This window comes from Podarcis raffonei, chromosome 4 (assembly GCF_027172205.1).
Source record: "Podarcis raffonei isolate rPodRaf1 chromosome 4, rPodRaf1.pri, whole genome shotgun sequence".
Taxonomy (NCBI): Eukaryota; Metazoa; Chordata; class Lepidosauria; order Squamata; family Lacertidae; genus Podarcis; species Podarcis raffonei.
Genome location: NC_070605.1, coordinates 42,592,039 through 42,736,217, shown reverse-complemented (window position 1 = coordinate 42,736,217; position 144,179 = coordinate 42,592,039). Strand labels below are relative to the sequence as shown.

Below are 144,179 nucleotides of genomic sequence, written 5' to 3'. Positions count from 1 at the left end.
CTGTAGCCACTCCAGCTCCCATCAATCTCAGTCAGCATCACCCAAGGCAGGATGATGGGAGCTGTAGTCTAGAAGGACCACACATTCCCAAATCCTTGGCTTAAGCATGTGGTACTCTATGGTAATGATAACACTTGCCGCATCCCACACCCAGTGTAAAGTCCATTTTGTAAAGTCCATTTTGTCAATCATTTATTTAAAGTAATATGTAGCCTGACCCTGCTGGGAATTTGTTTTCCTTGTTTGTCGGATAAAAACCCTGTTAGTCTTGGTAATTTCTGGTAAAAACCCAAGGCAATGAGATTGCTGTTATCACAGGAAGACTGTGACAGGTTATAAAATTATGTTAGGAAGAGTGGGGATAAAAATCAATGTTTGAGGTGTGAGAGGGAGCAAGGATTTATTTGGCACTGGGGGCACTGGCCAATTGAAAAGCTTGTTTGCCTTCTCCCAGCTTGAGGGCAAACTGGCTCCGCACATCCACTGCCATACATAGGATCCAGCTTTTGGCACACCACTGCAAATGCTGTTTGCAACTGGGTGCCAAAACCCACGCAAAGCACTGGATGCCTCTTGGGGGCTGCTGTGAGCAGGCTTGTTGGGTGTACCTCCAGGTAAAATATAGTGTGTTTGGAGCACTTGGAAGTGTCAGTCCCATTCTGCTAGCCAGAGTAGAAGAGTAGTTTGGATTTGATATCCCGCTTTATCACTACCCAAAGGAGTCTCCAAGCGGCTAACAATCCCTTTCCCTTCCTCCCCCACAACAAGCACTCTGTGAGGTGAGTGAGGCTGAGGGACTTCAGAGAAGTGTGACTAGCCCATCAGCTGCATGTGGAGGAGCGGAGACGCGAACCCGGTTCCCCAGATTACGAGTCTACCGCTCTTAACCACTACACCACACTGGCTCTCAACAGTTTTGATTTAGGAGACAGGAACAGAGAACTGCTGTGCTTTTGACTCGTTCAAGGACTGGTTGCCTCTAGCTGAAGAGACGTGCAATGAGAGAGAGAGAGAGAATGGGAGGGAGGGAGGAAGAGAGGGAGAGAGATCAAAATCCTGCTTGGAAAGTGTCCATTTTCGGTAATTATTATGTTTATAAATTTCAAAAGCAGACTGCAGAGGAATTTTCAGTGAGCAGCCAAAGCACACAAGATCAATATCCCGAAGTCCCGACTCTCGCATTAACACACTCGATAATCAGCTCGGCTCTCTCTGCTTCTTTGATTATTATTTCAGCATGTAGCAGCTGCCTTACAAGTGTTATGGCCTCTGATGCACTGAGGGACTTGGTTAAATGCAGATTATTGACCTGTGAGAACACAAGACCGTACTTGAATACACTATCATTTTCTCTCACAAATCCATACCAAGGACATTTCTCGTCCCAAGGGAATGCTCCACATTACTTTTGAAGCTTTGAAAGGCCTTCTCCCCCTCCCCCCCGCTCTGTCTGTTTCACCACACACACACTGTTCCATAATGTCCATTTTTAAAATACATTTTATATCAATAAGTCATTCCTGAGTTTTGGATTTTTTTATGTTCTGTCACATTTCCCTGGCTATACATAAGATTATGTAAAGGCAAATTCACCATACTTATGCTTCAGCTCTATCTAACATTTATGCTCAGTCCTAATGGGTTTATTACAATTTGAAAAATGTAATTTTTTTAAAGCACCCTCTTGCTGTTATTTTGGCTATGGCCCACAGCTTAGATGTTATATTGCATAAATACGTCCTGCTTTTTAAATGGGACCCAGGACTAAAATATCGGGCCCTCATTCCATTAGCGCAAGGATTTATGTTTGTGGAACAGATCTTCCCCCATCTCCCCCACATGCTCCCCACAACCCCTAAATCTGCTCTGAAGGGTTGGGGGAAACCCTAGAACATATTTAGGAGCCACGCAGGGGGAGGACAGGGAAAGTTCTCTTGTACAAGCATAAATCCTGGCACTACTGGAATGAGTCACTTAGATCACATCTGCACTAGACATTGAAAGCAGTTTTGTCCCACTTTAATAGCCAAGGCTTCCCCTAGAGAATCCTAGGAAACCTAGTTTACCCCTCACAGAGCTACAATTCCCAGCACCGCGTGCCCATAGAATCATAAAATTGTAGCTTTGGAAGCGTTTCTGGTTGCTCTACAGAGCCCTCTGGTGTCACATTTCAAAAAACACATTATGAACATTACAAGCAGAACGTAATGTTTCCCTCTGCATTATGATAACCTTTCCTTAACGTCACAAACCGTGAGTGCAAATCCGCCCTAAGAAATGTCTCTATTTTCATCAGAGGAATGTTGGAGGGTATGCCTGCAGATCTTTATTGGTGGCTTAAGTTTATGTAGATCTCAGAGCAATGAATGGTTTAATGATCATGTTGTAAACAAGCCTACCCAGTTGTGTGGAATGTCGACATGTGTTTTAATCTGTTTTTAGCTTATCATTGGTTTTTAAAGTATTTTTGGATGTTATATATGCTTTAAACTGGTTTATTGTTATCCTTATTGGTTTGTTAAACGGAAATAAACAATTAAACAACATGGGGAGGCCAGGGACACACCATCTTCTCTCTCCACCTCCTTAGAGAGAGGGGCCGGTCTCGCTTCCAAAACAGGAGCTTAAAAATGCAAGTCTATCCTTCCATGACCTCAGCAGGAAAAGGTGAATATTCTACATACCATATCCCATATTGCCTATCAGTCAGGAACAGGCTGCCTCCTCCTCCTCCTCCTCCTCCTCCTCCTCTCCCTTTTAAATTGCCTGTAAGCAGGACTATCTACCTTCCAGAATTTCATTCCATTTAAGCTGGGATTCCTAGACAATCTGTCCTAGTTCTTCATAGGACAAGCCGTTCTATCTCAGTCAAGTCTGCATTCTTTGCCACACATCTCCTCCCGCCTCCAGCATTTAACAACCCATTTAAATCTTATTCTGTAGTACTTATTTTCTTAGCAACACATTCAGGCAGAAATAGATGTCACACCTCCGGATCATTTGAGGGGGTGGAATATAATTAGAAGGGGGAAATGTCTAAGAAGAAGAAGAGATCAATGAAGTCTGAAGGTGTAAAATCCTCACGCAAATATTGGGTCTTTTGCATCCAGCACAACCAAGGCTTCTTGGTTAACTACAAAATGTCTACAAAATGAAAGATCACTAAGGTGTGGGGGGGGAATGCACAACTGACTCATCCTTGATTGTTGAAACAAAACCTGATCCCCACCCAATGGTGAACTGTTGACACAGGGGTCTAGGAAAACTGGCCCTTCCATAGATAGCATTCTTGCATGCATCTCAGTCTCCAAGCAATGAGAAAGTCCAGGGTCCCAGGGAATACCCAGGGTTTGGTTTCCTTGAAATGCAGGTAAATAGAGACTGTGGTGTCCTTAGGGTATATGAATACACATGCACAAACAAACAAACAAACACAGCATGGGATGGAGGTGCTCACAACATTAACACACCCCATTAGGATCCCAGGGAGATGACCAACCCATAGCTTTGGGTCCAGCACAGAGCAAGGTAAACTTCTGTGCCTCCAGCATCAGCCAGAACTCTCTCCCTCTTGCACACAGCCTATTGTTGCGTGGCGAGTTCCCGCCCCCCACCAGGATAAATAAAGACACGAGGCACCATAGTTTAAGGTTAAATGGGCGAATTAGGCCACAACTTTATTGAATTCAGGAATGAGAGGCATTGGCTTAGGCATTGGTCCTAGCGACTATCCGGCTCCAGCCTATTTGCTGGAGACACGGGGAAGGGTTAACACTATATCGGGGGAGTCTTCTGCCGAGGCATGTCGACTAGGAGCTCCCCCGGGTCACCGCTCTGGGGCGTGCCTTTGGCCCACACCTCCATAGGCTTCGGACAGGGCCACGCCCCCCGGAGTCCTTTAACGGACCACCCTTCGCTCACTGGGGGGAGGTGATGGCGTTCCTCCCCCCCCATCCTCTTAACCCCTTCTTACCAATGCCTACCGCCACACGAGCAATCGCTCGCCGCCAATACTCTCATGCCTGAAACCAATCCCTTACCCCCTTTTCTATATCAGTAAGCCACATGTCATTTCCCGCATCTGAAAGATGCACGCCATCAAGCCAAATATCATTTCCCGCATCCGAAAGATGCACGCCATCAAGCCGGTAGAGGGCCTCGCAGTTGCCCGGGTGGTCAATGACCCACCCACCCAGGGCTGCCACTCTACGCACCACTGCCCGATCCAAGGCTTTCCTAGCCCTATTTGTGGCTATCGGGCACCTGCTCTCTCTCCAAACCCGGCTTTCCATCAACAAGGCCCCAAGAATGGTGATGTTTGGATAAGAGGCCTTAAGTTCCTCAAAGTCACTAAAGATATGCCACATCAAGTCAACTGCCTTTCTGTAAGCTAAATCCTTTTCGCCTAATTGGGTAACTAAAGCATCTGGGGGCCCTCCGCTGCCGCTCTGGCCCTAATTGCGGGCAACATTCCGGCCCAGCGCATTCCCCTCCGAGAGATCCAAGATATATTGATGTAGTTAAGGTGCGGCCCGAGACCGGAATTGATGGCATGGACCCTGGCCCAACGCACAATGCTGTGTCCGATTATCCAGATGCGTGCCCTCATAGCTCCTGCACCCTAGGGTCCCCGTTAACGGCATGGTTTCTATCCCAGTGGACAGTGCAGGGCCTATAATCCAAATGGGCACCACAACGTCACCTGAAAGCAAAAGAAGGTAACGAAGCCAGGTCAAGTATACTGTGAACAATCACAAGGTCTTACGAATATATCCCTTAAATGCATCAGACTTCCACTGCCCCCAAGTCCTTCATCCTTTCAGCTGAGAGTCCCAAATGCAGTGCTGCGGTGGTGGCCCCAATCCTAAAGGAGTTAGCCGCGAATTCAGCTGAGGATAAACCGCAGGCAGCAATCTCTCTTTGCATAATGCGCGTGGACTGATGCCGTGCAAGGCGGGAGCTATCCAAATGTATAAGGAATGGACCTGAGACGGTTGGTCTCACGTACATGAAATGTTTAGTGTCCTTTACCGCTGATCGGTTTTGGAACATTGGACATGCAGGACTAAATTGGATCTGAACAAGGTCAGGTCTCTCAAACTAACCCCGGACAGCGGATTCTGGTTGACCCTTACAAACCACTTCGCCAATGCGCATAGCGCCAAAGGCAATGGAGTATGCAGCTGAAAATAACCGGGCCTTGTCCTCGGACCAACAGATACTTCTTATTTTATTTTATTTTTATTATTTTTATTATTTTTATTTTATTTAATTATTTTGGAATTGGCATAGAATGTCATAAGGGCCTTCTACCATCACTTTTAGGAGGCTGCAGCCTGCGCCAGCCCAACAACAACAACAATAATAGTAATAATAATAATAATTTATTATTTGTACCCCGCCCACCTGGCTGTGTTTCCCCAGCCACTCTGGGCGACTTCCAAGAAATCAAACATACACTAACATATCACACATTAAAAAACTTCCCTGAACAGCAGCCCTACAGTGCCCTTCACACTAAGAAGTCCACGCCAGGGTCTATGGATTAAACAACCTTACAGAACAAGGGAGATTGCCGCCTACTGGATGTTTAAGAGTCTTTCCTGCACGACCCAGCACCCTCCAATGTACCAAGTATTGCAGAGCTTCAGCCTTGGTAGGAGGTGTGTCAAGTCTAGCATTTATTCATTCATTCATTCATTCATTCATTATTTATTTATTTATTTATTTGCCTTGGAACTCCATAAAGTCCAACCAAGCCTTTTTATAGGATCTAAGCATGGATGGTGCTCCTGAAGCTAATACTCCCTTCAGGACATCACGTTCCCAAAGCTCCAAAGGTGCTCCCGGAATGGCTGTGGCAATTTGCTGCGCCTGAGCATCCGTGATGTCATTGTTAACCCTAGGGGTAAATTTGGTAGAGAAATAGATGTTTAATTCTAAGCACAAAAGGACAAAGGTCCGGGGCAGATCTGCCACTCTAGGAGAGTGCGATAATTGCTTTGAGAGGACACTGACAACCGTTTGATTGTCGGTCCAGAAGCATACCTGGTGATTCCTGAACTCGTCAGCACGCAAATGCCATTGTACTTTTCCAGGAACTTCAACCCAACCTTCAGGTCTGACTTGACCACTTTAGAGAGGCGCACTCAGTGTTGCGGAGCACGCAGTCCCGCTGACAGCTTAGACAATCGCCCACAAAAGGGGCGGCCAGGGAACACTACCCAGCATGCAAAGTTGAGGTGACCGAAGCGTGAATTGACTCTGGCCAAGGGTGATCTTCTTGAGGGGAAGTTGCAGAATTAATGCTAGCCTCTCCCTTGGTAGGCGGGATGTCTGTGCAATTGTGTCCAATTCAATACCCAAAATAAGTTATGGTCAAAACTGGACCCTCTGTTTTGTCCGCCACCAAAGCTCCTCAGCCAGGGAGGTGAAAGCCTCTAGAGAAGCGCATTCAGGGCTATTACTAATGATGGGGGGGGAGAGAGTTATCAAGGTAATGGGTCACCCCTTCAGAACCAGTTCTAAAGCGAAGCCCAGTCCAAAATTGCACTAAATGACTCAAAGGCTGCACAAGCTACTGAGCACCCTATCGGCATAGATTTGTCTATGGAATAAGCCCCCTCAAATCTAAAACCTAGCCATAGAAATTCCTCCGGGTGAATTGGCAGGAGACGGAAAGTCGACTCAATGGCGCACTTAGCCAAGAGCGCACCCCTGCTGAACCTGCGCATACGCTTTATAGCCTGATCAAAGGAGGCATACTTCACAGAACAAGGCTTCTGTGGTATTGCATCATTGACTGAGCCACCTCTAGGGTAGGGTAGGTTGTGGATCATAGGATACTCTCCTGGAGTCTATGGGGGGAAAATGCCTAAATGTGAAATGAGTCAACCCGCTATAGGTGGCTCCCTAAAGGGGCCGGCCACCCTCCCGGCCAGAAATTTCTTTAATTTCTTTTTGCAATAGCTGGCATTTCCCAAACTGATTCTTTGGTTTGGGGGGGGGTTCCCTGAGTTAGGGGGTAATGAAATGAGGATCTTGAAGCCATAAGAGAAACTCTTTCCCAGGGTACTTTGCTGCCTCTATTTTAGGGTATTTATCGAGAAGGGTTCTAAGAGGTGAGAGCTTAACAGAAGAGAACACCACAGTCAAGGGCCAAATTCATACCATTTTGTGGCTGTTCTTTTTGGTGGGTTTGTGAGCTTTTCAAGACCGCTGGTGGAAATGCCCCCTGCTGCCCGGAAAGGCTGTTTACCTTTAAAACATGAAGATGCTGGGTGGTTACCTAGGCACTTCTCACCTTCATGCGCATACTTACAATTTGGCCCCTGGCACACACCCGTGTTGTACTCCCAGCAAACCTCATGGTGAGGGACTCGCTTAGCTTCAAATTTTCCAACTTTCCTTTTTCCACATAGGGACCCATATGCTCCATCCAGTCATTCTGGTCGCTCGGAACCCAGCAGGTGGTGGGCATCAGGAAGCTTTTCTGAATCGTCCTCGGCATCAGAAGGCTTACTTCTTTTGCTCTTCTTGGCCGAATGCTTCTTCTTACTTAGACTTCTTTCTCCCTTGCCCATCATTGGAGACTGGTGCTGTTCTGCAGCCGCTGCCACTTCCTGTTGCCCCTGCGTCTCTTCGTCCGATGATGTTTCGGAGCCCCCTTCCGCGGTAAAGACTGAGGTTGTGAATGCTGTAGAATACTGGGAAAGTCTGGGGTATACTGAGAGGCAGAAAGGTTATAATTGTGAGCATGAGCCCTACCTCCCGAGGATCTGTCATTGGAAACCCAGGGACACGTAGACTGTAATTATGTGTGAGGATGCATAAATGGATTGCTACCCGAATGTGGAACCCTAAATAAGGAGGCCAAAGTGCAAGGGAGCTCCTCAGTACTGGACGGAAGAACTCACTATTTGGGGAGAGGCCGCAGTGACCATGGGCCTGAATTGCTGGTAAAAGGTTTCAAAAGCAGAGGAAACACTGGCTAGGCCTGTGGGTTGCAGGGCACAGGAGGCTACCCTGACCCATCTTGGACACAGGACCCACTGTTGAATCATTGGCTGCTCTCAGCACTGCTGCGGTGGCCACGGAGGTGCCAGGGCGGTCCACAACATTAGGTGGCGTATCCGGGATGCATTCTTGGGTGAGCACCAGAGGTGCCGCTGCCACCTGGTCTGCGGGCCTATATTGCCTATAAAATGTCTAAAAAGCATTGAAAAACTGTGCCAAAGCCTGTGGGTTACTAGGCACTACGAAGGCCTGGGACCCCTCCTGGTTCCCTTGTGCCACCCCAGATATAGCGGCATTTTGCTGGTTCTCTTGAGCAGACATAGTTTGATACCCTTAATTAGCCTGGTTCTGTAAAATCAACGCCAACTAGCTTGGATTATATGCGTGAGCTGCGAGCAATATCACGGTAGTTCAGTATTGTCTGCACTGGTAAGTTTAAAGGACCCAAAGATGCCTAACTAATCTCCAACAAATTGTATTTAGCTGCAAACAATATCACCGTAGCTCTGTATTATCTGCACTGGATAGCAGTCCAAAATACCAGCCCACACCTCAAAGCAATGTATTTAGAGGAATACTGAGTCTATAATAAACAGAAGAGAACCTTTGATAATATAAGCAGCTATGCAGCAAGCTAGAGGTAGAATTATAAATTGTAACCCAGCAATACAGCAGTGAAAAATGATAATTGACTTATGCAACAAACCTATAAGCAAAGCAAAGCTCCCAAGAGCCCTTAAGCACTATTATCAAAATCAACCAAATGAATTAAATTGCCCAATTAAATATATGTTGTTGTTTAGTCGTTTAGTCGTGTCCGACTCTTCGTGACCCCATGGATCAGAGCACGCCAGGCACCTCTGTCCTCCACTACCTCCCGTTGGTCAAACTCATGCTGGTAACCTCGAAAACACTATCCAACCATCTCGTCCTCTGTCGCCCCCTTCTCCTTGTGCCCTCCATCTTTCCCAGCATCAGTGTCTTCTCCAGGGAGTCTTCTCTTCTCATGAGGTGGCCAAAGTACTGGAGCCTCAGCTTCACGATCTGTCCTTCCAGTGAGCACTCAGGGCTGATTTCCTTAAGAATGGATGCGTTTGATCTTCTTGCAGTCCATGGGACTCTCAAGAGTCTTCTCCAGCACCATAATTCAAAAGCATCAATTCTTCGGCGATCAGCCTTCTTTATGGTCCAGCTCTCACTTCCATACATCACTACTGGGAAAACCATGGCTTTAACTATACAGACCTTTGTTGTCAAGGTGACGTCTCTACTTCTCAAGATGCTATCTAGGCCTGTCATTGCCCTTCTCCCAAGAAGCAGGCGTCTTTTAATTTCGTGGCTGCTATCACCATCTGCAGTGATCATGGAGCCCAAGAAAGTAAAATCTCTCACTGCCTCCATTTCTTCCCCTTCTATTTTTCAGGAGGTGATGGGACCAGTGGCCATGATCTTCATTTTTTTGATGTTGAGCTTCAGACCATATTTTGCACTCTCCTCTTTCACCCTCATTAAAAGGTTCTTTAATTCCTCCTCACTTTCTGCCATCAAGGTTGTGTCATCTGCATATCTGAGGTGACACAACCTTGATAGCATATATATTAATATATATATTTATATAAATATATTAAATATATATATATATATTAATATATATATTAAATATATACTTACAAACTAACAGATGAAATACCAGAAAGAGATGAACGTAGAAGAGGCATGAGCTATTTACTTTAGATTCCCTATAAACCTGTATGCAAAGATTATTTTGCAGGCGAAGAAGCCCTTTAATAAATCAAATGATATAAAACCCGGATCTCTTTTTCCTTATAACTATGAATTGACTATACCAAATTATAAAACTTAATGCATAGGCAGAGAGTAAATGACACAGCTCCTCAGAGCACAGCAAGCTGAATGAAATAATTTGAATTCCAATATACTGTGCACTAATGCTTCAATTTAATTTAAATGCATTTCGTATATTCCCAGAATGAAATTCTCAAGAGTGTAAGTATAAACAAAAGCAGTCAAATTAATTAGAGGATATCAATTCTAAGATCAGCCTAGCCAGAGACGCTGTAGCCAGCTCTATACAAGCTTATGCACCAAGAGAAGGGGCTCCCTGCAGCCCCTTGTGCGCTCTTATTTAAGCTAGGCTCTTTTAATAATTGCGCTATCATCCTTTGTTTATATTGCTTATGTTTATTTCCTTTGTTTATATTGCTTTTGAATTTAAAACCAACGAGAAAGTGAGGGGCACTCGAAAAGGAGATAGCTCCCACGTGGTTTTGCCTCTCCTAAAATGGCTGCTGCCTTAAGGCCACGTGGGCAATCAAAATGGCAGCCGTGATGCGTTCCCGTTGCCTAGCGACAATGAACACGTGTGAAAACACTTAACGCTAGCCCTTTAACACTGAAAAATTCCGCAGCCTCAAGAGCAAAACCTGCAGGCATTCCCCACGTACCCCTTATGAATGTTAATTATTCAGCTGGTTTTCTTGCCGGTTAAGCTTAAAAGGGAGGGTTTGTAAAATTACTTCCCACGTGGAATGCCTATAGTAAAATGGCGGCCGCCCGGAAGGGCACGTGGGCGGATGAAATGGCGACCAGGGCGCGCTGGTTGCCCGGCAACGGCGCAGCTGCTTCCGAGGCTTTCCAAGTCTAAACTTTCGCGCGAAATTAAAACAGCCTGTAGAGGAAGCGATGCTCTGCGGAAGCCACTCACCCCCTCAAGAATGCTGCTGAAATGATTATTTAACAAGAAATTCTGCCCCTCACCCCAGCAAGAAAATGAAACACAACCGGCACAAAATGCAGCCCGCTCTCCTCCCGCAGCTGCCGTTCCGCCTAATTGCACCACTCTCCCCTGCACAAACCCCTAGCTAAAACCTGAAGCCCCAACAGCAAAACCTGATTGGATGGGTGCGCTGCATCCTCCGAACGGCCGTGGAAATAACAAAGAGGAGCCAAACGTTCTTCCTTGAGCTCCTTGCAGAACAGGCAGGCAGCAGCCGAGGGCAAGCAACGGATCACCAGAAAAAGCTCCACCAAGCTGAATAAATTCCTCTGCAGGGGGCATGCAGCAGCAGGCATGGCAAGCTCCTGAGGGCAGGGAACGTGCACCGAAACACACAGAGCTCCCTGTAAAACTGTAGACGTGAAAGAGATGCTGGAAGGAAAGCACACAAACACACACACAGTGATTTTAGCTCAATTACAGCTCCGGTGTTAAACTGCAGCAGCTGGAATGGAGCGCAAAGGGGGAAACCCCCAGAAGGAGAAAAGCCCTATATTGGTTTCAGCTCCAAAACTAGAGATAACAACTCCTGAACATCAAGCAGTTTAGAAATCAAGCAACACCAGCAGCGAATGCTGGAAATTCTCTGTAAAAGAAAGGGAGCTTTTTCTGTGAAGCTACAGCATATTCCACGAGGTGCCCTGCAGCTCAAGAACAAAGGCAACAAAGAAGCAAGGCAGGAAAGCTCCAGGAACGCAGATAAGATCTCCGACAAACAGAAACAGCTGATATGGGGGGGGAAACGTGGGGGCTAGCCGGCGAAAAGAGGGCGAGCCCCCTCTGCGTCGGCCCTAAATAGGGCAGGTCACGCACCCCCTCCCCAGCTAGCCGATTGGCTGGCTGGGGGGGGCAGACACGGCCGGGATTCCCCTGCTCTCACTGGGGCTGAAACCAGACCCCGCTCACGTGGGGGGTGGGCGTGAAGCCCGCAACCCCACCTCCTGGGCAGGCCGGAAGTGGCTTTCTCCATCCTGAGATGACTTTGCCTCCAGCCAGTTGAGATAGGAGAAGCCCACCCATTTGTCTCTACACCAGCACAGCTCGCTCTTTACAGTGGTACCTCGCAAGACGAAATTAATTCGTTCCGCGAGTTTTTTCTTCTTGCGAGTTATTTGTCTTGCGAAGCACGGTTTCCCATAGGAATGCATTGAAAATCAATTAATGCGTTCCTATGGAAACCGCTTGCCGGTCTGGCGGTGCGGAGAAGGGCTTTTCTCCCCACCGCAAGCCTTCAGAACAGGTCCGGGAACAGAGGAAAAGGCGCGCAGCGCTTCTCCTCTGTTCCCAGGGCTTGCGGTGGGAGGAGGGTTTTTCCTCCCCACCGCCAACATTCAGAACAGCATTCTGAATGTTGGCGGTGGGGAGGAAAACCCTTCTCCCACCGCAAGTCTTCAGGACAGGTCCGGGAACAGAGGAGAAGGTGTGCTGCGCTCCACCGCAAGCCTTGCGGTCCACCGCAAGCCTTCAGAACAGCCTTCCGAAGGCTGGCGGGGGGAGGAGGTCTCTCCGCCCCACCGCCAGCCTTCGGAGCAGCCTTCCGAAGGCTGGCGGGGGGGGAGGTCTCTCCGCCCCACCGCCAGCCTTCGGAGGAGGTCCGAGAACAGTGGGGAAGACGCGCTGCGCTTCCCTGCTGTCCCCGGAGATTTCCCTATGGGCTTTCGTCTTGCGAAGGAAGCCCATAGGGAAATTTGTCTGGCGAAGCACCTCGAAAAACGGAAAACTCTTTCTTCTTGCGAGTTTTCCATCTTGCGAGGCATTCGTCTTGCGAGGTACCACTGTAAGTGCTAGTGACGGGTACCGTAATTAAGCTGAGTGGATAAGGCCATTGCATTTGCAAAGGATCAGGGGCTTGATAAGTATCCTCTTGTAGATTCTAATGTCACAGATAAAGGATCATAGGCTGGAAGGAACCCACAGATATTATCCAGACTGACTCCTTCAAAGCTAGAGAAATATCCATACAGCCTAGTGCAGGGCTGGTTTAAATCAGAGGTAAATCACACAGAGTCCAGAGTCTTCAGGTAAATATTGCGACAGCATGGTCCATGTAGTTCAGCATCCTGTTCTCACAGTGGCCAACCAGATGCCTGTGGGAAACAGGATCCAAGCAAGCAGGTTCCAAGCACAAGACCACTATCCCACTCTGGAAGAATGGCAGATGAAGGTGATTGACTACATGGGCCTGGCAGAAATGACGAGCAGAATCCGAAACCAGGGAAGAGAAGCAGCGGAAGAAGAATGGAAAAAAATTAAGGACTATCTAAAGAAATATTATAAAATTAATGAAAGTTAGAATGATGTTGGATTAGAAAATAAATGGTTACTATTAGTAATGGATAAGATAAGGAGATAAGGAAGATTAAACTAAATTAAAATAAGGGAAGATTTGCTGAATAATTGATTAGGAATTGGAATACAGAAAAGGGAGGCATGAGGAAGTCGGAGAAGAAAGGTATAAGAAAATAAGATTTGAAATTGTACTTGTTTGTTTTTGTTTTTGTTTGTTTGTTTGTTGTGTTTATTGTATTGTATTGTTATGTTTTTGTGGTTATAAAAAATTCCTTAATAAAAATTATATTAAAAAAAAAAACAAGCACAAGACCACTATCCCCTCCTATGGCTTCCAGCAACTGCAAAACAGAAGCCTGCAGTGAAGGCAGAACATCTCCATCAGAGCCAGTAGTCATTGTAACACCGTGAGGGGGTAAACTACAGTTCCCAGAATTCTTTAGGCAAAATCGTTCGCTTTAAATTCATAGAAAGAACGCAGCCATTATCTATGGCCTTTGAAACAAAGAAGGCTTAAAGGCTATCTTGAGGAACGAAGATGATGGGGGAACACAACGCATCATCCTTTTCCTGCCCTCCATTTCCCCATTCAAGTGGCTCCCCATCCCCAAGACTGCTTCTAATTCTCATTTTTGAAAACCATCAGGCAGAAGCTGCATGCACCAAGGTGCAATATCATGTCTGGCTCTTACTGTTGCTCAGCCAAGAAATTCTCATGTCCTTCCTACTACAGTATGGAAATGAAGTGTGCACTTTCTGACATCAAGACCCAAAGGCAATCCTGCAGGAAGGGATGGATAAATTGATTAAAGAAACCATGCAAAACATTTCTCTCCTCATGAATTTCTTAAGCTTCCTGAAGCTGGCAATCTTGCAGGACCCTTTGGGGGATTAGAAAATAAAAGAGGGGAGGAGGGAGGGAGACTCTGGACTTCTGTTGGTGGAAAAGCCATATATATACTCTACCTCTCTTTTAAATCAGAACCAGTGAAGGCGGTGAAGGTCCTGTGTGAGTGTCTGGAGGCGGTTGGAGGATGGATGGCGGCTAACAGATTGAGGTTGAATCCTGACAAGACAGAAGTACTGTTTTTGGGGGACAGGAGGCGGGCAGGTGTGGAGTATTCGCTGGTCCTGAATGGGGTAACTGTGCCCCTGAAGGACCAGGTGCGCAGCCTGGGAGTCATTTTGGACTCACAGCTGTCCATGGAGGCACAGGTCAAATCTGTATCCAGGGCAGCTGTTTACCAGCTCCACCTGGTACGTAGGCTGAGACCCTATCTGCCTGCAGACTGTCTCGCCAGAGTGGTACATGCTCTGGTTATCTCCCGCTTGGACTACTGCAATGCGCTCTACGTGGGGCTACCTTTGAAGGTGACCCGGAAACTACAACTAATCCAGAATGCGGCAGCTAGATTGGTGACTGGGAGCGGCCGCCGAGACCATATAACACCGGTCTTGAAAGACCTACATTGGCTCCCAGTACGTTTCCGAGCACAATTCAAAGTGTTGGTGCTGACCTTTAAAGCCCTAAACGGCCTCGGTCCAGTATATCTGAAGGAGCATCTCCTCCCCCATCGTTCTGCCCGGACACTGAGGTCCAGCGCCGAGGGCCTTCTGGCGGTTCCCTCACTGCGAGAGGCCAAGTTACAGGGAACCAGGCAGAGGGCCTTCTCAGTAGTGGCGCCCGCCCTGTGGAACGCCCTCCCATCAGATGTCAAAGCGATAAACATCTACCTGACATTCAGAAGACATCTGAAGGCAGCCCTGTTCAGGGAAGTTTTTAATATGTGACATTTTAGTGTATCTTTCATCTTTGTTGGAAGCCGCTCAGAGTGGCTGGGGAAACCCAGCCAGATGGGCGGGGTACAAATAATAAATTATTATTATTATATATATATATATATATATATATATGCATGCACATGCAGGAGGGAGCAGAGAGACACTGTCATGCTGTTGGTAGTAGAAGCCCTCCAAACTTGAACAAAGGAAAGATGTCTGCACTTGGAGCTTCAAGGATGGTTTTCTTTTGTTGAGCCTAGTACCAGGATGCCTCTCTAGCTACTCAGATTGAGGGTCTCTCCCTCTCTTTCTACCCTGGCCCAAACTGGATGCAAATGTTTGCTCACCACTTGGATCACAACCACGCATATATTTCAAGCATATTTCTAGCACTTTCATAGCTTCCCAGTTTACCCTTCACAAAGCTTCAGGACCCTTTAAAAAAGCTAGTTACCAGGAGAATTTGGGGGAAGCTATGCCAACCTAGAGGGACACGGGTGACACTGTGGTCTAAACCACTGAGCCTAGGGCTTGCCGATCAGAAGGTAGGCGGTTCGAATCCCCGTGACGGGGTGAGCTCCCGTTGCTCGGTCCCTGCTCCTGCCAACCTAGCAGTTCGAAAGCATGTCAAAGTGCAAGTAGATAAATAGTTATCGCTCCGGCGGGAAGGTAAACGGCATTTCCATGCGCTGCTCTGGTTTGCCAGAAGCGGCTTAGTCATGCTGGCCACATGACCCGGAAGCTGTACGCCGGCTCCCTCGGCCAGTAAAGCGAGATGAACGCCGCAACCCCAGAGTTGTTCGCGACTGGACCTAATGGTCAAGGGTCCCTTTACCTTTTATGTTCTTTAAATATATGGTATGGATGCTACCTTTGTTCTGAACTTTAGGAACTGATTTCCCTTCTTTAACCTTTCCCATCATACCCCTTTCATAGTTGGTAAGACTGAGGGAAAGGTTCCTTTTTCAGTATTTTAAAAATTGATGTGGACCTCTTTGGGAGACGTCCTTGTCCGTGAAGCAAACAAGATTGGAGAAGTGCCATTGCCACTTTTGTGAATTTTTTTAGGGTAGGTGTAGCCACTGCATCGTCCTCCACAGGTTATTGGACTCCACCATCCATCTTCTCTGGCCACTGGCTGGTCTGATGTGAATCATAGTACAAGTGAAACAAGAAGTAATTCCCCATCCTTGGTTTAAAAATGCAAATATAAAACACAAGAGAGAACAGTAGGGTATCTAGCAGACTATGAAGCTCAGAATAAGGTAGTCCCCATGCCCTCTCAAAAACCTGTCTAGAAATCTGACCTGCCAGGATGCAAGCAAACCGATAAAGGTTTTAACAATGGAAGATGAAAAATATGACCTTATTTATCTCTATGGCCTGGAAGACATCCAGAATGATCAAATGGCAAAGCTCCCAGTGTTTGACAGATGAAAACAGCGGGATGCGCATGTTACACCGAGCGAATGATTCTAGTGCAGCAGTGAGTAAATATGTTCTTTCAGGGGAGTCTAGCAGCATGAGTCAAAATCTTCATTTTAAAGCATGTCACTTCCTTCAGCACACAAGCTGCCTTTTAACACTGAGAGGCCATGAAACATATGATTGCTCTAGGATTTTAGACAGAAGGAGCCCCTGCTAGAATTGTGAAGCTCTGCAGTAAGAGATTACAAGCATCGCCCCAGTTTAGAGATACTGACCTAAAGCCTCATCTGCACTAGACATTTATATCAATTCTATACCACTTTTGATAGTCATGGTTTCCTCAAAGAACCCTGGGATTCTGCAGTTTGTTAAGAGTGCAGTGAATTCTCAGGAGCCTCCTATTCCGCCTCACAGAACAACAGTTCCCAGAGTTCTCTGGAAAGAGGGAATGATTGTTAAACCAGCCTAAGTCTGTGGTGTGGATGTGCCCTTAGAGCAGGGGTCAGCAAGGTTTATCTTGCCTGGGCCAGATCAGTCCCGCAGAGATCCCTCCGTGGGCCAGATTGCGTGCGCACCCACAATTTTCGGCGTCTGCACATGCGCAGATGCGATTTTCAGCATCTGCATCTGTGTAGATACAACTTTCAGTGCTGCAGAAGTGAGTCCCCGTGCTGTGCTGTGCTGCGCTGGTTTAGCGCAGCGTGTGAGCAGGCAACTCGGTTCGGAGGCAGCTCGTGGGCCTCTGCAGGCCTCTTCCGGCCCATGGGCCTTAAGTTGGTGACCCCTGCCTTAGAGGATACAAGTACCCAGACTAGGCTATGATTTGGAGAAGAGGAGAAGCCTTGCCTGATGTTTGGCTGTTTTGTAAGCATTACAAATTACGCACACTTCAGCAGCCAGCATGCCTAGGCAACAGATGCGACACCTGGAACACAGAAGAGATAAAGGAGAAGTTTGGAAGAGGAATAATCTTTAAATAAGATTATGCCGACATGGGGCTTCTTAGGACAACACAATGAATTTGGATAGTTTCCCCACAGCCACATTGCTGACATGCTTATCTCCTATTTATCCTCAGTAAGTTTCAAATTATGGTGGCCTAGGGCAGCTTTCTGGGGCAATGGGAGTTCTGGTTCCAAACACCTGGGAAGGCATCAGACTGGCAAAGGCTGGCCTAGAAGGATGGCTGTGGCAGCATGATAAGGAAAGGGCAGAGAACTGCTTTTCCTCAGGCCTGCGTGGCAGCTGGTAGCCCTCCTCAAAGGGAAAAATTCCCACTTTCCCACATGAGGATGATCATTGAACACTCTTCCATGTCACATGCTCCTTTTGCTTACCAGGTATCACTGAAAAGAGTTGTAGCATCTCTTACTCTGCAAATGTCAGTTTCGCACATGCAATGACCCCACTTCCTGGGAACCCATGTGGCTCCTCCTATGTGGTTTGAAGCGGTATCGGTTAGGAACAGTTTTACCACCTTGTCTGCAGTTGCATAAAATTGGCCAGTGTGTGCCCTCCACTGCTTAGCCAACATTCAGTTGTATCCATTAAGGGTAGCCACCACAAGCCATACTAATATCTTCATCCATCATGGATGACCTGGTGGCCATTGGAGTCTGTCAGGATGCCAGATGTGTTGAATAGGTGCGCTTGCGCTTTTCTTCCTAGCACCTTGTGCAGATGCATCCAAGGGTGATCCATTTGCCTTCTCCCAGCTCTATGATTCTGACATTTTGCTTCATAAGTACTGCTATTTAAAGCAAAATGACTTGACCCTCCAACCCTGATACAACAACTCAAAGAGGTAAACAACTCTGGCTCCAACCTAATAATCCATGCAAATATTTCAGCCGAGTAGAAACAGTCCAAGAGAGAATCATAAAAAATAAATAAATCCAACATAAAACAGACATAAGCAGATCCAAGAAAAGCAATTATTTACAGGTGCAGAGACCTAGTAAAAGCAATTAGGAGGCTTGATATTAAGAACTGATTCCATCTTTAAAATGTTGGTGGGCCATAAAGAGATGGAAGCAAGAGGGACCCTTTAGGATGGAACCTTGTCTCCTCTTAACGCTATCAATTCTCCAGTTAATTATCTGATAATCACCACTGCATTCATCTGCAAAATAAATACCCCATGTAAATTTAAATCTGCATGTAAATAGAGTAAGAGTTAATTAACACAACAATAAACTACCCAGCCATCTGAGTATTCCCAGCAACTACACTGGCCATTAATGAGAAGAGTCTATTACCGGTTGGTGCTCTCTGATTGAAATATCTAATGCATTTGTTGCAAAGGAGAAATTATCATTGCCATGATCCAAGGAGCAAGTCGGCCAGTGATCAAGTAACTCAGGCAAATGTAGGTCTTTTTTCTTTTTAAAAAATGAAGTGTGAACCCAAACACTTGGTTAATTTTAAACCTGCGCTTACATCTGCATTTACTTCAATGAACTTTATGGATATCCTTAAATATGTTGATACAATTTGCTGTGCTAAGAGGGACTCCTCCCCCACCAAAAAAAATAAATAATGTTTGACACTCTGTACAGTAGGAAGTTCTAAGCTAAGAATTAGAAATTGGAGGCCTCATGCCCAAGCTTGGCAACCCTGAAAAGCACCAACTGGCCTCTAATTGCCAACCCTAAGACAAAGAAGATCAGTAGACAATCGCCAGCTTCATCAGGTAGAGCTGGGAGAGACTCTTGCCCTCTGCCAATCAGTTTCGACAAGGAATGAGGAACCGAATCTGGTCAGCAGGCTGGATCCTCATCTCTCCCATGGCTCAAGTTGGGAGGTGAGCAGAACCGCCTACCTGTCAAGTACCTGAGGTTATAGTCAGCTAGTTTGGGCTTGCAAAGCGCCATGCACAGAGCTATACAACCCCTGACAATCAGCTGATTGTTGGCATTTACATCACTCTGTAGATCGCCTGAAAACTGCATAGTGCCACCCAGAGAGCTGAGCAAGCCCCAACAACCAGCTGATTGCACAGCTCTGTATGTCTGTCCTAGATCCCTTAGACTAATGAGCTGCCCTTGTGTGTGATGGTGTGCCCTGTCATAGCAGTGGTGAAGTAAGAGTCAGTTGCCAGCCCAGAGCTGTCTTGTTCTTTGCCTCAGGTAGCAAAATGTATTGAACCTGCCCAGCCTGTGCTTGCTAATTTTCATCAGTCAATGTCCTCGAGGATCCATTTGTCCCTCAGCTAGGTTTACTTTCAAGTTACGGAAGCCCAGCTTTAAAAAGTCAGAGAATCATTTGCAAGAGAGAATCTCTGTGCCCTGGAAGGGCTGTGGTTCCCACTTCCATTGCAGATTCTCCCCAGTTCCTACTACAAGGTTGGAAGTTCCTTCCTGATCCCCATTAGAGCACCCAAGTCGCTTCCTTATTCCAAAAAAGTCCAAAATTTGGGGCCGGTGGGTTTGTTTCACAAGAGCTCCAAAGCACTTCAATTGCATAGCCTGAATGTGCCAGGATATGATTGAATCCCACCCCAAAATAGTGCCCACTGTCAGGGGCTGAGCATCAGCACATCTAACCCCCTCCCCCGAAGTATCAGTGGGCAGATCTTCTCCTCACCCCAAAAGCATCTCAGGTTGCACATCGCTCCCCCTCATCTTCACAGGAGATGTTTCTCCCAGTGAACAAGGTGCTTCCAGATGGTTGTAAATTTGGGGTGGGAAATCAGGTTGCCCCAATTCTAGCTGATAGGGTGGGGCGTGTCTTGCATGGCTGCTTCCTCAAAAGATCAGGGTTTTGTTTGCTTGCTTGTTGCTTGTTGTTTGGTAATGAAACTGATGGGAATTCCCTGGATTATCCAGGACAGCACTTTCACCCAATCTCACCACAAACAAATTAGGAGGAATGCTCCTTAAACAGTCTTGTCTCCCTGCAATCAAATCAGGGTGACTGCTCAAGAAACAGGTCCTCCGGAAACCACCCTCTCCCTTGCATCCTTGCAAGCGTGGCCTCCGATAAGAACTACCCTTCCCGGTCCTCGTCTTTGCCTCTGCGTCAAAACGCACACCTTATTCCCCGAGTCCTTCCTTAATCCTGCTTCTGAATTCCTGCCTCTCAGAATATTATCTGACTCGAGCGTATGCCCCACTTCATTAAGCCCGTAAGCCACTGGCTGGATGGTATCTTCCTTGTATCCGTTTGCAATTTAAAACAGGCACTCGCTTTAGATCAAAGAAGAGGCAGCAACAGCGGGAAGAGAAATTAGAATCTCATGGCATTTCCCTTCGATTTCATTGCCACTGTGCCGTCTCACTCATTAGCAAGAGAATGAAATCTGTTACAGTTCAGGCTGTCGCTGCCTTTTATCCTGTGGCCGCCGCATGACACATTATTGCCACATTTAACACCGATTGGTCATGGTCCTTCTCTTCCAAATTGGACAGTGCTCCACACGCTGGTATTAAAGCCCCATCAGAGGGGGAACAAAGCAGCCTTGCTGCGACCCCCACCCCCTTTGGGTGTTTTCCCATCCTTCTCTTGTTATTACCAGTTCGTTTTCATGTGCTTTTTTTAAAAAAAGGAAAATAAGGGGATGCTTCCCCCCTGACTGTGAATTTTCATACCGGATTGACAGCCCCAGAGACTAAGGCTCTCTCTGTCTTTCCCTTTCTTCTTTTTATCTGCACAAATGCACAGCAAAGAAACAAAGCAAAAAAAAACACCCAACCCCATACTCCTATCAGCCCCTTTTTGGCTGCTCTGTCTTGCCACTGACCTGGCAGGAATCCCCTTTGATGGGAGGCCATCTGAATCTCCAACTCAGTCATCCATTTAGTCCAGGGTTCACCAGAGTCAGTTTCCCAAACTTGGGTCCCCAGCTGTTTTTGAAGTACAACTCCCATCGTCCCTAGCTAACAGGGCTAGTGGTAAGAGATGATGGGAATCGTAGTCCAAAAACAGCTGGAGACCCAAGTTTGGGGAACCCTGGATAGTGCAAAATCTTGGAGGACCTCCTGACAATAGTACTCCTGGTCAGGGTTCCTGCCTGCCACTGATGTTCTCCTCCAAGATACAATAACCTGGAAGGAGCATGGCAGGCATCTCTCTCCCCCCCCCCCCCACACTCTTTCAGTTTTTCTTTTCCATAGCAATGTACAATAAAAATGATTAAAACATCATATAATGACTGAATCATAAAACACAGAACAAATACCAACATAAATCAAATTAATTCTCTAAAAACACTTGTGAAACAAATGGTTTCAGCAGGAGACGAAATATCAGCATTGTAGGTGCATGTAGGATCACTGATCCAAAAGCTTGATGTCACTAGGCTAAAAAGCCTCAGCTCTCATCGAAATCTGCATTCCAAGTACCTTTATATATGCATGTGCGCACATGTGTTTTCTAGGTACTTAATTCCTTGACCGTGTAATGCACATTGCAACTTGGTCTATAGTTCTTCTGGAGTTGCCTGCTCTTGGGGATGCCACTAGGTGTTTAAAAGGGCGCAAGCCTATGACACAGACTTGCATACAGTTTGAACGTGCTAATTTATAGAGAGAAGGGAATTTAGGTCTCTGATCAAATTAAGATAATGGGTGCTTGGGGTCTCAGCAACACTGTGCCTTAAAATGCTCAGCAGTCCTGTAAGCAAAATAAAATAAATATTAAGTTTAAAAAGAAAATAAAAAACAAGGAGAAGGGGCTGGAAACCTGGGGCAACAGATTCTTAGGGCCCCCCGGGTAACAGCGTCCCCTGGTGCTTTGCAAATTTTTTTGCATGGCATTGATTTGTTGATCACCCTTGGGACTAGTCTCAAGATTGTGTTACTTTCTATATAGTTGGCATTAAAAAAATAAAATGCATTTTTATCCCACCTTTTTCTCCAAGGAGCTCAAAGTGGTATACATTGTTCCCCCCCTCCCTCATGTAATTTCCACAACAACCCTGTGAGGTAGGTTAGGCTGAGAAGCAGTCAACTGGCCCGGGTCACCCAGTGAGCTTCATCATGACCAAGTGGGAATCTGAGTCATGGTGTCCCAGGTCCTAGTCTGACTCTCTAACTGCTACAAAATTCTGATAAAGTGTGTATTCTAAATGTTCAGTTCTTCTGGAATATGTCTCAGTGTGTCCATGAAAGAGATTAAGAGGGGATATTTGTGTGTCTCTGCTGTCTTGAGTCTTGTTTAAAAACCCACAGTGAATCACCTTAAATCTGAGCTTCATAAAACTGTGCAGGGTCAGCAGAGAATAGAATTAGAATGGGAGAAAGGCAGCGGGAATTTAAGTGCTAACCGTCTTTAAATTTAATGCTGAAATACATCCATGGCATTATTGCTTTATTATGTCTTTTTATGAAAGGTTAAAAGTGCCTCTCTGCATGGTTAAAAAAGTACCGTGTTGAGTTCGTGCCCCACGAGTAACAATTCCATTTAAAAGAAACACTGAGCCAGGAATTCATTCCCATTCACTGCCTGAGAAGGGAACAGAGTTCACTTTGCACTATCTAGAGGCAAGTTCTAGATTGTTGAATAAAACTTCTTGCTGCTAAATATTGTACCTGTTTGTGAAGATCCACAGAGTCAAAAAGTATAGGAAGAAGAAGAAGAGAAAAAGAGGGGAGGGAGCTGTAAGTCAAACCAACAACGAGAAATGGTGATAGCCTCCAACATCAGTTGTTGACATCTGTCTGTCTCGAGAGAACCCAAATTGCCATTTGCTCTGACTGAGTGCTAAAGAGAAGTCGCCCCCAAAGTCATCAGAATTCAATGCAGCACAAAATGCCTCTGTTCACTCTTCAACAAATGGTCAGTCCTCTTCATTACCCTTGAGACGATTGGTTTCTTCCTCCGCTATGTCATTGTGGCTTTCGGAACTGAGCTTGGAATGGGATGGTGCCACCATCTCAGCAGCTTCAACAGATGTCTTCTCTTCCCACTGATTCAGTTTGTTCTTCTGAGCACATTTCTTTTTGAAGTGCCAGACGAGGAAGGCAGCCACCAGGATACCAAACAGGACCAGAGGGTAGAATACAAGGAAACGGAACAGCGGCGGAGAAGAACAGATCTGGGTGGAACTGGTTGACACTGCAGGGAGGGAAACAGAATGAAAACATAGCTGTTCATTCTTGAATTTCCTGCATCTATGCAGGCTGCGAAAAGGTTGAATACATCTTTTAAAAACCATGCATTTTAATATATGTTGAATACATCTTTAAAAAAAATATTTTCAGAATCTTCATTATCACCCATTCTAACAGATATGCAAAAGTGAAATGTCTGTGACTGAGTTGTTATATTTAGATCACATGCACAATACACGGCATGGATTGTCACCTTTCCATTCTTGGTATGTGTCTGCACTGCCATTTTAGCACTGTTTTAGAATTTGCCATTAACTGCAAGCAATGTGCTTCTCCCATTTTCATAGGCCAGGTAAAAATCTGCGTGAGATCGCATAAACGGAGACACAAACCACTAGGATAGCATTTCAGTCTCCTAAGACATTAATGGGCAGAACTTAAAGTTACCATACTGCACTAAAAATCATGAACTGGAATTTATTAGCCAATTTGACACCATGGGACTGTTATAAGAGGACTCAGCAGAGACTGGAAGCGGCTACAGAAAGGTATTGCCTCTCTTTTGGTATTTATTTACACTGTTCATTTTTCTACATCTATTCATTCTCAGTGTATGATAGGGGGAAGTTGGTTGCTCCAGCACTCGTTGGATCTTCCACTTATTGATTGCTTGGTCTTTTGGCCTCACTTTATAACAGTAGCAAAACAAACCTTCTGCCTCCTTTCTGTGCTCCAGATGTGGAAGGCTTGTCTACCTACTATGTTGATCAATCAAAAGGGGTCACCAAGGGGCACCAGCAGTTACTAAAGTCCCTGCAGAGGCCTTTCCTGACACCCATAGGATCTCTACCTGCCACTGAAATTCGGCTTAAAAGAAGAGAGTACTGTTGTGCTCAGATTCAGCTGTCTGGCTTCCCTTAGACACCTGATTGGTCACTGTGAGAAAAGGATGCTGGACTAGATGGACCACTGGCCTCATCCTGCAGGTTCTTCTAATGTTCTTACAGAAGAACCCATTACTACTACTCTTCCTCCTATTGCCTTGCCACATCCCAACTCCATAATTAAGCCCTCCTGTTCCTTCTTCATCCCCAGTGTTTGGTGACCCCTTTTTGATTCCACAAGATGGAAAGTGAATGGAATAAATGTGAAGGGGGTGGAGCTAGTGTGCCCAAATGCTTCCTCTTATGTGTTTACTTTCCCCAATCTGAACTGTCTAAAGGGGGTAAGGATCGCCTTTAAACCAGGTATAAGGCTGGGGTGTTCAGCACTGACATGCACCCAGGAGTCAGCTCAGCATTACCTGAAGGGAGTACAACTAGCTTGCTGAATCCTGATTCACCCCATTCATGTTTTGCTCCTGCAGCACTGCAGTCGACAGCTTTGAATTCTTCCACCCGGCAGTAGAACAGCCCAGCATCATCCTTCTCCACATTCTGCAGGATCAGAAGAAAATCACCCACAGAAAGGCAGTGGGGGTGCAGCCTCCTTGCCATTGTGCCATTACCGTAGTCAATGATGCCATTGCCTTTCATATGCACCAGGGTTTCCGTATTGGACTGTTCTGACACTCTGAACCAACTGATGGAGAAGTGGGAGGTGGGCTGGAATGGCCTCTGCAGGGTACAGTTCAAGGTCACGTCCTCATTTTCCGTGACAGTGATGCTGTAGTTCGTTCTTCCAACCAGCGGCTTATTTTCTGGGGGAGAACCAAAATAAGAAAGAAATAGAAAATGTTATTTGGCATATTACGTCACACCTCTAATCACTCCGATTGGCACTATGCATTCCCCAATCCTAGGAATTGTCCCGGGACATACCAGAAATAGCTGGTCCAAGCTACACTTTGTGGGCCCCTCCAGACAGCTTTTTGTGTGTGCATTCATGATGATTTGCACACATGATGCTCTAGGGCAGTCTCAGGAGCAGGGTGGCAAAACAAGAAGTGCTGCCCTACCCTACCACTACAGCCAGACCTGCTGCTACTAGTGCCGCTTCTCTGCCTATGCTGCCGGCTCAGTCGCTGGTGGAGAAGCAGCATCAGCATCAGCGCCAATTATGGGTGAGATCTTGTCCAAATTCTACACTCCACAAGATCTCACATGATTTTGGCCAATACCAAGGCCACTTCTGCCCAGCTGGCAGGGCAGGCAGGATGCCCATGGGGCTGGCACCTCAAGAACCTCAGCAACCTCAGTCTGCCCAATTGCTGAGATGGTTCTGGATGGTCTAATGCAATTCCACTTTCAATACTGTTTGCACCTGCAAAAGTTTTGGAGGTTCACTTCCAGTCAGTGGAGTTCCTGTAGCTTCCTGTTGAAATCCCACAATTTATTTATTTTTATATTACAAATGTTCTGGTTTGTTTTTATCCTGCTTTTGTTGTGCTATAACCACTCCAGACAGCAATAATGTGGTAGCATGGGGGAGAACATTGCAGAACAAACAAAAGCAGAATGAATCCACTTCCCATGCACTGGTATTACATCAAGAAGATGTTACAGAATATACACGCAATCAAACACCGGTCTGGAAGGGGCCCTGTGTGTCCTGCTGGAATCAGAGATATTGAGGGGTAAGTCATCACCTTCTTAAAGGGTTCATAACTCCCCTACAATGTATAGACAAAGATTTGGATGTACTCATAAGTAAGTCTGCTCTTGAAGTGGCTGTTTATCATAAAAAATTATTAGACCATATACTGGGAAATCTATAATTTCAAATAGCAGGAGGAGACCTACTTGCAAGCAGGCATCTCAGCCTGCTGTTTGTCTGTATCTAACAACAACAATGCCTGGGGCATGTAATGTTAATGCAAAAGGTAGAACAAAGATGAATGCACTAAATTGGGGAAATTAAGAGTATTGACACAAACACAAATGCATTAGCGATAGTAATGCCTTGCTTATTTGTGGGATTTGAAACAGACCAATAATGAACCAATGTTAGTGTCTCTGCTATGGAGAGCCGGCAATATCCACATGACTCTTGTGATGGTGATGTTATGGTAATTTATAAAAGAATCAAGTTTTAAAGGCAGTAACGTGCCAATATAAGACTCAAAAGCAAGAAAAATGGCTTTGTAGCTTGGGATACCAGTACAGAGACAAGCAGAGTTGATTAAATGGTTGAAGCAGGCTTCCTCAACCTCGGCTCTCCAGATGTTTGGAGACTACAATTCCTATCATCCCTGACCACTGGTCCTGCTAGCTAGGGATCATGGGAGTTGTAGCCAAAAACATCTGGAGGGCTGAGGTTGAGGAAGCCTGAGTTAATGTTTAAAGCTAGTTTAAAATGCATCTGCTGCTTTCATGGGCAGACATTCTCCATTGTGACCTTATTCCCTGTGCCCCCCTCAAAGAGTGGCAATGAGGTCCCCAGCATGCCGCCAAAGAGCTAAGCCAGGAGTAGGCAGAGATAAGCACAGTGATGAGTGGTCTAATCTTCTCAGGCAGCCCAATGTTTTGTGCCAGTCCTCCCATTTCTGCAATGGTGCCCCAGCTCAGCTGAACCACTGAGGGCGGGGAGAGAGAATGGCAGAATCTCTTGTCATTTCAGTGCCAAAACATCCCAAATGCACCATGTTGGCTACTCTCATCTAAAAGATCCATGAATAAATAAGGTTGGTTACCTGAAAACTTGAAATATACCGTGGTTTTTCCAGATTCCATCGTTCCAAGTTTGTACCAGCCCCCATCTGTTAACCAGATCCACTCATCTACTACGCAGTAATATTCGCCATGGGCATCATAACCCCCTGACAGAATAAGCAGCTGGTACAGGTGGTTGGAGACCCTCTTGTTATGAAACCTGGATTTCTGATGCAGAGAACTGAACGCCTCCCCATATTCCAATATGTTAGTGTAATTCGTTCTTATAATCAGCAGTGGAACTGAATTCGTGGGAGAAAATGGGAGAAAGTACCAGGCAACTCCTAACTGAGAATTCTCATTGGTCCATGACCTGATTCTGCAATCAATTCTTACATCTTCATTCCTAGTGATTTCCAAAGACTTTACATCCATGTTGAGTCTTAGATTGCTTTCTAGAATAAAAGGCAAAGAAATAGTAGTTACTAGCTAATATTGACACCATTATTAAAATATGGAATAATAACAATATAATAAGTAATTATAGCAATTTTGCTTACTTTTGAATGTAGAATTATATCATATTTTTATGCTGATTTTTTTTTGTTCTAAACCATTTAAAATGTATATTGAAATGTGAAATAGAATTTAAATTAACTGAATATATTACAAAAAACAATCTATTCTAATATAAATTTTGTGGAACACAGGCCAAACAATTTTGTTTAAGCTCTTATGAAGACCATGAGTCATTCATATCCTTAAAAAAATAAAAAAATAGAGTGAGTTCCCATCTGGGTTTCAGAATTCCAGCACATTTTAATTTGCTGCACTTCTCTTAACATTTTAGAACCTCTTTTAACACGCATATTTGCTCCACAGAAAGCTTTAGAAATCAGGACTTTATTCAGAGGTACTAGAAAGAAAGTAATGCCCCCATCCTTAAACCTTTAGCAATGATTATATAATGTGGGCTAGGCTCACCCAAAAAAGTCAAATCATAAAAGGAATTATACGCATATCGTAAATTGTTGCAAATTCCTCCTGAATGTAACTCTGCCTCCACTTTAGTTTTTGCTCTGTTGTGATTTTAAAACTATCTGTGACATAAATGGGAGAGTTCTGACTGGATGGAAAGGAAGATGTTCAGAGATCTGGAAAATATCTGAGCACCATCTTCATTATTATCCATTTTGCGATCTTCTCTCATTCAGAGCAGCTGTCTGTCCATCTCCTTACTCCTCCTTCCTTACGTGCCCTGCCTTTCATTTTAATCCTAATCTTGCCCATCACATTCCTGCAAAAGGATTTACGGCTGCCTAAGTGAAATGATCAGAGAAGGTATGTTGGGTGCTTCCAAGTCTTATGAGAAGTGCTTGAGGGAGTTGGGTATGTTTAGCCTGGAAAAGAGGAGAGTGAGAGGTGAAATGAGAGCCATCTTCAAATATCTCAAGGGCTTCCACATGGAAGATGATGATGATGATGATTTATTATTTATACCCCGCCCATCTGGCTGGGTTTCCCCAGCCACTCTTGGCGGCTTCCAACAAAAGATTAAAATACAATAATTCATGGAACGAGCTTTCTGCTGCTCCAGAGAGTAGGACCTGAACCAATGGATTCAAACAACAAGAAATGAGAATCCGATTAAATATTAGGAAGAACTTTTTGACAGTAAGAGCTGATCGATAGTGGAATGGTCTCCCTCAGGAGGTTGTGAACTCTTCTTCCTTGGCTGCTTTTAAGCAGAGATTGAATGGCCATCTGTCATGGATGCTTTAGTTGTGATTCTGGCATTGCAGGGGGTTGGACTAGATGACCCTTGGAGCCCAACTCTACAATTCTATGATTTGGCTTGTGAACCTTTCCAGCAAGTGGAAATAGCATCTTAATGGTTTTCACATTGTACCTCATCAGCAATGAAGAAGTTGTAGACTATAGCAAAAGGAAAACCCACAAGGGATTGTGGAAAGGACTGCACGGGTTGTTGGCTTCTCTCAAGGAAGTATCACGGATAGCGTCTGAATCGCTTCCAAGAGAAAGGACTCTTGGAAAAGGCTGTAATAAGGGCATCCTTTCCCGCTTCCAATATTCTCATTAGATCCCAGAGCTCTGTACTTGATTTTCATCCGAAGATGCCGATTACAAAAACCTGCTACAGTTTCCCCCCCAAAGCAGATCTTGCTAAGGATAGCCAAGCTCTTTCTTTTAAGTTTCTTGTCACCCACAGTGGCCTTGCTAAAGAGAGATGACTTGAAAGGAGAAATCAGAACCCACTTCAATTTAATTAACTGAGCACAATCTCCAAGTTCCTTCTCTTGCTTTGAACCCAGCTGCTGACAGTGCAGTCTCTTCTCTCTGCGGTGGCAAGTGAAGTATGCAAAAGAACCCAGCAGCTGCTTCCCATTACAGTATATGCACAGGCTGTCATCGGGTGCATTTCTGCAAAAAATATTGTTTACCCACTGTGGGTGCAAAACCCCTAGTATGAGTCATTTCAAAACGTCTCCCCTTTCCACAGCATTGGTCAGACGTATGGTAAGAAGTTATCAGCTTCCTCTAGTATCTTAACTTATTGCCTGTTCTTGGCAAACAGAAGAAAGGGGGGTTGCTTTCACAAAAGGGGCTTTATTTTATTTTTGTTTATTTTATTAAATGTATATTCTGTCCTTCTTTCTAAAGGAGCCCATGGCAGCAGAACCATCACTGATACGTGACAATTAAAAATAAACTCAGAACACGTTTAATGCATTTAAAAACAACTCAAAGTAATCTATAAAAACATTTAAAAACAATGAACACATTTAGCAAATTTAAGAACAGAAGTAACCAAATCACTGAGATGAGAATAGTGGCTTGTATCCAATACTTGTGCTTCTCAGAGTGAAAATGAATAAATAAATAAAAATGAACATGGCTAACTTCGGTTCATTAGTTTCAATGGGTCTACTCTGAGCTCTTGATACAACCAAGGGTATTTGTTTTATCAGTGCTCACTTATACATCGTTGGAGGGATTTTAGGAATTATCCATTCATAAAGCTGGTTGGAAATTTAAATAAAATAGAAAAATTTAATGCAAATGTCATAAAGTAGGGCAGTCTTGGATATGTTTGGGAAAAGACAGTCAACACTATGGGGCAAAATAAAATCTGTTGCATTCAACATATTGGACGGTGATTTGAGTCATCCACCAAGACTTATGAGAGACGCTTCCTAGAAGACAGTGGCTAATACTGTAGCAAAAGGAAAAGGTTAGGCTGGCAATGGTTTCTAAACACCTACCTGGTTGGGTGACCTTGATCTCCACAAGATTAGAGGATAGCACAGAAGCTGCTATTGCAGACAAGTTTCTGGCATCTTGTGAGTTTCTCCAGATTTCAACTTCACACTTATACATCCCTCTCTCTTGCCATGTGACACTGTGGATAAGGAGTTGGGATAAAGAAGACACTTTTGTAATCTTGGTTTTCTTCTCAAATTGCATAAACGCCAATCCCCATTCAATGGTGCCTCTTGCGGTGGCTTTGACCACTTGCTGATAGCCACTCAGCTTCAAGTGAGGCTGGAATAGCCAGGTGATGGAAATTGGCACATTGTTGGTGATGTCATCATTACCAGCCACCTTGCAGAACAGTACAAGGTCTTCCTGCAGTTTTACATTTGGAACTCTGCTACTCAGTATAGCTTTCAAATTCTGCCCTGTTAAGCCAGAGAAAATTGAGGACATTACATCAACACCAGAGATACCTTGTCAATCTCTCTCCCAAATGCCATCAAATTTCTATTTGTAGGAAAGTCTTGGTCACCTGACTATTTTGGACATTACACCTGTAGTAGCCAACATACAGTAGTTGCCATCAGAGTCTCAGTTACTTAAAGAGAGACAGTATTTTCCCTAACATCTTGTGCTACAGTGAGTGATCACTACTCACTACTTGTCTAGAAAGTCTCACTGCTGAGGTAAGGACAGATGTCATAAAATATTATATTCTCTATCATATCACACCCATTCTGTTGAATAGATGTTTGCTGACCTGGATTGCTTCCAAGTCAACTGAGTCAAAATCACAAAAGCATTGCCTTGGGCTTATCAAGAAATAACTCAGCTCAGTTACAGACTGTTCACGGAAGGAGGAATGATGTTCCAGGAGTATTTTATACATCTCTGCAGCACAGTGTTAGGAAGTCAGACCACTGGGTTCATATACCACCCTTGCCTTGTACTAGGGCTTGGTCAGTTCATCTAATCCAGTCCTGTCCACTCTGAATGGGAGTGGTTCTTTGGGGTCTCGGGCAGAGGCCTGTGATACCACCTGCTACCTGATCCTTTGAAACAGATGCTCTGATTGAACCTGGGACTGTCTGAAGTCAAGGCAAGCTTTACCAATGAGCTATGGTCTCTTCCCAAAGACATATATGTGTGCTTAAAGAGTTGTCATGTTGCGTATAACATTTAGCTTGGATAATTAGACAGGATAGCTAGAAGTATGTGAAAGGGAAAGGCTATAGGATGAACTTACCCAGTGGTTCAACTCTTGTTGAGATTTCCTGTGTGTGTTTCCAGCTCCTGCTGCCGGACCACTCTGTCACTTCACAGCGATACAGCCCTGTATCCTTTGTGGCTAAAGTGTTGTAGATGGTCAAGGTAAACGTGGAAGGGTCCCTCTTCTCTAACCTGAGCTCACCATGAGCACTGCGCTCCAAGTAAGAAGCACCTATCTTTAGTCTGCCATTTTGCTCCAGGCTGGCTATGAGCAGTGGAGGATCTCTGTCCCTCTGGATATGCCACCAGGTCACAGATAGCGAATTTGCAGCTATACTCACATTACAGCTGAAAACCAAAGTTTCTCCTTCCATTATTTGTTTCTTATTGACCCACACAAACAGCTGCAAGTGGCTTTCTGTGAACAAAACACAACGGGTTATATAGATGGATAAATCTGAATCAAAGGGGAAGAGGGAAGAAGACACAGAATAGGTTCGCATTTTGACACTGTTTCATAGAAGATCATCTTAGTTTTCTACTGAGCATTCTAACTGGTTATTGGGAAAGTTTCATTGACACATGTCCTCTACGTTTCCCGTCTGATACATGTCCTCTTTTCTATATAGAGATCATCCATATCTTTATCGCCACTGATGGAGACAGTTTTCTTCTAAATGCCAGTTGTTGGGAATCACTAGTGGAGAGTGTGCTGTTGTGCTCAGGTCCTGCTTTAAGGCCTCTCAAAGGTCACTGTGAGAACAGGATGCTGGACTAGATGGGCCACTGGTGTGATCCAGACGACTCATACTATGTTCTTATACACCATCGTGTGTTAAGATCTTTTCACACTGAGCTCATTTCTCCATAGGACAAAATGTAAGGCGTGAAGAGACTAAGTGACTCGCCCTCTCTCACTAGGTGGCTTTTTGGTTCCTGACTTGTTGTTTTCCGTAACACCGAGATCACCAAATTCCTTGGTTTTACCAGATCACCGTGGCTGAGAACTCTACTGTCTCCTACAATCTATGCCCTTGCTCTTTGGCAGTAATATAACCATAACAAAGTGTTGCAGGACTGGTCTTCTTCTTATTTTGTGAAGGAGGTCTGAAACAGATGACTTAAATGGATCCCAAACATTTCGAGCTCCTCATCCAACATGGCCATAATTCAGCTGTGTCTAAACCTCAAACCTGAGATTCCTTTCAATGAGGACCAAGAGAAGCTGAACCCTCCAGCACATATTCAGACTGCCAATGATCCTGAGGAATCATCAGCTGGACATTCCTGTGCCCAGTGAGCAACCTGACCACCAAATTCTGCCCCAGCTGAAGTTTCTGCACCAGCTTCAGAGGCAGCCCTATGTATAATGCAATGCACTAATCTAATTTAGGGGTTAAAAGTGCATAGACAACAATAGCTAGACTATCCCTACCCAGGTAGGGGCACAGCTGAAGCTGATGGAGTGGTTGGATTGGTGGAGAGATTAGAGTTCAAATTCCCACTCTCCACCTAGCTTACTTTACAGGCCTGTTGTGAATAAAAAGGAGGAAATAGAATCATGTATGCTACCCTGGTATTGTTGGAGACATGTGGGATAGCAAAATTAAATAATCAATCAAATAATAATATTATAGGAACAGTAGGCAGAATTTAATGAGACAAGAAGAAGAGGAATCTAGACATCCCTTGGTATCCATTTTCATTTGTCAAATGCAAATGCTACTCGTCAAAGAAGGAACTTCACAATTTAAAAAATGTTCTTTATCACTGAATTGTAGAGCTATGAAGATGTAGAGTTTTCAGTGATGGGAAGAAAGACTTCATGATCAGACCAGAAGGGGTAGAAAACTAGTATGCTCATGTTTGTTACTCTTTCCCAATTCCTCCATCACAAAACTTAAAAAAAGGAACAGATGCGTATATGCCCCTGAACACTGAAATAAGCTATGGTATACTACATAAATCTAACTTGAAGGCAGGGATGTTCATGAGATTGAAGGGAATGGGAGTTTTATCCTGAATGAAACTTTCATCTATTCCTGGACCACAGACATTCCTGTATAGTTGCCTCATACAAATTTTCAACAGCAGTTTGCCAGATCTTTTTTTTTTTTTAAGGAGCACACTTGAAGCTGCATAGCTTTGTAAAAAGGCCCACAGAAATAGGACAGGAAATCATGGAACAAAGAGGTACATAGGGAGAAAAATGGGGAAATAGTGAAAGCATTAGAATGGAATCCTTAACTAATGAAGAAAAACTTGAGAGACAGTCTGGAGTGGTGATGATGTCACCAGTCTATTCCCACTTTGCAAACTAAGGCTGGATACAGGCAGCAGTCCCTGCTCCCCCCCAAAAAAATATGAAATCATTTTTGAAAGTGGGATACTAGTGCACTTGTACATCCAACTATCCCTAATAAGCAGGAATTTGTAGTGTTTCAAAAAGCTGTCAAATGTGTTTGTCTAAAGGTAATGTCAGGAAATGGCTTACACCACAGAGGAAGAGACAGTGCTCTCAAACCACTTCCTATTTTCTATCTGTAGCCCACAATGGAAAGATGGTATATAGAAAAGGACACACTCATTGTTCACCATCTTAAGCCTTAAATTGTTATAGTTGCACAATTTACCTCTCCCATAGGATTTTGGAGACTGATGTTTGATTGCAAAATTTGGAGTCTCTGGTCAGTTCTGAATGACTTCTTTTAATGTTGGATTGCCCCAGTGCTTTTTTTCTGGGGGTACTCAAGGTTACTGGAGCCTTATTTTTAGAAGAGAAGCACTGGACTGCCCTATGCTACAGAATGGTCTAATGTACCTGTGAGTTTTGGTTTAGAGTCTGCTAGCAAAGGGCATCAGTGAACCCCAGCCCAGGGGCTATTCCCATATTTTGTTTGGAGGAAAAGTGTTTGGCATGACTGACCTCTAGGCTTCACATCTATATCAATGGCTGATGAAGACTTTTGTTGTGCGATAGCAAAGGAGCCAGTGGGAGTCTGCCCAGCTTCAGAAACGAAACAGCTATAGGTGCCTTTGTCCTTCAGTTCCGCCTTGTTGATTCTGAGGATGTACTTATCATTGCTCTGCTTCTTCACTAGGAGGTTTCCCACAGTATACCTTTCCTCATTGTCATTTCGAAAAGACAAGGTGCCATAATGATCGAGACTAGCCATCACCATACCATGATGGCGCCAAACCACCCGGAACCATCTGTTTTGCGTATTCTGGGCTTTCACAGAGCAGTTGATCTGCAAGGCTTCCCCTTCCAGGAGAGACCTCTTAGCAACAGAGATGTCAACATCAAAATTTTGATCTGTGAAAATATAAAGCAGCAGAGATAGTTAAGTCCAGATTCAATTTTGCCTTTCAGGTGGTAGCTTTAGTGCAATAAGCAGGAGTATACCATACTTGATGTGTGACATATTTTCATGGGTATCTTCCTCCAGCAATTAGATTGTCTAAATTTATAAAGGATCTGAATGTCTTTATGGGGAATGGTTGAGGGAGTTTGGTATTTTTAGCCTGGGAGAGAGGAGACTGAGAGGAGGGATGATAGCCATCTTCAAATATCTACATGGAGGATGGAGCAAGCTCTTTTCTCCAGCTCCAGAGGGTAGGGCCCAAACCAATGGCTTCAAGTTACAACAAAGGAGATTCTGACTAAACATCAGGAATAACTTTCAGACAGTAAGAGCTGTTTGACTGTGAGAAAGTCTCCCTCGGGAGGTTATGAACTTTCCTTCCTTGAAGGATTTTAAGCAGAGGCTGGATGGCCATCTGTCTTGGATGCTTTAGTTGTGGTTCCTGCATTGCAGGGGTCCCTTCCAACTCTACAATTCTATGATTTCCAACATGAAAGCAGGAGGCTGAAGGGGGCTAAAATGTGATGTGCAAAAATCAGCTTCCCTTGTTAATGCTACAGCCACGAAAGCAGGGCAATTTGGGCAACTTTCCCACCCCATACACTGCCTTCTTCCTAGGAATACTGACATTCAAAGACCATCTTGGCTGTGAGTCCTGCTTCCTGAAAATGTGACTCTCCAATGTTGCTGGACTACAACTCCCATTAGCCCCAGTCAGCATTTCTTGGCTGGGGCTGATGAGAGTTGTAGTCCAACAACATCTGGGGCCACCAGGTTGGTGTAGACAATACTGACCAGTGACCTGACTCAGTCCAAGGAAGCTTCTTACATTTCCTGTGCCCCTGTGCTGTGCATTCCCTAATATCAGTGCAATTTCAGAGCTCTCGCTCCATGCATCCAAAGGCCAAGGCACTGCAGCTAATCATAGCTTGAGCCGCTGGTCTAATTGCTTACTGCGCATAAATTATCCAAGGCATTGAATGCAGGGACATAAATAATTCAGAGCAGAAATCCCGAACAAACGTTTGCCATTCACAAATATTTGCTGAATATCTTATGCCAACAACGTGGCATAACGTGTTTCAGCCTGGAAGTGGGTTAAAAAAGCATCGCTCTTGTTGAGACAGGGTGTGTGCTGTGTGCTCTTCAATTTAGGTTGCAGCTCCCCTGGGGTGAATGAGGATGTGGGAAGGCAGCCCATCCCTTTCTCCATGTTCTTGCAGCACTAATCCCAGATTGTAATTCGACAAATGGGGAGCTGGCGGAGGGGAGGAGGATATAGAATTTCAATAAATGTTACGTGGAAAGAGGCAATTATAGAATCCATTTGCCTAATGCACTGGTGCTAGGTATGTACCAAGGCGCAGGATTTGGTGTTAAATCCTCTGATTAGCACAAGGGGTGAGCAGGCCTCTATTCCAGCACTCAAACCTTGTCCTGCTCCCTGTTACATCAATACTTCCCTCCCCGATCCCTACAATACACAGCCGTGCTGCAGAAGAGACCACAATCTGCCTTGGCAATGGCTGGACTAGGAAGCGAGCTGGGTCTCCTGCCGCCCTCTTGCTCCAAACGCTACATGATTTTCGTGATCCACGGAAGCTGTCGGTGCTGAGGCAAAGAAGAACTAGCCGCAACCAAAAGCGAAAAGAAGCAGAACAGAATCAGCCAGCTAGCTTTCAATTCCCTAGTGTAGGAGGATCACATTTCAACAGCAGCACAGCTGTAGCAACTGAAAGAGTGGAAAAAAATAAACCTAAACTACCACTTTATCATCATCATCAGTAGTATTTGCGTTAAGCACCATGTATTATTTAGCCAGTCTCATGGTTTATGTCTGCATGATGTATGGTCCTTGATTCCTCCCCACACTCCAGGATGTTAATAGGACGAGCCACACCTGGATCTGACAGAGCAGACAGTCTCTTTTCTCTTTGCATAGATGGAGTGCTTTTCTCTTTCATTCTTCCATAGCTTTATTACAGTAGCTTAGAGCAGCAAAATGTTAACTTTAAAAAACAACAACAGCAATCCAGAATGGCTGATTATATAAAGAAGCACTGACAAACTGGTAAATGAAAAAGCCAGAGTTGTTTATACATAATGCTACTTTCTGATGCTCCAGCTGGCTCCAAGGAGATCATCAGCTGCAAATTAAATTTTATTTTATTGTGCCCTTCCTAGGAAGGTCTTTAGAGTAAAATATACAGCCTTCCTTCTCCCAGATAACACCATCTCACATAACTGAATTAGTTACAAAGTTTGCATTCCAAGCGATAAAGATTCCTAAGCAACTTTTACAAAATGGTGAAGGAGTACAGTACTGTTCTAATCTTGCTTACATTTTCAATAATGGAAAATGGCCTCTCTTGCATTTTTGAATTTCTTTCCCCAGTTGTTGTATGGAATCAAATATTTGTTTTTGCGATGTGAAGCCTGTATAGAAGGCTTGGAGTAAAATGGTGAATCAAGTTAATTGTGTGCATTTGCTGGAAAAATACATAGACAATTACTCTCCCACGGCTATCAAGTAGCTCATTGCCTCTTTCAGGAATGGCAGGATATATGATGGGTAAAAAATACAACTCTTACCCAGGCTTCTGATGGTCAGTGATGTTTTGTCTGTCTGTTTCCGGGCAATATCTTTCCAAGTTTCATCGGGATCTTGAATCCACTCCACTGCCTCACAGTACACTTCCCCCTGGTCTGAGGGTTGTACGCTGACAATGGAGAGCTTATATTCTCTGCTCCCAATTTTGTCTAGCCTGATATCTCCTGAGGAAAACCTCTGATTGTAAGATGATCCTGGTAGTAAGACAAAATCTCTGGACAGGGAAAGGATCCTCTGGGCTTGTCCATTGCCTCCTTCTGGAAGAAGGTACCAGCCAACCGAGAGGTGGGTGTGTTGGACTGTAGCTGTTGACACTTCGCAAATGAGTTCTAATGAATCCCCTTGATCTTGAGTGAGAGCCTGTGGCCTCATGGTGGCAGCGAGCAGGTCTGGAATTACTAAAATGAAATGAAGAAATACAAGAAAACACAGATGGAAGGATGTTCACAGATGCATACAGAGCCACACACTTCTTTTAGAAGAGGTCGGACTACAAGCGACTGGCCAGCATCCATTGAGCCCCCCGCAGTGATTATTTTTTAGGAGGTGGTTCTAAGGAATGTTTATACCTTACCGGTGCTGGACTTGGAGTAGGGAGAGCCCCACCCAAGCATGAAGTGTACTAGGTGATCTTAGATTAAGTCCCTCTCAAGACTAAACTGCCTCAACACAGGATTGTTGTGAGTCATTAGGGGTTCATGTATGCCACCCCGGCTCCTTGAAGGAAGAACAGGATTTTATAAATAAAGATTCCCTAACTCTTGGTCACACCTTCCAAGCAAACTAATGGAGCCTCAGAGGTCGTAGGCAGAACAGTTCAGCAAAGCACATGAGCTGTCTCATATCTCCATTCCAGTGCCCCTTACTTAGCAGCTGTTGCAGAGTGGAGATCATTCTCCAGCTGAATTCAAAAACATCCACATTTGCTGTCTAACACAAGCCTGAACAAACTTTCAATCTCCAATTGGAGCCGAGCCAAGCAGCCATGTATGGCAGCCCTTTTGAACAGCTTCTGTTTTTGCTGCCTACGTGGAATGGCAAAATCCCGCAGTGCAGTTAAACACCTGACAAGCCATAAGAACTGTCTGGTGGGCTGGGCAATCAGTTTTGTGGGCCAAAGACTGTTGAAGGTAACTGCTAAGTGGTCAGTAAATAGTCATATCATACCAAAAAGGTTCGTTTTGGCACCATAATTCCCAAGGTAACCAGTATCTGTGCTGGGTGTGTAACACTCATACTCGCCGGTATCCATGTCTTTGAGCTCAGTGATGTGCAGCAGAACAGAATCTCCTTGGATCCTTTCTATGTAGATCTCCCTACTTCCAACGCGCTGAGAGTAGACAGCATAAGGAAAGGAGGCGTCATCTGTGCTGATAATTTGCAGCTTTCTATTTGGGTCCGATGGCCGATGAATGGACCATTCAAAATTCTGCTCCATTGGTCCCTGGTAACCACTGACATTACACCAGATGGTGATGTGGTAGCCTCTTGCTCGATATAGAAGTCCTTTCTGAATGGATACTATCCGTTCTCCTGCACAGAGATCTGTATGCAAACCATAACATGGCAGCAGAGTTTGTTTATCAAAATATAATCAAGTAAAGCTGTCATTCTGAACAAAATGCAATAAGACAAAAGTAATGGGTGAAATGCAAAATGGCAAAACTCTGATGTTCAGTAGCCTTACATCAGAATTCACAAATACTACAGGCTTGAGCAAAAGTTAAATTAAAAATAATGCAGTGTTTTTATTTCTTCATTTCTCCCTTTTTCTTTTTAAAGAGGTGCTCTACATATATATTCTATATACACACGCATCTATACTCAGGTTTCAAACTTTATTGCCCAACCAAGGAAAACTGAATCTATAACATTTGATGTTAGCTACAAGCAACCAGCTATAGGATTACTAAAATATTTTTTTTCTAAATCTAAAATTAGCTGTAGCTTACTTAAAAATTGCTACTTTTGTCTGTATATAATTATTATGAGAGCTGATAACTTTAGATCAGGGTTGTTAAAGTTTTTGATACATAAAATGGAGAAAGTGAATACAGTGGTACCTTGGGTTAAGAACTTAATTCGTTCTGGAGGTCTGCTCTTAACCTGAAACTGTTCTTAACCTGAGGTACCACTTTAGCTAATGGGGCCTCCTGCTGCCACCACACCACTGCTGCACAATTTCTGTTCTCATCCTGAAGCGAAGTTCTTAACCTGAGGTACTATTTCTGGGTTAGTGGAGTCTGTAACCTGAAGCGTCTGTAACCTGAAGCGTCTTTAACCCGAGGTACCATTGTAGAGAAAGGTTTTCCCCCCTCTTTCATAATACTAGAACTTGTGGACATCCACTGAAGCTGAACTTTGGAAGATTCAGGACAGATAAAAGAAAATACTTCATGCAATATATTGTTAAATTATAGAGCTTGCTCCCCCAGGAGGCAGTGATGGCCACCAACTTGGATGGCTTGAAAAGAGGATTATCCAAATTCAAGGAGGACAAGGCTCTTTGTTCCCATGATGGCTATGCTCTGCCCCTATGGTTGGAGACAGTAATTATTCTGAACACCAGCTTCTGGAAACCCCAGGAGGGGAACAGTGCTCTTGTGCTCAGGTCCTGCTTATGGGTTTCCTGCAGGCATCTGCAGGCATAGCCATCATGGCAACAAATATAGGCATCTGGTTGGCCACTGTGAAAACACAATGCTAGACTAGGTGAGCCACTGGCTTGATCCAGCAGGTCCTTCTTCTGTTCCATGAAAGAACATCACATTCCTACTTTGTAAGCATCCAAAACTTCAGTAGCCAACCAGAACACCTCAGGAGGTCAACATAGTTGTAATACAGCAAGGCATTTCTTGTATTCCAATGGTAGGGAGCTTGTGGCATTCCAGATATTGCTGGACTCCAACTCCCAACAGCCCTAGCCAGCATGATCAATGTTCATGGATGATGAGGCTTGGAGTCCAATGCATCCTTTCCCTGTCTCTGTTATATTCCCATGAAGGCTAAACGCATTACATGAAACTCACCAGACAGCAGGAGGAGCACAGCTGCCAAGCACCGGATAGGTCCTATTAGTAGAAAGAACATACTTTCTTCCTCTTCGGGGATTAGAATTCTCTTCTCTAGTTGAGCTCCAGCAACTAACCTTGCCTCAGTAATGGTGGGGAAGTTGTCTGTCACAATGCTGTTGTGGCTTCCTGTCTTTTCACAGAAGACAGACTGAAGATGCAATGTTTCTCAGAAACGCACAGAAGAAGCCGCATACATTAACTTAGAGCAGGGAGGAAGAACTGGTTACCTTGCAGGGACAACAACTCTCACCATTCCTGACCACTAGGCATCCTGTCTGGGGATGGTAAAAGTTATTTTTAAAGAAAATGTGTGATCTATGTGTGTCTACTCACCTGCTCACAGGTAAGTGAGTATAGGATTGCATCATTAGACAACCAAACTCTCTCAACTGTTAGGGAGTGTTTATTCAGGCTATTTTACTGTAACTCCCTCCCCCCCCATATTTATTGATTGATTGTGGTTTTACTATGCTCTTCAATAATAATGATGATGAAAACCTCTCAGAATGAGTCACAGATCATTTTTAAAAAAGACTTTCAGATTGTGAAAAAGACGAGAGGAGAAGAAAACAAGCAAAGTGGGCACCGATTCTTATAAATTGCATACTTACATACTAAGGCCTATGGACCGGTGAGTTTAATTTGCTCTTTTTGTAATTGGTGACCTTGTTATTGCTTGCATTTTCAACTTCATATGAAAATAGAAATTCATCCAAGTTTTGTTTGAATCAGTGCTTAGCTAAATGCCTCTGGAAGCTTCCGAGTTGGGGGTGAATGTGATGTCCATCGCCTCTTGTATGTCTCTGGCATTCGATAATTGGGGTACCAGTGAGACTCACCATTGAAAGATTCAGTGCATTCTCAGTCCCCAGGAAAGTCCCAACTAGCCTGGGAGTGTTGTGACCTCATTGTCCGGCAACAAATTGGACAATGTGTCGCACCAGTTGAATGGTCCAGGGAACACACCAGACAGGAAGCCATGGAACACAGGAGACAAAGCTGCCTTCAGTCCAGTGGGGTGGCATTTTAAGAGATTTCAATTCTCTAAAAGTGGGTGGCGTCTGGCAGAGGTGGACTAGATGCAGAGGTTTGAAAGGCATCAATTCATTTCCAACTTTCCTTGGAGCAAGTTGCTCACTAGGAGCTCTCCATGGTCCTGCCTTCCCAGGTCAACTCCTCCAGAACAGACAAGGAGACTTACAGGACTGTTTGGAGCTTGTGGGGGAGTGGAGAGTCTCAAGAAAAAAGGGAAAGGGTACCTCTCCACACTCCCAACTTTCTCTATTATGTTATCTAGTACTTGAGGACTTCCAGTCCCCAACCTAAGCATTTTATAGCTATGGGGCATGCTTGGGTGACTGGTGTGTAACTTCAAGGCGTACACTCCCCTAAACATATCCCCCCCCCCTCAGGACATTCGCTATCCTGCTGCTCCTCTTATTTGGAAGCTGGGTCTGCCTAGCAACAGTATAAATAAAACAGCCATACAATATTTTAAAAATCACAAATTCACTGTAATAAGAACAGCAGCATTAACACCCAGAAAATAAAACAGCAACAATATTAGTACAAGAATAACAACAATAATAAATAAAAACTTCCAACATTCCTGTTCCTATGACAGGGAAGTTCAAGGACTGTGACCAATTTATTTTTTAGTCTAGATGTGCTACCACACCACAGCTAACCTGGACACCACCTTAGCAGTTGCAAATAATTCTAAAAGGGCCCAGGTGGGAGAGGCATACTTCTTGCAATGAGAATTAGATAAATGAATCTAATTTTCCCCAGTGCAGCCCTATGTACTTCGCATTTGAAGGCTGCTCTCATTTCAGCACAAAAATGCATACAGACCACCTTGGTGTTTACACACTGGTTGAATGCAGAGCCACTTTCATGACATACCACAACCATCTGGTTTTGTTGTGTTTTTTTTAAAAGATATTTATTGAGATTTTCCACCTTAATACATTAAAAAATCAAAAAACAAAAAACAAAAAAGTTAAAAACACATAAAGTTTACAATCCGTATTTTCAATAACATATTTCCCTGACTTCCCCACACCTCCCCTTCTTATATTCCAATTCAAATTGTTAGTTCAACAAGTTCTTATCCCCAATTTTTGACCTTTTTATATTTAATTCATTTTAGAAAAAACAATTTTAACTTATAAACATCAATATTTGTACATCAGTGCTCATTCTTAAAACTTTTTTCTAAAGTCAACCCAAATTCCCTTCCACGAATTCCCCAATTTTCATACTAATAACAAAACAAAATAAAAAAACAGATTATAATTGTACACCCTTTGGATTCCCAAACCCCACCCCACCCTTTCCCGGTTTCGATCCCCAACAAATGTCCATCAGTCTTAGTCTACTATCAGCCTGGAGACCTCACGTCCGAGGCTCTTAATTCTCTCTCAATTCCTCTCTGCCGGTTTTTTTGGTAGTCCTTAGTATTAAACACCAGATCTCGGAGAAGCTCTGTCCCAGTAGGGTCCATGTTTCTTCCAGCCAGACCTCCATACTTAAAAGTGGAGCCCGAATCTTGTTTCTTACTCCTTTTAAGTCCAAATGTCCCGAAAGCTCCAACTTCCACCTTAATCAAATTTGTAATCCATAGGTCTTCAGATCTCCACATAAGGAGATCTCTCCATTCTTCAATCTCCAATTCAGACCAGATTTTCATCATCCAGTACTTATTTTCCTTTGTAACCATCATGTCAGGCCTCTGGCTCTCCTTTGTCATCTGCAACATTACATCTCCTCCTTCCTTTTCCTCAGAAACAACATATATCTCTTTCTCCACACTCTCAAATCTCTCAAGTTTCTCTTCTTGTCCAGCTGCATGAACTTCCTGAGTCAAATCCTTATCAAATTCAATGAATTTGTTTACTGTTAAGTCCAGAGTTGCAACATTGGTAGCCAAAACATCAATTTGGCCTTGTAACTTTCCCAAGAGAAGAAAAACTCTGTCCAATTTAGCTTGAATTTTTCCTCCTTCAGCCATTCTTGTAATGTCCCAAAACCCCCTCTAGAGGGATTTTGGTTACTTAATCTTCCTTCCAGTTCAAATCCAAAAATCAAGTTAGTTTGTATCAGTTCTTACTTGTTTTCAACAAAATATAACCAAATTGTAACAAATATATCCAGCAGAGACAGCAGAAACAAAGTTCTCTTTTTCCTTCTTGACAGCTAATTTGACAGCTGTCAAACTCTTCTATATCTCCTCAACAGGCTCTCTCACGGATCACTCCCGGGTCCGGGGGGGTGGCACTTCAGCTCTCAAAATTAACTCTTATCCTCCAGTAAAATTACTTATACTGCCAAATCGTGAAATTAATGTCTTTTACCCAATAAAGAAGAAGAAGTTCTCTCGACCTTAGTTAACTAGTCCTTGCTTTAAATTATTTACAAGACGGGGAGACGGACTTCCTGTTTGCGCCTTCCCCGATCGTGCCTAATTCAAAAAAATTTTTTCTTTGCAAATCCAATTTCCGTACTACTCACGGGTTGTTGCTTTTAAAGTCCAATTGTTCACAAGAAGAAGTCAGCGCTCTCCGACCATGGCATGCGGCTTCACTCCGCAGGAGAAGCAGTCGACTCTCAGCACCGCGCCGCTCACCCCGTCCCCCGTTCCGAAGCCTTTAAAAAGGCTCCTTCGCGGGTCGGGGGGGCGCAAATGGTGCCCGCCGAGTCACCAGGTTCACAGGCTTCAGCGCCTGTGATTTCTGAGGGTCCCCGCGTCGCCGCAGCGGTAAGACCCAAATCCTGCGGAGCCGATTCCCTCCGGAGCTCGGAGGGAATCCGCCATTAGTCGATGGCGCTAACCCAGAAGTTCCCACAACCATCTGGTTTTGGTCTTGGCACAGACTGGCTTCTAGGGGCCAATGAGAGATTTTTAGGAAGCTGCCCATTTTCTTTCTCTGCCTCTTGTATAGAAAACAACCCTTCTTTTCTCCCTATAGATTCCTTTAACACAAGGAGTCTTAATGGAAGGATTGAGAGCCTGCCCTGCAGTATCTATTACCTCATTAGAGTCTGTGCTCCAGAAATAGGATTTTGATTCAATTAACTTTTATGGCTGTGCCTTATAAACTCCTCAACTGGTTTCTCACTTGATAAGCTTTTGGGATTCCTTTGCTGAAGGAACAGGAGCACTGCAGGGTAGAACCAGAAAGCTTCCCGGCACTAGTTTGTACTAACCCATATATATGAAGAAAGCTAGCCCCACAGGCAAAATTGAGTTCTAACTCCCCATGTTCACAAGAGGTTTGTAGGCAAGGATGGTAGGTTGTGATGGATATAGCGACAACTGAATTTTTAAGCTGTCGTTGCAGGGTTGGGATGGCAATCATGGATTCCCTGGGAGTCTAACACTACATTCTCATTAGTTTAATAGGCAAATACAGAATACTTCAGTCTCCACCTCTCTTTCTCAGTTTCCTGTCCCTCTTAATTACTTCTCCTGGTCACATTTATTAGCTCATACTGAAAGCAATGAATGACACAGGACAGAGTGTTTGGATTTGGGGACTATTACACTTCCCTCTCTAGCCTAACCCACCCACTGATTAAAGTGCACTAGCTTTTGTTTGAATTTATGAAAGGAGCATTGTGTTAGAGTAAGGTGATCACCCCATGAAAGGCTGGTTTCCTTTGCCTGGATAATTCCACACAGGGTTGCAAAACTACCACTTGAAATCAGTACTTATTTAAATAACTCACTTGCATCTGTGTCATTTAAGTAACTTGAAACTGGAATACAGATTGTAAACCAATCCACGTTCTCTGGATTTCACTTCAAGTCAAAAAGAAAGAAAAAATGATTCACTTAAAGAAATAAGAAAGATACTAGCTACTTTAAAAAAATGGTAGTTTACTTGAAATCTGAAATGCAGATTTGGGTGGAAGAGACGTTGATCTGTGACATTCTATCCCACCCTTCCTCCATGAGGCTCAGAGTAACATGCTAGGTCCTCTCCTCAGACGGCCTTGGCCCTTGTATGCCTGAAGGAGCATCTCCACTCCCATCGCTCAGCCCAGACACTGAGGTCCAGCTCCAAGGGCCTTCTGGTGATTTCCTCACTGCAAGAAGTGAAGCTACAGGGAACCAGGCAGAGGGCCTACTTGGCAATGGCACCCTGCCTGTTGGAACGCCCTCCCATCAAATGTCAAGATCTTTGCATTTGAAGGAGAAAACGCACAATATTGTACACCAAGCATGAGGAACCTGTGACCCTCCAGTTGTGGCTGGACTTCAATTCCCAATAGCCATTAGCTATGCTGGTGAGGGCTGATGGGACTGTGGGCTGCAAGTTATCCTATCCTGTCCTGTCCAGTACAATGCATGTGCAAACAACTCTCTCAGAAATAGGGACCTGTTTAGGTTTCACAGCAAAGCTTTTTTTTTTTGGGGGGGGAGATATATTTGATTAATATCTTCTTCTTCTTCTTCACCATAAATATGCATGTGTATTCACAAGGAGGCCCATTAACCTAATAAACTCTTACCTGCTCTAGCTAGCCTGTGGTATATATCTCTTGGGTGATTTGCCAACTTCCTTATTCGTAGTGCTTTTTATCTTAAAAAATGTTTAGGGGTACTCTCATTTTGACTCAAGAAAATCACCATTTTATAGTTCAAATCGGGGGAAATAAATACAGTAAGTGGACAAAAGTACAAAGATTCACAAAATGTTTAGGGGTATGGGTACCCCTGTGGACCCACAGAAAAAAGCACTGCTTATGCATAAAAATGGGGTCTACGATAGTAGGTAGTAGCAAACCCACCATCCACCCCAATTTTATATCCTGGCTGCACTCTGACACTCCTTAGCTACTCCACGACAAAAGCAGAAGCAAATTAGGATGTAACTCTGCCCCACAGCTAAAACATCTTTAGCAGTTAACACTTCCAGGCCCTAGTGATGGATTTTTGACCCACTGTCTGTCAGACAATATTAACAGATGGCTGAGCTTTGGATCTTTAACTGTAGGAATGTAGAATGGAATTCTGCATTTTCCGTGGGTGGGGGGGACCTAGAACTAATAATCTTGCATGACAGAATCATAAATTTGTTTGGTGCTTTAGGGACATCCACAAATGATGGTTTACTTTGCTGATGATTGTAGAAATCCAGCATCATATTATTTACATCCCCTGGTTTCCTGCAATGCTATTATGAGTTTCACGATGTTTACAGTCATTTTTAAAGCTTCATTGTCAGGCATTCCAAATTTCTGCCATCACTTTATTTTCTGTGCTCTTTTCTGGGACTGCTCTGACCACTGACCACTGTGACAACAGTTTGCTGGAACTGGATAGACCATTGGCCTGATCCAGCAGGCTCTTTATATACTTTCCTTATCTACTGTGGGGTTAAAAAAATACTTTCTACCTTTGTGCTGAATTCAGTTTTAAGTCCTCCAGATTAATAATAAATTTCAAGCAGGAATGGGACAGAGTTAGGGTTAAGGTTAAGTGCAGCGATAGACTTTCTAAAAAATCTCTTTGTCCATGACACAAATCTTTCCTCCCCCTAATTCTTATATTACTCCTTGATCCTTATGAGTTTGTTTCCTGCTAAAATTACTGCACATTATAGACACACTTCAGATTTCCTAAAGTAACCAGCCCATAAACAGATGCATGCAAATATTCAGCAGTGCTTGCAAGACCAAGCAGCTGAACAGAAGAGAATCTTATTCTTTACAAAACTCTATATTGCATATTTACATCAGTATCCCCAAGATAACAGGACAGGGGAAACTGGGAGATCCGATGAAGAAAAGGACAGGGCACCTGTACCTCTTGGTTACATAAAGGAATCCTGGAAGGTGCTGCTTGTCTTGAAGGAGTAAGAAAAAGCTGCTGGATTTCTCCTTCCAAAACAACACTATTAAAGCGAACAGGAGCCCTGGGGTGTGTGTGTGTGTGTGTGTGTGTGTGTTTGCATCTGGGTACACTAGCAGGAAATAAGAGAACAAATAAGACGTATAGAATAGAAATTAAGCAGTCCTAGAAAGAGCACGGCACAAAATTACATAGGCTCCCAAGGCTATTATTTGATGTGTGCCAATATTGATTATTTGAGCTCTTGTTTCCCAGGTTTCTCCCCCCAGCATAGCTAGCGATGGATTTCAAACATTACTTTAGCGCCCTCTAGGGGTACAATAGCTAACTGTGTGTTTCTCGAGGGCAGCTCCCATTCGTTAGCGTTACATTTGTGAACAAGGAACACTTTGAAGTCTGGTATTGTCTTCTTAATGCAAGACTGGTTATATAAAGAGTTGTTCCCTACAAACTTCCAGTAAAAACAACTGGCTCGTCGGTGTGAGAATTCTGTATGACTGTATGAAAAGATTGCTCAGTCGTGTCCTGGTGGGTTCTCTAAAAGTGGCTTGCGCCCGAGGAGCAGGATCCTGCTCCCAGATTTCCTGAGCAGTGCATTAGTTTAAAATTATCTCAGAACATTTACATTATCTCATTTGGGGGCTCTTTACATGGGTCACCCGCAGTTAGTCCTTTAAAATCAATCCCACATTTGTTCAGAGTTAGGCAATGGTGGCCTTTGAGACCAGTAGGGCAGAAAGCTGGGAGCTCAACAGTAGGGGGCGCCAGAACCAATGACGAGCAGAACCAACTAATTCTTGTTTGTCTCCATCTTCCTCCCTGCCAAGTTTTACAAGGGCAATACTGAGACTGAAGAGGAGGAATTTGACAGGCAATGCCTGGTGGTGAGCAGGCAGACAGGTGAGGGCAGGGCTGCGTTTTGTGGGGAACTGCCTCATGCACCTTAATGGATCGGTCCTCACTGGAGTTAGATTTTAGAAAGACTGTGGTGTTTTGCCCTTTTTTAATATTTCCCACCCCACCTTTCCAAGGCTTAGGGATGTGTGTGTGTGTGTGTGTGTTAGATGGCCCACTTCAGGAAATGGCTTTTTTGCCATGAGGGAGGGAGCGAGCCAATTGTGTGGCTTGGCTCACACACTTGGCTGAGCGCATGCAGTTGTAGACCTTTAACATGCCTTCTGAGCATCTGACTTAATGGTTTTTGTGGTCCAATTAGTATCTTTGAACCTCCTCATCCATTGGTCCCAGGGCCCTTCCCATATGGTCTGCCCAGTGCTTTTTTCTATAAAAAAATGTTTAGGGGTACTCTCATTTTCCTACTCATATTGAAATACTACCTCTCAATGAGGTCAAACTTAGATTCACAAAATGTTCAGGGGTATGGGTTCCCCTGCAACCCCAAGAAAAAAAGCACTGGTCCTGCCTTAGAGCATTTGGAAAACCACTGCATCTGGTCTGCCCTTAGGGCCAGCCTGAGAGATTTTGGCACCTGAGGTGAATTAGAAAATTGTGCCCCGAGAATACACACACGGAAGATTCATGCCAATTTCTTATAGCAAAGGCCACAGCATAAACTGCATTGCTGTTGTATAGGGTGCTTCTCTCATTCAATATAAAGTTCAGGAAGGGGAAAGGAGGTGATGCTGACCACAGTCACCCTCCCAACCTTAGTTTTCTGTGCTTAAGACAGCAGTGGCAGCCTGTACAGAGGTGGCTTTCCCCTCCCTGTGCAAAACACCCAAAACTATGGTTTTCTTTGGGGGTGGGGGGGACAGCCAGCACCAGCAACTGGCACATGGAGCTGTGAACACTGCACATCTGGGTGAGAAACACATGTTGCACTTGAAAGTAACTCCACCGAAATGCAGGAGGTTTGTTTACAAGCGAAGGGGACTCATGAGCCGGACAGAAGGAGGAAGCAGAAGACCAATGCAAGGCAGTAAATGAAAATGAAGTTTGCAGTCACACTTCCCTGTGTGTAAGCATCATTGTTTAAACCCGCAAAGGAATGAAATTGATAAATGCTAATTGCGTTTGCGGATTGCAAAACCAGGAAGCAATGCTGGACAGGAATGTCTCCCTTTCCCTGGGATGGGTTTTTAGCAAAAGGGAGGCATTTGCAAGACTTTGCTCGCTGGTCTCTCTCTCTGTCTGCCTTGGGGGCAGTCGGAAGGGGCGGCAACTGGAAGAGAAGCTGTGGCTGCTGTCACGGGTGCTGGATCTGCTGCCCCCTGTGGATCCTGCTGCTGGAAGTGGTGACTTCACCTCACCTCATGTGTAGGCCGGGTCTGTCTGGCCCTAGAGGTGGGAACAGGGAAGAGATAGAGCAGCTTCTATGCTATGGAACTCCTTCATTAGGGAAGATCCAATTGACTTCCTCCTTGATGGCATTTCAACACTAAATGCTCTTGACTTTATTGCTGACCGTTTAGTCTTATTATTGGTTGATTTTTTTAAAAGCAACAACAACATTGCATAGTGTTTTAAATACAGTGGTACCTCTGGTTGCGAACGGGATCTGTTCCGGAGCCCTGTTCACAACATGAGCAGAACGCAACCCGCGTCTGCGCGTGCATGGGTCGCGATTTGCCACTTCTGTGCATGCGTGTGATGTCATTTTGAGCAACTGCGCATGCACAAGTGACGAAACCCGGAAGTAACCCTTTCCGGTACTTCCGGGTCATCACGGGACGCAACCTGAAAAGATTTAACCTGAAGCAAATGTAACAAGTGGTATGACTGTACGGTTATTGTAGGTTTGCTTCTCACTTACAAGTTTCCGCAGTATGCTCCTGCATTTCACTTACTCCATGTTTATGCCGCTGCCATGAGATGTGGAGGTGGGATCTGTCTAGTCCCAGCCTTGAAACACTGCTGCTTACTCACGTGTTGTTTCTTTCCATAGCATGAAAATGGCTTAGGCACTGTTTGTCAAAGAGCTACCGTCTGTGTTGATATATAATCTATTCCAAGCACTCAGAAAAACCCTTCAAGGCCTTTTTTTTTAATTTACCTCTCAAACATGGGTCTGACCATAGGCTCAGCTCAGCTAAGCTGAGGAAGCCTGTGTTCATCTTGCATTAACAACCGAAGCTATAAATCAGTTTGGGACATTTATTAAACAAAGCAATCAACGATGCTGTAGAACGTACCTTTGGTGCTCCTATTTGCTGACCTTCCTTCTGTGAATGGAAGTGAAAATAAAAGTACTTCAGCAGAAATAAAAGTACAAAAAACTCTCTCAGTGTCAACAATACTTTATTGCTGAACAATCCCAATAAATTTTGCTGCCATAGGTAAAGGACAATGTGGTGCTTCCCCCCAATTCCTCATACAGAAGTTGTCAATTCAGTCTTACTTTGGTGAAGGACTGAAGCTCAGAGATGGCGCATCCACTTTGCATGCACAAGATTCCAGGTTCAGTCTCAGACATCTCTGGGTAGGATTGGAAGAGACCCCTGCCTGGAATCCTAGATAGCTCCAGCCTGTGGGCCCAACAGGGCCTGCCAAGGGTTCAAATTTGGCCTGCAAGGCCGCTCCCCCAAAATAATGCCTATATGTGGCATCAGGTGAACTGCAGGCAGAGACACAGCTGCGAGCTCACAATTGGGAGCCTTAAAGTACACTCCCAATTGTGCATTTGAAAGGGAAAGCAGGCCTAACACCTGTTTGCTGCATCACTGTGATCCAGCTGTGGTTCCTAAGTGTCTGACAGCCAGGTGGCTATCAAGCGGGAACAGCTATGCAAAGTGCTTTGCCAGCCCTATGTTTGGCACTTCCCAAAGTGCCGGCAAAGCCCCAACTGCTTAAGAGCTGCTGCTAGAGAGATTTGGACAGGTGGGTGGGACAAACCACTTGCCAATCATCTGATGTCATAATATCATGTGACTGACGGGTGGGTTGTCCCAGCCACCTGCCTACATTGGCCTGTGGAGATAGGGCCAGGTAAAGATCTGGCCGGTGGAGCCAAATTGGTTCTCCATCCCTGTTCTAGAACTATAATGTGGTCGTTCTTTATGGAAGGGGTGTTTCTAGAACAATGGTGAAACTGTGAAGATCCCTTGTTATTTTTGATATTGAATGCTGCATGTTGTTAAGTAATCTTGTTATATTTATAGTATTGAAATGTGGTTTTTTGTATGTTGTTATATTTGCTATTGTTTTGCTATGTTATGATGAAGTTCTTCTCGTAGAGTTTGAAAAGTATTCCTGTTTCCTTTGTTGTAAGTTGCTTTGAACATGACTTTTTGTATGGAAAAATGGCATACAAATGAAATGAATGAATGAATGAATGAATGAATTTTTGAACAAAGCAACTTCCAACAGGGTAACAGCAACATGAAACAGCAATTCAAGAAGGGATTCCATTCTATCACCTGTGGCTTGAATAGGGATCAAAGTTTCCTTAAAAATAATAATCATACTACAAATGTTAATTTGCTTACCAATGCCAGAATGCCTAAGTTAACAACAACTCTTTATGAATGGTTTCTATTAATACCATAATTATCAATTTCTCCTTTCTGTAATTAATTTTCCCCTGACCTCATTATTTCACAATTTCTCCTACTTCCAACCATGTGTATAAAGGTAAAGGGAAAGGTAAAGGGACCCCTGACCATTAGGTCCAGTGGCCGACTCTGGGGTTGCGGCGTTCATCTCGCTTTATTGACCGAGGGAGCCGGCGTACAGCTTCTGGGTCATGTGGCCAGCATGACTAAGCCGCTTCTGGCGAACCAGAGCAGCACACAGAAACGCCGTTTACCTTCCCGCTGGAGCGGTACCTATTTATCTACTTGCACTCTGACGTGCTTTCGAACTGGTAGGTTGACAGGAGCAGTGACTGAGCAACGGGAGCTCACCCCGTCGTGGGGATTCGAACCGCCTACCTTCTGATCGGCAAGTCCTAGGCTCTGTGGTTTAACCCACATCGCCACCCGTGTCCCAACCATGTGTATACATATACGTAACTCAGGATTACACTCCTTGTGTCTGATGAAGCAGCCTGTGACCCACAACAATTTATTTTGGCATAAGCTTTTAAGGTGCCACAAGACTCTTTTTGCTGTAACATATGAACACAACTACCACTCTGGATATTGATATTCCTGTCATCCTTGAATGGGTCTTATTGCTAGTAAGAGATAAATAGGTGAGGATAAATACATTATAAGGATGGATGCATAAACTATGTGAGGCACTTGGATACTAAGGGAATTGACAGTTTCAGGTTTAAGTGCCATTACGAAAGTGTGCACAATACACAACTACAAAGACCAACTCTCGTCTTTCTGAAGAGGGGGAAACATGTTCCTCTCTCTTGTCCAGCACCTCTTGTCCAGCGAATGCAGAGAGGAAATTTGTAAGCTGATAGCTTCCCAGAAGGTCTTGCCGTCATCAAGGAAAGTGGCATGGCAGACTTGGTTATGTGGCAGGCCAGGCTCTCAATCTTCATGTGCCTCCTCCACAAGAGGTCCAGAGGGTGGCAACATGAGAAAGGGCCTTTTCTGTGGTGGCTCCCTGTTTGTGGAAGGGTTTTTCTTTTATTATGTATTTTATGTTCTCAGTTTTGATTTTTTGTTGCAAGCCACCTTATGATCTTTGGAACTTAATAAATAAACAACAACATAAAATCAGTACTACCACCTGTTACATGCAAGGTAACTCTCTCAAGTCTCTGCAAAAGGAAATATCTCTGATGTCATGGACACTTCACCCTCCCCCTCAAATAATTTTGTTTCCAGTTAAGAACTTATCTTAATCTGCCTTTTACTTTTAGCCAAACATGCATCAGCTCTCCTATGCCCTTAGTGAAAGACCCTCTCCCAACTCGGAACCTCTCCAGACATTCTTTTTATTGCACATTCATGATTACTTGCGAGCATGATGCTATTTGGGGCAGTCACACATGATCCTGCTTTCAGTAATGATTGTGCCTGCAAAAGGTTTTGTGGTGGTTACATTGCTTCATTTCCAGTAACTGCCTATCATGTCACTTCCTGCTGAAGTCCGTTAGGGGTTTTTTCTTAACACCACAAGTGCTCTGGTTTATTTTTGTCCCGTTTTCGTTACGCTTTACCTTCTCCAACAAGCTGAAGCAGAATAAATCCAGCCCTACTGCACTAATACTGTGCAAAGAACACTTTGCAGAATACACCCGTGATAAAAGAAAGGGCCCCTTCAGTGACACCCTGTCTACTCCATGCCTGCAACTGCCTGATATTTAGCAAGTACAGTCATACCTCGGGTTGAATGTGCTTCAGGTTGAGCGCTTTCGGGTTGCGCACTGTGGCAACCCGGAAGTAACAGAGCACATTACTTCCAGGTTTTGCCGCTCGCGCATGCACAGACACTCAAAATGACGTCACGTGCATGCGCGGAAGCTGCAAAATGCGACCCGTGCATGCACAGACACTCCGTCGTGTCTTACATTCCATTCAGGATGCGAACGGGGCTCCGGAACGGATCCTGTTTGCATCCTGAGGTATCACTGTGTACGTAAGGGTCTAAAAAACCATGCTTCTCTGGATCTTGCTAGATTTCAGAGTCATTAGAACACATTTTCTTTCTTGTCGGATATATCACAACTGTAGACAAAACTGTGTTGTTTTAAAAGGGAAATGGAGGATCTCCTGGCCATTTAAAAAACAAAGAGTATCCAAGAGGGATGCACAATATAAGCTGTTGTTGCTGTTAAAAACTTCATTACAAAAGGACTGCTCGTTTTATGGTAGCATTTGCGAAAAATAAAAATAAAAAAGATTACTGCCTCCCTTTTATCCACTGCTGGACTTGCCTAACTAGGCGTTAGCATGGTATTAGAAAGTATTGCATAACATGTTTAAATCTCGTCTGTATTGGGATTTGCAGCTGCATTAGCATCTTATTAAGAATCATAATCTTTAAAAAGTTCAGCTTCCAGATGGTCGGAGCTGAAGGGGTGTCACAGGTAACTGGTCGCCTTCCCTCTAACCTCATGACATATTATTATGGTCATTTTGCTCCATTTGTCATGGAGGCAGGAGGAATAAGAGTCCTGTTTAACAATAATTCCAGTTTTGCTATAAAAAGTATTAAGTGCTAGGGAAAGAAGCTGGATTTTAATATTAAGCTGCTTATTTAGGTCTCTAAGTTCTGGAGATACTTGCATTTCAAAACTAATTAGATTGACAGAAGCTTGGATTCCATTACAGCATTTCTAGAAGCAGAAGATTTAGAAGGGGGAAATTAAATGACTATTAAAAAGGCAGGATTTAAAAGTATGCACAGCCACCAATTATTATTCATCTAAAAAAACCCAGCAGAGAACAACAACTTGATAAGGCAAATTTCAGACAGCGACAGCAGCCCCAAAGCAGCAGAATTTCAGGAAGACAGTGATTTCTAGATTTTGGAGGAGCCCAATGAGGAATTCACGTTAACATTGTGGGGACCAATAAAATAGCTTTTGTTGTTAGACTGGAGTCATTTTGCAATCCAACATATTTATCTTCAGTCAGGACTTGGAATATAATAATAATAATAATAATAATAATAATAATAATAATAATAATGGTGGTGATGGTGATGGTGATGATGATGATGATGATGATGATGTATTTATTATTTATACCCTGCCCATCTGGCTGGTTTTCCGCAGCCACTCTGGGCAGCTTCCAACAAAAGATTAAAAATACATTAAAACACCAGTCATTAAAAACTTGCCTAAACAGGGCTGCCTTCAGAGCAGAGTCTGTTGGAGGGAGTCTGTTGGATTCCTAGAAAAGATTGCTGCATATATAGCAATTACCAGTGCTTTTTTTTCTTTAAAAAATATTAGGGGTATTCTCATTTTGACTCAAGAAAATCACCATTTTATAGTTCAAATCGGGGAAAATAAATGCAGTAAATGGAGAAAAGTGCAAAGATTCACAAAATGTTTAGGGGTATGTGCATCCTTGCATTCCCCCAGAAAAAAGCACTGGCAATGGCTTGTTCACATGATCCTATGAGAGTGAACACTACCTGTTTTAATGGATTCAGGCAATCAAGTGATGAATATGCATATACAAATCAGTCCTATTGCTAACCTGATTTCAGCAGCTTCTCTTCATTCCCATCAGCATTAAGTGATTCTTTTGTTTCAGGTTGTTAATAGAGCCCCCCACACAATATAAACTGGATTCTCTTCCTGCTGCTGCTCTGAAAATTTAACTTGCTTAGAAGGGACTACCCACAGGCGTCTGCCTCTATTTCTCAAGGTCCATTAGATTTTGAACAGCTTTGTCTGGAAGCCTGGAGTTCTTTTTTCCTCCCTTTCTAAAAACGCCTCTGATCAGGTCTGTGCTTTTTTATATTCATTCACGTTTGTGCTTTCTGAAAGGGAAGTAGATGGATCAACCGATAGTAAAAAGAAAAGAGAAACCCAAAGCTTTCCGCTGCATAAACTGACCTGTATATAAACACAGAGATTTAAAACAACTCTGGAACAAAGAAACGTAAGAGCTACGGGGCAGATTGCGCATCGTAGTTCAGTGCATCTCATTCACTTCACACGAAGGCTAAACTTCGTTCAGGAAGAACGATTCAGACCCTCTCAAAAGCTACAAGTGCCTTAAAGAGTCGAACGTTTATTAGAACAAAACTTCATTTGTTCTCTCCTTCCTTGCAAACATTTGACATAGAATTAGACTTGGTCATGTTTTCAAGGTTTCCCCTCAATGCTTTATATTCAGTAGACAAGCAGCTTCAATCAACACCATGCTGAAAGTGTCTAATAACGTATAGTGGCATAGTGAGGAGACATGAGGGTCAGCCTCAAATAGTGAACACCTAACTCAGCCCAGTGTTCCTATGGAGAAGCAGATGAAAGAAGCACTTGTATGCCCATCTGTAGGATCTAGTGGATATCGCGAGTCAAGGACAGACTCCCTCAGCGGTTATTTGTCAAATATAGGGATTTTTATGAGCCTGTGACAGAATCCGGATTCAACTATTGGGACTCAAAACTCACTCCAAATTTTGAATGGCTTAGTCCCTTGGATTATGCTATTCACCATCAAAGATATCTTGATTGCAGTCTTTGTGGCCACACAATTTTAGAATTAGGCATATAAATCATTTCACTGGTGCCAAAACTAATTTCTAAGACTCTGGAACATGGAAGAGTTCCCTCCCTGGCCATGAATTCTCCCCAGGCAGGGCTATAGGAATGTGCTTACAATTCCCACAAATTCTTTGGCGATCGCTCATAGCCGTGTTTTCCATAAGATTGTCTTCCATAAACATGGTTTTAACAATGAGTCCGTAAGTGACTGTGGAGGCCAATTCTGGATCCACACGTCCTTCCACAATGGGGACATTGGTTTCCGGGCGGGAGTTGATCACGGTGTGGATTTGCCAAGCGTGCCTTCCTCTTAGCATGTTTCTCCCTTGCATCCTGAGTTTGAGTGTCTTCAAAGCCCATGACACCTTTGGTAAAGGCGGTCCCCAACTGGTGCCCTTGCAGGCCAGTGTTTCCCAGTTGTCAGTGTTTACACTACATTTTTTTAGACACTTTTGTACAGTAGTTCAGAGCACTGTAGCATCATCAGTGTGATTAAACAGAGGATGTGGGCTGTCAATTCAGTTTCAGCACAAGAACCAAGCACCACACAGGATGAGCACTTCTCTGTGGCAAGCCCTTCCCCCTTCTTAATCTATTGTTACGCACCCGCTATAAACCTTGCACACAATCCTTGCTTTTCTAAAGCTGCCTACTCAAGTGTGAATCCTAGGAAATATGGATCTCAAAGTAACAACCACCTTTTCCTTTTTGTGGAAATAACTAGTTTGAGGTGCTCATCAAATGCAGCTAATCATCCCTTGCCAAAATGTCTGCCCATCCCTTAAGATAATGGCACATGTGAATCTTTTTTTGGGTGGGGGGTGAAACCTGCTAGTGAAACCTGCTATGAAGGAGATACAGTAAAAAAGTACTTTTTAACAGATTACGTCTAGCTTCAAAGGAAGGACTGTCAATGCTCACCTGACCAGTGTCTTAACATTAATTGACCCTAAATTGGACTCAAATCAACTCATCTCACAGTATGCCTCTGAGCACCAAGTTGGAACGGACCCTCAATCCACTTGTAAAAACTCCACAGCAGAGCACCCTCCAGATACAGCGGTGGTGGAAAAGTATTGCTTCTTCACAGCCATGGAGCTGAGTTGTGTGATCAGATTCGCAACTTGCTGCCTGCCACTTACGTTCTCCCCATCTTCCCTACCTTTCATTTCTCCTCGCTTTCTAGTAAACCAGGGAGGTGAGTGGGCTCAACAGGACAGCGCCCAATTCTGCCCATTCAAAAATGGTCTTCAGTCCCCTAGAACAGAGGGGAGGAAGCACAGGCCTCCAAGCCTCTTAAGTTGCCCTCAGGGCTCTCCTAAGACCACTCGTCCTTCTAGGCCACACACTTCACTTCTCCAGCTTCACACCCTCCTTGAATGCTTTTGCCCAGCTAGAACTCGTCCTTGCATGCCTAGATGGAGGACAGAGAAGGGTGTTCAAATGTAAAATGCACATTAGCTCCTCCAGCCACTTTTGCTTCTCCTCCCTGCCACCAGCACTGGCATTTGGCCACTGGAGGGTTGCCCAGAAGTCAAGGCGCCCTATGGTTGGGGGGGGGATTCCCCATTCCTGCCCCACAGCAACTAGGACTTCAGCAAGAGCTACAGCCCATGACAAATGCAAGCTCTCCAAAAGCAGACAGGAAGGCTTCAGGTTCCTTAAGCCTCTGGGGGAAGACCATTCCAGTAGGTCCACCGCCCCTAAGGAAGGAAATTGCTGAAGCCAGTCTACATCTCTACAGGAAGTGGGTTCACCAGGCATAGGAAAACTCCGGCCCTCCAGATGTTTAGGACTACAATTCCCATCATCCCTAGCTAACAGGACCAGTGGTCAGGGATGATGGGAATTGTAGTCCCAAACATCTGGAGGGCCGGAGTTTGCCTATGCCTGGGTTTGACTATGACGAGGGATTCCACAAAAACCCTCCCAGATCCAGACCATCCCAGAGAGGCAATTTTGTCAGCAGGACTTTGCCGTTCAGGGATGAGAAAAGCTTTATGTGCCCAAGTTTCCTCTTCTACATAATCATTAATAAAACAGCAGCTCTGCCATCCTCTGCATCCAGCCATTCCACTTAATTCATCTGTCAGAAAAAGAAGCAAAGTGAAGCAAAGAAGAACAAAAGCAAGTAAGTGGTAAGGAAATTAGGGCTTGAGAGGAGTATATCTGCAAGGCCTCTTGGCAGATTTTGATACGCAGCTTGAACTGTCAAGATATATAGAGATGCCTTCGCTTGTCTTCATCTTGAGCAGAAAATTGCAAGCAGTTCTGGATAAGAAGTGAAACAGGTCATGACCAGAGTCCCAAAACATGTGCCCACTTAACTGTGGCTTAGCTAATGAGCTTCATTGCCACACAGGCACAGATCTAACTCAATTTCACCCGTTACCAGCTCATTCAACACATAACTCATTCGTTTTATTTGTATCCCACTTTTCTGCAAAAAAATAATAATCATATTCCAAGCGGCTTATGACAAAGAAAGCAGGAATACATGTTACAACAATTTCGTAATAATGTAGCAAAACAACAGTGAATATAGTAACATACACACAAAAAACCACATTACTTAAGCAAAAAGCAGCATCCATTAGCAAAGGAGAGTTGCAGTTTCATCTTAGTCCCAGAAACACCTCTCCCATGATATTGCTCAGTGTCCATCTCCTGTAGCCGCTTGCAAAGGCAAGGTGTGGAGTAGCTGGAGACAACCCTCCCATAAAGTTCATCTGATCAGTTTCAAAACTGCAGCCTACATACGGCAGAAAGATCCTGCTGAAGCTCACTGCCCCAGACTCAAAATATACTGAGTACCATTCCCTGAACAAAACTACTACAGTGGTACCTCGGGTTACATACGCTTCAGGTTACAGACTCTGCTAACCCAGAAATATTACCTTGGGTTAAGAACTTTGCTTCAGGATGAGAACAGAAATCGTGCTCTGGCGGCATGGCAGCAGCGGGAGGCCCCAGTAGCTAAAGTGGTGCTTCAGGTTAAGAACAGTTTCAGGTTAAGAATGGATCTCCAGAACGAATTAAGTACTTAACCCGAGGTACCACTGTACCAAAAAGAATCAATGAACCTAGCAAATCAACCTAACTATCCTAACTATTCAACTTCGGACTCAGTAGAATTTGAATGTGTATAGTAAAAGAACAAGCATATCAACAAACTTCTGGGACAATTTGTTATTGCTGGCAAATTCAATAATGATAATGGTACAATTGTGGTAATGTGCTAATTATGTAAAGCAAGAGATTGTAAACAAAACAAAAAAACCCTTTGAGAGAAAAACATTACAGGGGCATCTCAAGTCAATATAGAGCGGACTGCAAAGCATCAACTAATGGTGATTTTGAGATCTTCAGTGCATCATTTTAGAGCAGGATGCAGCAATATTGACATTCCAATATAGGGGACTGGTCAAGAATGAAGATCAGGGCTGCTTTTGACAGCATAGACAAGCAACAACATCATTTCATTTTCCTTTGACTAAAATGGGATAATACACCACTCCAAGCAGTGGAAAAGCATAAAGTACACTGAACACCACATATAAAAGGAGAGGAAGATGTAATTTAACACAATGACCACAGAACACGATTTTATAAAAAGACAATTTATTTTCAATGTAAAAAACACATTACACAGCATCGTTTAACTGTTCAACTCATATCTTCCAAAGCCATGCTGAACACATTTCTTTAAAAGCTTCCAGAGCTGTGCCTAAAACCTTTCTTTCAAAATCAACCAAAAAGATTTCCTGTCCTTTAAGAAAGATGCTTTTGAAATGTTACCCAATTCGTGTTCCAAATGTCCTGAATTCCCAACTGTGAGCTAGAAGCATGGAAAGAGACAAATCAGGATTGACAGGAGCCCTTAGAATGTTTGACTGTTGATTCCATGACTGCAACTCTGACAAATACTGTTGAACACCTAACTGAATCCCATGCAACTTCTTCTCCACAGAGATACCAGAGAGAGTTAACACAAAACAGAAGCAACAAATATTTTCTGGAGAGACAGAAGAGCTACTTTTTAAAAAGAGGAACAATATAAAATTGGCACAATTGGAAGGAGACTCTGGAGTGGTACTACTTCAAGGTATACTTAAGTACAACGGAGAAAGCATAATCCCAAATCAAAAGGAGCAGTTGAACCTATCAGCCAGATTTGTTTAGAAGAAAAATAGCTCCCCACCCTCTGGTCTAAGAAGCTTGGGCAACAACTTGAGAGAACCTTGCTATGAAAGGCAGGGAATCCCTGAACCAAAATAACCCTGAGTTTCTTTCCATGGAGAGGCAAAGTGTGCAATAAGTGTTCAAAGAAAATCAAACTTTCCTGGGCTAAGCCATTTCATAATTATTGCATTTAAATGTTTTTGTTTATCCCTCAAAATGTGAGAACAGAAAGACTCAAGACACAATATGCATGGAAGGATAATTTGTGCTTTAGACAACTGCTTCTGCTCCACTTTAAAAAAGAAAGAAATAAGTCTTACAATGTGGAGAATGCAACTAAAACATTAGCTTGCAATATGAAAGGTTAAGACATAGGATTTGTCTAGATGAGTGGGATGTCGGATTAAATATAAGCCACCTGGGGCAATGCTCTAAATGTCAAGTGCAAAAACGGTTTGCCACAGAGAAGGCCCCAAAGGGGCAGATTACCATGGTCAGCCAACCAGAACTCTCATATTTACTAAGCCTTCTGGAGGACTCTAGCCATGTTGACTCCATACAACTTTAAAGTTTGCAGATTTCCAGCGGGTTCCTGTAGCTCTCAAGGAACCTTTCAGGGATCTCAGTTTGGACACCCCAGAATTAAAGCTTGCAAACCTAGCAATATGCACAATCTTACACTGGAGTCAATGCAAGCTGAAACTGGTCATTTGCGAACACCATTTGTGCCTTCAGATGAATGTGCTAAGTTGATGTTCACACGCATAACATCCTGCATGCCTCCTTGTGTATGTGCACAATCTCCATTCAACTTGTATTAACCAGTTTACTCTGCAGGTCAACTTCACCTCCAAGCACAATAGAGTAGAATGACTATTTGCTCTTTGCATGAATGTTCAGTCTTAGGCTTGACTCAAGTCACACATGTTTAATGCCTAAAGTTTTCTGGAAAATGTCTCTGTTCTGAATTCTTATTGCTTAGATATGCTGGCTGTGCTGGAAGATTTAGATGCCTTAAGTCACAGGGGCAGCTCCTTGGATAAGGGATAAAGGTATGTGGAAGACAAGATCTAGATCCCTCTACTTTAGCACCAGAGATCCCTATCATGATAATTTATCCTAGTGTGTCAGCAATGGATAAGCTGCACTATGCGGCATGCACAAGGGAATCCAGAAAAGAAGCACTAGCCCCCACGTATATCCACTGTATTTCTCCCTCCCTCCTTACCCCTACCCTGAGTTACAACTGCAGACACTGATCAATGTCAAAGTCTACTTGGTGGCTGCAAAACCAATTGTGTAAGTTCCCCAATAACAAGCTGCAGATCTGGACCCTTGTTCACTGATCTGCAGGGGTCTTTGTCATGGTGCACCTTAATCTGTCATGGCACACTGCTCTCTGTGACTTTTTTCTACTTGCCCCAAGTCAGGAATGTTTGTACAAGGAGGATTCTGCCTCAATTTTAGACCTTCTGGTCCTTGAGTTAGGTAGACCTGTGATCCACCTATGAACATCAAGCAGTCTCCATCCAGTTTCTAGAGGGGACATGTTCGTTATGAAAAAAAATCACCAGCACAGTGAGCAGAAGTGGAAGAAGTGGTGGCACTTCATGTTGAGGCTCTTAGGAATATGCAGGACACAGAAGCTCAAGCCCCTCTTATCAGTATGATAATAGTGGGCAGAATATGAAGCACAGTGGGAGGCAGGGCACTGTAAGAAAAGGTTTGTATTGCTGCCTACTTCCTTTGCAGGGCTGCTAAACCAGCACTATTAAAAAAAAAAAGACTTCAGAAACTACAATCCAAGTTTTAGTTTAGGATTAATTCCAATCCCACCAACAGCAGACAAAAGGATTTCCTCGCCAGATTCTGCCCGGAGTAAGGGAACCTGTTCTCTCTTCTCTAGGGATCAGCTAGTTATAAAGGAAGACATTTATTGCCTCTGAGCTCTTCCAATTCCATCTTCCTATTAAACAACAAGGGGAAACATTTTAAACACAAGCCTTGATAGTGAGTCTTAGCTAAAGGTCTGCAGGAAGCACACTGTGGAACAGTTTGCCTGTGGGGGGGGGGAAGAACTATCCCTCAAAAAAGTGCCACTTGAAGAAGAGCTCAATGTTGACAAACACTACTTGTGCTCTAAATGTGAAACACTGGTAAAAGGAGAAGTTCTATGTCCAGGAGAGAAGGTCAGACAATTGTTGTCAGGGCATTTTGGCTTGAAACACTCAAGTCTGAGCAGCCTCAGGCCTTCCAAAATCCCCTCCCTCCCAAAAACGTGTGCATCCACCTCAACTCTGAAGCTCAGTCCATTTCCATAGACATAAGTCGGCGTCTCTCTCGTCGGGTTTCTTGAACTTCCTTCTTGCAACACCAACGGGAACTGCAGTAGCCAATCAGACAGGATAAGAGTCCAATGATTGTGGACAGGCCAATGCCAATCAACAGTGGGAATTTGAAAGCATTCAGCACTGAGGGTGAGGGAGAAAGAAGAAGAAGAAATGTTATGCACGATCCAGAGAGAGTAAATGTTTCTTGCATTGAAAGGGGCTATTTCAGATCTGGATATATGCAAGTTAGAAAACGTATTCCTTTGCCATTTGCTACTTACACCTGACCTGGACAGAGAAAGGAACAGAGATTCATAGGGATGTCAATGCAGTCCCAGATCGATTTATAAAGATTAAAAATGTTAAGAGTACTGAAAGAAATATTGGTCAGCTACTGTTATCTCTGATTACCTAAACATCCCACCTTCCATTCTAAATTTCAAGAAAAAGAATCAAACACTGAGACTTTCCACCAGCAAATGTCCAGTTCAAGCTATATTTAAAAGGAAACCAATTACCATGAAGGCCAGTAATCAAAACAACACTGTAAGCCAGGATAACATGGTGGCTTGGAATGAGCATATGCCTGTAGAGTGAAATGTATGTTGCTTCAAACAACTCACATTCAACAGAAAAACAGCAGATTTCTGCAGACTAATTATACAAACTAGTTAAATAAAACAAATAAAAAACAGAGCAACTAGTACTACAAGAAATCGAATTGCAAGCTATCATGTTAGTGCATTCTAGCAGTTTTGTCTGATTTTCCCTGGATCATCACTTAGTGATGCAAGAACGGGAAAACCCTCTTGGGCAGTCATAAAAACCAATAGTGGTAGAAAGCATTATGTTGTTTGCCACTATGCTAAAAGACAAAGTATGTTGATTACTTCTCAATGACAACTGATAATGCTATATATAAACAAATTGGAGGCACTCTTACCATCCATTTTCACAGTTACAAGGATTGGCTTAGATTTGACCTCCATCTCCTGTTGCCAGATCCCTGCAGTTGACCGTACCCAGGGGGTTACTAAGCAGTAGTGGTTGCCAAAGTCCTGGTCTTCACAGCCATGAATCCTAAGACGGAATTCCATGGGGCTGATTCTTTCCAAGCTGACATCACTGCTTCCATTTCTTTTGGCCTGGGTGACTATCCCTTTCCGATCTAATGATGCGAGGAAAACGGGGTCTCTGTCCATTGCGATCGAGTGCATGGCAAACCAGGAGACATCGAAGGACATGTCATCTGAATTGGGAAACACAAACAAAACCAATGTAAAGGCTAGGTATCACTAAACACTACAGTCCCAGGTAGATACAGAGCTTCCTCTTGCCCTTCTCAGAGTCAAGTTTGCTAAACTGAAAAGGCTTAATTGCATCCAACAATAAATGGTCTCCAATTTGTGGGTTCTTCTGAGCAATGGCCTCAACTCTAAGCTTGTCAGGAGCAGAAGGAAGGACTAATGCAGGGGTCAGCAACCTTTTCCAGCCGTGGGCTGGTCCACCATCCCTCAGACCATGTGGGGGGCTGGACTATATTTTGGAAAGGGAAAAAAGAAGAATGAATTCCTATGCCCCCAAATAACCCAGAGATGCATTTTAAATAAAAGCACACATTCTACTCATGTAAAAACACCAGGCAGGCCCCACAAATAACCCAGAGATGCATTTTAAATAAAAGAACACATTCTACTCATGTAAAAACACGCTGATTCCCGGACCGTCTGCAGGCCGGATTGAGAAGGCAATTGGGCCGCATCCAGCCCCCGGACCTTAGGTTGCCTACCCCTGGGATAATGTGATTATTAGCAAAAGAAGCTCCATTTGCAGCAGTACATTTGGGGCAATACTACACAGTTATTCTGCTTCAGATTGATATTCTGCTTCAGACTGATGGGGAAGCAAGAACTCAGAGGGGCTGCATGAGACAGCCCTTCAACCTTTGTTAATCTCCAGCTACACTGCATTTAACTCCACTATATTCACTGCAATATCACATAAATATGATCTAAAACTGGTTTTGATGGCATCACCACAGTCCTCTTTTTCCAGTCTCTGTTCTCTAGCTTGAATTACTGCAAAGTTCTTTTTACCCACCATCTGGGTAAACTGCATAGTTCAAAAACTGAACCTGATATTCCCGTTATAAAAGGGCTGTTTTAAAGCATAATCCCCAATTCATATGTGACGACAAGACAGATTGCTGTACATGCTCCTATCTGAGATTTCTGGTTTTGCTTACTACAGGCCAGTATGTGTTCATTCTTGCATCATTTACTGTAGTTGTAAGATATGCTCGAACTGTTCTTTATGAGGACATAGGAAGAGAAGAGGAAAATGTAGCATGGCTTTAGGAAAGTATAGTAATGCTCATAGGAATATCCAACCTGTTTAAGGTGGAAGGGCAAGCTATTGCAACCTTCAAAACAAGACATCAAATCATGGGTTATGAAACTATATCAGACAGCAGTATTCCCCTAAAACTGAGGTAATGTGAGTATAAGCAGGTTGCCTTACAGACAGTAGAAACAAGTTTCTGTGACACTGAAAGGTTTGTTCCCTGTATGCATTGCCCCAATTCAGATCACCTACCTACCTATCTACTTTGGGTGGTGTGCCATTAGGAACAAAGGCCTCCAATTTCACTAACAGACTAATCTCTCTCAAGTGTCTTTGCACTGACTTCCACCTCTAACACTGGATGACAGGTAGTCAGAGTCCATCAGTATATCCTGCATTCTTCCCTCCAATGTGCAAGATTATACTAAATCCATTAGCAGATCTGCACTTTTAACCTCATTAGACTGGTAGCTGAGGATGCAGTTTAATCGTTGCAACTGTCTTCTAGTCCTAGTCTTCAGAGAGCTGGGAAGCAAGTGTAAGAACCATCACATACTACAAAGAATAGATTTACCGTAACTATGCCTGCTACAATATTGTTTGGGCTGTACCCTCAAAGCCAAAGTTCATTATGACAATCTTTGCATGAAGTGGATGTCAACTGATTACGTTCATGATAACAGAAGGCAGTTGCCTCATCTGAAAAGAAGCATGATGCTTATCCATTTTTACTAGACTTGTGAAAGGTGCTTTACACATGAGGCTTAAGTACGTATACATTTTTATATCTTTGTTAAATTTATATCCCATGTTCCTCTGTGCAATACTCAAGGTGGCTAGCAATAAAATAAATCATCTTAAAATTACACTCACACCACAATCTAAGAAGAGAAGTTGAAAATCGCCTATCAGCATCCAGTTACAATAATATCAACATGGAAGATGTACAAGGCTCTAGAAGAGTGTAATGAAAATGTTCCCAAAATTACAAAACCAAAATCAACAAAAGTTTCATTTGGAGGAGGGGTGCAATTATGCACATCCTGGGTTTATTTGACTGCAAAACAACGCCTTTGTCTACAGGGAACAGTAGGGAATGCAAATCAAAGCTTCATCAAAAGCATAAAGATTACAGAGGCATTAAGACATAGACTGGGAGCCAGAAGGAGGCTCCCAGTCTATATCTTGTAACTCATGAAAGTTACCCTGCCCATGTGAAATAGAAAATGCAGCCTAGAGAACTCTAGAAGTCTCTAGCTTGGTTTTTGCCACATTAAGATATTTTTTGCTGTTATTAGGTACTGCCATTTATCATAAGCTGTTTATTGATTGCCCTTGTGGAAATTATGTTATCCTGCCTTCTGTTGCAGATAAAAAGGTACCAGAAACAAGCATTATTCACAAGCTGTGCACCCTAATAGGATCATTTCTATTGGATAACCTGCATCATCTGTGCAGTCCATTCATCCGCTGTAGCTGAAGGGAAGCCAATTAAAAAAACCTTGCATATTTGTAGTTTGTCATGTGGACAGCCAATCCGAGAAACTGCCCAAGACCCAACATTAAGATGTCCAACAGATGGGAACAATCTATCTTCATCCAGATGGGTTATCAGAATCTCTGACCAGAGGGATGCGAATGTCCCAGATACCTTACTTTCAATCCCTAAAGCCATTCATTACCCACATATCTATCCATCTCATTCCTGGACTTCACATTTCTGACTAACTTGATCCAATTACACTAGAACACGCCAAGAGACTTAACTCCTAGGAAGAGGAGCATGTCTTAAGCTACTACCTATCTTTTCCACAGTTTCATTTTGCTTTCATCTCTCACAGTCCTGACATTAACCTTTGTAAATTTATAATACATGTGGACAATATTTCAGTAAATCTGGTGAATATTTTGTGAGTTTGGACGATACTGGGGATTGCAGAAGCAGCAATAAAAGCAGAAACAGTGGCAGAAGCAGGAATAAAAACATCAGTCAGAAGCCAGATGCAGTGGAATCTAACAGAAGTCCTGGTCGGATTTAATTTTTATACTAATGGACTTTAAAGAGAGATGGCTGTAGGCAGTTACTATTCTAAGATGTGAATAATATTTGTCACACTTTGGAGAAGCTCTTGTGGCATTTTTGGGGATAGAGAAAGATAGCATTTGGAACTGTGACAAATTAAGCCTTAAAACTGTGCACATGGGGCAAATTACAGTGCTAGGACACTTCCTTCCTGGAAGGAACTTTGAAGTGGATCAACATGTAAAGCACACAGTTATATGCACGTTTTGATTTGGCATGCAAATCTAAACTCTCTGACCTTTAGTCAATTCCCTTGGTCAACCAGCCTTCAAGATTCTGAGTCCCATTCCCAGCCTATCTGCTTGGCACTGTGTACATCGGCTTGATAGAACAGAGCTCCTTAAGCCTTGCCGAATCTCAGTGTTGAGACCATTTGTATTTAACAAAAGAAAGCAAGGACATAGAGACTTTTCCTTGATTTTGTAATTCCCACGGTAGTGCTTACAAGTTGTAGTTGCAACATATTAAAGTCTTCTATTCAAATGTTTGTCCATAAAATATGAACTCTGCACACGGACCTATGGAAAAGCTAACCTAAAAACCTGTGGCCCTCCAGCTGTTGTTGGACTACAACTTCCACCCCCCGTTCATGGGCTATGCCAGCTGAGGGTGAGGAGAGCTGGAGTCCAACAACATCACAACAGCCACAGGTGACTCACTCCTCCTTTCAGGGCACATCTTCTCTACATCTAAAATGAAAATAGGAATGATTCTGTTTATCAGAAACCAAGTGCTAATGAAATATCTGTAGCATTATTGCTCTAGTAATCCAACTCTTGCTGTGAAGTAACAGCAAGGAAGTATGTACTGCTGAATGGTGGAAAATACAGGTGAAGCTCCATCCAGCACAACCAAACTACCCGTACCTGTCAGCTCCTTATAATCTGATGTAACTGAATGGGGTTGGTGATCACACAGACTAGTGACAGAACCAATCCCGAGGGAGTGGGGGGGATGAGATGTGAGAGACACAAACAGAAAAGGAAAGGAACCACTTTCCTTTGGCCTGGGTAGAAACAGCTCCAAACATGGCAGCTGTACTCCTGGTTCCTTCTGGGATTCTTAAACCAGAAGGCTGAAGAAGACTTTTAACAGTAGACATATTTGTGGTATATTTCTATAACGCAGCACTGTGCCAAGTGCATATTGCCTGCAGAGTTTGGTAGGAATACTTGAAGAATTTGACGTTTGTGAATTCTGATACAAACTGACTGGCTCTGTAGTTTTCGGGTCATAAAAATTTCAAAGTATGTTTTGAGAGAAGGCATTTAGAAATATGTATACAAACACAATTCTTCATTATTAACGAGGAAGAAGGATGTACTGGGCTTATGGGTGAACACATGCAAAAGTGATATGGACCAGAAATGGACTATTTCATGTGTTCACCCATAAGCCCAGTACACCCTTCTTCCTCGTTAATAATGAAGAATTATTCCTTATTGTGGGAGTGATTAGCAATAAGGGTATGAAGTTGCCTGTCAGATTGTAGGTTTTTGCCTTTTATTGTCTGGACCAGTAGTTAAATGGAGTACTTTTGGCAGTACCATTCACTGGACATTAAGTAACTTACGGTATTGTGTTAACAAATCAAAGGTAACTTATAGTTACTGAACAAATTGATTTTTAAAAAAAAGTTTTAAGGAAAGGAACAGGCTGACAGACAAAAGGGCATTTGGCTTCTTAGTTCAGCAAGGTTTTTGAAATACTTCCTGTAAGCACTTTGAACACATCAACACAAATACTAAGGATTAAGGAAAAATGAATTGTTTGCCCTAGATGTGTCCTCAACATACTGCATAAAAAGTATAAACACCCATCAGAATTACATTTGTATAGGTGAGCTGCAAAGCTTAACTGAAAATAGCTAAGCCCAGATTTGTGTGCCGAACACCCACAACGACCAGGCTGCTCAGGCAAATAAGCATATTCTGAAATGTGCTGGGTGTAGTGTGTTTTCAAGAGGTATACAGTGATGATTAAACATGCAACTCTTCCACAGGAGAAAAAACAAAACAGCAGCAGGATTTTGAGTACAAAAGTAAAATTTTATATTATCTCACGAAGGACTAGGATTCCTTACTATGTGGACACTTTCAGATGTACTGTTTTGCTGAGATTAGCTATTGAAGACCTGCAATTAATCTCAGGGTTCCATTCTCAATTGAGACACGGTACTCAGGTAATGAAAGAAAGTCTTAGTTCACTGCTAAACTAGCCAATGTGGCAGCAACTATTAATTAATAAGCAACCATGTTCAAAATTAGATGGGCAGCCACTACAAATTGGCCTGAAAGATAGCTCCAAAAATCATCTGTCCTCTGGGAACCATCTCCAGTTGTGCATGATAAAACTTCTGTCCACAGTTTTTATTCTGTCTTGACGGATGGGCAAACAGCTGGCATCTCATAGCGTACAGAAAGGGTGTGAGTTAACAGTGGATAATGAAGCGTAGGATTGTGGCAGGTGTGGATCTCTTTCCTCACTTCCACAAGATCCAGGGCTGCATCAACTCCATCTATGCTTTCATGGAAAATTCAGACCCAGAGCTCCCTGGTATGACTAAGAAAGTGGGACTCACCCAAGCACAGCTGCAGCTTACAGAAGCACCTGATAATTATAATCCAACTCAGATTATAAGAAGTTTGATAAAGGGTGAAGCTAGCAAGTTATGTAAGTTAAAAGGGGCCAGTCTTCAAGATCTTCCATGGTATTGTGGAAATGGATCATTTAATTCCAACTTCTACTTGCAAGCATAACACATCCTAAGTTGTGAGCATGTTCAAAAATAAACAGGGAAAAAGGAAAAGCCATTATCTTTCAAGAGGTCCAAATCATACCTGGACTGAGTACTGTCCCTGCAATGGAGATGATGCAATCTAATTTCACCAGCTCTCCTCGATAAACTGTTGTTTTATGCGATTCCACAGAGACATTGAAAACAGGACCTATGAAGAAAAACACATATTTCTCGTGTGTGATCTCATATATTACACACAAACAGAAAGCCTTACCTAGTATAAACATATATTCATATATATCTAAACATATATTCATAAGCTGCATCTGGTTAAAGATTCATGCCTCTAAAATGTACTTAGGAAAACTGAAGCAAAACAAAAAGTGTTCGGCCCCTGAGAACATTTATGTGCTCAACACCATCAGAATTAGCTTTTGCACCAGTGAGGGTAGTGGGTTCGAGCCCCACGTTGGGTGAAAGATTCCTGCATTGCAGGGGGTTGGACTAGATGATCCTCATGTTCCCTTCCAATTCTATGATTCTATGAAAATTCAACAGTACTCCACACATTCTGTTGTCAGTGCTGACATTTATGAGAGCACAAGGAGAGCTCTTAAGGCTACCTGTTAGCTGTACTTGCTTTCGAGCTTGGCACCACTAAAACTAGGATTTTAAAAAGCACTATAAATCCAATGATATTCCGTGCATATTTTGATAGTACCAGGGACATAATTTTTGCTACATTATTATGCTTATTTGATGTATTTCTATTCTGTCTTTCTCCCAAATTGGGATTCAGGGCAGCTTAAAATATTTAAAACATTATAAAATACAAAGTAACAAAAGCAAACTAGTTAAAAACAGTAATTAAAATGCAGCGGAACATATTTTAAACCAGCTATTAAAATACAGTTCTTCCTGACAGCATTCCAGTGCAGCATCGCCTGCACTTTAATCTTCAAAGGCCTGTCTGAATATGAAGCTCTTAGCCTGCCGGTGGAAGGTTAACAAAGAGGAAGCCAATCTAACCTCCCTTCAGAGGGAATGCCAGAATATGGGAGCAGCCAAAGAAGAGGCTCTCTCTTGTGTTACCACCAACCGTGCTTCGGGTGTTGATGGGACCAAGCGAATATGCTCGCGCTCATCCGAAGACCTTAGCACCCAGGCAGATGCATTATCTTTCAGGTTGCCTGTACTCAAGCCACAGGAAGTTTTACACGTGCTAAGTCCACCCCAATACATTTTGCTGCCTAAAACAAAGGACAAGAACACCCTTCCTTTTTATACATACAGGATTGGCAAGAGGATGGCATACTCCACTGCAGGGGCCAGGCTGTGAAAGACACACACACAGTTCTGCACTCGAAAAACCTTGCTGCAGCTCACTCCCTGCTCTGCGGCACCTGCTCTCTCCCCACTGAAACTGGTGGTGCCGGTGTGCATCATGTGGGTAGAACGATGTACATGTTGGGAATTCCATTCCACTCTTGCTGCAGATATGAGGGATTGTTACATGTCACATGTCTGTTTACATTCCGGCACAGATTGCTGGAGTCCCATGAGCGGAACATCCGTTCTGTATTGCTTTTGTTTTCTCTCTCTCCAAAAAGAACATCAAGGAGAGAGGCCATGTTTTTCTTTGTCCTGATTTATGTGTAATAAATGCGTAGTTTAGTATAGTATCCATGCCTCAAGCCTGATTGTGTAATTGCTCTTGCATGCACAGCAGCTCGAGTCGCAGACGCATGTCGGAGGATGACAACTGATGGATCTCCGCAGCAACAAGGCTGAGAAGGGAGATGCTCCGGCTGGGGCCAAGCCAGCTGGCTTTCCATCCCATGGTTCCAACAGCACATACAAGTCTAATGCTTACTAAAATGCATGGCCTCATCTGCCGGCCACTCTGCTTACTTGCTCAATGGCACTGTTTGTAATGTGCTGCAGGAAGCTGACCTAATGAAACAGCATGCCAGCCCAGGCCAGCTACAACCAAAGACCATTGCCCAGAATATGGAACTAACTAGGGGAGCTCAGCAGGAATGCCATGGGGGGATGCCACCCAGCATCCACACCTAAGCTGCCTTCTTATTCTCCATCTTGGACCTTATACCTATTAAAGCCTACCCTTAACCTCCACAAGCAGAAAGCAGTTATGAGAGAGGGAGAAGAGAGATGCTGAGCAAAAGAAAAAAAGTTAATATCTCTGTTTATTTCAAGCATTTTTACTCCAGTCTTTGGCCAAAAAAGCTCCAACAGAATCTTATGAAGATCAACAAAAAGATTAAGAAATATCCTGCTCCCATGGTGTTGAAGATCACAGCCTCCAGGGTTGCTCCTGGCTGGCTAAAAAAGAAAGATGGAAAAAAGATATATGTTCCTGTAACATGGCCTTAGTCTTTGTCGAGATTTCTGCTCTTTCAAAGTGAACCAGTACTCCAATATTTGCTGTTTCTCTTACAGTCAGGCTAGGCCAGTATTCTCAAGGGACACATTCAACAGCAAAGCAAGTTTCTGTTAAGGATGTTAGCAGCTTGCAAACCATGTTATTTTTTTCTTGGTCTATGCTGAATCAGCCATAGAAGTCAAACCTCTGTATTGCAAAAAGAATTCATTTTTATTAAGATAACTTTTTAAAAAAGGAAAACCTGATATACAACCACTCTCACAGACACATTTTACTGTGACCAAATTCAACTGTTAGAAGCAGTTACTACCCCAATGATTACTTCAAAATTAACATGGTACCAAATTTCTCTTCTAAATTACATTGTACATGCTGTACATATCGTACAGCATGAGATTGAATTTATCTCTTGCCCTAATTACTTAGATAAGAAGGATGCCCAACAATAAGTATTTTTTAAAATAAATATTTACATATGAGTACTACAATAACACGGAGGATGTAGGTGAACACACATAATCAAGACCATTCCAATGATTCGCAAATATAAATATAAGATGGGCACATTTTCTTCCTCGCTGCTGAATTTTTGTACAGATAAAGCAATTCCTACATAGGAAGAGTACCATAAAAAAAATCTGTTCTACATGCTTTCCACTTCAGATAAAAATAGTTGCATTAAATTAATCCTGTATCAAGTTAAGAGGGAATTACTGCATTTTCTAGTGCCTTATCAGCCTATAAGGGGAAAACCAAATTTATGTCCCTGATGACAGCTCTTCCCTAGAAATTACTGCCAATAGTTAAAAAATGATGGAAGGCATTCGATATATTCAGTGTCACTTAGAATGGTCTATGCATAAGCAGGCACAATTTTGTGAAGACTGCAGAAAGCAGAAGTAACATGGCTAGAGCAATCCCACCTCACTCAGTAGGGGAGATTCGTAGGAGAGCCACTGCCATATCCAGAACCCTGCTGGCTTGCTACAGAAAGGACAGATGGTGGGAAGTGGCCCCCCCTCCAATTTTCAGAGTTGGCATATTTCTGTCTGGCAACCCTGGAATGCTAGTTCCTGGTCTCAGGTTGTTCCCAGTACCGGCAGCACGTTAGGGATAGCAGCAGAGCTTTCCATGATCACACTGGCAACCATAACCCAAGAACTACCATACAACCCAATTGGTTTAACAGGCGTTAGTTACTGACCTCTGCTCCTCATCCAAGTTCCCAAAAGAGAACCCTAACAATTGGGCATCATACGAATCAACAGGCCCATGAGCCACAATCCCTATGCAAGACTTAGATATTGTGCAGGTTTTACCTTAAGGAATACACCATCATGTAAAACAGGAGATAATATTGATAATTAGTAACCTCCAAAGAAGATCTTTTAGTTTTCACTCATGTTATCATCACTGGGGAAGCTGCATTATTTTATTAGGATGGAAACAAACTGCAGTGATGAAGTATTCTAGAGAACTATATTCTTATTAGAACTATATTCGTGTGTGTTCGTTCTGTTGTGAACCACTTTGGAATCTTCAGATGAAGGATGGTATGCAAATTCAATAAACACTAATAAAAATATTTTGTGACATTTTAACTTGTTCTAGTGTAGGTATTACCCAGGTGTAGCATTAAAAGGCTTCTCTGTGCTACTTATTATCAAAAAGTGTTCATAATCAGGATGTATGTATGTTTGCAGACACACATTTGATAAATGCACTTTAATTCTCTGTTGCTTGTCATTTTATTAAGTATTATAATTCAATGATAAGTTTGTTTTACTTTTAAATGGCACTGAATTTACAAAGGAGGGTTTTTTTTAAAAAATGAACAGTGTAGTAATATGAATGGGAACAATTTTTCAATCAGAAGTGTTGACAACTCTAAAAAGATTCCTATGGAGACGTTCTCAGCTCTTGCACTGGGTTTAGGAAATATGATTTGTCCCACAGGTGGGGTGGCGGAGTTCTGCTGAAACAATTGTTAGACTATCTAGTCTGTCATGCACCATTATTTGAGGTAGGATAAAAAGGTAAGAAAAGGTAAAGGACCCTTGGACGGTTAAGTTCAGTCAAAGATGACTATGGGGTTACGGCGCTCATTTCGCTTTTCAGGCCAAGGGAACCGGCGTTTGTCCACAGACAGTTTTCCAGGTCATGTGGCCAGCATGACTAAACTGCTTCTGGCACAACAGAACACCGTGACGAGTGCCAGAAATACCGTTTACCTTCCTGCCACAGTGGTACCTATTTATCTACTCGCACTGATATGCTTTCAAACTGCTAGGTTGGCAGAAGCTGGGATGAGCATCAGGAGCTCACCACATCGCATGGATTCGAACTGCCGACCTTCCAATCAGCAAGCCCATGAGGCTCAGTGGTTTAGACCACAGCGCCACCCATACCGCTATTGAGGTGAAGTATGACGTATCAGTGAGAAACCTGATTTAAATCGGATTCCCCCTCCCTTTTAAAATTGCCTAGATTTACATCAATCCACCCTGAAAAAGGGGATGGGGTGGGAAGAAGGAATATACACATAACTGCTGTGTTGATCACATTCTAACACAGCTAAATATGCATTAAGGATCCCAGTGAAATAACTGTGACCTTCACAGAAATATAGTGCCAAAGAAGCAAATTATATTAAAATATATCCTCCACTGGGACAGAAAGAGACACAGAAAACTTGATCCAACAGACAGTAGCAGCACACAGTTGCTGTCTGGCCATCCTAGGTTCATAAGAATGCAACTTTCAATGCTACATTGAACACAGAGCATATAACAGCATGCCCATAGTATGAGATATAGGAAAAACTGATGTCATCCACAAGCCCTTCCTCTTCCAAAATATTACTCACATCTACCCTGGCCTCAGACCTTGCAATATTATTGTGAAGCTGCTATCATCTTGTCATTTAATAGGCCCTTCTCTCACATAATTCTAGTCATAACTGTTTTTTCTGTGTACATTCTTCGACGAGGACTAACCACACAGCAGAAGATATTACAAAAACAAAACGTTGTGTGTTTTAGCTACGGCTTGTATCTCCAGCCACCAATTGACAAGAAGCCGTACCAGAATTATTAAAGCACTATCCTGGGCCTGTGCAGGGGAGGGAGGCTGACAGTCTCTCTTTTTGCTTCGCCTCAAAAAGAAGAAAAAGGCTAAGTAGGATTGTGTTGTATGAATATAAAAATAGCCCTGCTGGATCAGACCAAAAAGGTCCATTAGTCCAATGTCCTGAGAGTGGCCAACCAGATGGCAGTGCAAAGTCAGCTAGCAGGAGATGAAGGCAAGAGCCCCTCCTTCTTCACAGAAACTGGGACTCAAGAAGTCCATTGCTTCTTGCAACACAAGAGTTACATAGCAGCCACTCACAGCATTCTCCTTCATGAGATTATCCAGTTCCCTTCTAAAGCCATCTAAGCTAGTGGCCATCACAACTTACAGCAGCAAACTCCTTGAGTTCACTAAGCACTTTGTGAAGTTGTCCTTAATTTTAGCTGCCCTCAATTTCCAGCCAGTCAGCGTCTTTGGATGAACCCAAGTTCTAGAGAGTAGGAGAAGAAGAACAATACTTCTCTCTAACTACTTTCCCCGTGCCTTTCATGATTTTGCAAACCTCCACCCCCTTTCTCCACAAACTTTTCTAAAGCTACATCAAGTTTCCCCTTAGCTGCCTTACTATGATTATTTAAGTGAAAAGTGCCGATTAATATAGTCTTCTCTCACAGAAAAGGTGAAAGAGGGGAGGGCGCTTTAACAAACACAGTTCCAAAAGGAATTGTTCTGAAAATAAGAATTAATAAATGGGGTGGGGTTTATTTGGTGTTTTGGGTGTGTGTTTTTTCTTGGATGCCAGCCCTCTTGTTCCTGATAAATTGAGAGGGATTTGGCTGAGAAGTACAGTATACTGTCTCTCTGGAAGAAACTGCTTTGGCCTACCATGATTCATCCTACCTGGGAATTGTAAGGTTAACAGTGCTTGTGGGGTCAGCATTACTGAATAGTGAGGGACACAGCTGCCCTTTCTTACCATACAGTGGGCGCAAGGAAGGGCATAAACAGCCTCTCCCTTTCCATTGCAAGCCCCACAGACTGCAGGGACTTGTACCAGCTGTAAGGGAAAAGGCGGCCTCAAATTCATGACTGGCTCATGGTGGCTTCATTTAACCAGAGCTGCCCCGAGAATTCTGTAGTGGAACTGGAAGGTGGGATATACATTTTTAAATACTTTGATGGTCTCATTTTGCATGCTGTACAAGCGAGTCCCAGGTACATGCCCCAGAGAGTAAACACCGACAGTGCGCTCACACACAGTTCTAATTGGCCGCATGCTGAATATTAGTGCTGGGCTGTAGGCAGGCAAGTATAGGGACTGCTGAACACATGGGTCCTGGTTGGGATGAAGCACAAATTTGCAGAAGGATCTAGGCACAATTTAGGAAGCTGTGCAGGGCTCCATTAGCAAAGCACAAGGAGGCTGGATTGCTCACTGCCCGGGATATTAAGCAGGAGTGAGCTAAAAATAGTTAACAGCTAGCATATGGAATAGCACCACCAAGCACGGAAACTGGGCATCCAGGTCCCGTACAACATTTCAGGATAGGACCTATGTGTGCAGTTCTCTCAACCCTAGTATTGAACATGTTGTTCTTCTCTTGCTAGGGGACATAATAAATGTGATATCACACTACCTAGAGCCCTGAAAGAGCACATACTACTTTGTTACTGAAAAGCCAACCTCTTTTATTAAAAGATATAAAGCAAGTTAGACAAGATGCGTCTGAGGTTTTGCCCTCATGTATTTTCGTTACGGCTCTGGTGCTGAAGTGTTGCCTTGTGCTATCTCTTGCCTTCAGGGAACTCAAGAGTTCACTGGCCAGGTTATGCAGCCATGCCTGCAAAGGGTTTCCTTTCGCAGTTTGCAACCATACAGCTCTCATACATCTAAAGCCCAGAAAAGTAGTGCTGAGCAGCTGAACGGCTTAGGACATGTGCTTCAGGAGATGGGAGCCTCTCAAAAGCAAAAAAAAAAAACCCAAGCCAACCCTACCCCTTAGATAATTGGCAGCCTTGTTGACAAGAGCCCAAGAATGCCCAGGAATGTCCTAAGACCAACATGATGTTCCAGAAACAACAATGGATCCATTATAATAAATGAGAGATCTTGCTACCAACCTGAAAGTAATTCCTCGTTCTGCTTAGCAGAAGGATATGCTGAAAGGGAAAAGAAAAGTACAAATGTGCCCAAAACCACCACACTGGCTCACATCATTACGAGCTCCAGGAATTGCAGCACCATATGTTAAAGAAGGATCAGATATACTATTAACAGTTAAATTTGTATTCTGACCTTCCTCCAAGCTCAGACCTGCTTACCTGTGGTTTCCAAGATCTTGCAGACAAAATGGGGTTCCCTGCATCATGCCAAGCCTTGAACAGATTTTGGCGCCTCTTCCCTTTAACACAACTTGAGGTGGGTGTGTATATAATTAGCTGAATGGGAAGTAGAATAGGATTATGACTACAGCTCATGACTAGTGAGGAAAGAGCTGAACCATGAGCCCATGTGTTTGGAGAACACACTAATCCAAACCTTGGTTTAGAGTGGTGAGAGAATAAAAACAACTAGGGAAGAACAAAGCAGCCGCAACGCCACACAATCCCGGTAAGTTACTGTTCGACTTACCAAGTTGCGTGAGTCAGGATTGTAAGTATGAGATAGAAAAGGAAACTCAAGAGTACCTAAAAGACTACGTCAATTGGGTGAATAGAAACTGGAAAATTTTCGGCTGGTGAAAATAAAGGATCATTTTCTAGCAATGAGAACTCTTAGACTGTGAAATAGCCTTGAGCAAATTAGTGATAGTTCCTGTTTTAAGAGTCTTAATACAGTAAATTGAACAGAGGTTTTTGTTGCACAGTTGGGAACAACCTTCTATTGATACCGAATGAACGAGAATATAGATTAGAGATCTTGTATGTCCTGATTTATGATCTCCAGGTTAGAAGATGTCCTTGCTTCAGGACAAGTGTTTTAGAAAGACGTGCATTTATTGCACCACAGCAAAACAATGATCAGTGAGTGAGAGTCGTAGGGAAACTTTCCGTCTCAAGCTGGCCATTCTACTACCCCTGGGATAAACAAGGAAGCTTTATGGCAACTAGAAGACTAACAAATGGACTAGGGCATAACCTTTCAGGGACTAGAATCCACTTCATCAGATGCAACCAATATCATAATAAATCTGTTTGGCTTTTAAGATCCTCAAGACTCCCTTGGTTTTTCTGCAACTAACATTGCTTCTCCACTGGAAAGAATCTGATACACATTCTTCTATGAGAGTTCATGGAAACCTTTCTAAAGCACATCTGCGTGTCAGGGCTCCTAGGGTAAAAATAAATAAATAACTTGGGTTGGAGCGCAGACACCAATTTACACAGGGGAAAAGAGACAGAGAGACCTCCTACGGTTCAGCTAAATTGCACATTCACATCCTGAAGAGCTTTTCTTGAAACATGAAACCATTCAGACAAAAGTGATGCTCCAAACAGCTCTGGCAGTAAGCCAAACCAGTGGTTGAAAAGTCTTTCGATCCAAATAAGTCCTCCCAGCTTCACGCAAAAAATCAATAAGAACACAGACATCTATTGCAACAACCACTAAAAGCTTTTATGTGGAAATCTTTGAGATTTCCTTTAACCGTAGTCCCTATACCCTTTATTAGCTTCTAAGGTTACACAGGGTATTTGCCTGAGTTGGGCATGGTTCAGACTGAAAGTCTTGTTTTAAAATAAAACATGGGCAACATGTTAGAGCCACTTCACATGTTTTGTTTTCACCCACCAAACACTGTCATACTATTGGAGCTGTGTGTAGTGTGAAGGGAAATGACTGAGCATCTTCAAACACTAAAGAGCTACCGTTGGGTATGGCTCCTTTGGCTCATACTTCTTGCTCACACTTTTGGTTTCTACTGCAGCAAACTCTGGTGCACTGTTGAGTGCCACTCCACCGTGTGGCCACGCATGTGCTTTCACACTTCGGAAAGAAACTAGCACACCAGCCACAGTAGCAAAGGAAGGAATAAGCTGCAACACAACATTCATTTCTGCAATCCTGATTTAAGCCACAACTACCGACAATTGTTGGTGGTTCTTGGGGTGGTGGCACCTTTCCACTGGTGCTGGGAGGATGCACCACTACTGGTACCTAACAGTCCCAGATCTGCAGGCTGCTTTCTAGAAGTCTGCTGCAAGGAAGTTATAGTTATGTTTGACATTTTGCTATTGCTTGGGAAGCTGTAGCCTTTTCTCCTTTCCCAGTACCTTATGAAACATAACCCACCCAGCAGAAACAGTTCATTGAAGGTATGATGAACAAATCTCTTCACACACACAGCTTGATCTCAACACTGCATAATGGTTGTTTTTCCCCTCAGAAAAAATTGTCAATATTATCCCCTTTTCACACAACACTGGCTCTCTAGCTGGCAAGTGAGGCACTACAAAGAAGAGGCATGTGTCCTGACTAGCAATGCTCTGACTCTCTCAGCTGCACAGAGTGCACTATGTAGGTGTACATGTGCCAACCAGTAGGCAATGGGCCCAAAAGCAGATTTATTTTCTTCCCGTTTTTGTTATTTATTCAATCATTTGATGATTATCAGTAATCAACAAAACTCTGCTCCAAAAATATTACTTAATATCACAATACTTTGCAAGTAAACACAAATTAACGCAAAATTACAAGATTTCTTCTATAAAAAAATCAAACCTGATTGAATTTGCTTTTGCGGGAGGTAATTATTTCCTTGTCAATGTTGTAATACTGTACTGGGCAATCAGTTTCTCCCAAATTAATTTCTATATTCACCTACAATTCTCGCTCTTAGGTGTTATTTTTTCCGTTACAGCCAAACTTTGTTAAGCCTTTCTTTCCAGGGAGGGAGTAATGTAACTTTATGATTTGTTTATTGCTCCAGCAGTTATGGAAGCAGTCGGATGCCATAACTTTAGAACAATTTCCATTTACATTGGTGTTCAGAGGTGTTAAATGAATGATCAATTCCAGAGTTTGGGACAAACCAAGTTAAGAAGCAGGGATGCTAGGAGAAGTATAATGGCAAGTACTGGAAGTCCATAGCTACTTGCTTCTGAATGACCTTATGAAATAGTTGAATGTGCAGCTACTTCTGTTCCCTCCAGATATTGTTGGGAACTCCTAACAGGGGCAATGGTCAGAAATCATGGAAGTTGTGGTGCAGAAACACCTGAAGGGTACCAAGCTAGAGAAGGCTGTCTGATATCTACTATGACTACCCCAAAGAGGATTCTCCATTCAAGCACATCTGACTTCAGAGAAATTTAAGACTTCAAGTGACCATCTTTAAAGGCTCAGTGGGCAACTGGCAGACATACAGATCAATACTCGGATGCCCCAGTAACTTTTATCAAATTCATATGGAGAGAAGTAAAAGATGTGTTCCTAAGCATGGCATTTCCATCCCAATTTCCTGGATTTCAACCAGCTATAAAGACTACATAAATATTATTTGACAATACCATCACTGTAGAATTTCTTTGTGGAACAGAACTTCATGAATTTCTTAAATGCATTTAACACAGCAATACAAAGGGGAAATTCTGATCCACGGACCACAGCTTTTCTGAATGATTCTCTGCGACAGGAACTATTGTCATGTTCTCTCACCAATTACCATTTTGAGCTTTGCACTGACCTGAGGTCTGGAAGTCTATCTGGATCGGGTTGGATAAACCATTGACTGCCTCTCGCCACATGCCTCCACCCCCTGGTGACCATGCAGTCACCACACAGCGATACAGCCCAGCATCAGAAATCTGTGTCTGGTACATCCTGTAGCGGAACTCGTTCTCCTGAACCTTTTCCAAGACCACACCATCCACCCGTTCCTGGTCTGTCCAATCTTCCCGTCTGACCACTGAATCTTGATTGAGAGAAATTATGCGAGTGGTCCCGTTAGGAGTTGACCGATCATTCAGATGCTTCTCGGCTGTAATGAGGACTGAGTAACGAGGAGTCTTGATGTTCTGGGAAGACACCTTGCATGTCATTTCAAAGGTGTGCCCTGCCATGAAGAATGGCTTCAGTTTCACAGCCTCTACGGTCAGCATATAATCTGAGAAGAGCAAAGGAGGCACAGACATAAGCTACAAGCAAAGGATGGACAAACATATACAGCAAGCAAGGGATTAGTGCTGCAATCTAACATTCAGCAGTGCATTTCATGTTAAAAAAAATGAGGAGTGGGTATCATAGTCTGTTAGAGGCAAACACACAAAGAATCTGAGGACAATATGCAAACCTAATAGCATAATTCCCTCTGTGTTCAAGGGGCTACTCTCAGGCAAGTATGGTATGCACAAGACCACAGCCCAAGTGACACAGCCCTTAGTGGCTACTTAGCAGAATGTTGTGACAATACATGAGGAACAGAAGCAGCAAGGAAAGGTAGGCATGCAGAATAATTATATACTGAGAATGTAATCTTCATGCTTGGGTGAAGTCCTAATTGAGCCTTAATAAGAAGTTAGAGTTTCAATTTAACACTACACAGTGGTTGCCTAAATGGGCATGGGTAAACTTAAGAGTCTGAAAAAATAGCTTTACCAAATTTTGTTTATTTATTCTATTTATTAATTATCTACACCGCCCTTCATCCAAAGATCAGAGTAGTTTACAATATTTTTAAAAAAACACAAAAATAAATAACATAGTAGCAAACAAAAACAATATCCCCCACCACAGTTCAAAAACCATACATTGGCTAATTAAACAAAGGTCTGGGAGAAGAATAAAGTTTTTGCCTATTGCCTAAAGATATGTAATGAAGATGCCAGGCGAGCCTCCCTGGGGAAAGCATTCCACAAATGGGGAGACACCACAGAAAAGGCCTGTTCTCCTGGCAGCACACGAAGAAGGGCCTCAAATGATGGTCAGTTCATATGGGGAGAGGTGGTCCTTGACATATTGCATACCTCCGTTATTTAAGATTTTACAGGTCAAAGCCAGCACTTTGAATTGGGCCTGGAAACTACTTGGCAACCAGTGCAGTCAGGCCAGGATCAATGTAATATGCTCAACCGTCTTGCCCCAGTGACGTGTCCACTGAATTCTGCACCCACTGAAATTTCCAAACCATCTTCAGAAGCAGCCCCAAATATATTGTGTTGCAGGAATATAACCTAGAGGTTAACAGTGCATAGGCGACAGAAGTCATGCTATCCTTGTCCAGATAGGGGCACAGCTGGGCCACCACCCAAAGCTGATGGAAGGCACTCCATGCCACTGAGGCCACCTGAGCCTCGAGCAACAGCAATGGATGCTGAAGTACCTCCAAGCTGCGTACCTGCTCTCTCAGAGAGAATATACCCCCCATCAAAAGAAAGCCATCTCCCATCCATCTGGTCTAAGGAACTGCCCACTAACAGTGCCTCGGTCTTATTGGATTGAGTTTCGGTTTATTGGCTTTCATCCAGTCTATTACCGAGGCAAGACATCAGTCCAGCACATCCACTGCGACACCTGCAATTAGAGCTGTGTGTCATCAGCATATTGCTGACAGCATAGTCCAAAGCTCCAGATGACTCCACCCAGCATGTTAAACAGCATGGGGGATAAAAATGGAAGCCTGAGGAACCCCACAATGAAGGCTCCATAGAGTCGAAGAACACTCTCTAAGCATCCTCATCTGGAATCGACCATCCATGTAGGACCAGAACCACTGCAAAGCAGTGCTACCCACTCACTAACTCGGACAGCCGATCCAGGAGGATACTATGGCTGATGGTATCTAAAACCACTGAGAGGTTAAGGAGAGTTAACAGGGATGCATTTCTCTCCTGGCAGGTGTCATTATACAGGGTAACTGAAGCAGTTTCTGTGCCAAAGCTGGGCCTAAAACTTGTCTGTAATGGATCTAGAAAACCAGCTTCCTCCAAGATCACCTGATGCACCCACAATACCTCCTGTTGCAGATGATTTAGGTGACATTTGAGTAAAACAAAGCTTAATTCAGGATACAGCATTCATTTGGTTTTCAGATTAATCTCACAATAATTGACAATACTTCAAAAAATCTGCAAACTTTTATCATTTCTGCTATTATTATTTTTTTAAAAAAACCCAAGTCTTCTATTTGATCTTTGACTGGTTTGCAAGAATATCAGATATGCATCCACGATTAGGCAGGTTATGTTCCATTATCTCAGAAGTACTTTATCTCAGAAGTTACCTACTTGCAACCATTCAGCATAGTGTCAAGCTCTGGAAAGACTATTCACTGTCTGCGTATTGCCTCACCTCCATTTTTAAGACTAAGGTCTAAAGGTAAAGGTAAAGGACCCCGGATGCTTAAGTCCAGTCAAAGGTGACTATGGGTGTGGCGCTTATCTCGCTTTCAGGCTGAGGGAGCCGGATTTGTCCACAGACAGCTTTCTGGGTAATGTGGCCAGCATGACTAAACTGCTACTGGTGCATGGAGGATTGTGACAAGTTCCAGAGCGCACGGAAACACCTATTTATCTACTTGCACTGGTGTGCTTTTGAACTGCTAGGTTGGCAGAAGCTGGGACAGAGCAACAGGAGCTCAACTCGTCGCACCAATTCAAACTGCCGACCTTCCGTTTGGCAAGCCCAAGAGGCTCAGTGGCTTAGACTACAGCACCACCCACGTCCCTCTTTTAAGACTACTGGACTTCTTAAGGCAGAATTGGGATATATCATGTGCGCAGTCTGAGATGGTGGTGGCAATTCAGTCTCATAGGCCATATGAATACAGGATTGTTGACATTTACATCATATGTATAATGAACAGACAGAGAGAAATATTAAGAGACATATCTGTTTGGGAGGCTTGAGCATTTTTTAAATTTTTTTTGAAGATATATATATTTGAAAAACAGGTTAGTATCCTTGAGCACATATGTAATGTGATGTCTCATTTTGTCCCAAAGATGTATAATTTTTTTCTTACAGGGCTTGCTATTGCTGCATTAAAAATAGTTACACACAAACACACATAGAGAATCAGTAAGAATTCCAACAGCAGTGAAGGAATTGCTCTATGCATCTGAGGGGAAAACCACTATTAAATAGAAAAATATATAAGATTTTCAGTGACTGCAAAGTAAAAGTTCCATGAACTACCACAAGAAATTATTAGCAGACCTGCATTTGAATATTTAAGAAGAAATTTGGGGAGGGCTAGGAGAAAAAAAATAGGTAAAACATTAATTACAGCCAACCTTAAGGGGGGAAAAATATAAAACCATGCATCAATGGTATCTGACATCATATAAACTGAACCTGATTTATAAATCTCTCTGAGGATAACTGCTGGGAAAACCTCATGCAGATTATATGCCACATATTTTGGAGATGAAATAAAATTAAAAGTTTTTGACAGTTAGTGCTGTATTATAATCAATCACAATATACAATATTCCAAATAAGATGGCTTAGCCTCTAAACCATTTTGAAGGCTGCATTGAATGCCAAAAAAACCAATAAATCGGTCAACAGCAGCTAAAATATCAATTGCCATGTATTGAAAAAAGAAAGAAGTTCCAGCTCTACTTGATTGATACTGTAGGATTCAGGTTAGACCATTAATGCAGAAATTATAAATATAATATAGCATAATATAAATTATTATATTTAGGCCCATGAAAATAATCAAAGATCAGCATTTATCAATAATAAAGTTGGTGATGATGTATGGCTGTTTATACTGTTTACGTTGTTCTAATGAATCATCTTGCTTTTGCTTTATGCTACTTATCACCAAACTTGAAAGGACTTTATTTATATTTGTAGGCTTGTTTGTTTTGTTTGTTAATGTAAGTATTAAAACTTCTCATGGTAACCCGAGAGTTTAAATAAACAAAACGATTTGAATCAATAATACTGTTTCTATACTACTAAGACACATCCCGCAGTAACATGGAATACAGTGCCAAAATAAACATTTTTCACTAAACAGAAGTTAATATCATGCAGAACTGAGCCACATTCTGAAGGTGCACAAATGTAAATAAGATGAACTGTAAAAACTGTATAGCTTACTGCTCGTTTCCTACCATACAACCTGAGAAGAAGTTTACCAGTACCAGTAGTTATCACGGAGAGCTGCGATAAAAAGGTATTAAATGCAAACATGTTTGAAAGTATTGTTACACACTTCTCATCTACCAATCTGAGCATGATAAAAAAGCTTAATATATTATGAAGAATGAAGTCAGTATCCAGATTTATAAGATGGATTCATACCTACATTGGAGGGATTTTTATTGCCTGATCCTGCAAAAGTTTTGTTACAAAGTAGGGCAGTTTAGTTCAGATAAAGGCACTTTGCCAAAACTGGTCATATGCAAAAGCAGCAACAAACATTACATCTAGGCTTTGTGATAATTTCACAGCAAATCATCAGGACTACAGCTCGCAGGGCCCTTCATAAGAATATCAAATCTACTGCTTCCATCACCATCCTATTTTAGCAGGCGGAAGCTGACAATTCATGAAATATAGCATTTTAGTCATATTTTTGTGACCAGTTGATCAATCTGTATAAAAAGTATAGCCTGTTGCTGCTATCTGAAAAGAGCTTGGAATTACACTAGGAAATGCAATTTGGTGGTGCCAAACTCTGGTTTTCCCTCAACCTGTTCCCTCATTTGGCCTCTACATGTTTCTACAGGTACATCACATACATTTTAGCTTTTCAGTATGAAAGAGGCAGGTCACGTACCATGAAAGCAGGGCTTTTATTTATAGATTTGAACTAGCTTGGCATTTAGGCTGTTTGAACAACAATCCATTTTCTTCCAATAAAAAAGCTGGCTGAATATTAAACACAAGGTGAATCTTTTACAAGGCAACAGGGAAATAAGATATACCAAGCTCGCAACACACTTCACAAAATTAAAACTACATACAATAATACTTTTGTCTTCCCCCAAGAGATCCGCAAGGTACTTGTTTGTGATTACATTTTGCAGTGCTTTTGCCTTCAAGCAGCAGTTTTCACAATGAGTAAACACTGCCTAGAAGATGAGAAAACTGGGTATGACAATCAGCACTGTACAAAGGAGATCACAGTACAATGCTATCTAAAGGAAACAGCAAAAGGTGGGGGAAGCACAGTGCGCAAACTGCTAAGCACCAAACTGCTCAATTGCTCACGTTAAAAATAGTTCAATGCTGCAGACTCAATTCCTCAAAGGTGAAGATCATTTTCTTGAATGGAAAGCTCTCAACTACCTACCCCCAAGAAAGCATGCAAGAGTGTCTCCCGTCCCAACATAATTAGCACAGATACATAGTGTTATGCTTGGAAAAGGGGTGGTTTACTTGGGCAAGGAATGCGGCAATGTAGAACATAAAGTCTCTATGCTGCCCTGCTGAGTGGCGTCGTTGTCCTCAAGCTATGAAACCTGGAACAGATGAAAAGGGGCAGAAAACTAGAAAAGGGCACAAGGAAAGAACAGTGGTGTGTTTTGTGTATGGAATGAATAAATAATAGAATCCTGGAATTGTAGACTTGGAAGGGACCGTGACAGTCATGTAGACCAACCCATGCAACACAGGAATCACAAATAAAGCATCCCTGATATATAGCCATCCAATCTCTGCTTAAAAACCTCCAATGAGGGAGAGTCTACCAACTCCGAGGAAGTCTGTTCCACTGCTGAACAGCTATTACTATCAGAAAGTTCTTCCTAATGTTTGGTATGAATCCCCTTTCTTGTCATTTGAACCCATTGGTTTGGGTCCTATCCTCCAGAGCAGGAGGATCCTCCATGTGGCAGCCCTTTAGATATTTGAAGATGACTATCACATCTGCTCTCAGTCTCCTCTTTTCCAGGATAAACAACCCAACTCCCTCAACGATTCCTCCTAAGGCTTGGTTTCCAGACCCTTTATCATCTTGGTCACCCTCCTCTGCACACATCCTAATTTGTCAAAACTCCAAATGTGGCCTTACCAAGCTAGAATAGAGCAGTACTATTACTTCTAGAAGGGACGCGGGTGGCGCTGTGGGTAAAACCTCAGTGCCTAGGGCTTGCCGATCGCATGGTCGGCGGTTCGAATCCCCGCGGCGGGGTGAGCTCCCGTCTTTCAGTCCCAGCTCCTGCCCACCTAGCAGTTCGAAAGCACCCCTAAGTGCAAGTAGATAAATAGGTACCGCTTTATAGCAGGAAGGTAAACGGCGTTTCCGTGTGCTGCGCTGGTGCTGGCTCGCCAGAGCAGCTTCATCACGCTGGCCACGTGACCCGGAAGTGTCTCCGGACAGCGCTGGCCCCCGGCCTCTTAAGTGAGATAGGCGCACAACCCTAGAGTCGGACACGACTGGCCCATATGGGCAGGGGTACCTTTATTACTTCTAGAAGTATAGTCTCCAGATCAAGAGAATAGAATTAGCTCTTTTTTCCCCCTTTTTTTTTTTTTGCTGCTTTATCACTTTTTTGCCTCCAGTTAAGCCTGTGGTCCACTAAGAACCCTAGATCTTTTTCACATGTACTACTGGCAATCCCATGTAGTATCGTAATTTAAAGTTGTCATCCTACTCTTTCACATTTTCTCCTCAACTTCCATGTTTAATATATTAATAAGATGCCAATCACTTTTGTAGAAGACAAAGCTACTGTACTCGGGGATACAGAGAGATAAAAACCAGGTCCCTTACCCAGACACTTTTGCCAGTAGTGTCACAAGCGAGGGCAAGTTTGACCCCTACATCACTGATATCATGGACTGTAGCCATTTGCAAGAAGGTAAAAACAGGCACAACACTTCTACATGAGTGGTTCACAGCCTGACTAAAGAAGCTATTTGGGGGGCGTGGGGGATGGGACAGGATGACAGCTTTGCTGATCATTTATTAACAAAACAGAGAGAGCAGTCAACTGATTCCCCTCCTAAGGCCTTATAGGTAAGCATCTGCATGCTAATCTGAGCCAATGAACTGTCCTCACAGCACTTGGGAATGAAAGCAGGCAATCATATCTTACATTGGCCATTGGTATTCCCTTAAATGCTGCATCTAGCCAATAAATGTCTAATACTAATAAATGTCTGAGAATGATCAGCAGCACTGCCACAAACTCTTTCAACCTGTGAATTCCCAGCTGAGGGGATTTACACTTGATCCCTTAGAGAGTCATCTTTGAGGAGCAGGCTCAGTGGAGATCTATAAGGAAAGCTGCAAAGAAAGGGAAATAAATTTCCATTCCTCATTCTGTCCAGACCCTTCCCTTACTGGCACTATTCCATGTCTCCATTTGTTGAATAAAGTAAAGAAGAAAATACAGTGGTACCTTGGGTTCATACGCTTCAGGTTACAGTCTCCACTAACCCAGAAATAGTACCTTGGGTTAAGAACTTTGCTTCAGGATGAGAACAGAAATCATGATCTGGCGGCGCAGCAGCAGCAGGAGGCCCCATTAGCTAAAGTGGTGTCTCAGGTTAAGAACAGTTTCAGGTTAAGAACGGACCTCTGGAACGAATTAAGTACTTAACCCAAGGTACCACTGTACTGCCTTCAGGCAATACTTTCTAATGACACCTTGTTGCCACAAATCACTGAGTAGTTTTATAAACTTCCTAAGAACAGTTCATTGGCCACATGAATGACAACAAATGCTAGTTACAAACAGAAAATTTTAAGACAAACATTATAGTATGCATAGTATAGTATTATAAGCATGCATGCAGAATGTTCTTTTAGTTAAAAGTATCATCTTCATTTACAAGAGGATTATCCAGTGGCTATTATATAGATTGTCTTAAATGCTTAGTAGTAGTAATGTTGGTCATCAGTTACAAGCTCAGTTACTACTGCATTATTTGCATTAAATAGAACAGTTACATTTCTTATTACAAGAGAGGGTCTCATACACAGTTTTAACATAGGCATTTCAGAAAAGTTATAAGTATGCAAGTCGGTCCAATGACCACCATGTAATATTTGCTGCACCAGAGGATCTAGGACTTGTGACTGTGCAGTACACTGCCCAAACAAATGCAGTTGCTTCAAAATATACACCCTAATTCCAGGCACAAAATGCATCACACACTGGATAAGCAACGTTCTAACCAGATGCATGCCAGAGAGGCAGTAAATGGTTATGCCTTTATTCGTTTCAGCAAGAGTTTGCCACTGACTTCAGGAGGCAGCCTCAAAGGCAATGTGAGTACTGCATTAAATGCCTAAATTTGCAAGATTCTTCTTAAGGGGTAACATCCAATCTCTGCAACGGACAGCTCAAACAAACTTGCATCTTATCACATTAATGGTCTTAGCTGTCCTTTGAAGACAGAGTCAATTCTCTCCAAAGATGTCTCATATGACTCAAAAGAGATTGGGCCCAAACATGCTGTTCTTAGTGCCTTCAGAGGTCTCCTCTCTCTCTGGTTCCTGCGCCTGTGTCTTCCCAAATTCTCTTCTACTAATTTCTTAAGAACTACAAATCAACTGCAATGTGAATGCCTGCAACAAACTCTCCCATAAGTACATTTCTTTGTGACAATATTTTGACTAATCGCTTAAGTAAGGATACATTCTCCTAATGTGCTTTCCCTATGAACTGCCCTTGACTATTTTCATTTTATAATAAAAACAGACTTAAAAAAAAAAAAACTGGAGGCAGTTCAAGCTATTAAACTCTCCAGAAGCTCCAAGCTGTTTACACAGCTTTTACTTGCTCAGTGTTGATTTTATATTTCCAATTACGCACAAGCAAGGCAAAAAGCTGAAACATTCCATAAACCAACGTTAAGATGTGCTAGTAGTTAAATGAAGAGTATTTGATTGTACTTAGCGCTAATAGTGTGGATTTACAATGATGTATAATAATGAGAAAACTATTAAGAGTAGTTCCTGAAAATCATTACCATTATAATTAAATTCTGCAAGGAAGCAACAGTAGGCAAGTTGATTGTGAAGGTTATAAAGGAAGTTGCCTTGATTTTACATCTCAAATCTATGCACAACAAAACATATTAGGATAGAATATGACCACTCCAGAGCCTCCTTCCTCTAGGCTTCATTGAGATGAACAGCAGCAAACTCTCTGACACATCTTGCAATATTCTGCATGCTTTACTACCATCAAAATCATTTTATTTTTTTACCCACCCTTCACTCTAAGATCCCAGGGCAGGTTACAATTTTAAATACAGCATGAAAAACCATTTAAAACAGCTTACGAACACAAAAACAGAGTGGGTCCTAAAAAATATGCCCCTAAAGTGTCAAAGGCCAGGGTGAACAGGTTTGTCTCCAGCATTTGCTGAAAGCTGTATAGTGAAGCTATCAGGTCCACCTCTGTGGGTAGAGAGTCTCACTACTTAGAGGCTGCAGCACAGGATGTCCCCAACCTTTATAGCAAGGTTAAAGAAAATTCCTTTCCTGTCTCTACTTTGAACTTCATTTTGTGGCATTTCGGAATCCAACATGGCCTTTGGTTCCTAGATCACCTGGGTCCCAGGAAGCAGCTTACCATCACACCTAAGAACGAAGACTATGCTAAGCATCAATACAATACAATCTGTGTGGGTCTGTCCTTGTGCTTGGTCTGTAATCTGCAGTCAGTGCAGAATTATGCAGAGCAATTGTTGACAGGAGTGAGACCCTGTCACAATATTACACCTCTGTTCAGAGATCCACACTGGCTACCAGACCAAATGCAAGGTGCAACAGTTGGTATTGTTATGAATTTGTGCAAAGGGGCAGGGGGAAGGCTCCTCATCAGAGGCACCAACTTCTCAAGATGATTGAGGGGCCCCGACACAATGTCCTGATGTCACACACACAACGTCACCAGGGGGCGGAACCAAATGCCCTTTGAACATTGAGGTATGGTGGCTGCAAAGGGGAGATCACCTTTTCAGCTGTGACATCTTCTCCTTGGAATTTCTCTCCCCTTATATATTAACCAAACACCCTCATGGATGGTGCTCAGAAAACAGACAAAATATGCTTTATTCTCCCACTGGCTTTTAATAGTATTTTATTTTAATGCAGTTGCTGATGAGCTGTTTTAACCCCCTTAAGGTTCTTTTACATTTCACCATGGTTTTTATTAGGTGATTGTTATTAGCCATCTTGGCAGAGGTGGGACATAAATATTTTAACAAGGAATAACTAGGCAAACACTTCGTCAACTTACTATTATACAATTGCTATACAGAAAAGTAGAACAGTACTTCAAGACCAATTCTGTCTTTATAAAAAGCATTTCAAGTGTGGTATTTCACATTTCATGCCTATGTTATCAAGATGAAGCTGGTGTTAAGTGCTGCAATTATGATCCTGAGACTAGGAAGTAAATGTCTAAGATTGACTTGGTGTTTTTTCCCCCTTAATGCCCACATTCCTGAATAATAATGTACACTGAAAATAAATTGTTTGTGTTTCCATGTTTTATCACCTCAACTAAGCTATTGTGTAGAATAACTGCAGCACATTTTTGCTGGTGCACTTAGGCCACTGAATATTGACTCAGGAGGTGGAACTAATTGCAAGTATCAGATTGCAGTGCTCTGGGTTTTGGATAAAGCTTCAAGGCCCTCCCCCCACCCCAGAAATCCCCACTTATTTCACAAGAACTGCTGCATAGTACAAAGTTTAAGGGTAGCAGCCTCCATAGCATAATTGCTTTCTTTTCATATAAATTGCTTCCATGATCTCCAAAACGAGTGCACTGTTAGCATCTTTTCATGGTCCTTTTTTGTACTGCATTTCAGAAATACAAAGGCAAGGGATCATTTAATTTCAGACTGAAGACAAGGAGATAGAACAAGTTACATTATCACCACCTCTCTCTCATTTTCCTTGTCTTAATCTAGTGCTCAAAACCAATGATTGCAAGAACACTGAGGTTGTATACTTCTTTGCAAATAGTTTAACAGATGCCCCTAATATACCACTGCTTTCCTCTCCCAGAGAGGAAAAAAACATGGGCATGTTTTGCAGAATTCATGAGGCAGCAGCGCTCTCTGTATCCAGACTCTCTAGGAGGAAGTAAATAATCATGGGACAGAAAACAGGGTTCTAATTACAAGGTTTCCACCCCAGTAGCTTTCAAAATATACTTAAATACCCCAGGGATATTAAATGGCTTTTGGGAGAGCAAGTATACTGGCACCTGCAAGCTAAAACCGATTAAAAGGAAACCCCCGTGTTCACACATTTGTCTTCCAGATGCTTCTCTGCAGCATCCGGCTGACCACCAACGGCAGACTGGAGAGTAAGGCACACAGTAAGTGGATCCAAGGCCAGAGATAGTGATTTACAAGAGGGCTATTGCTGTATATAGCATTTTGTCTTAAGCTTATCTGCAGTCACAGGGTGTATGGGGTGTTAGAGGAGGGGTAGTACCTCTGGTGAGGGACACACTGTGCTCCTTCTGAGGTAGTCTGTCCATCTTTGGTCCCCACTCTGAACTCAACTCTCACCTGTGGCTCATGGGAACTGTCAGCATGTGACAGTGGCCACACCTTAGGAACGGCTTTGACTGGCTGATTAAACCAGGGGAGGGTAGCCAAAGGGTCTCAAACCCTCAGCGAGTTAGGGATTCCACCGCATGCAAAGACAGCAGATTGAGTGGACAGGACCAATAGTGGGCCCAATGGTCAGGAAGGTGGTTTCCACCACCCCCAGGCTCAGCCACACATATGAAAGATCTGTGTTGTGTGTGAACCCAAGATGCATTGTTACAAGTCTGTACCAAAGCCTCCAACTTGGAAAGCCCAACAACCTAGTTTTAAACACATCCATTTGCTCACATATCCCCTGGGTAAATTTGAATTTGACACCTTTCCAAATCCTGCCCTTCTGTTTTCCCATGGGCTAATGTTAAGTACTTTAATAATGAGAGAGGTAGCCTGGCCTTCTGCCCTCGACTGCCCAGACAAATGCCTGCCTTCCTGTAATCACAGGGCAACAATCCAACTCCCTATTCACATTTCCTCCCCTCTTCTAGGTAAATTGTTTTTGCTATAATAAGATGCAAGTTTGTTCAGTTAATTCCCTCTCCTCTCCCTCACCCCCCATCCCACCTTGAGTATACTCAAGACAGTCTATACGGAAACCAAGAAACACTTCTCCTACATCTCCTGGTATCTCCCTTGTTCCCTGAAAGACAAGACATGCCAGAAACAATTTCCCCTTTTAAAAAAAGTCTAGGATTTTGGACAGAATTTTTAAACAACTAAGAACCAATGCCTTCTTTCCTGGTAACAGAAGGGAGCAATAAATACATTTATTTTGTTTGATTTTCTCTGTAATGATTTATTTTATTTTTTATTTTATTTTTCACCAGGAGCAGGTTTCAAGGAGGTTAATTTCACAATTCAGTGCCATGCCTGGCTCATATTAGAAACCCCCCTAGTTACATGGTGTTCCCTTTAAAGTGTTTGTAATTACTCCACAAATATTAGGGTCAGTTGTATACGGTTTCCAACCAGCCTAAATTGGTAGGCAGTGGCACCAGCCTTGAGGTACCTTGAGGTACCAAGAGACTTTTGAGTACTAGGGATGAGACTGTCCCAAAGTAGTTCAGCCCAGCTTTGTACAGTACTGAGTGTATGGCTCAGTTATGATACTTAGGACATCTTAAAGATAGATCTTGAGAAAGCCAATTCTGCTGACCCTTTAGACCTTGCTCGGTCCCAAAAATATGTTCTTTTTGCGGGGGGGGGGGGGAGTTGCTGTCTAGGGAATTTAGATTTGATACACAAGATCTAAGATTGTGAAACTGAATTAATTTTGAATTAGCATCTCTAGCATAGATCAGATTATCAGTGTTTAGCCGAACTGAACTGGTATTAGGTTTTCTTCAGCAAAGCTATACCCAAGGAATGATGAGTTCTTATGGCTACCTCTATACATCTAATTTTAAGTTGGGAATTGAATCTGGCTGATGAGCCACATACTTATTCCCCTGAACTCCTGTGGGTCAAGTTTTGACAGGTGGGTAGCATTGTCAGTCACCTGACATCACAATGATAGCAGGTGAGCCACTTTACCAAAACAATCAGTTGACTATCCATACTTACAAAGCACTGTGTACAGGGAATTGCACATGGCTTTGAAGATGCTGTCACTCAGCTGATCAGTGATCCTGGCAAAGCCCCTTTAGGCCAGATATATCTTTATCTGACCTGCACCTGGCATCATATATGAATAGTTTATTTTTAATGTGATATGTAAATTGGGCCAATGGCAGGAAGAAGTTTAAATAGAGATCCGCGGAGCTCCCTGAACATTCCATATGTCATATATGATGTCAGGCCTAGGGCAGATGGACATGGTTTGGTCAAATAACCTAGTGAGACAAACTGGGATGTCTTGAGGACCAAATTATGTCTGTGGCCTGCAGCTTCTTCACTGCTGTTTTAAATGAACTGATGAACTAGGAGGGGATTTATAAAAACTGATTGACTTGGTAAATGTTTGTTTTCATAAAGCTTGAATCCTGTGTCAGTGTCGGTTTATACTGTCCATTTATGACTATGCGATTTTAAAAGTGAAGTGGGCAGGGGATGTATGTTGATTTTGCTCACTGATGTTTAACCAATTTAATGCTTCTTTAATTTAATAGTTTATGGTATTGTAAATTTTAGTTTCAGGCACCGATCTCTATAATTTGCTATCTTCCTTTATCTGTTCTAAGCTGAAAATCAAACCAGTTTCCCTACTCCTTTACAGGATAAAATTTCAGCTTCAAAAAGAAAATCAGATTAGCAACAAGGGAAGTAGTTTATAGTAGCTTGACTGGTATATTGAACTCCTTCCGAACCCAGCCGTAATTTCTATTCCTCCTCCTCTGCCTCTAAAAACTTGCCTTTGATGATCAAGAGATATTAAATATGAATAAGAGATAGGAGAAGCTTGTCAGTAAAAAGCTACTGATTCTTGTCTCTGAAAGGCAGGCCTGTTCTTAAGAAGTACTCCTTGATTTGCCACTTAGCTCTCAGTTTCTGTTTGTGATCGATCTTACAAGGACTAAGTATCTATCTTAGACTTGTCAGTGGAGTACAGTATTTTGCATTTAATGCAATCCACAGTGCTCTAGATACAGTAGAGTTAACCTTCAAAAACACCAAGTGCCTACACTCTTATCAAGTGTATAGTGGCGAAATGAAGAGAGGAAAAATTTTAAAGGCTGAGAGAGCCTTTCTAGTTTTGTGGCATGGCCAGACACATACTTACACTGTGTGTCTGGCATTGTTGTTTTTTAAGTACCATAGGTCAGTCCCAAATATGATGCTCACTTAGGGTAGCTATTATGTCCCACTTTGCTTTACTTTGAAGTCATCCTCTTGTTGAAAGGCTGTCCAGTCCAAGTCCAGTTTCAAATGAAAGAACTATAAGGAGGAAGAGCAGAGGCTGCCCATCAGCAGTTAGCTCCTGGACGGCAGACTGAATAGGCACACAGGTCAACTGGCCCTTGACAGTGAGAGATGTATTGCACTTCTATTTCTATTACAGGCATTGGGTCAGATTCACCTTACAAACCCTGTCAGCAGAAGGCTTCACAATAGGACTCTGCTCCCCTCCCCTGTGCCTCCCTAAATTGGTTTGGGTGGGTGGTTGGGAGAACAGTAGCGAGAGGAGAGGGGAGCTGATATGCTTGTGCTGATGAAACATTTGTAACAGTGTGACGTCAAATTCCACCCACTATTTCTAAGTTTGCATATGATATAAACACATGCAAATTTATGCAAATCTGTGCCCTCTTTTTGGCAGTATGTAAGCTTACCCAGCACGCTATTTATTTATTGGAAAACATGTAAGGGACCCTCACGGGCAGGCAATTATTCTCAAGCAATGTTTCAACATCCTACAACTACTGAAAGCATGTTTGAAAGGGGATGGATTTGTTATAATTCTGCTCTGGCAGCACACAATCAGATAAATGCCAGATTTAGTTTTCTATTCTAGATGCAAATCTTCAGATTAAAAGGAAAATGTCTGGTCAAGATTTGCATTTTAACTAGCTGGCTGTTAAGTCTTTTCTAACACTAGGTACATTGTCTCAGTATCTTCAATATCCCCCACAAACATCCCTTGAAAGCGCTGGGAATATTACAGACTCAGATTAAGTTACCTATAATTATTGTTGTATCAGCATGACATATTGAGAGAATGCCATTAAAATAGTCAAGTTTAGAAAATAGTATGTTAAAGGATCCAGGAGTACAACAGAGATCAGGTACGATGTAAGGTGGGGGAGAGAGAGAGAAGGTCGGTGGATATTGTTAAAAATAAGAGTCTAGTGGAATCCTATAGAGTATTTCAGATTGAATAATCCCTTTCCCCTTAGCCTCCTACCTATTTATTCTGCCCATCTTTCGCATTTTAGGGCTGGCCAGTGTAGCACATTGACCTTTTCTTAAGGTCACTACAGTGGTACCTCGGGTTACAGACACTTCAGGTTACAGACTCCGCTAACCCAGAAATAGTTCCTCGGGTTAAGAACTTTGCTTCAGGATAAGAACAGAAATTGCATGGCGGGGGTGCGGCAGCAGCGGGAGGCCCCATTAGCTAAAGTGGTGCTTCAGGTTAAGAACAGTTTCAGGTTAAGAACAGACCTCCAGAACGAATTAAGTTCTTAACCCGAGGTACCACTGTATTGCCACTGCCCAATCTTCCTCCCCAGATATTCAGGTTTGCAGACATAGTGAAGGGAGTCCTATAGCTTCCTTAATATTTCCAAAAACTGGAATGTTCAGAGTGAACTCTACAGATCTCTAGTTCAAGTATTTCTACTTCTTCAAGCCACTGGGCCAATTCACGTTGCCTGGGAAAGTTTTGCCTATACAGTGGTGCCTTGCAAGACGAAAAGAATCCGTTCTGCGATTCTCTTCGTCTAGCGGTTTTTTCGTCTTGCGAAGCAACCCCATTAGCGGCTAAGCAGATTAGCGCTATTAGCGGTTTAGCGGCTTAGCGGCTATTAAAGGCTTAGCGGCTGAGCTGCTAAAAGGCTATTAGCGGCTTAGCGGCTTAGAAAAGGGGGGGGAAAGCGGGGGGGAAATGGCGAGACTCGCAAGACATTTTCGTCTTGCGAAGCAAGCCCATAGGGAAATTCGTCTTGTGAAGCACCTCCAAAACGGAAAACCCTTTCGTCTAGCGGGTTTTCCATCTTGCGAGGCATTCGTCTTGCGGGGCACCACTGTAGTCACAAATCGTGGTTTAAACTATAGGCAAAACGTTCCTAGGTCTCAATGCTTCTCATAAAACAAAATTTAAAATAAGTAATAAAAATAGATATCCTACAAACAAGAGCTGTGTGTAATCCACAGAGACTTAAGTCCAACACAGAGAACCTCCAGCCTATGAACAGCAGTGGGCCTGAGGCACTTAATCTTAACAAAATTCAGATTGCCACAAACTCTAGAATGCAATGCTGAAGGCTAAATCATGAGATAGTGTTACAGAGATGGTGGCAGACAACGGTGAGGAAGTTGTGAACATAGGACCTCAAATACAACATGACCTACCTGGGTCAACAGGAGGTCAGGACTATCGCAAATCTGGAGCTAAGCCACATATTCTGACTGGTTTTATGTCCAAATCATCTGCCTGAGGCTAGGACCACCAATGTTCAGTCCCTGCAGAGAGCCATTCCACTGCAGATCATAATCAACAACCCTCAGGTCAAGTGCTTTAAGGAGCTGCAAAGTCTAGTAAAAACATATGCACAGACCTATGTAATTCAGTTAACATAGTTTAGTTTTAATGTTATTTGGTTTACACAGAGCAACTCAAAATTGAGTTATGCACATGAGACCCAAACTCATCACTTGGTAAGAAGAAAAGGGATTTGAAAAGCGGGGGGGGGGGCAGGAGGAGAAACCAGCATCAGAAACAAAGATGAGCTGTCAAAATACTGTTTTGCACATCTGGTAAGAAATGGAACTTGCTAAAATATCAAGGAAAACTGTGTTTACTTTAAAATAAATAAAAAAGCAGGGGGAGAGAATGCCACACATGCAGCCACCACATTTCAGATCACTCAAAGCACATCCAAAAGAGTATAAACAGATTTCCACAGTCTAACAAAAATGGGATAAACCTGTCTTTCACAAACAAGGCTACATTTTAAAGTCTGAGCAGCTATTATACTGTTTATGCTACATTTCTCTCAAGAGACACAGCAGCTAAAAAGCCTCGTATGAGTGACAAGCAATTTGGATACTGTACTTTACAAAGAAAAGCTTCCATTTCAGTCCAAGAGGAGGAAAACATTCTTAGCCCAAGTATGTCACACAAATTTTAAAATGTCACATTTTTATCAGCCACCAGAGGAATCCATACATTTGGTGCATGTATATAAACCAATCTGCAGACTTGTTTCACACAAACTAACTTCAGGCCTGAAAACCATGTGCAGTCTGCACAGCAGGCCCACATGCTCCCCCCCCCCATCCTACACTGCCTGCTCTATATTTTGCTTTAGATGGTAGTCAGATCAGGGCTTGAGTTAATTAAGATTGCCCTGAAACCATGGTTTGCAGTCTACCAAAACTACTTTTTAAATTTTACTTTACAAAACATAGAAATTGCAGAGTTCTGTTTTTAAAATCAGATTTGGGTATTTCATATGGATGTGGTATACACTTAGCTCCCCTCAATGAACTGTAGACATAGAGAGGCTTTTGCCTTTGCTGAAGCCATCTCTTATTTTCCCGCAGGATTTTGGGTCCCAAATATGCTAAGAATAAATTTTACTAAGGAAGGAAAACTATTATCTGAGCCACTGCAGGTATATTAGGTCAAAGTCGCCTCCCAAATGCACCCTTGATAAGCCTGAGGCCCTGCTCCATTCTCTTCTGCCAACAAGAACATAGCAGGGGCCTATAAAAGACAGGGCCTTCTCTGCTGTGGTGCCTAACTCATGAGAAACAGCTGATCAGCTTCCAGCGGGCAGCAGAAACTGCCCTGTTTCACAATGTTTTTCTGGATGCTGCTTTAAAGCAAGATCCTATCCTATGCTTTTTGTTACTTTAATATTAATTTATTGATGTGTATGGGTTGTTGTATATTTCTATTGACCAATGTAAGTATCTTGATTATTATAGGAATGCAGGGTACAAATGCTGGAAATAGATAATGCCACTGAGCAAATGGGAACAGGTCACTCATTATAATAAAAGAGGAAGGAGGAATAGATCACAAGCAGAAGGACTAGATCACAGATATTGTTGGCAATTTGCTGTCCGAGTCATAATCTAGGAAAGGTCAGAATTTTTAAAAAGGTCAATCTCTCTTGGAACAGCAATATATATGATAAAGACTGCACTGCATCAAATGTATGAGAAAAGGCGTTTTGTTTTTCAAAGGTCTTATTTTTCATGCAATGCTTTTGAATTTGGATACATATTCAAGGCACTGATCTCTCAGCCTCGCTCTGCTTGCCTGCACTGTTGCTGCTGCCTCCCTTCTGATCCCCTTCCTCCTGTACTGCAGCAGCCACACAACCATCCCAGCCTTGTAAACCATTTGGAGACAATTATAGCTTTGCAATACATAAATTGCTTAAATAATAAAAACAAATCAACAAACAAACATTATTTTAAGGTTGGAAAACACACCACAAATGCACCTGCAAGACTACAATCCATTAGATAAATTTTGGACTCTAGACCTAATGGTCTATGAAAAGTGGAGGTGGGGCTCTTTAGATGGTAATGAACATTATTCCAGACAATCTTACAGGGACCCTTCTTTAATTCTTGCATTGAAATGTGGCAAGCCAGTCCTGCTGCATCTAGGGGAACCCCCTGTCCAGAGGGGCCCAGGACTTCTGCCCCAATTCTATCCCTGACGGCAGCAACAGTGATGGCCCAGTGCTAAACATGAGAGCTGTAGGCATGACTCTCCTCTCCTTTTTAGCCACAAAGGGCTACTAGCTCCTTAAGAGAGTTCCATGTATGCAGCTGATCTGCAGTCGACCAGCACTGCTCACCTAGCTCTCTGGTGAGCAGCAGCAAGTACGTGGAGAGCACAGGGTGAATGTGTTGTTTGCCACTCAAGTGCTTGCCTATGGGCAATACCTGCTTGGCCCAATGGAGCAAAAAATTGCAGAGCAGCTTGGCGTTCATCAGGCAGCCAATAAGCTGCTTTTAAAACACAACAAAACTTAATTCTATGACCCAGAAAGGTATCCCAAGAGAATGAGTTTTAGTGTTTGTGATGGAAGTCTGGGCTGCTAATTTAAGCATTCCTGCCTGAAGATAGTGAGTTGTGCAATGCATTCGTGTAGTTAGTTCTTCATCCTTTGAAAGATATCACTGTATTAGATAGAAGCCCATGGACAAGGAACATTCTCCTAGTCCCGTCCCACAGCTGAAGTGCACACTTGCTCTCAAAAAGTTTGCCAGTGTGGTGTTAGCGCCAGAAACTTCAACTCCAAGCTTGGATGTTTCAGTAAGCATCTAGTTACTAAAATAATCACCGCATGTCCATAAATTAAGTGAGCCACAGATCTTTCCTCCTGTGATCCACTAATTTATTCCTTTTGCACTGAACCTTTTGCACTGAGCTGCAAGCTGTCCATTCACTATGTGACACTCTTAGACACAAAGCCAGGATTTCCCTGCTGACTTGGTCCCTTCTTTATCAGTTAACTTTTCGTTACCAAGCAAGAGGAAGAAGGAAGATACCTATCTTGAAAAGCATGCCTCAACCAATGAACGGCACAGCAGAAACTAGTTCAGATTTTCTGGTGCCAGATTAAGTTTCCCCCCAGGCCTTTTAAGGTTGCTGCAGCCTTTTAAATCTGTTTTAGATTTTCGGTTTCATTCTTTGCTCTTTTAGCTTTTGTTTTACGGTCTTGATTTTTACCTCCTCCCATACTTTTATAGTACTGTATTGTATGACTAATTTAAGCACAAGGCTTAAGTTTTTATTTATTGTATTTTAATTATGTAAATGCCAAGAATATTTATTATAGGGTGGCTTGTAAATGCCGTAAAAAAAAAAAAACACCCTCCTGGTTGGCAGTGGGGCTTCAGTGCTCTGCATACCTCTTTGCACCACATCATTAAAAGAAACCAAAATAAAATAATGTAAACTAATGAAATTTGCAGAATAAGGGAAATTGTACCAAAAATGGGCTTTTTTTTTTGCACTGTTAATAGAAAACACAGGTTTTTTGTTTTTGTTTTTGCCTTTCTTGTAATGCAGGGCTTTGACAATGAGCCTGTCTGCCATGACACTGGGATCATGACATCCTTCTCCAGGGGATGAGACCAGGAACTCAGGGTAGAAGATGGTCAGCCTCAAATTTACACTTGGAAAAAGAGGAGCCCATTGTGTCAGTACCTCTCCAGCTGCTGGGTGCTGCATTGCCTTCCTCTGAGAACTCCAGCTCAGAAGCCTTAGAAGAACCACAGCCTTGCCTGCTCTGCCAGAGTCAGTGAATGATAAAGCAAGCAGAGTCCGTTTAAATGAAGGGGCTGCTCCGACGAAAGACAGAGCTAGCAACTCTGATAAACTGCAGCTCTGAGACCTAGTCTGGGGTGACTGCTGCTGAATACAGCCTCCAGCCTGGGTCACACACAGAACTGTCCAAAGTACCACCGAAGCCTTGCCTTTGTATTGCTGAGACCATCACTCAAAAAGGAATACTAGCATGAATTGTTTCAATCGAACACTCGAAGCCCAGATTCAGTGCTTTAATTGGATACCTGGTGCAGCATACTGTACACTATCTAGCCTCATGGCAAAACTGCTTCTCGACTGGTTCAGTAAACACATACTCAAAGCAAGTTGACAGAAAAAGAACACAGCAACTCTGATTCACCATGGTGTTTTCATTCTTACAAACACCTTGTGGCAGATCCCCGCATGTAAAAATGGAGACAGAAAAACTCTGGTTCAGAAGTAGCAACTTGTCCCGGGCATTCAACAAGAACTGAAGCCATTGATCACATGAACTTTCAAGTCAGCCCTTAGTGCAGAGTATGACACAGTATTGTAGCTGCCGCCAACAAATAATTACATTCTGAAAAATCTTCATGAAGGTGACTGCTGACAGCTCTGAAGCATGTGGATTTGGAAATGCTGTTTCTGTTTCTTCCACCCTTTACAGCCCAGACTTCGAGGCTACTTTGGTCTGTTCTTGAATATCACAGGGCCAGATCACAGGGCTTTCGGGAACAATGCAAGTTTCTGCTTGTGCTTTCTACAGGCAATGAACACAAGGTGTTCCAAGGAAAAGGGCAGTTTGCCTTTTTAAAGCATGTTTCCCACACTCAAGTTAAGTTATGTGCAGGAGTGCCCAATCAGGACTGTTGGCTGCTGTCTAGACACAACTTTCCATCAGATAAAAGCTCTAACCAAAAACAGCTGTTAGTTTACTCTATTAAAAGAACAGGAATCTGATAATGATCCAAGTCAATTACTTGATTTCCTTCACTCTAATCATGAGGCCGAGGGGGCTGGATATCCAAGGCCACCATGACAACCAGCATTGTGGTCCATCTTCCATGTCCCCACCTCCCACATCCACTTAAGAGTAGAGAGTTGTGATTAAATGGTCTGTAAATCATTCTAAACAAAACGAACGTAGTATCATTCTTAAAAATTTTCTCTTGTCACCTGGGTGTGAAAAAATATCCTGACTATGTAGTCTGCATCTGCTGAACTCTAAGAATTCCAGATATACCTTCAATCTCTTGTACAACTCCTTGCACCAATTCCCTGCGGCTGCTATTTCCTCAGGACTCCACCTTCACATACATTTCAAGCTACTTCTTGGTATATTACCAGAAGGAGTTTGGACAAGAGTTTGTGATGGTGTGGGTGATATTCAACTAAGCTTTACTAAAAGCAGACTTGCTGAAATTAATTGACCTAACCTAGCCATGTTCATTCATTTCAGTGGGACCACTCTGAGGAAATTTTAGTTGAATAACACTCTGTGGAAGGAATTCAACATTGCCAGAGTGCTTGCTGGATGGAATCATTTTCCCTCTTCTCCCTCCACACATTGTTTTGGGTGTTCTCCTGATGCCTCCAAGTCAATTGGGGGGGGAGTGGAGGGAGCTGGAGCTGGGGGACAGGAAAGCGGGGAAGCCCCGATGCACTAGTAGCCCTGTGTACGCTGCCCTAAAATATTTCTAGCACAGGACTCTTAGCAACCTTAGCTTGGAATTATTGTTGATTGTGCTGAACATTCCTAAATAGTACTGTGCTCTTTGACCTCATCATTAGCCACTTTCATCCACTTTCCCATCCAAAGATGGCAATGGCAGATGTATATACATCTATCAAAACCCTTTAGAAATTTTCCATCTCGGAGTCTCTAAAGGCAAGCCACTGAGTCACCAACAATTTGCATCACAAGTTTTTAAAGTCAGGCTGTAGAAGATTCCTACCTTGTGTAGACCATAAAATGCTTACAGGCACAGAAGCCACATCCTTGATCTTTATCCAGCTGTTATTTCGTTGCCTGCTCCATGAAGAAATTACACAATAATAATCTCCTCTGTCTGCTTCAGAGGTCCACTGGATTCGTAAGCGGAAGGTGTCCACAGTTGGTTTAGAGAAAATTATTTCCCCATTCTGGGCCCGTTGTTTGCTTCTATCCCCAACTACCAGCGTCCAGTCTGCATCCATGGTGGCAAGAAGTTCATCTTTCACTACTTCATCACTGCGCATAGGTAATCGGTAGTACCATGAGACAGTGAAACGCACATTTGTTTCAGTGTTCTGCGCCTCTGTGATCCTACATTCCAATTCTGTGGGATCTTCTGCATACTTAGGTGTTTTAGTCGCATTCAGAAACACATGGTAAGTTGGCTCTGTGGAGCATTTTGAAAAGCAGGGAGACAGACAAGGAAACAAAAGTATGAAATAAAGACCAATTCAGAATACAGGCTACATTTTCACATTTATCATTTCAGAACGGCAACATTCTTTTGGCATCTTGCAAGTCATGGCATAGGATGGGGCATTTACTACTTAGCTGGTGACAGTGGACCATGTAATTCCCAGAAATGGAGTATCTTCATGGCATGCAGCCCCAAGTCAAACAAAAGGCAGATTCTAAAGCCAACATTTAGTAAGTCACACTATACTGTAGGAATTTCATAATACAACATTCTGGTTACAGAACACTGCATTGCAATTGCAAAGTCTGCCTCTCAGGGAAATGTTTCATTTTAATGAACATGCTCCCCATTTTGGAAGGGCATGCCAAGAGCGTGTCAGGTTTCTGTACACTGCTTTACCATTCATTTTATTGCCCACTTCAGCGACCTTGGCAGAGGAAAGCTGGCACTAGAGCAAGCCAATATTGGAGAGCATCCCACATTTACTTGTTCCTGGTGTTGAATGCCAGTGCTAGAAACTGAATATACCCTTCAAGTTAACTTTACTGGGGTTTTTTAAATACAATTTCTGACAGTTTCATAATCACAAGTCTGAAAGAACTATGAAGGGCCTACTTTCTGCTCTTAGCAACCATATTTAGGATCCCAGAAAAGAAGGAATACAATGCACTACCAATATTTATAAAGGTCATGGAGGGAAAGCTAGTTAATGAGCCACAAAAAGGGCTGGGTTGGCCAATCATACCTCACCTTAATAAGTCAAGATCTGAATGAGGCTTATGGATGCGCACACAGTGCCCTTGCTCCCCGCTTTGCTACAGTTTACTATTTTGTCCAAACAAGGAAACTATGATTAACAGTTTCTGAACAAGCCAGAATATGAAAACTTAGTTTGAAGTTGGATCGATACCCTTACTTGTTCCACAACAATTAATTTCCTAGTTTGGCTGATACAGGAAGCAATAGTTAATCAAGGTCTCCCTGGTTTGTTAGCGGGAAGGGAGGAGCAAAAGAGCTGCTCATGTGCGGCCAAAAGGATTGTTCTTGGCTCAGCATAATGGTATATGATAATCTGAACCAGCCCACATAATTCACTGGAGCAGCTTGCTTCCAAACAGAAGCACCAACAACATTTTTATGTCCTCATTAGGAAATAGAAGAAAGTTGAAGGTAAATGGGATGTCAGCTAATCATATCCAGCATTTGGAAGACCTACAGGGAATAGGATGGCTGGGGCAAGTTTTGGCTTTGACAGGAGTGCTCCAGCTAGTCTCTTCACACTGACTCTCAGACAGAGGATTTAGCAGGAAGGAATAAAAGGCTTGCTGGATAAGCCTCATTCCTGCACTCTTGTCAGCTGTCAAAGAACAGCCTTGCTGACAGTTCAACGACTTAATACCCTGCCAAGCTCTTAAACTTCAATCAAGTAGGAGGGGGCTGCTGTTGAATTTTGGATGCAGTTTATGTACTACAGATGAGAATTCCTCTCCTGCTTTTCCCACCCGCAGGCATTGTAAGATCATTTGAAAAACATTTTGCTCCTCCCCCTTAACCTGCATCAAAATAATTACTAATTTGGGATGCAAAGGCGAAGAAATTCCCACTGACCAACCAAATACTTTCAATGCAGAAAAGAGCACCCTATTCAAGGGAGCTTTTCAAGCTATGGATGCTTTCCAGATAATATTGGTAACAGAAGTACACTGAGTGTACAGAATCAGTGGCACCTCTCTGTTTAGTTGCATTCAGTGGGATGTCTGTTGGATGAGAAGAATAAGAGACAAGCTCTCTATCATAATTAGGCCTACAGCAAGCAGGATGGAAATCATTAGGCCATCTTGAGATTTCCTTTCCTTTCCTTTCCTTTCAAAACTTGCACAGCTTATTCTCCTTCCTCTAAGGCTATAATTCTAAACTAACCTATCAGCCTATTGAACTCAATGGCTGCATTTACACATAGCGCTAAATACTAACTGAAGTTTCATAAACCATGCTAGGTAGTGCACAAGGGCTGTTTCACTATTCTAGTCCTTGAGAGCAGAGAAACAAATAATAAAAAGGCAGCTGGCTTAGTTTCATCCAAATCCAAGGTTGTGGTTTGCATTGCCCAAACAAACCAACATCACTAGCCAGGCTTACACTATTATTTGTTATCAGCTTATACTCCTGGGCTTGCTATTAAACGGTAACGCAGCCAAAGAGATTTACTTGCAGATAAACATGTTTAAAATTGGATTGTACAAATACTGCAGAAGTGGATTTTCAGCTGTCTTGGCTCTCTGAAGTACAAGAGATGCTGTGGCTGTCAGGACTGGGTTACCATCAACCAGATCTTGATTGTGCTACGATAGCATTCAGAAGTGTATATGCTCAATGCTTGAATTTCAGCAGAGTATAAGTAGAAATGCTTGCTCCCACTGCTTGAAAGGCTGTCAAGAATCATCTGGCTCCTAATTGCAAAGTCAAAAGCCAGAAACTTGATTTTTTTAATTATCCTCTAAGAGATGCTGACACGTCAAGGCAAACTCTACAGAACAACATGGTTCTTTAGAAATTTGTGCTAGGGTTTCAGTTTTCCATATCTCTCCTGCCTGGATGCTCATTTCCTAGAACATCTGCATAAAAAGCAGATCTCAGTAGCTTAAGAGTTCAGCCAGGAAAACAGAGTTAGTGAAAACACAGTTCTCCATAAAGTCAAAGCAGAATATTGGGGTAAGGAAAAGTGAAAAACAATGTTTTTGTCTAGACAAACTTCTGGTTCACCTCCTAATCTTTCCATATGATATAATGTCCATTAAATAATAGAAAGTGATCTAAATTATTCTTAGGATTTCCCCAAGGAAATCTGGCAGATCTGACAATGGGTCTGAAAGAACCATTATAGTAGTGACAGTGGGATTAGTCCAGTCGTCCAAGCCACACTCAAGAACAACAAATCAGAGCACAAGGTGTCTAGATGAGTCGCTGGACTACCTGAGACCAGATTCTACTATGCAGCTTTGCCAGACTACTATCTTCCTGATAGAAACTATAGATATGGCCTTCAGAACATGCATTTGACTATATATTTTATTTATCAGTTGTTTCCCCTTCCTGTCTCTTGTCTTTGGAGCAAACACATTTTATTTTGTTGTTTTTTTAAAGAAGAACTTAAACAGTGCGGATCATTCCCAGCTAAAAATACTGAACAATTTTGAATTTTCTCTTTGGATGACTAATGGGAAACATTACATTGCTACAGAGGATGGCAGCCCATGTATTTTCAGGCAGGCTGCTAAAGAAGACCGAGACTTAACAACAACCAGCACCGCATAAGTCTGTTTTATGTCATGGCAGGTCCTGTGGGGATTTCCAGCTTATATATCCCACCAACCCCACCTTTGGGCTTGCTGAAAGCTTTTGAATGTCCCCTCTCTCTTCCAAGACAGGGATCACTTTAAATATTAAGACTATTCCATCTTTGTGTTCTTTTAAGTCAGTTAAAGAGCCACATTTGATCAGAACAAACATTTCATTTTAAAATGTTTTCTCAGGACTGACACATTAGACACAAATAGGCATCCATGGCTAGTCATGAAAAAAGCCCAGGATGGCTGGTATAGTTAAGAGACCATGTTGGACACACCACCAATGAGCATGAACTGGTAAGTCTTAAAGGGTTTAGCATTTTAAAGAACTACATAATTTTCTTCCAACATGGAGTCCAGGGCAGGAGGGATCACTCCTATTGAATGCCACTTTCTGTTCACTTCCATATTGTGGTATAAACCCAGGATGAACTTGTGAACCTCCAGAGGTTGTTGGGACTACAACTGCCATTATCACTTTGCCACTGGGTCATACTGGCAGGGACTGACGCAAGTTCAAAGCAAACCACCTCTGGAGGGCCACAGGTTCCCTATCATTACACAAGAAAAATTATCCATCACCACCCAGCTACTCACCTAATGCCAACACCTCCACAGTGACAGGCACAGATGTCCTCTCTGCTACCTTGTGCCAGCTACCATTGTGCTGTGGCACCCAGAGAGTTGCTTGGCAGTAGTAGTAACCGGAATCTTCAGTGCTCACATCACGTACCAATAGGTGGTAAGAACTCCGATCCACATGGCTGAGGCTGATGAGGGTAGAATCACTAACAACAGAATCACGGTCTGCACTTAGCAAAACCTGAGCTTCTGCCATGGTGCTATCAGGTGATTCACTGAAGTACCACCTGACCTCTGCTTGGAAAATACCACTTCTGTCTGTTGTGAAGTTGCAGGTAAGGTCAAGGGAGTCCCCCTCTGTCACAGATACATTGCTTCTGGTTATGAACACACCTAAAGCTTTTGGCAGGAGGGAAGCAAGACAAAAAAGTGTTATTTTCAACTCTTTAATACAGCAGGTAGCATAACTGTTGGCTTCTACTGCCTGCTTTTTTAATTAGTGGCCTACATATTTACAGGCAAAGCTCACATATATTATTGCTGAACTATAGAAAAACAGGCAGTGGACTTTTCCCCCGAAGTTTCACTACTTATCTAATTCTATGTTCTGAAGCAAATCATTGTGCAATTTCAGTTTTCTTAGAATAAAAAACCAGCTAGCTTTGCCTTGTGCATGGATATGCAAGGACACAACAATTTTTTCTAATCAAATTCACTGTCAATCCAGCTTCACACAATTTACGTCTAGCTATGACATCGTTCCAACAGGTGTTCCAAATGGCTCTACATTTTGCTACGTACAATTAATCCTCCCAGGGGGGAAAAACCACCTCACATGCCTACCTACTCCAACATAACAAGCATTATAACTTCAAGCACAGGGAAGATCAAGGGGGTCTCTCACCATCACAGAGATGTTGTTTCTCATAATGAATACACCTAAAGCCAAGACACACTCCCAAAGGAGTACAAATCAGATTTTACAAGCTAACTACTATGAAGAACTGAACCACATCTGAATGATTGTTGTGGCATTTTCAAATTCTCTGTGTGGTGATTAAAGGATTGCAAGTCCAGTATGAGCATACTTGCAAAAACATATAATTTAATTTTGCTGCCAAGAGGCCAACTTGCTTATTCTTCCTTCTCCAAAATTACCATTGTATACATTTTGCAGCCTGGCATGATCCATCAAAGCACATGCATTGCACACAGGTATATTTAAACAAAGGAAGGGGAACAGTCATTTAAAGACTACTGTCTAGTAGCTAAGCTATTGGGGGGAAAGTTGCGAACTTAAAACAACTGTAGTTTTAAATTCTCCTTTAGCCCTAGGCAATCCCTAAAGCCAGGTAACAAGACCTTTTACACAAATATCCTATACAAACTACTGAAAAAGAAAAGAGTCCTCTGTTATGAAGCCTAGGTTTTAAATAGATTCCAAACACACCTATGTAGTAGGTATTCAAAGAAAATACAACTATCTAAGTTCTTATTTGCAGTGCCTTCACAACTCATCTAATACATGTACTGAGGAAAGTATACACTGTTACTATGTTATATACTGTGCTGAGATACTTGCCACCATGGCTTTACACCAAATGTTGGTGGCCTGCACATTCTGTCCCACAGCCACAATGGTGTTACAGCATAGATGCTGATACAGGCAACATCATTTCATGAATACTGCATGCTCACCTGTTGGCTGCACCACAACATTTGCTATATCCACAGCCTTCTCTTGGATCTTCTGCCACGAAGCATCTGCACCTTTAACCCATTCACTCACTCGACACCTATAGGCACCTTCATCTGTTGGAAGAGCTTGGGACACAGACAAGCGGTAAATGTCATTGGCCATAGCATCTAAACGCACATCTCCACTGATATAGCGCTCGTTATACTCTGAACCAGGCTGGAACTTGCCCTCATGCGTCAAGGAGAGAATTTCTTGCCAGGCAAACCCGTTTCTGAATTCCCAAGACACATGCAGATGTGTGTGTTCTGAAGAATTGGTGGACGCTGAGCAGCGCAACTGAAATGCATCTCCTTCCGATAAGTTCCAAGTAGATGTGGAGCGGGCTGTTGACCTACCAACGGTTAAGCCATCCGCAATCACTATTCGGAGAAAAGAAAGTTATCAAGCGTGTGGGTTATAATAAATGGCTTTACATAAAGCAGCAATGAAACAGAGTCAAGCTGTGGTAGATTGTCATGAAAGAGATGACTAATTATGCAGCATAATGAGTACGCTGAGCCAAAACAAATCACTCACATTGGAAAACATGAGCAAAAAAGGGTTTTCACACACCACACTTTCTCCCTTAACTCAATCAATTATTCAGCTTCAGAAAGACCTCCACCCACAATTACCTCTTCAAGTAAATCTATTAGCAGAGAAACTTCCCCTTCCAGTATACTTTGTTTAGAAACAAATGTCAGCGAAGAAGGGTGGAGGAGACTGGAATATAACAGGAGCTATTCTGAGCATTTTGCTTTGTTTTTTAAATTCAAATGATCCTGTTGAGATAGTCACCAACCCACTGCTTCAATTAAGCAAACACAGGACAATGCTATGGCACCAGTGGGACATGGGGCACTGTCCACCTTCAGGTTATACAAAAGTGTATTTAGCTAGATTGCATCTACTCCAGCCATTTCACGTATCGCTTGCAAAATTACACTAAGACCCAATACCAATTGTAAATACCCCTCACCCTTTAGAAGTACCTTTGACTTCGACTACAGCATTGTAATTTCCCTGAACGACAGAATCTGTGCTGGGCGTTGTGCATCGGTACATCCCTTGGTCAGTGGGGCGGATGTTTCCAATCATGAGTTCCACAGAGTTGTTGCTGTTTCGCCTCAATGTGATCTCTTTACCGTCAACCCGATCTTTATACTCCTGAGACGTGAACCAAGGGTCCCAAGTACTCACTACTTGTACAAATCTAGAGTCCGGAGCAGAGATTCTAGAGAACTCCCAGTCAAAGTTCTGCTCGCTGGGTCCTTCATATTGACTAACGTTGCATGGAATCACCACCTCTGTGCTCTCAACTCGCACTAGAGGACCTGCAGGCACCTTCACAATACGCCCGTGGCAGGAAACTAGGGGGGGAAACAAAGGATTGTAAGTTAAAATTGCGATAGAGAGAGAGAGTGTGTGTAATACACACACACACACACACACACACACACACACACACATATATATATATACATAAAGGGAGCCGTGGGGAGGCAGGAAAGTAAAAAGGACACTATTGTTTGCCGTTTAATTGATGGTATATTGGAATGTTTAAGGTGAAAATGTTTGTCAGTGAATTAGGAGAGTGCGCAGTGGGTTGAAATGGCAGAAGGCAAGATCAAATCCTTGTTTAGTAGTGAAATGCAATGGGTGGCCTTTGGGACATTGCTCCTCTTCACTACATCCATATTCGACTTGTCATTGGATGCCATCTGGGATTGTGAATACTGTCAGCCACAATTTAAGAATTCTTGTTCTTTCCACAAACATGATTTCCTTGATCCTCCCTTTCATCTGCACTATGTACAGCTCCACTTTAGAAGAGTTAACAAAACTGAGTCAAGAATTTAAAAGAGTCCAATTACCACCTCATCTAGTTTGCAGATGAAATGGTGTGTCTTGTTTCAGAAACAGAAGTAATTTGAAATGAGCTGCCTGTCCATGACTGAAAAGAGAGACACCAATTCTGGTGATATTCTGGTGTCTGGATATTCTGAAGGTTTTAACCATTTTGGTTAAAGAGACATGCCACCAAGGGTTTGTTTCCTTTGCAGCATTTTAATGTTTTAGACATCTCTCATCAGCTAATGCTATTAACATTTTCATTGCTGTGATAAGTTGTGGACTTAAGTGATTATTTAATGTTAACAGAAGAGGAAGTTCAAAACTGCAACTTTGAATCAAATTACAAAGTATGCCTTGTGCTTTTCTTCTATAAATAGCAATCAAAGAATTTCTCCTGCTTCTCTTTTATTCATAGTAAACAAAACATCCTGGAATCCTATAGACACGAAAGTATCATCTATCGAATTTCAGCAGTGTTGCAATTTGAATCATTTCACAATGCTTGTGTTTTTGATGCATGATCATGTAAATATATATGAAAGACAACAGCATGGAGTGGGAGAGATCTCTGCCCCCTACAGCCCTTGAGCTTTCATCGTAAGAATGACACCCACATTTTGGGGTTTCAAGTATTCCAAATGGAAGAGACAAAAGAAATGCAACCCTTATTTCCCATCTCAGTGTTCACTGGTGTCAAGCATCTAGAGCTGCTGCTGGAGAGACAGGGAGCAAGACGACATTCACGGCACTAAGCATACCCTACATAATCCATTGTCTGCAGCCATGGCAGAACTGCATCTGTTTCTGACTGACAAAGACTCACAAGTTAGGGATTTACATCAGGACAAGAAGAACTGACTGATAACTCAGGAACAACCTACAGTGGTACCTCAAGTTACAAATGCCTCAGGTTACAAATGCTTGAGGTTACAAACTCCGCTAACCTGGAAGAGTTACCTTGAATTGAGAACTTTGCCCCAGGATGAGAACGGAAATCATGTGCTGGCAGCACAGCAGCAGCAAGAGGCCCCATTAGCGAAAGCACGCCTCTAGTTTAAGAACAGTTTCAGGTTAAGAACAGACCTCCAGAACAAATTAAGTTCGTAACTAGAGGTACCACTGTATTATGGGACAGCCCTAGAAGAGAAAGTGGCAGAGCCATTTGTTGTCCCTCTAAATCACCCCAATGTATCAATGATCAACAGCTTATCCTGGGTAATATATCTTCTTCACCCAGGCCTTTGGTGGTAGGGAAGCATTTTCTTAGAGGCAGCCCCCACCCCACCCTAAAACAGCTGCTTACCAGCTACAATAGACACAAATATAGGGATCAGACCCTGGAGCAAGCACAGATAAGTCCACCTATCTACTCAGGCAACACTATTACTGGACCTAATAATGTCAGCCATGTCATGATCTTTCACATACAAGATGTGTAGAGTGTAAAAAAGCTAAGCTGCTGTTCTAAGAATGAAACAGTGTAAATAATTCTCTAGTTGTAAATTAACGCTGTATAGTGGCCAGTTCTGAGGCCCAGTTTAGGAAGTATATGAAGTAGCATCAACAGGAAACTCAATTTAAAATCAATGATAATTAGCCTTATATCTTGCTGATTTGAATCACTTTGGTCTGAATCAATTCACCCTGCATAGAAGAACACTGAGCCTCATTAAATATGTTAGCTGCTCCTCACAAGTCCTAAGTGTTTCAGTCAGCCATGTGGAAAGCCAAAACCTCTTCTGCCTTGCAGTGGGCTTGTTTTGAAGCCCAAAAATCTCCAAGAGCTACAAATGGGCTTTGGTAGGATCTCTCATTTCCTAAGAATGCTAAGCAAGCACTGCTTTTATTTGCAGCTCAAGACTTTCCATAAAAGGAATAACCATTTCAGCTGCAGAGATGCTTCAATTTCAGCCTCCAAACAAAATCACTTTAAGGATGTCTAATCCCACACTGTCATGTGCGTGCTGGGTTTCTTGCAGGACTGTCACAGTAGCACCCCAAAATGCTGCAACAGCTCAACAGCAATTCTCAATACCACAACAGCCTTAAACATAGACACAGTTTCCCTAGACAATTAGGGCTGGGGAAAGCCGTAGGATAAAGGTGTGGAAGCCAGTATTACATCAGCTTTCTTCACCCAGGAAAGCAAGCTGGCAGCTGAGGAGGAAGTGTTTCAGCAGCCTTCAAGGAAGGCAGGGTGGGTCTGGGAAGGCCCATGGCAGCACATGAATGGACAAGATAGCAACTACTGTCACCACCTGGAGTGGACCGAATTAACTTTACTCTCCCTGATTACTTCACAATACTGTGGTTAGCACACGAGTCCTTCATTCACTGTCTCCTGTTTCTTTTTCTTTCCCTTTTGCCATCCCCCCACCCTTCTCCTTGAGTCTGTGGTTTCCATGTCTGTGCTTTCTTTGAGTGTGTGGCTCCTTTGGCTCTTTTATTGGTGGCAGTTAGCTGAGAGGCAGCAGCCTAAACCAGCTCCTGACTCCTCAGCACTTCCATTGAGCAGCCATGGTTCTGGCCCACTCCCTGGTACTTCCAATAGTAGATCTGACCATGCAGTTACCTATCCCTGCCTGCTCAGCCTCACAGCAAGCTCAGCAGTGGACAGAGGTCTTTCGCTTGCCCCCAACATGCTGCCATGCCAAGCGGCAGCTGTCAGCAACTCTAGCCATCTTGTAGCCTTGTCACCAACCAGCAGGCCTTTCCAGCACCCTCTCTTTCTCTCGCCTTGTCCTGCCCAACCCTCTCTCTCAGACAACTGCAGCAGGCCATTTTGGGCCAGACCTTAGGAGCTGCCACCACTGCTACTGCCCTGCTTCCCTCCCCCTCACTCCTTTCCCCTTATTCCCAAGATGGGCCAGGTTGGGCAGGGAGAGATGAAAGAATGGAGGAGAGAGAGGTCCCCATGGGAAGTCACCCCCACGCTGTTAAGTCCCATTTCCTGTATTCTTAAAAAAAATCTACAATTCCCAGGAGTTGGGGGGGGGCGTTTCCTTATTTGCCTCAGGTGGGAAAATGTATTTGGCTGGCCCTGACTCTAAGACAGGCATCCCCAACCTGCGGCACTCCAGATGTTTTGGCCTACAACTCCCATATCCCTAGCTAACAGGACCAGTGGTCAGGGATGATGGGAACTGTAGTCCAAAACATCTGGAGGGCCGAAGGTTGGGGATGCCTGCTCTAAGAGAACTTCCTGGTCCAGAGATGGGATGGCCCTCCAGATGTCTATGGACCACATCCCTGGCCATTGATCATGGAGTCTAAGAACAACTGAGAACAGCAGGTTCCCTACCCATGAGTTAAGTCCTGCTCAGTCACCAAGGTCTTCCTAAGCTCTGGCATGTTTCTATATATTTTCATTGTTCCCTTCGTCCCTGATTTGCTCTTCAACCCAGACTCCTGTTTCCTTCCCATGACTGCTGGTTCCCAGTGCCCAGCTCACATCAGACTGCTGAACCCTGGCCCTGAACCAAGGTTCTTTCTTCTACCCAGTATCCTTATAGTCTGAAATGCAAGAGACTGAACTTGGGAGCTTCTACATAGAATGGGTCTCTATATAAAATTACGAATGGTGTGGTGCCATCCAGTGAAACTGAATGGTGGGAGATTCAGGACAGACCAAACAAATACTTCACAAAGTACACAGTTAGAATTATGGGATTTGCTTCTACAAGATGTAGGAATGGTGATCAACATGGATGGCTTTAAAAGGGGAGGAGACAGATTCATGGGCAACAAGACTATCAATGGGCTGTAGTTATGATGGCTGTATATCATCTCCAGTATCAGAGGCAGCATGCTCATGAAAGCCAGCTGCTATGAGAAATGAGTGGTGGGGGTCTATTGTATTCATGTGCTGCTTGTGGGTTTCCCTTAAGCATCTGGTTGGCCAATGTGGGAACATACTGCTGAACTAGACAGGACTTTTGTCTGGTCCAGCAGAGTTCATCTCGTGTTATTATTAAAGCATATGCTTTTACCAGTGAGCTATGGCCCCTTGCTGCCAATAATTATTTGACAGTGACAATAATTATTTCTCTCCATTCTATGAAGCATATGCTGCACAATCCATTCCTATCGATAATGGCCTCTGTTTCACTGAACTGATTATTCCAGTGTTACCTCTGACAACTACAATTCAAGTCACATATGATCAGGATCCCATTCTGCAGGCCATCAGGAACATTAGCCAATATTAAAAGCAGGCACGCAACCCATGAGAGTTTTCTGTAACAGCCCAGCCAACCAATAAAACAGATTATTACATCATCTTCACCACAGCATTTCTTGTAATGCACTTTCCTCAGGGCATATCTAGCCAGACACAGAAATACATTTTGCAAGGACATTTATTTCTACTGTACATCTGCATAATGCAGGAGGGTTAATGCTGTGGGAACCAGAGATAACTTCACAGTTCATATGCCATAACATTTTTAACCTTGGTGATGTAATAATCCCAAGTACTTTGCATGTGCTTAAATAGAAATCTAATGATACAAACTGCTAAAAGGGGAACATTTTAATTTTGAAAAAAGTAGAAGGGGTACAAATAAGGCAGGGGAGATACAGGGTTTTGGAGGATTTGCTGAGTACCACACATCAATAATTTTAGTCTCCAATTTGAGCCACACAAGCATCTCAAACAACTATAGCATTAAACTATAGCATTAAAACAACTATAGGGAAGCTGACAGGAAAGTCCAGATTTTACCTATCAGCCATCCTTTAGCTGACACTGTCCTCATAAAACCCCTTCAGTCAAGTGTGTTCTTACTAGTAAAGAATCTAGCTGCTTGCCGACAGCTTCCACCAAATCAACATTTAGTGCAGAGATGTTCAATGTTGAGGCTAAGGAGAAAGATTCACACAAACAAATACACACACACCCTACCACCACCAGATAACCAGGCACAATCCAAATATTCTGGGGTTGACAATAGTTTTTTAAAAAAACAATCAATATTAAAGAAAAACATAGTATTCCGTGGTTCTCACAGAAGATGCTCACATTTCTAACAAACAGGAAGTTGCATTTTTCTTTGGGCTGCAGATTGTAGTTGCTCATCCCCAAAACAGCAACATTCCAAAATGGAGACATCAAAGGAATTATTTCTAACAAGGCCTGCATATTTATACAAGGATTAGCAGCTTCTGTTCAACTCTACCATCCTTGCAAAGGTCAGTAAGGCTCTCTTCTATGTCAACTAAAGCACTGAATCTTGAAGCACTTGGTGAGGAGGGGGAAGCAAAAGGTTATTCTGCCTTCAAAAGGAACAGAGGAGGAAAAGAACGCTGCTTATAAGAATTTTCTGAAGGGTTTTAAGAAAATTGAATCTGGCATAAGAAAAGGAATTAGCTGCTGTCTATAAATGATTCAAACCTTCAGGGTTCTGTCTGATTTAACTCAGATTTATCCACAGTACTAACAAAACAACTTCAGGTATATTACACAGCCAATATACTATGTTGCAGAGTCTGACTAAGTCAAAGACAACATCCCCACCCCTGCTTCCTTTTCCCTCCTGTCACCTATGCCCCCCTAAAAAAAAGCAACAACCCGGAACAAAATGTGAACCATTATTGCAAAATTTGCTGAACCTGAATACCAATGCCCCAATACGTAAAGCACACACATTAATTATAAAAGCTACTTCTTCAGAATAAGGGTTCAATTAAAGTGATAGTGGTACATACACTGGCACAAACACAATTTTATAAATAAGCATCCAGTATGTTTTAAAACCATATTATACTATAACATGAAAAATAAAATACAAAGTGATTCCCCCCCGCCATGACCCACTTAATAAGCCTGGGGGCCACACATATTGCCTTCCCCTGCATTGGTGATTTTTATCCTTCCCAACTCTGGATATTTTAAAGCAGCAGCACATTCTAAGGTTTACATAAAAATCTCCATACAGGTTATGGGGTGTTCATTTTTCTGTTGCTGAGCGAGCTCTGTTCCCCTCAAGTGTATTCCCTCAAAAGCACACATATACTGCCTTCTACCTATCCTATCTACCTCCCCCGTCACTGAGCCAAGTGGACTATCCACTTTTGTGGTTTCCCCCCAAATGCATCGTAGGTTCATCTGCTCAAGCATTTGTTCAGCAGGGCTTTGGGGTTTTTTTAAGCCCCCTTTTAACCTTTTTTTAAACCCAGGGCCTGTAAAGGGGAGAGATGTTTTCTGCCGCTTGTGTGACATGGGAGGCAAATTCTGTATGGGGGGGAGCGAGGTTGACTACAATGATACAAGGTGATGCAGGAGCTCCTCAAGTTCACCCTCCTTTTATGAAAAGCAGAGGCAGTGGCAGAAATGCAATCAACAGCTGCATTCTACCCTCAAGAATGTCTGATTAGGAACAATGCTATATCAAAGGGGCATTGTTGGGGGGAAATGATGGTTGCCTCCATGGACTAACTACCTCCCAATAATGCCAGTATTCAGCAGTGGCATTCAGACACACACACACACTTTCTGAAAGAGTCTAGGCCAAATACTCAGCCCAACTCTTATTAAAAACTGCTTTGAGGCATCTCCATGACTGATGCCAAGGGTTGGCTAATCAGTGCTTTGCAAATCCTGCTCCTGCTGAAAGCAAGAACAGTCTGCAATGTGGGGGTTGGGGGGAAGGGTGCATATATGAGCAAGATGCATCAAGTATCATTCCAAAGCAGGCTCACTGCTAAAGTTATATACATCTGTATACACCTTAAAATGCATGCACTCACCTGGCCACCCACTGCTTCCAAGATACAACGATGGCTACTAACCAAGAATCTGAACACGATGCATTTTGTATTTAAATTACAACCCTCCATTTCATTTTGTTATAGCATGTTTTCGTAATAGCCTCCTCTGTACCAATTATCTAGAGTACATTGCTTTCTTGTGCTCATAATTTTTTAGCCATGCTATCTATCCTTTAGGTCATTTGCAAATATGATAAAAGCCAATGTCTTATGCTCTTCCATCATGGTGAAAATAAATTCGGAAAAAACTTTCTGACAGTAAGAGCTGTTCGGCAGTGGAACAGACTTCCACGAGAGGTGATAGACTCTCCTTCCTTGGAGGTTTTTAAACAGAGGTTGGATGGCCATCTGCCGTGGGTGCTTTAGCTGAGATTCCTGCATTGAAGGTTGGACTAGATAACCCTTGGATCCTTTCCAACTCTGAGATTCTAAGATTCTATATGAAAGGCACTATGGCTACAACTGGCTTCTTTGGGGCCAAATGAAAAATACCTTCAGTAGGATCCTATATATGTTTATTCAGAGGCAAGTTTCATTTGACCCTACTCCCACATAAGTATAGGATAGCAGTCTTAAATTACTTTTCTCAGTAATTTTCAACTTCACCCCACTAACCGTTCCCAGCACTTCATTTAGATACTCCCCAGAGATTGGCTTTCCATGTCCTTCTGATATGTCACAATGCACAGTTTTCTGTATACTTCTGTGCATGGTACCATATTCCTAGATGATTATTTAGACTACTTGTTTTGTTATCTGTCACAACGCATTTCTTAATAACACCAGAGCAGGTGGCTCCTTCTTCAGTAAGTTGCGATCAAAAATTGCACTGCCACAAATATCCAAAAACACACAATTTAGATGTGCACTTGTACGCATAGTGCTAACATGTGCACATGGAGGAAACAGTGGACCCCGGTGTGTCAAAAGCACATGCAAAGCGATGTGATAAACTCAAATGTAATTCATCAGCTCTTCTGTGGCATTGCAATCCTGTTTCTAAACTTGTTAAGAACTGACCTCAGCAATTATTTCCCACCAACCTTCCCCACAAATGAAAGAAGAAGAAAAAGCTTATGAACACTACTATTTAGAGTTATAAAACTGCTGAATATAGTGGGGTTATCCCTACGGTACCATTTATGAAGAGAATCTATCCAATAACAACCTTTACTATATACTGTGCTTGCAGTCGGACAAAAGCATGTAGAATGGTTGGAAGTCAGAACAGAATTTCAGAGAGTCAAAATTCTACTAGCTATTTGAAATACAATTGCATAAACCTATTTTAAGGAAGTATGCCTTGCCCTAACCCCACAGATTCCTCCCACTTTAGATTTTTAATCCCTTCTTTTTGGCAGACCATTACAGCATGTGGCACAGTGTCTATCCTTAAAAACGGTCATACTCTTTCCTTGCAATGGCGTTCAGATTGCCTTGTCCAGCACAGAAATCTGCCATCTTACTAGGCGCTGTGCAGCAAAAGCAGTACAAGCTCCGTTAGAAGGGCCCAAACTGGAATCTTTATGGCTAAGCTATAATCAGCCTAGAAGTGGTTAAATGCCATGCTCCAAACGTCACTTGCATACAATACAGTTTTGCTGCAGTTTTCAAGCAGGATTTTATGTCCCAGAAGATCTAAAAAATTACTATCCCATGGTATTTGGGAAAGGTGAACAAGAGAAGCCATCTGAGATACGCATGCATTGCTCGTCCCTTGTCGACTGACTTTTCTTTTAATGGATAATGCAAAATGCTTATCAAAGGAATTAGCCTGGGTATAATTGCTTAAAACCTATTATCTCCATCAGGCTGAAATAAAGCATATTGCATCTTAAGCAAAGCCTCAGAAATGTGATCAGATGCTAATAGTGCTAGATTCTGCTAATCCAAGTGCAACTTCAATTAAGAAAAAACAGATTCTCCACTCTACCCATCCCTAATCATGTTCCACCACCAGGATAAGTTTTGGTTATTCAAACATGTTCAAAGCCCTTGCAAAGAGTGTGCTTTTCTCAGCATCCATCCTTGCAATATGGAGATAATTACCAGGGGACTTTACTAGACTGTTGCATGGCTTGAATACATAATGGGTGATGTTTGATTGTGGCATCTCACTTGCACAAATGCGACTTTCCCCTCATATCCCCCTAGTAAAGGTAAAGGGAACCCTGACCATTAGGTCCAGTCACGGACGACTCTGGGGTTGCGGCACTCATCTCACTTTACTGGCCGAGGGAGCCGGTGTACAGCTTCCGGGTCATGTGGCCAGCATGACTAAGCCGCTTCTGGCAAACCAGAACAGTGCACGGAAACGCCGTTTACCTTCCTGCTGGAGTGGTATCTATTTATCTACTTGCACTTTGATGTGCTTTCGAACTGCTAGGTTGGCAGGAGCAGGGACCGAGCAACGGGAGCTCATCCCGTCGTGGGGATTCGAACCGCCGACCTTCTGATCGGCAAGCCCTAGGCTCTGTGGTTTAGACTACAGCGCCACCCGCGTCCCCATGCCCCCCTACATACCCCTAAAATATACTATGGTGAGTTGATGGGACTGCAGATGCTATATCACTGGCTAATATGCATGAACATTTACCAGAATATCTAGAATTAGTGTGCTCTTCCAATAACTTGTAACTATGTTTAGCTCCTCCTTTGGTTTCCAAAACTGATCATGCAAAACTAGTAAGAGAAAGAAGAGTTCTTCTCTAATCATGTCATGTGTATGATTCTTCCTTGCCAAGGGTAACAAGCTTGCTCTCAACATCTAGAGATAAATGTGCTTTAAAAGTGCCACTTGGTGATGAAGGACCTGAAACAGACTCCCTGTGACCTAATAGCAAATTGGCTCATTGCAGGGCCAGCAAAAAGTTACTTGGGGGGGGGGGTGGAATCCACTGTGTAGAATCAGTAGTAGTTTGCCTCCCTAGTTCCCTTCTAGAAAAGTGTGCTTTCCCAATAACTATTGTTAACTATGTTTAGCTCCTTCTTTGGTTTGCAAAACCGAACATGCAAAATAGTAAGAGACGAGCCCTTCTCTAATCATCCCACGTGTATGATTCTTCCTTGCCAAGGACAGCAAGCTTGCTCTCAACGTCTAGAGATAAATGTGCTTTAAAAGTGCCACTTGGTGCTGAAGGACCTGAAACAGACTCCCCGAATTGGCTCATTGCAAGGCACTTCATAAAAAGCCAGCAAAAAGTTACTCTGGGGAAAACAATCCACTGAGTAGAAGCAGCAGCAGTTTGCCTCCCTAGTTTCCTTAGATGTCATGGAAAGAGAGTGTTCAATAAGAGCTGTCATAAAAGCAAAAGAAATACCATGAAGTCAGAATTCAGTGCTTCTTCCAACTACTGTGCCCAGGTGACCAGCACAAAGTATACGCCTTATGAAGTTTGTGCCTTGTGTTCTTCAATCACATCTGTAAGCCAGCAACAGGTCTCTTCACCCAACCAATATGGCATCCTTATTGTTCCCTGTTCTTTACTGCCACATTAACAAGGAGAACCTTGCTTATGTTGGCACAGGTTCCTGCTCTAGCTGGAGGCAGAGAAATGAACTAGAACAACAGTAGCCAATGTGGTGCCCATCAGAGGTTGCTAGACTATAACTCCTATCATCTCTGACCATTAACCATGTTGGCAGAGGCTGAGCAAAGTTGGAGCCCAAGAACCTCTGGAGGGCCACAGGTTCCTCATCTCTTCCATCTTTTTGCTTGCTGGATATTTGCTGCTAATTCTGCAAGCATTTATTCTGCATTTGATATATCTCCTTGTTAAAGGTAGCAATATTCTAGTTCAGGGGCAGTCATCACAGGACTCTCTTAACGTTACTGGATTCCAGCTCCCACCAGCCTCAGCCTGCATGGTCAATGGTCAGGGATGCTGTCAGTCAGAGCTCTCCATGGGTTTTCTAATCTCCAAGGCTGATTTATGGCAAGAACCTTCCTTCATTCTCTTATGCAGAGTCTTGAACTTGTGCTTGCACAAATTTAAAGACCTTTTTTCAGGGTCTAAGGGTCTATATTTTAAGCTCTGAAGCTACATCTATTGATAGCATTATTCATTTTTAAAATTTATGTCCTATAAATTTTTCGTCAACGGGAACTCAAGGCAGATAACAAATAAACCTTAAAACATGGTCACATCAATGATAATTAACTCCAACTTTGGGGGGGGGGGCAGAATCAGCACTCAATCAGGCCTGAATGCATTCCAGAACAAAAACTGCATAAATATGTTTAAGAAAGAATGCACATAAGCACTGAGTTCGGGTGGTAGTGATCTTCCCAGTAAGATACTGATCTTGTGGAACTTCCCAATATTACAAAACTAATCAAGTTTGGCTTTGCATTATGCTCAAGTTGTGAAAGCACCCAGAAAGGATTTTTAATTCTTATGAATAAAGAATTTAAAAGGTCATCCTTGCCACAAGACCTATCAAATATTTAAGCTAGAATTTATAAGCTACTCACAACAGGCTATAGTCAGAATTTCTGGGATAGTTATCTAGACATAATGTCACATGCAGACTACAAGAAATCTGTTTGCAGTGATGAGTGTGATGACATCGTCTGATGAGGATGACAAGGTACCAGCTTCCCTTCATCAGGACAAGCAATTATTAGTATCTCCTTTCTATCTCTTTCTCATTGCCCTAATCTTGCTGTCTCTGAAACCTCATGCCAGCCCAAACTGCAGTCATTTGTATTCAAGATTTTTCTTCCTGGCGCACTTAGGTATCTTCCGCTGCAATTTGCTTGGCTCTCTAGTGCTTACCTCATTTCATATAAGACAATATCCCCACCTCTCTCAGTCTCTGTGATAGAAACCATTCAAGCTTATGGGCAAGGCTAAATGGGTTTGGGTTGCCTGTGCAATTTGTAGCAATGGACCATCTTGCTATTTTTCACCCCTGAGCTGACACTTCAAGCCACAAAGCCATTTTATTAACTGTCCACCATTTTGGGTAAATATATATTCTATATATGTTTGTATTGGCATTTGTTGGCATTTGCTAATTCCCACCAAGCCAGCAAAACAATGTTAGTATTTTAAAAGTAATTGAGTCCTTTTCTATTACTGTATGCGGTACATAATCACCTCCAAGTAACATCCAGGCAGATGTTCCACTCTGTGGAACACCCTCTCATCAGATGTCAAGGAAATAAACAACTATCTGACTTTTAGAAGACATCTGAAGGCAACCCTGTATAGGGAAGTTTTTAATGTTTGATGTTTTATTGTGTTTTTAATATTCTCTTGGGAGATGCCCAGAGTGGCTGGGAAACCCAGCCAGATGGGCAGGGTATAAATACATTATTATCCCCCAAAGTAATACAGTGCTTCCGTGAACACGCACGTAAAAGATGGGTTCAGGCATACACGTGTAAGGAGATCCATCCATTCATTATATTCACCTGTGAATAAGCCCCATTCAACTTAGCGAGGCCTACCTCTGAGTAGACATTTGTAAGATTGTGTTACAATCCATTTAAATAAAGCAGTCTATTCAAATAAGTCTTCGACAAAATGGAACAGAGGGATGAGATCAAATTAAACTTCTTTTACTTAAGAGACTCTACTAAGCAAACTATAGTAACACATGCCAATCCTAAATTACAGTTCTCAGAAAATCGCTACTCTTCCATTTATGCTAATAAATGTCCCCAAAACTAATAAATAAGACCATTATCACAATACAAGCAAAGCAATATTTCAAACACTTTGTGAACAGGGACTACTTTCTTCTGACTCAGTCCTCAAGTGCCTGATCTCTGAAACTTTACGCAAGTTTTATTTCACAGAGAACAGATGGCCTGCACTTCTCAACAGCCGGGTCCATTTACAGCTTATCTCTCAAGTTGAGCCCACCATGCTACTTTCCACTAAGAAAATCTTAGTGCATTTACATGTCTAGGTGGAACAACAGAACTCAAATCAAGAGATTAGCACTAAACTGCAGGCTTAATTCATTTTCCCATCTCTTCCAGGAGGTGCTACAGTGCTCGTTAAACTGCATCAAAAGTGAACAAAATGAACAAAGAATAAAGCAGAAGAGCAAAACAAGAACATTAAAATGCTAATAGAAATCAGCAGATTTATTTACACAGGGGGTGCATAATTCCTCCCCCCCCTCCATTTGGCAGTTATACAGTGTGAACACACCTAGTCATCTTGAGCTAAACAGCAGTGCTTCTAAGCTAAGAGCAAGAAAGCAGCTATAGGCCTGACCCTGCAAACAAAAGCCTCTGTACTACACCCCATATAGCCTGTGCTTCCATATAGAGTTGCCAGGTGTGTATCATTCTCATTATGCAGCTGCAGGGAGATCTGCTGTGCTGTCGTAAGGAAGGGCCATCCATTGTTGGAAGAAGCTGCAACATTTTGAATGCAAACTTCATCCGTGTGAGAAATAAAGACACTGAATTTATACAGGATCATGCCAACAGAAGCTACCTTAGTACCAATGATTAATTGCCAACCCCCACTCCAACAGTAACACAATTTCCAATCAAAAATGCAAAATCACTGTTTTCCAAATGATTTGGGGAAACATTTTATGAGCAAATATGCACAGCAAAGCCCTGGTACTTGCTTTTCTTTCTGTGCTTTTCTTAAAGAAAAGCAAATTGGGGAAGGGGTGAATTGAGCATCCTGTTTTCTCTGGGACCAATGGGCTAAAGTAAACATTAAGGGCAAACGTTATAATCTTTTGAAGATTGGGATTTTGAGTGGCAATGGAGATCCTTAACCCTTTCCCTTTATCTGCTCCAAGTCCACCCCCATAATGCCACACATTGTTTTAACCCCACATTTCAAAGGTGATTTTGAATTCCATGGAGTTAAAGCTGTATGGAAGAGATAGATTTGGAGCAGACCAACAATGGATAGGGTGTTCACCACCTCTGCCCCACCTCTTCTCTACTCAAGATCCCCACACTCAACACTGCTTACACTTCAACTGAAGGAAGAAAATATGACACAGACCAGGAGTCATCTAAGTGTTCCTAATCACTCGAACCCAATTGCATTAGAAAATGTGTGTTATGGGAAGCCAGCACACAATTTAAAATTAGCATCACACCTTTGCTGCTTCTGTCAGTTGCGATTCCCTGGAACCCACTCCCCCTTTTAAAACTCAGAACGAACTGATAAAAGCCACTTGTTTCACAGTTCTGCCAAGACTATCTAGGGAAGCGCTCCAGTTAATAATGGCAGACAGAGTTCAAACTGCAAGTCAAACTACAAGTCAAATCATAGTCAGGAAATGCAATTGTTTATCATGAGCTCCAACTGAAAGCCATGACAGACTTCTTTCTTTCTGAAGCTTAAAAAACAAGAGTCCTTTCTAAGAGTACTATATATAGACACAGAGGAGCTGTATGCCTGCAGTAAGCCACCCTTTATTTACTCAACCATATATTTAATTCACATAACCATTTTCTGAAGCAAAACTGCACCATCAGCCAAATGAAACAAAAGATCCCATATAACGCAACACCAGAGTTAGCGTTCTGTAATTCCCTCCGATCACCCGCATGGTTCTTTGGAGTCGTGGCCTAACCACAACCTCTGCAACCACCTGATGATCCATGGCAAATTGCTTTTAAACTGAGAGGGGGTTCAAAAGCAGCTTGCAGTTAGAATTGAGGCCAGCTGTTTCAAGCCAAAAATCCCATTAAACTAGCCCAAACTCCTTGCCAGAGCTGAAGTAGCTGTTTTGACTCCAGCCATAGTTGTTACTGCTGGTATGCCGAGCAAAGTTAACCATCGCAATGCAGGATTTAGAGATGGGGAATCTGCCATTATGTGTCCTTCCCAGAAGCCCTTGGTGAAACCTGCACAGCACCTAAAGAGCCTCATTCGAATGTCTGCTACCTCCTCCCACACTCCGCTTTAAGACGTTTACAAGACTCGGATAACTTGGACACCAGCCAATTTTTCTCTTCCCCTTGGACCATTAACCATCTGGCCTTATGCAGAGTTCTGGAGAATGCAAACGCTTGTGCCCCATTTTGTGATGTTGGTTAGCTGAATAAATGTATTGGCATAATACACAGAGAGAGGAAGGTTGCCTTTCCAGGACCCGGGATAGCAAGAAGGTACACACACCCATCTGTGCACTTGGTTATTACCAAGGTGCAACCTTTCCTGCCTTTCTTGATGTCTTCCACTGCCCAAGAAAAAAAAAGAACTTAGCTGAGAGCTACCAGTTTTCTTCCTTTCCCCTTCCTATTCCCTCCCACTCAAGTGGAGGAGGAGAAAATAGTGTTATTTACTTAGTTAGCAACTGACGTTAACTGGGGAATGGTACTACATCTGCCACCTGGGCTTGTCTTGGGGTAAAAAGGTGTGTAGTAATCCTGCCCCTCTTAGCTCTTTGAATATTCTAATGGTGTTGGAGGAAATATGGGGGAGACAATGGATAAGGTAAAGAAGAGATCTTTGTAAACACCCCTTCTTCCATAATACAGTGGTACCTTGGCTCTTGAACTTAATCTGTTCCAGGAGTCTGTTCAACTCCTAAAACCGTTCAAAAACCAAGGCACAGCTTCCGATTGGCTGCAATAACTTCCTGCACTCAAGTGGAAGCCGTGTCGGAAGTTCAGCTTCTGAAAAACGTTCACAAACCGGAACACTTACTTCCGGGTTTGCCATTTGATAACCAAGGTGTTTCTTGGCTGAACTGCTTTAGAACCATGTACCAAAAGTGCAATGTCCTTGACACACACACAACAGCAGTATCCCACTCTCTCCCCATTTTGCCCTTAGAGTGCTATCAGAAGCTGCTCTGCCAGCTCACACCTCACTGAGCTTAATGGGCCTTATGCCAGCCAAATGCTTAAGCATCCACTGTGCATAATACTTTGCTGTATCCAAGTGAGATATGCCTGCACTTGCCCCGTCCCGTCCCTGCCATTACAGAAGTTTACAAAGCAAGCTATCATGAGCAAAACTGAAGTGAGAGCACACAACATTTGTCAACACTTGCTGCAATCTACCATTAAGTCAGATTACTGGAATACCAGCTTTCCTCTAACTGTTACATGGATACAAACCGTAATATCGCCTTTCAAGTTGCATTTGAGGAAAAATTGTTTTAGGTACTCTATACAGATTCAAGTCTTGACATTTGAATGCAATTCAGATTTTGAAACAGAGGTTGTAAATTCAAAATAAGACTCCAGAAACTTAGCACCATCTACTTGTTGACACTCTTAATAGTTTAAATGTTTTAAAAAAAACAGTTCTTTTCTTTCTCCATTAGCTTTCCCTACCCCCTTTTTCGTGTTTCCATTTAGACTGTAAGCTTGCAGGTATAGTTTTGTGGTTAATTCTGTGTTTTGCACCATTTTGGGTTTCTTGTCTTCCTCTTCACCACATAGACCCTCTTCTGCTTTGCATTCTCCACCCAGAACATTAGTTACAGCAAGCAGGGCCACCTCCCTCACTCTCCCAGGACTCTAGCAAGAGTAAGGTAAAGGTAAAGGGACACCTGACCATTAGGTCCAGTCGTGACCAACTCTGGGGTTGGGGTGCTCATCTCGCTCTATAGGCTGAGGGAGCCAGCATTTGTCTGCAGACAGCTTCCGGGTCATGTGGCCAGCATGACTAAGCCGCTTCTGGAGAACCAGAGCAGCACACAGAAACGCCGTTTACCTTCCCGCCAGAGCAGTACCTATTTATCTACTTGCACTTTTTGGCGTGCTTTGGAACTGCTGGGTTTGCAGGAGCAGGGACCGAGCAACGGGAGCTCACCCCATGGCGGGGATTCAAACCACTGACCTTCTGATCAGCAAGTCTTAGGCTCTGTGGTTTAACCCACAGCGCCACCCGCGTCCCCAGATATAAGAGTAGGAATGATACAGTCCAGAAAGGGGGCAGATAAAAGAGAAGAGAAGAGATTGGCTTGACCACTACTGACTTTTGCCACACCCATGTCTGTCATGCACACCCTGACAGATTGCAGCCCTTGACAGTGACAACAAAAGGTTTTGCACTTCTGTTATAAATAGAGTACCAAGACCAATTTTAAATATGCAAGTTAGTGCCTCATATGATGGCAATTCAGACAGAATGTTCACTCCTTTGGGACCAGTTCATATGACAGTTTTGTTCTACGCAAGCAGTCTCAACCATCCGCAGCAAGTATTCATGTGAAGAGTGTTCATCTGGGTCCTTACGGATACGCAGTTAACAGCAATTCCAACTACTGAGATAACAGGAATTGTTCCTCCTGGATCTGTCAACTCTCGCGCTACGTTTATGCTTACATAGAGGGTCAGAAGTTGGGACTGCTGACATATATAAAAAGGGTGTTTAATTGAGATGGTCCTTTGAAGCACGGCTCTCAAAGAACATACACTACTGGACTTCACTGCAGCAGCCAAAGTTTCTAAAGGTGGCCTAAGCAGAGAATAACAGAAGAGGGTGAAGGAGGGTGGAAAGAATGTCACATAGCAATAAATCCTTGCGTGGCACAGAATTGTCATTCCCAGTTATGAGCATACTTCAGTATTAAGATCTAGTCAAAAACTCAAGTTTGACAGGCAGGCAAATAATACTTCTCTACCATTTCTCTACTTCTTCTTCCTCACACTGTTCACCTCCCATTGTCTCAAAGAGAAAAGAAGTGAGGAGGCTAGCCTATTTCCCCAAACCTGACCATGCTATTCGCTCCCCCCAAATCCTTCAGGAAGTAAAAGGGGTTAAGTGGCATTTTAGACATTCGTATATCCATCAGTTACTCCTCCTCTTGAACCTGTCTCCTAAAGGAGGCTTAGAAGACAGAGGAAGCAGCAGAATCCTATTGCACACACACATATTACCCTAGAACTGCTTCAGGAAAGATAGCAGAGGCATTGTTCCTCCTGTTCAGGAAGGCTAAGTCACTAATGCCAAAGACTCTGGTGGCATCTTCCCCTCACCTCCCATGTAAAGCTGACTTGCATCCATTGCGCCCCAAGCACCTTGCAAGGGCACTCCTCTACCCAGTAATAACAATCCAAGTTTAACTCCTTTGTTTTGATTAGTGTGCTATCATAACCAGTATCTGGCAAATTGCCATCTAGTAGAGCAGGACCAAGATTGCAATAGGATGAGTTTCTCCTACCACACCATTTGAGCATCCCCACAAATACTCAGCTTCAACAAGAGCTTATTCCTTGAACACCAACTAAGTAGTAGTCAGACATGTTTAGAGTCACATGCCTGTCAAGTGTGTCAATAGTGGCTGAATAACATGGCTTGTCATCTTTCAAACTCTACCCTACATTGCAGCCCATTTACTTTGCCTCAGAGAAGTCTACCTTTACAGTACGTTTATTCTTAAAATATGATAAACCACCACAAAATATTAATTTTCTCTTCGTGGAAACTCAGCACTGTGTTGTGATCACAGAGTCCTACTACAAAGCTGACTGTGCAAACCCCAAAATTAGAACCATCAGCCCATCCTGGCCATTTACTGCATTTCAGCGCAGATTCACACCTCCAAGATAGCATTCCCTGTTCAAACAAGCAGCTCTCAATTATTTCCTCATTCTCAGCTCTAAAGAACAATGCAATCTCTTTAGACTCACTCACAATACCATTTTCATTTTATAAAAGTGTCTAACAGTGCAGTAAACTGTAAATCAAACCTGAGCTTCAATGATTCACAGAACCTGAAGTTCATTTGTATTGGGAAATCTACCCTTTATCTGCTGCCAAAACATAAGAACAGCTATATTCATGCAATAAGTTGTGCCAAAAAGCCCACCCAAGATTTGGTGGCCTCTATCTTACGCCATCCCAGAAACATGAGCAGTTTTACTCTTGCCTTCCTATATAGTATTCCTCATTTTTTCTCCAAATTACAAAAATTCTTCCATGGAGAAACACATTATTAAAACATCCCACTTTACTGAAACAGTACAGGGCCAGTTAATGTTGCAGATTGTGCAAATGAACAACAAGCACAAGAAAAGAAACCCGATACACAGATCAGGTGAACAACGCACAGGTTAATTAATTTCCTTTTGCACCACAAGTCCACAATGAATATTAAAACATGCATCAAGAAGAGTAAAACTGAGAGTACATGGTCAGACTAGTTCAAGTCCCAGATCACAACAATGATGGCAATGCACAGAGTGGCATTTCTCCCCCCAGACACAAGGGTGCTAAATTTCATGCAGCAAGCCAAGTATTATCAGAGAAATGTGATCCTCTTTAGATTTTCAGATGTTTTCAGCATAGGCACTGTGAGAAGGTCAAAGACCTTCAGTTTCAATTTAGTATTGGGTGAACCAATAGTGTAAGTACCGGTAAATCCATTGATTATAATTAAACCTAGTACATTCTCCATCAAGTATCTTCCCCCCCACACACATACCCTCTATCTGCTTTCCTTGATTATTAGCACTTTGCATCCTATATCCGCAACACATTCTTGAACAGTTCTTCACTTGCCAGATGTACATAAAAGTTGCTTAATATCTTTGGATTTCATATTTCATGAATTTTGGGAAACTAAATAATATTTTATTAGCTTTAGACTTGTCTATGTTTTGCATGAGTCTTTATTCCAATACATAGTTTTAGAAGAGATATGCTCTCCACATCCATATCCATCATTTCTCATTCATTAGCATTTTCCCAACTTCTTATTTAACAAACTGCCTCAGCTGCTTTCGCTATAGCAATATGAAACTATTAAGGGCACTGTGTCCTTGGAGATATTAGCATGGAGTCACACTGGCATTTTATTTAATTTAAATCAATAATCAACTGAACCCACAAGGGCTCAGCAAAGATAGTGTTTAAGACAAACCATGATATCAACAAGGATATAGAAAATACAGAAAATTATATACTGCTAAATTAAGAATCCCCCCCCCCTCTGTGGGAGTTCCAAGTACTTTTTGCAAACCACTTTGATGTGGTGGTGGTTGATTTTTACAATCAAGCAGTGTATACATTTTATGAATGAATAAATAAATAAACAAACACTTTTCCATAAGAAATACTTTTCCATAAGATACTGTCTAGTAAGGGGGGGGGATACTTTTCCATAAGAAGCTGTCATCTAGTAAGAGACCATAATTCCTTTGAGACTAAAATTCCACTACCTCCAATACTGGTGAGCTATATATTTCCAGAAACTCACAGACAGGGAATGGAGATAATTGTCTTCTCTTGCTTGCACCAGCATCTAATACTCAAAGAAGCACACACCCTCTCAGACTAGTGGCTCTCTCAAGGCTAACAGCCATTAAGAGGCCAATCCTTCATAAATGTGTTTAATTTTCTAAAGCCATGTAAGCTAGTAGCCATTGCTGCATCTCATGGGAGAAAACGTATTTTGTTAAATACTCATAGAAGTACTTTTGGCAAGTGTTTCAATTCAACTGGCAACCCCAAGATTACAGAATAGAGAAAGAACACTATCCATCATCAACACATTTTTGTAAACCTCCATCATGTCCAACCATCTACAACACAGTCCAGAAAAAGGAGTCTAAAACACTTTAATCACTCTACAAATTTGTAGGTATTTTTTTCTTGAATGCTTCAGAATAATAAACAGTATCCAAAAGTGGCACCATAGACAGCAGTCAGCCGCCAACAATTCTCTCTATGCTCTTAGTATTCAAGCTCATCTTGTGAACTGTACATTCAAAAGTGTATTTGTTGCTCAAATGAGATAGGACTATTTTATCTGCTTCATGTGCATAAATAAATTCTATAATTTGCAGCCTCAATATATATGTTTTAAATATGGAAACAGAAATCCCGTGTGTATTCTGCTCAGACAGTTGTTACAAGCAGCAAGAAGGGACTACATCAATTTATCTGAAGTATGGCTTTCACCTGCGTATGGGAGGTTAGGGGAGGGGTAGTACTTCTGGTGGGGGATATGTCATGCTCCTTCTGAAGTAATTTGTTCACCTTGGGTGAACAGCTCTCAGCTGGGGCTCATAGAAGCTGTCAGCATACAACAATGGCCACACCCCAGGAAATGGTTTCAGCTGGCTAACTGATGGGCAGCTGATAGGTTTCAAACCCTCTGCGAGTTAGAAACTTCCCCTGCATGTGAAGACAAGCTCCGGCAGACTGAGCAGACAAGAGCAATAATGGGTGCAATGGCCAAGAGGGCAGTTTCTGCATGTGCTGTAGAGGGAAATGAGGGGCTGGTGGGGTTCATCAACCTGGGAAGACAGCCCATCTAGGAGAAGGAAAACTCTTATCCTAAACCTCTGCTGGCTTGCGAGATATTTCAGGAGAAGAAAAGGCTACACAAATCCCGAGCTAAGTCCCTAAGGTGGTTGGACAGCACCTTGTACATCTCCTTCTGGCAACCCTTGCAGCCAAACTGATGACAAACATGGTGCTCTGCTCTCCACACATCAGAGTAGCCAAGAAAGGGGGTATTGCTGTCTGGGTAGCCCAGGACCTCCATACACCCTGCCTAGGCTTGCACCCCAGGGAGATCACATCGGTGTGCTAACCCAGTGGTTTGACTCTACCCCTGGAGGCATACTCCATTCCCTCTTGAGACAGATGGATGCCAACAACAGCAATGGTCAATAATGGGAAATAATTAGTGTGAAAAATATCTGCACCATCCACCTGGATGCAATCACTTTGCAGAGCCTTAAATTCTTCTGAAATTTAGGAACAGAGGAGAAGAGCAAGAGCATGTAAAAAGTGGTTGATCTCAGTGAAGCAAGGCCACACTGATCTCTCTTTTCATACCAAGTTGGGCAAACCCTACTCTTAAAAGTGCTGGATGACAGAGCAGAATTGTTATTATTCTTTACCACAGAGGAATGAGGAAAATGTAATATCAGGTTGCTGGCAGTTGGAAAAGAACAGGTAACTCAGCACATATTAATTTCACCCTTTAATCCTTTCAAGCATCAGGACTTTCCCATATCTTTCCTCTGCATACTCATTTCTAGTATTGATCAGTGAAATAGCATATCTAATGGGCAAAGCCCTTTACACTCTCTCTTGCTTTGACTTTTTACCATAATTGCATTGCCAAGAACACTGTTTCATGAGGTTCATGATTACAAGCAGACAAGCAACTAATTACTGGAAGCCTTTAACTGCAGGGTTTTGAATTAAACCTTGATTCAAATTACTAACTGTTGTAGCATCAAAGAAATCAAACAGCTGGAAATGCAAGCCATTGCAAACAATGGACATGAAATGAAGCTCTCTGAAAGATCCCTAATGCTAGCCAGGAACTGGAGATTAGACAGAAAAAGCAATGCAAGAACTTCCGAGGCATGGAAGACAAATATTGATTACCTGGGGATTTTGAATGTTGATTGGGAATGTTCTTGCTGTGGTACAACATGAGTCACCTGCTTTCCCTCAAGCCCTTTCCCACCAAAAGAAAGAAGCAGTTTTTTAATTAAATGGAACAGTTATCTTAATTAGGACTGGAAAGGCTGACATTTGCTCAGGTTACAGATCAAATACACACAACTTGCATAAGAACTTGCAAGGTGGCTTTCCACGTGGTTTGGCAAAAAAACAGACCTACTTGTGGGTATTTAATTTTTTTCCTGCAGTTCTCATGCTGTTAAAAGGTAAACTAAAGACTGAAGCACTCATGCTCAGAATGCAATGCCACATGCCATCAGCAGGTTCAGCCACCTTCCCAAAACATGTACCTCAACTGTGTCCCTATGAAACCATAGTTAGAAGACACGCTCTGTTGAAGGCAGAAATAGCGACGCATTTCCTTGTACACTTACTTGGTTTGGTAAATATATAACTACGGTAGGTAATTAGCCCGATAGCAGGAAAGACCTTTGGTCATGTCCCCTATACATGCCATACCAAACCTCTGCAAATATATGTATCAGCAAATTATTTCCCTAAATTTCAACATTCATAGACACAAGGCCTAACTAAATATACTTGACATTTTCTGATACAGGCAACCTCCCATTTACACGTGTTCCGAGGCACTGCACGCATCAGTGAAATTGTGTATTTTTGAAACACCACAAGAAAAACCTACAAACACCCTGTTCCACCCCTGCCCTGTCCCTTTTTGTGACATTTTGGTGACTTTTTGCATCACTTTCAGGTTCGGTGCAATGCATGCATGCACGGTCGTGCACATAATTGAACGCGCATAAATGGCAGGTTGCCTGTACCCTATTCACTCATATGAAGGAGACAGTATCAAACTCCCAACAAACCTGCCTCTCATTACCACTGTACAATCATGCAAAAATGAGAGAAAGAATTTTTAAAATATTTGTCTACAGCCTTCTCTCTGTAGCCAACGTTAACACAAGGGCTCTTTAAAACAAGTGATCTTCCATCAGCATTGTGGGCAGTGAAAAGGTAAAAAAAAAAAAGAGCAAAGGACCCCTGGACATTTGAGTCCAGTCAAAGGTGACCGTGGGGTTGCGGCGCTCATCTCACTTTCAGGCCGAGGGAGCAGGCGTTTGTCCACAGACAGCTTTCCGGGTTATGTGGCCAGCATGACTAAACCGCTTCTGGTGCAAAGGAACACTGTGATGGAAACCAGAGCGCACAGAAATGCTGTTTACCTTCCTGCCACAGTGATACCTATTTATCTACTTGCACTGGTGTGCTTTCAAACTGCTAGGTTGGCAGAAGCTGGGAGCCCACCCCGTCATGTGGATTTGAACCGCTGACCTTCTGATCAGCAAGCCCAAGAGGCTCAGTGGTTTAGACCACAGCGCCACCTACGTCTCTACTGGGCAGTACCACATGCACAACTGAATGTTGGAACTAGCATTTTTATTATCACACTATATGTGATGACACCCAGGTCTGTTCACATCAGGACTAGTCTTATCTTTAGATCAAGAGGGACACACAGATTAAGGAAGAATGAACCTTCCTATACCCGCAATTTGCCTGCCTGTAGTCTCTTCCCTCTACCACCTCCGCCTTGTGATTCTCACATAGCCCCTCTCACTTCCACTATTGGAGGCCACCTGGGGGAGTGAAATGGGGAGGGGGAAATAAACTGCAAGGAAGTAAGTTTAGCACTCAGATATGCATCCACGTGGCCCCTTTTCTCTAAAAAGGCAACAAACCATTGGGTCCAACACCATTACTTTTTATTTTATTTGGACAAACTTGGGTCAACAAGCAAGTCTGCCACAAAACTAATACATGTACACAGCCCTAGGCCATGAAGGGCAGATCTGTCTTCTTTGAACTAAATGGACAGGAACACCAGGTCCACTAAATATTTTAAGTTAAGGAATTATTTAAACCATTCATTTCATCTTAGAGGAGGGGGCTGGAGACATGAAAAATGGTGTGTCCAAATTATAATAAATCCAATATTTTGCATATGAAAATACCAAGAACTTCTGATTTGATTAAGATCTAAGTACTGAAGAAATGATTTTAGATAACGAATAATTCTTAAGAGAAATGGTTCTTCGATTATGCACCCCAAGGCCTGCATTCCCATTACCCTCTGCTTAAGCCAATAAAATTATTGTAAATCTTGACATGTTAAACACTGAAGCTTTTCTATAAAACTTTACTGCGTTGTATAACCGATATCTTATAGGTTAATTACAGAAGCTCTGAAATATCTTTTCTTTAAGCTGTGATGCACTAGCAGTCTCATTTAAAAATCCCTCTAATTCTATATTTTCTAGGTTTTTTCACTCTCTCACACATGGTTCTTATTTTAAAATGTGTTGTTCTGAAGTGCTCCAAACACTAGAGCCCAAAAGCCAAGTATGGAACACTCCTAGTCTAGCACCGGAAAGCACACCAGGGCAGCTGTTCCAGAGAGTCTACAAACTTTTAGCAATTATAGATGTGCCATGCATTAATTAGTATGGTATATTCAGAACTCAAATTAACAACACTAAAATTAGCGCCAGAGCACTTCTGAACACCAGAACACCTCTGAATACCAGAACACACACACTCTCTCACACACACACCCAATGCATGCAAAACTCTTTAATGCTAGTTCTTTAATGCTGCAAAGCTATGTGGGCAAATTTCAGCAGAAGCATGTTTCCATTAAACTAGGTGTCATAGCAAGAACTAGGAAGTGAAATCAACTGCTGGACGCACTGGCATGGCAGCTTCCAAAATCAAAGAAGTGAATAAAATATACTGACGGAAACTGCGAAAGGTATAATCTAAGCACCGTATATGAACAATGTAAGAAGACGCCTTTCCCCCAAATCATTAAAAGTACCAAAGCTTTAGACAGAGAAGTTCACAATGATTTAATGAACTCCTACCTTAAAGGGCAGCCGCTAAAGCCAGCCATCCTATCCCCCCAAAGGTGACCATTCCCTATTCATGAGAAGGCTAGACAGAAAGCTAGACCTCCCGCTACATTAAGGAAGGAATTAGACACAGAGTTTAGTTACCTCTGCTATGACAGAGAGATGAAGAAGAATACAAGAGTGGATCTGTTTCCAGTCTTTTAACACCCGCTTATAAAGTGGAGATTAAAGCTGCATTAATGTTTTCTGAGGACATAAGAGGAATATGGCACTGGGGCGCGGTGTCTCATTTTCGGTCACGGAGTAGGGCTGCCTCCTCCAGTCAGAGAAATCACTTGGGACTCCAAAAGTGTGCCGGGTCTATTCACTGGAGAGCTGGGTCCTGCACAGGGGGGTGGGGGTGGGGAGAGACCTCCAAGCATGGGCAGAGTGCCTTCCTCCACTAACAACTTGCGCAGGTATATTTTTCCAAGCTTCAGAGGGTCACAACATGGCTCTCGAGCAAACAGCCCTACAGTTCAACCCTTGATGATTTTATTTTTAAAAAGACAAAGACCAAAAAAAAAACACCAACCCTAGGCACTGCTCATATCCCGCAACAGAGCTACAGGCGAATAAGGAACGCCGCGTATCCAAAAGCCAGGTCAGGTCAGGATCCCCACCACCCGAGTCGCGCTAAGATCGCCCTCACATCGCCTAGTGTCTCCCTCCCTTGCTCTCGCCCCCCACCCGCACATCCCACCCCTCTTTTTCCCACCCACCCCTCTCCCCAGGTTCCAAGGACTCACCAAATAGCGACAGGAGCAGCAGCAGAAGGGGCGCGTCCTCCCCTCGGTGCCCCATGCCTCTGCGTCCAGAATTGGGGGCGGGCAAGAAGCGCGCCGAGAGCCAGCCAGCCGGAGCCCCCCAAGTCGGTCAGCAAGCCAGCAGACCCTCAGCTAAAGTGGAGCCTCCAACAGGGGGTGGGGCCACAAAGCAATAACCCGAGCGCGAGGCAGAGCAGCCAGCAGCCCTCGCCCGCCTCTTCCCCGCTGGCTGGCTGGCTTGCCCTGGGAGCCGGCAGGAGCGAGGGAGCCGCCCGCCTCAGTCTCCGCCGTCGCCGCCGTCCCCCTCCTCAGCCCGGCCGCGCAGCCAACCACAGGGACAAACTTTCCCTGCCCCCGCCCCGCTCCCCCTCCCACAGGTGCCGAGGGAAGGCCGGCCCGGCCCCCACCCCCTTAAAGGGGAGGAGGAGGAGGAGGAGGAGGTGAAGCGGCTGCGCTCCCCGCCAGCCGGCAGCAGCGGCTTGTCCTCCGACGGCGCTGCCGAGGGATTCCCCGCGCCGCCTCAGCCCGGCCGAGGGAAGCCATCCACTAGTTCCATTGCATTGAACAACCAAGCAAGCTCCGCACCTCGCTCGGCACGCCCCGCACCCGGCGCGCGCTCTCGGCCGGTGCGCGGCGCTCGCCGCCAAATCCCGCCCCTTCCACTCTCTGTCTCGGCGCTGGGATCCCGAAAGGGGGAACAAAGTGCCGGCAACTAGAAAGCGAAGCCCTTCAAACCAGGCGGGAAGAAGAAAGAAGGCGGGGAGGGAGGAAGGAAGTTGGCCGCTCAGGCGGATAAAGCGCGCAAAGAGGCTCAAAGGGGAAAATCGAGTAGCCTGAAATAGTCCCACACGTTGGAAGTGAGAGAGGCGAAGGGTCCTGTCTCGCCTGTCAGAGTCGCGCGGAGGGTTTTATGGCTCGCAGCGCAATCCTAAAGTATATTTACTCCGGAGTCAGACTGGCCGGGTTTTGCTCCCAAGGAAACGTGGGTTAGGTTTGCAGCCTCGTACGCAAGCTCGTTTGCAAAGTAAATTCAGTTGAAATGGTAGGGGGAAAGGAAGTCCGATGGGAGATCGGGGACGTCTTTGGCGCACGAGTCCCGTCCCCCCGTCCCCCGCTTCTCCGCTTCAGGGGCTGTGTTTGGGCAATATGGGATTATGGGACACGCTGGGGATTACTGGTCAGAGAGGCAGACTCCGCGGGAAGCACTTCTCACTTGAGAAAGGGAGGTTTCTCGGCGCCACCTGCTTCCCAGTCGCAGCAAGAACGGCGAAAGGTCCTCCGCACCTTTTGCTCTAACGGCTTTAAATCCCTTCCCCTGGCGATGGAAGACGGAAAACAATAAACTGACAGACACCTATCAGGGAAGGGGGGGACGGACCTTGATCACATAGGTGTTGGCATCCGACAATCTCGAAAGACAATGGAGTGCGCCTCCGGGGGTGAAGTCAAACCGCTGCGTTAGTAGCACCAAAGTGGCCTCCCGGGATGCAAGAAACATCTTCGATTTTTAAAGGCAATCCTTTCCTCAAATCACAAACATGCCTCGCAATATTTCAGTGGTGTTTTATGTTATCCCTTATAGTATCCTTCTGGGCTGGCTTCCTGGGTTATGATCTGGAAAGATGGGACTGGTCGTCTTATTAGGTGGTGCTGGGTTACTGCTATTCTGTCCCATGGTCACTAGCCACCAGGAATGCTGAGAAGTTCTGTCTTGTCCCCATTTCTGTTTAATTCCTACCTTGGAATTCAATGTCAACCATTCGTTGTTGGTTAAGTGTGGATAGTGTAATTATACAATGAAGTCAGTAGGTGGCACAAGACTTTGATACAGTTGTACCTCGGGTTACATACGCTTCAGGTTACAGACTCCGCTAATCTAGAAATATTACCTCAGGTTAAGAACTTTGCTTCAGGATGAGAACAGAAATCGTGCTCCGGCAGCGCGGCAGCAGCAGGAGGCCCCATTAGCTAAAGTGGTGCTTCAGGTTAAGAACAGTTTCAGGTTAAGAACGGACCTCCAGAACGAATTAAGTACTTAACCCAAGGTACCACTGTACAGCGTATGGGTGGAATCAGGAGGATCCCAATGCTGTTCTTCGTTTGGACAGAGACAATAAAGTTATTGTCTAGTTTCTTTACTAGTGTGGCCTCTAAGCCTTCCATGACATTCTCTATGTCTTTTTAAAAAATGAAACCAAGTGTTAATCTACAAGTGTTATCAATGTAATGGACAAAATGTCACTCCATTTAAGGAAAGTCAATTCTATTATCACCACATTTTCACAGGCCTTCCAAAACACCTCCAGTATCATAAACATTAACAACCACTGGGAATGATAATCTACAATAAGGTACTTTTTACATCTAAAAGCTAGAGTCATTGCTCTTTCTATTTGAATGAGAAGGTGGGCTATGAACCCTCATGAGGAATTTATGAAAACAGACGCAGAGCCAATATATGTTAAGAGTATGTCCTCTATTGTGTGATACTGTGCTTTCCTTTGTTATAAAATATATTGGTATAATAACTGCCTTATGCAATGCTCTTCGGCTGTTTAGATATTGATCTCCTCTTACCACACAATAAATGAGAGTTGTAGGTTTTGGCCTACAGCCTCAAACATTCTTGAATTCTAGGCGAGGCTATTTGCTTTTCAGATCAGGCAACTGATGCTGTTGATTTAATTACTGTGGGTGGTTGTTTGCTGTTTGAGTTTCATTTTTAATCCACAGGTTTGATGAAGGAAAGGTATGCTGATTTAACACCACCTGGGGTCATCTGGAAAATAATTGTTACTGCTTCCTTGTTTCCCTGAACTGCTGTAAAAATACAAACCACAGCCCCAAAAAAGAATTCAATTTCAATATATTTCTGTTTTCCAGGGCATTTATATGGCAAAACCTGCATGCTACTGCTTACATGTGAGCTGAGCTAGCCTTTGGAAGATAAAAATGGAGGCACATACATTCAGAAGATGGATCTCAATGCATATAATTAAGGAGGTGAGATCTCTCTGTGTGTAACAAGTATTGGTGGGCCATTTCTAACTTAATTTCATTTTTGCCATCCTGGTGCCCTCCAGATGTTTTGAACTACAGCTCCAGCCAGCATGGCCACTGAAGACTTCTCTACCTGGTTATTTTGAGGGTAAGAATTTACTGTGGGGGCAGGATGTTCTAAAACTTTTAAAATTACAGTTCCCTGAACCTGACACAACTATCACAGGAAGGGAGTCTGAGGAACTGAGACAAACAGTGGTGAAAAGAAGTGCAGTTCTAGACCGCAATGATAAAATATAAACAGACAAATCACCAGGTCCAGATAGCATCCACCTGAGAGTTCTTAAAGAATTCAAATGTAAAACTGCTGGTTTTCTAACAATAAAAAAAAAACTTGTCCCTAAGACTAGCCTCCATACCTGAGGATAGAAAAGTGGCCAATGTAAGTCCAATTTTTAAAAAGGTATCCAGGGATGGGATCCTGAAAATTACAGGCAGCTTAGGAAAATAAATGGGCTGGCTGAGACTGATGGGAGCTATTTCCCAAAACTTATGGACAATACCAGGTTGGTGAGGACTGCTGCTTTATGTGGTTACTTCATGGGTGAGAGTTTGGGTGTGTAATTCTAATACAGTGAAACCTTGGTTCTCGAACACCTTGGTACTCAAACATTTCAGCTCCCGAATGCCGAAAACCCAGAAGTAACTGTTCCGGTTTTTTAATCCTTTTCAGAAGCCGAACGTCCGATGCGGCTGCCGGCTATTGTTTCCAGGGCGCCTGCACCAAATGGAAGCCGTGCCTTGGTTTTCAAACATTTTGGAAGTCGAACGGACTTCTGGAACGGATTACGTTCGAGAACCAAGGTACCACTGTATGTCTTAAATGTACTGGTATCTTGATATATGGTGGGAAAGCATATGGAATTTACATCCAGAGAGGAATGTGCAAATCCCCTTTGAGAAATTTTGTTGCTCCTATTTAAATTGTTTTCCTGGTTTCACTTGGATGTTGTGCCTGCGGCGGAATCTCTGAATTCGCTTCCAGTGTGACTTCATGGAAATACAATTACAACCTAGGACATTGGAAATCACTATCTCTCTCACACAGCAATCCCAGAAGTGTCATGGGGGGTTAAAGTCAAGTCAAGACAGTCCAATATTAATTTTTAATTTTAATTCAAAACGAATCCCAGCTGTCCTGAAAATACAAAGTCTGTGAACATAGCAGAAACTCTCTCTTTATTCTCAGTCTCAACTTTCTTTCTATGCTAGGGTGGCCAACAAGGAGCCCTACAGATACTGCTGGACAACAACTCCCATCAGCCATGACCATTGGCCATGCCGGTTGGGGTTGATGGGAGTTGGAGTCCAAAAGCATCTGGATGGCATATTAGCTATTCCTGCTCTCTGCACATTAGTGCTCAGCTCAGCAGCTCCCTCCATCGCAAAGGTTGGCTCTCATTGCACAGCAAGCAACGTTGTGTCATTGGCTGCTGAATCCTAGACAAGAGGGATATACCTCCTTCCTGTTTCCCTTTGTTAATTAGCCATAACTTCAACAGCAGTCTATATTTTGCCTGATCATCCCTGAGTAATGTTAGAGTTTTGTCACACCACTCTTCTGGATGGTAGTACTTCTTGCTCAGCCCTCCCACTCCTGCCCAACCAAATGTTGTTTCTTTCATCAAAACTCTGTGCCCTTCTCTGCAAACTGGCTAGCACATACTCCTTCCGCAGAACAGCTATTCTTCTCTACCAGCAGCAGAACACTCTTCCTACCAATTTCACAGAAAACAAAACTTTTGTTCTATTGCTGCATCAGTTCCTGACCAGCCAGCACTACCAACATCTTTTTATTATTACTAGTGGTAGTAGTAGTAGTAATAAAGGGGGGGGGAGGAGGACTTGGGTAACTACCAACTGATGAGCTTGGCATTGATACCAAGAAACGTCCTAGAACAGATAATTCGGTATGTCTGTGAACACTTGGAAAAGGATACTATGATTACTAAGACCCAACATGTATTTCTCAAAAACAAGTCATGCCAGACAAACCTCTCTCTTTTATATATATGTAGAGAGAGTTACAAGCTTGGTGAATCAGGGGAATGCTGTGGGCATAGTGTATCTTGATTTCATAAGGCTTTTGAGAAAGTCCCCCCTCATATTCTTGTGAGGAAGCTGGTAAAATGCAGGTTGGACGAGGTAACTGTTAGGTGGATTTGTGGCCACCTAATAAGATCAAAGGGACGCGGGTGGCGCTGTGGGTAAAACCTCAGCGCCTAGGGCTTGCCGATCACATGGTCGGCAGTTCGAATCCCCGCTTTATAGCGGGAAGGTAAACGGCGTTTCCATGTGCTGCACTGGTGCCGGCTCGCCAGAGCAGCTTCATCACGCTGGCCACATGACCCGGAAGTGTCTCCGGACAGCGCTGGCCCCCGGCCTCTTAAGTGAGATGGGCACACAACCCTAGAGTCGGACACGACTGGCCCGTACGGGCAGGGGTACCTTTACCTTTGTACCTAATAAAATCAAAAGTCAGAAAATCAAGCCTTATGAGGAATGCTTGAAGGAGCTAGGTATGTTTCACCTGGAAAAGAGGAGTTCAAATATTTGAATGGTTGTCACATGGAAGATGGAGCAAACTTGTTTTTTCCTGCTCTGGAGGGTAGGATAGCTTCAATAGCTTCAAGTTACAAGAAATAGCTTCAAGTTACAAGAAAGGAGATTCCGACTAAACCTCAGGAAGAACTTTCTGACAGTAAGAGCTGTTCAACAGTCATTGGAGGTTTGTAAGTTGGATGGCCATCTGCCATGCATGCTTTAGTTGAGATTCCTGCATTTTAGAGGGTTGGACTAGATTACCCTTGGGGTCCCTTCCAACTCTACAATTCTATGATTCTATAGTAGTAGCAGAAATTATTTGTCGCTTTCCACAAATAAGCCTCAAATCCATAAAACACACGAAACTTTTCATCATCATAAAAAGGTGCCCCAGAAGGTAATCTAAACTACTATTAGATATATTCAGAGTTCATAGATATGTAGCTGTAAAACAGAGGTACTTTATAGCTACAACACAATGGCACTGCACTCAGTTTACACAAAAGTCAATTACTTTTCCAGATACTAAACAGTGAAAAATCAAGCCTATTGTGTTTTCTCTCTCTCACTTTATTTGAAAGATGCTGAAATCAGAGGCTGTTTCACAGATCATGCAGATATAGCTAGTGAAGAGACTGGTTTTCTTTTGCAGTTTTGCTCCTTTTTGCATGCTTCAAGTCCTCCATTTGCATGTTGCTTATTCTTGCCTTATTTTTGATGGACTGATACACCGATTGATTTAGGCCATTTTCCCCACAATTTCCATTTTGTAGCAATTTAAGCTTTCATCTGAGGTGTCAGATTTAAGTCAAAGA

The 144,179-nt window shown here is 43.0% G+C and overlaps 2 protein-coding genes across 3 annotated transcripts; both read right to left on the bottom strand.

The window, feature by feature from the left end:
• Positions 1 to 22,133: 22,133 nt before the first annotated feature.
• LOC128412331 (immunoglobulin superfamily member 2-like) lies at positions 22,134 to 38,853 on the bottom strand. The gene is made up of 8 exons (XM_053385238.1): positions 38,583 to 38,853; positions 37,397 to 37,813; positions 34,366 to 34,755; positions 31,477 to 31,857; positions 30,239 to 30,655; positions 26,996 to 27,409; positions 24,668 to 25,063; positions 22,134 to 23,368 (listed from the first exon to the last, which is right to left on the bottom strand). Exons 1-8 carry the CDS (start codon positions 38,851 to 38,853, stop codon positions 23,091 to 23,093), a joined length of 2,964 nt encoding a protein of 987 aa, XP_053241213.1. The 3' UTR covers positions 22,134 to 23,090.
• Positions 38,854 to 60,037: 21,184 nt separating this feature from the next.
• Positions 60,038 to 138,107, bottom strand: PTGFRN (prostaglandin F2 receptor inhibitor). Of its 2 annotated transcripts, XM_053386428.1 has the most exons (9): positions 137,743 to 138,106; positions 111,075 to 111,452; positions 110,043 to 110,462; positions 108,360 to 108,743; positions 103,960 to 104,385; positions 81,269 to 81,688; positions 70,212 to 70,319; positions 63,889 to 64,194; positions 60,038 to 63,086 (listed from the first exon to the last, which is right to left on the bottom strand). In XM_053386428.1, the coding sequence occupies exons 1-9, from the start codon at positions 137,795 to 137,797 to the stop codon at positions 62,920 to 62,922; spliced, it is 2,664 nt and encodes an 887-aa protein (XP_053242403.1). In that variant the 5' UTR covers positions 137,798 to 138,106; the 3' UTR covers positions 60,038 to 62,919. The 2 variants fall into 2 exon arrangements, with proteins under 2 accessions (XP_053242403.1, XP_053242404.1); XM_053386429.1 differs by lacking the exon at positions 81,269 to 81,688 and having other exon boundaries at positions 137,743 to 138,107.
• Between the last annotated feature and the right edge of the window lie 6,072 nt (positions 138,108 to 144,179).

Bases quoted from the DNA above. Each gene is read 5' to 3' on its own strand.
- LOC128412331 (XM_053385238.1), bottom strand. From the start codon at position 38,853: ATGGAGCAGAATTTTGAATGGTCCATTCATCGGCCATCGGACCCAAAT. The intron at 37,814-38,582 runs GTATGATATGAC...ATTTCATTTTAG, and splicing joins TGCCAAAACGAACCTTTTTG to TAATTCCAGACCTGCTCGCT. The intron at 25,064-26,995 runs GTAACCAACCTT...GTTCTCCCCCAG, and splicing joins GGTATATTTCAAGTTTTCAG to AAAATAAGCCGCTGGTTGGA.
- PTGFRN (XM_053386428.1), bottom strand. From the start codon at position 137,797: ATGGGGCACCGAGGGGAGGACGCGCCCCTTCTGCTGCTGCTCCTGTCG. The intron at 104,386-108,359 runs GTGAGTAGCTGG...AATGCTCCACAG, and splicing joins TGTGGAGGTGTTGGCATTAG to AGCCAACTTACCATGTGTTT. The intron at 70,320-81,268 runs GTCAGTGCAAAG...TTTTCTTCATAG, and splicing joins GATAGACTTCCAGACCTCAG to GTCCTGTTTTCAATGTCTCT.